Source organism: Haemaphysalis longicornis, unplaced genomic scaffold (genome assembly GCF_048455015.1).
Source record: "Haemaphysalis longicornis isolate Haplotype H1 unplaced genomic scaffold, Haemaphysalis longicornis Haplotype H1 scaffold_5, whole genome shotgun sequence".
NCBI classification, from domain to species: domain Eukaryota; kingdom Metazoa; phylum Arthropoda; class Arachnida; order Ixodida; family Ixodidae; genus Haemaphysalis; species Haemaphysalis longicornis.
Window position 1 is genome coordinate 1 of NW_027526385.1, and position 143855 is coordinate 143855.

The 143855-nt window shown below is 49.0% G+C and overlaps 3 protein-coding genes and 1 pseudogene across 5 annotated transcripts; 2 read left to right on the plus strand and 2 right to left on the minus strand.

Moving 5' to 3' along the window:
* Positions 1–3375: 3375 nt before the first annotated feature.
* LOC144137747 (AP-5 complex subunit zeta-1-like) lies at positions 3376–41387 on the minus strand. The gene is made up of 13 exons (XM_077669685.1): positions 41164–41387; positions 39110–39299; positions 36209–36255; positions 35447–35544; positions 31499–31714; positions 28369–28524; positions 26666–26703; positions 24612–24765; positions 13828–14003; positions 11116–11199; positions 10407–10609; positions 5400–5486; positions 3376–3517 (listed from the first exon to the last, which is right to left on the minus strand). The coding sequence occupies exons 1-13, from the start codon at positions 41310–41312 to the stop codon at positions 3391–3393; spliced, it is 1725 nt and encodes a 574-aa protein (XP_077525811.1). The 5' UTR covers positions 41313–41387; the 3' UTR covers positions 3376–3390.
* Positions 41388–41690: 303 nt separating this feature from the next.
* Positions 41691–49613, plus strand: LOC144137748 (uncharacterized). The gene is made up of 4 exons (XM_077669686.1): positions 41691–41935; positions 43188–43482; positions 44677–44793; positions 46816–49613. Exons 1-4 carry the CDS (start codon positions 41696–41698, stop codon positions 46959–46961), a joined length of 798 nt encoding a protein of 265 aa, XP_077525812.1. The 5' UTR covers positions 41691–41695; the 3' UTR covers positions 46962–49613.
* Positions 49614–54536: 4923 nt separating this feature from the next.
* LOC144137749 (Golgi apparatus membrane protein TVP23 homolog B-like) lies at positions 54537–79998 on the minus strand. 3 transcript variants are annotated; one of them, XM_077669687.1, is made up of 6 exons: positions 79822–79998; positions 79267–79346; positions 59926–60160; positions 58877–58999; positions 57984–58112; positions 54537–55950 (listed from the first exon to the last, which is right to left on the minus strand). In XM_077669687.1, exons 1-6 carry the CDS (start codon positions 79858–79860, stop codon positions 55885–55887), a joined length of 672 nt encoding a protein of 223 aa, XP_077525813.1. In that variant the 5' UTR covers positions 79861–79998; the 3' UTR covers positions 54537–55884. The 3 variants fall into 3 exon arrangements, with proteins under 3 accessions (XP_077525813.1, XP_077525814.1, XP_077525815.1); XM_077669688.1 differs by lacking the exon at positions 79822–79998 and adding an exon at positions 79645–79783; XM_077669689.1 differs by lacking the exon at positions 79822–79998 and adding an exon at positions 79448–79624.
* A 24495-nt stretch (positions 79999–104493) lies between these two features.
* Positions 104494–109360, plus strand: LOC144138969 (uncharacterized; annotated as a pseudogene).
* Positions 109361–143855: the final 34495 nt, after the last annotated feature.

Sequence of the window (143855 nt, forward strand, 5' to 3'; positions counted from 1 at the left end):
GCAAGGAATGCCTGCAGCCAAGACAGGAAAAAGGAATCCAACTAGTACTCTCAAAAGACTGCATCGAGGGTCGCAGCAGCTTGGCTCATGGTCCACCAAAGCCAGGACATCGTTACTGAGGGTGTGTGAATGCCGAATAGTAACGTTTGAATTGAATATCAGATTGAATTCGGAAAAAAAGCCAAATATCAAATTGAATACCGAATTCATATTTTTTTACAGGCCTCAATTTTTCATAGGTTTTTGTGCAAAAGCAGAAGCTACTTTGCATGTTGGGAGACAAGAAGTTCTTTTTTAACCCAGAGAGTGCAGTTTTCAACTCGCATCGGTGGTACTCCAGGAATCCAAAGCAGGCAAGATACGCACTTGGAACAACAACAAAAAATTGCACTGGAGTTGCTGTACTGCAATTATAGGCAACGACCATACAGCGAGCACTTTGCAGGCATGAAAAACAGGACACGAAAACACGGCACAATGGACCACGATGAGGCACTTCTTCGGAAGCACACGGGCAGCACAAAGTGTGCATGTACATAGCAGAAGGAAAGCTCGCACTACAGTCGCCGTGGAAAAGCCTGCCACTATCTACTGTGGTCTAGAAATTAAGTAAACACGCAGTAACCATACGTCAACTGCATTAAAAACAGCCAGAACCGCTTTTGGTTTTAAATTAATGGAAGTGCTGTCAAAAACAGCAGTGCTCTTTATTGAAAGCAGCCCTAACATGTAAACATGTGATCGCAGAATTGAAAATGACGGCCAGAGTCGACGACGACGGCTCGAAAAAGATCTTACCGACACTACCACAGATTACTTTACGGCAAAATCAGATTACTTTATGGCCGTAGATCAAATTTACGGCCTCTGCAAGGCGCACTTGTCTAAAGCGGGATTGGATGAAACTTGCTGAGAAGACAGTGTAGCAGCAGTGCGTTAGCATGCGCATATGTCTCTCGCTTTTACAGGGGTGAGACAGCTGAATCAGATTTGGGAGCAGTTTTTGGAGTAGCGAAATATCGATTTTGGAGCAGAAGAACCTTGATTTGGAGCAGAAGAACGACATTTATTATGTCACCTTAGGAGCCTAAAAATAAAATTTTGGCAACTCACGGTAAAAAGTGCACTTTTTACTAGCCATTTTTGAATTCTGAGGCTCTATGCATAGATAGCGTGGAGTTCCATTGATAATATCGAATTGAAAAACTAAGCAATCGTAAGGCATTTTTATTATCATGTGAATGCCGAAATTGTTATTTTTGTAATTCCAGACTCGTCTTTACGCACAAGTGTAGAGCACGGCCAAAGCTGCGCAAAGCAAGGTCACAGTCGTCGCACCCCACCAGCACCCCCATTTCAATCCCCAAGGTGCATGTTCACTACGAGTAATCTGAGTAACGTTGGTATGTTTATCCACCTCCCTTCTTTTGGCAATAAATTTACTTCAGATAGATGAACCATTATTACTAGCGTGCAATAATAGCCCGTCCCGCTATCGAACACTGCTTGAACATTTTGCGGCGATGTAGCCTGCGCCGCCACTTCTGCAGTGTCGATCGTCCCATTCCTGTTAGTTCGCTGGGAAAGGCAGTAATAACTCAGTGTTTTATAACACCGCAATGAGTCCGAAATTTCACTTCAAGCATGTACCGGCCTCACACTCAAGGCCGAAACTTGGCGAATTCGCGGGCGCCGTGTTGTTTTTGATGAGCTCCCATCTTTTGAGTCGCGCCCCTTCCAGCAACCGATCAAACGACTAAATGTAAACCCAGCCACCCCCATAACTAAAACCACGGTAAAAATCGGCGAAGAGCACTCTGCCTGAACCACAAGGAACTGCTTCGCCCGGCGGCCATGTTTTCATATCTTCATCACACCAAAGTGGCGGTGCCCAGTAATGTCGTTCCGGAGATACGGCGCTCCGAAAATTGCCGTTTTTTCATCAACTTGCACAAGCGGTTTGACGCCTCAGTACACACAAGCATTTTTTCTACAGGATTTTGCAATGGTTTTCGATGGGAAAATCTTAAAAACGCACAGAATATAACATGTGCCACCCGACATTGTGACTTTCAAAAAAAACTACCTTGGGGACAATTTTATGCAGGTTTTTTATGGAATGATCAATCAATTAAACCTTTACAAACAGCATAACCTTGGGGGTGCTGGAAAATTATGCCGTCAGTAAGCATTTTTCCGCACTGCAACTGACGGGAGCGTTAAAATCCTTGGCTCTCAGACTGTTTTGGAGCAGTTTGGCGCAATTTTTGCAATTTTCGAGCTTTTGGAGCAGCCTGGCGCAGGAAAACAAATTTGTATCAAATCTGCGCAATATGCGCAGCTGTCTCACCGTTGCTTTTACAAAGCCAGGGGACGTTTGGGAAACTCCACTCGACTAATCAAAAGATCGAATGGTAGATATTCGATTCGCAAATCGAATTATTCATGGAGGTACTATTCGATTTGTATTCGAATATTCAAGTATTTGCACACCCCTAATTGTTACCATCGATGGAGGTGGAAGAAGCTGCCAAGTGTTGAACGCTTCTGGCTGACGTGGACTACTCTCATGGAGTGCAGAATGTATTGGCCACAGACCATGCTCATTCATTGTAGCATGGGGGAGATGTTGTGAAATAAGTAGGTCTGCCTACCTCATGCCCCAATGTCATCATCATGAGTTCGCTCCGCTAATTACATCATCGGGAGGGGTCCCGCGACTCGTCCCTTTCTCAACAAGCAGTGGTCGATCGTAAGCTGTCAAAGTCCAGCTGGTGCCAACTTGGTAGGGAAGATGTATTTTGCACTTTTTTAGTGGGGCATTCCTCCTTTTTAACAAGGAATGACTTCATATTCATTGAAACAAGTGTCCATTTGTGTTTTGGAACTTTGAAGTACTCCGAAAATAATTGAAGTTTTCGAATACACTAGTGCCACTTGATTCAAAGTTGAATTGAATATTGGATTATTCCCTCTAATATCTGACAGTTTTGAATACTCGCCCACCCTTGACGTGCACACACAACCATTTCCATTCACTGCACTGTGGCTTTGTCACTGGAGCTGCTCTCTCATCCCACCGTCACTTCAGCGCCCTTGCAGCCAGTGTGCTGTGATGAAAATCTCAGTGTCACATTGCACGGCACCCCTCACCTTCTCTGCTATTCACTTGGGGCCAAGTTGCAACTGAGACTGAAGCTGCTTGAAGCTCCAGTTGAGCACCCCGAGCAGGGCTATGCAGTTCCCGTTAGTGTGCCACCTTCAAGAACCTTATTTAACTTACACAAACATAACAGTGTGGAAAAACATTTAAAAAAAAAGGGGGAAAAACCAGGCCATCAGGGCCTTGCGACTACCACCAGCTCTGAGCATCGAGGTCTTGAAGGATGCTCACTTGCGCAGCCGGTCGCAGTACCCCCGTGCCCCGAAGCAGACCGAGAGCCTCTCCATGACAGCGGGGAGCAGTCGGGCTGCAAGCTCGCAGTCGCCGTACTGCACAAAAGTCTTCAGGAAGCACCTGCGGGCAAGAGGGCCGCGGGGAGCTCCTGGCAGCATCGACCCACACACTGACCCTATTCAATTATGGGGCTTAATGTGCTCAAGCTCAAGCTACGCCTGGGCTACAAAGTGCACTGAAGTGGAGGGCTCTGGATTATCTTCGACTTCCTGGTAACGTGCCCGCTGAACTTACCTCTGGATTTCATATGAAATTTCTGGCAGTATGCAACGTGTAATGCCGGCCCTTCCACAATCCCTCTGCAAGGACTTTCCGGTCTTACAGGACTGTGTGTGGCCAAGATCTGCTGTTTCACTGCCTCATTTCCGGGAAAAAAACACCCCAAAGTAGCGTACACTTCTTCAGAGGCAGCAGTGTTCACAACTCAATTCAGGCCACAGCTGTAGTTTTACCATTCAAAGTGTTAAATTTTCTCAAATATCCACAAATTACTTATCATGAAGGAGTAAGAGTTGGCTCCACCATATGACACATGCATATGCATACATCATGACTGTACATTGTAATGCACATATTTATTGAGAATCAATATCCTCCCCTTCAGCCGTTGTAAAGCCTTAAGCTATCAATAATTATGTAGACTTACTCATAATTATGAGCACATTAATGGTGTCACTAATGGCTATCATCACCAATTATAATTGCACTTGGTTTTCAACGCACAATAACCTGATATTACCTCAGGTGACAACTAATGACAGTGTGTTTAATACTTTTTTCTGGCATAAAAGTCTGGTATTTTAATGTATTTTAATGCCTTGCAGGATTAAAAGCACAAATTTCGTTCGCATATTACAAAATGCATTATTCAATTAATCACTGTGTGAATGACCTACTATCTTTTCCATCATCATGCTTTTTATTTGTAAGTACTCTAGCATTAACTTCTTGCTTTATTGTTCCATCAATCACCACATTTTGAAAAGCTACTGGTATATTCTGTACACTGCTATGTCAACGCAATAGCCCCTATGGTGTATCAGTATGGCGTGCGCATATTTTTACATTTATGCTGCACCTGCTTCTTCTGCACTGGTCCAACTTCTGAGGCCTTTAAGAGAGGTCACCCCGGCAGTCCCTGAAATTGAGATCTCCTCAATGTGTGTCTGATTAGTATGTATCTTCATTATGCACCTTTCTATGCTTACGTAGCAAATTCTACTTTAATTCAGTTCAGTGTCTCCACTGCCCCTGTGCGCCTTTTTGTTGGCTTCCCCACGCATTGCTGGTGCTGTGTAGAGAAGGCCGGAGGGCGTAACCCTTTTGCAAAAAAAGTGTTCACCAGCCTCGGTGCGTGGCAGCTGAATGTAACACTAACACCATTTGTGTGCACAATTCATGGATGAAAGCGGGGGCTCGTGAGCCAAAAATAGCCGCTGTCCTTGAAAACCTGGCTGTCCCAGCCACTAAGATTCACACAAAGCAGCTCTCCTTCCAGAGTCTGCAAAGATTCAAAGGGACAGGCCACCATCACGACTTCACAACTCAGGAGATGACCCACAACTGACCTGGTCAAGGAGTTAGGTCTAATCTCACAATTCAACTACTGACTTGCGTGCAAGGAGGAGATGACACCCCAATTACCTGAGCGAGAGCCCAATCCTGTGTACACATCGCATGAGCACAGATAACCTGTCACCCTATTCTACATTCTTATGAATCTCGCTCGAAGATGAATCAACCCTGAACGTTTCTTCCCATTTTATTTTTATATTCCATAATGAATCAAATTCTTCTAATGCCTGAAAAATCCTAAAAAGGAAGGAAAATGAGAAGCGCAGAGTGGACACCGTTCGAATGGATGCTGTCAACACTACCAACAGAGCCACCCGCACGGAAGAATGTCTGGCTGCCCCACACTTGCCAGGCACACCAGACTCACTCGAGCAGGTCCGGGGCATGCTCCGAACATCGCACCACCCGCTGGTCTGTGGACAGGTCAGCTATCAGGCCGTGGAACTTGGACAGCCTGCATGAGGGGCACAGTCTCAGTCAATTGGGCCACTCACTGCTTTTGCAGAGAAAACAGCAAAAAAAGGCAGAGAAAAAAAGACCTTGATACGCGAGCTGACAAACAGCTGAACACTGTTTATAATCCCACATCCCCGTTGAATGCCATAAAAATGGTGCTCGAAAGCGGTGGTGTCTTTGGTGGCATAGGCTTACAGTTCCTCTGCTTTGTCTACGAGCACAGCTGTCTGACAAACAGAAAAAGGCATGGATGGAGATAGAAGACAGCTCATCCCATTTCAGGAAAGTTGTGAATGCAATGATCATGGATACACATGGCACATCCTTTTCCCGTCTCTTGCACAGTGATGCAAATTGTGCCCTTGCTGCAAATACAGTTAAGTCAGACTTGTAGTGCCTTTCTGGAGCCCACATTTATCATGTATTGAAGCTACCGGGTCTTCATGGCACATTTCTGTGCAGTAAAATTTTACTCTGCGAACTGCGGCTTTCGAATACATTATTAGAAATATGAGACACACTTTGTTGCATTGACTCAAGTTTTCAAGCTGGCATACCCATGGTACAATCATGGCAAGCCCCATGTCTCGCTGCCTAGTGAATGCCTTTCTGTTCTGTGTGGCACTTCTTTCGCGCCTGGGCGTCATTGACACAGAGTGGACGCTTACAAGCCATCCTGCTGGCACGGTTTTTTTTTTTACGTTGTGTTTTTCCAATGCGACATATATGAAAGGAGGTTTAAAGATAGGAAGAAAGAAGAAAGAACACGTTTACATGCTCCTTCTGCATAGGCAGCCAGAACAATGTTGGAACGCCAGCTCTAAGCACACAGCATGATACGAAATTCTCGCTGACAGGCGTCATCTAAGGTTTTTCAAGAAACCGGAAGTGGGGGCCCTCCTCTCCCTCGAAGCAGCATCAGGAGTGGGGAGGACTGTCTGTGGGCATCCGACCCAATGGACAAGACCACAGCAGCAGCAGAGGAAGTGGGAGAGGAGGAAAAGGAAGCTGGGCTGCTTATGCATGAGCTTGGCAGTGACACGTGCACCCAGTCGACCACAGCGCATGCTGCCTATGACTCTGCCAAGTGCCACGGTGCAATCACACCACCCGCTGCACCCCACTATGTCGTGCCAAAAAGGCCCCCGAGTTACCCACTGGTTCCCCAAGGCGACACACAGATGCAAAAAAAGTCAGTCTCGTAGGCCATGCCCTGAACACACTCCCTTGTATGTTGCCCTTGAGTTTCTTGTGGGCTTCCTCTGCGTTTCTCGCCACATGCTCTGTACACTGCACACTGAGCCCTCTGTACGCTGAGTGCCCATTGTAGTGAGCATGGTAAAGAGAGCGGGACAAGAGGGAGAGGCTCAGAGGTAGGTTCACCACTCCACTGATAACCGCTCACTCATGGGACAGGCCAGTGCATTCCTGCACGTGGGTAATCAAAGGGGTGCCTCCAAGGCACCCCTTTCCAAACTTTACTACAAAGCACAGAGCATACGATCTGGCTAAACAGGGAAGTCGACTCGGCCCAACCGCTACTCCACAAACGCGGAGCAGCCCAGCACACAGTTTCACGCTAATACATACTAGAGAAACACCTGTTGTTGCAACCGCACGTCATCGTGGGTGCCACCACTGCAGCCAGCAACATTCCTGGCTGGAACCAAATTCAACCAGAAAGGGTAGCGTTCTCTCTTGTTCGTCTTGCACGATGCTTCCAAATAATTCCTGACAAATAAATCTCTGGGAGCTTCATTTTTTCTATTACCCCAATGAAACAAACTTGATTCTCCTTTTAATGATTATATCATTTTTTACAGCCACAGGCATCTTTTTGAGCTTGTTGGCAAGCCATGGCTAGGACAAGTGAAGTGTTCCTACCCGGTACACCATACCGTGCTCACTGAAGCCCCACATGCCTAGACACTACTGCCAGATTTCCTTCTGGTGCAAAAGGTGTTGCATCGACAATTGAGTGTCTTTAAAGGACGCTCCCTGGGCAAACCAGGGCTCCGTTTGTGTCCACACGGTATTTACTCGCGTAATCCTCACACTCGCGTAATCCTCGCACCCCTAATGTGAGCCACCAAAACTTGAATTTTTTGGTTCCTCGCATAATCCTCGCACCCCCAACTTTGCAGCGGCGAAAGTTGCCCGCTCGCGAAACCCGCATGGTGCATGCGCTCTCCAACGCGCGCCCTCCCCCGCCGCCTCTCCGTTCGGCGGAGAGCGCTGTGTATCCAAGGCCATCCAGGCACCCTAACAACCTGCATGGCTACTCCCTAACAAGGCGCCCTAACACACGCTACTCACACTGTCCTTGAGCCGGTTTCGCGCATGTTTCGCGTGCGCGCAACTAGACGGTGTTCGCGCAGCCCGCTGTAGTGTCGTCGTGTCGCCATCGTGGTCCCGCCGTTAAGCGGCAGCAGTCAGTGAGTCACTCGCGTCAGTGGTGGATAGCTCGCTGCCGTTTTGAGAACTTTTTGATCTAATTGTTTTGTGCTTGGTGCCGCTTCACCATGGGGAGGAACGCCAGCTACAGGAACGCCAGCTACACTGCCGCTTTCACATTGAAAGCGAAAGAGTACGCGATCGAACACGGCAACCGTGCCGCAGGCAGGCACTTCAACGTCACCGACTTCAACGTGCGTTACTGGAGTAGGGCACGCACATACGACGACGAGATAGGGCGCATGCCAGAAAGTAAAGGCGGCAATTTCATGATCGCTGATTGACGGGAGACTGTTTACGTTGTAAATAATAAAATAAACAGAAATAGCTGCTGTTGGCAACACTGAGCTTACCTATACAAAAAACGACCGCTACATTTAGCGGGATTGGCATAAGGCAAATTGGCAACACTGTGCACCGAATTTTTTTTTTCCCCCGCATAATTCTCGCACCCCTAACTTTGCATTGACTTTTCCGAAAAAAAAGTGCGAGGATTATGCGAGTAAATACGGTACTTCCACAGTGCATCGTTGCCAATAACCATAAACGATGGATATCTATTCATCTGCTTTCAGATTGTCTCTCGTCTGCTGTGCCAGAAAACCTAGCTTACGAAATCAGGCTTACGATTATTTATGCTTGCTGGTTTGTTCCAGCTTTACTTTTATTATTCTGTGTGTGCATGTATGTGTGTGTGTTCGGGCCATCCAGCAGATCTTCACTGCGCTTAAAAGGCACGGGCTCCAAAAAGGAGCTAGCGCTCAGTAGGGCTGCGAAAGGAGATGCGACCTTAGGTCGCGTTGAGGCGGAGCCGTGAATCGGCTTCCGCCTACTGCAGGATCTTCGTCAATAAAGCCTTTTCCAATCCAATGTGCGTGTTCGTGGCCCTCCATGACGGGACCATCCGCTGCAGACAAACAAGCTGCCTTCTTGTCTGCAGAGAATGATCCCATAGGAGCATGCAAGAGGCACAGACACACACAGACGTACACATTAATAACAGCAGAACAAGGACAGACTACAAAGGAAGAGTCGCGAGTGTGATTTCACAAAACTGGGTAACCTGGTACAGCAGACGACAGATGACCCTAAAGCACATACGAAAAAAACGTCTATTGGTATTGGCATACCTGCCAACCTAGCGAGTTCAAAATTCATAAACCCCACATACCACGGAGGCAGCACACTTCAATTTTTTCTAGTTTAGAAGGATTTACGTACCGTGTATCAAGCACTCTACCGTTTTCCCAACCATGAGTGAAAACTGTCGCTCTTTAAGAGTAATGAGCAGCAACTCCACTGACTGTGATCGTTGACGCTCAGTGGGATGGGATGTTGTGTTCATTTAAAAACAGCACACAGAGGCATTCTGCACGAATCACACTGAAGCCGCTATCACTGGCAGAAAACCTGTCAGGCTTGGCTGGTTGTCTGCGGCTCGCGTGTATTCCTGGTGCTTCTCCGAAGCAATGTGGACCTTGATGGCAGACTTGCCACCATGCGAAAGGTTCGCATCACAGGCACACGTGGTGCAAATGCCAAACTTCTCTCCTTTCATAGACGGCATGAAGCATGTAAATTCTGATGCGTACAATTTCAAAAACACTTGGTAGTACTGTCGCAGCTTCGAGCCTGCCAATGCACTGTGAAGCAACTACTACGGCCGTAACACAGGTCGAACTGCATCGGACGCGACAAAGAGTGACGCGAACACAGAAGTGCTAACGGTGCAACGTGCTATAAACAGGCTTGCCGAGGTGGCGAGTTCATGATATGGATGCATAGCCCGCCACGAGAAGACAGCAGAAGTTGCAACTTCTGTAGATGGTGACAACAAGAGTACGCATTGCACTCTCGTGGTGGCACGAGGTACCACAGTGTCGTTTTAAAAGATGTTCCCTTTTTTTTTTTTTTTTTTTTTTTTCAAAAATCATGACATTTCTTGTAAATCATGACATTTCAGGCGAGGTTCATAAAATTGTAAGACGGGTTGAAATTCACACATTTTAAGGAAAATTTGGAAAAGCTGGCAGGCATGGGTACTGGTAAAGATGGACCGTGGGAGCATTTTATTATGATTTGTATGAACTCTTTGTGATCCACATCAACTATCGACAAAAGGGGTTTCCTTGTCTTCTGTCGCCTCATTTGGCTACTTCTTACCATGAACCGCCATCGCACGTTTTGTCTGGCATACGGCAGGTGGCGCCACAGTTCCAAGTTGGGCATGCAGTCTATATTGGCCATCATTTTCCCACAGGCGAAAATCGTTACTTATTTTCTGAGTAAGCAGGTAAGTGGCGTCCTTGTTCTTGGTGTTAAACCAAACAGACCATCAAATGCGACCTTAGCATTAAGCTTAAGTGCGAACAAAGCTGCTGTTTGTCCAGGTAGATTATTTTTTTAAAAACACTCCTTTACCAATGCAACAGCGGATATACGAGCGTGAAACTGTGCAGCCTACCCTTGGAAGGTGTCCCCGATGCCGCTGACGTCCCGCAGCACAAACTTGAGCATGGGGCCCTGCTGCAGCTCTGCGGCCGCCAGGGCGGCTGAAGACGACGAGCGCCTCCTGAGGCGCGCCCCCTCCGGCACGCCCACAGAGGCCTCCCACTCGAGCACCAGGGCAGCGGCCAGCGCGGGCAGGTCCACCAGGCTGTGGAACACCTGCAAGGGGGCAGGCAGCCATGTGAACCACCCCCCCCCCCTTTTTGTGTTAACACAGGGGACCCACTTTGGGGAGAGCGTTTGCACGGAGAGACAGAGGGGAAATATTAAAGAGGCGCATGCCATATGCATGTGCACAGTGTTTCACCATATTACTGGACAATACGTGGCAGTGCACACTTTACAGCGGTGTGGCGCGAGTGCTTTCCGGCTGTGCTGGGCTGATAAACTCCCTTGCACACGAAGAAAAAACATATTCGAGGCATCCTGTGCCCTACATGCAACTGACACCTAAGGCCAGTCAACAGCTTTCAATTAAGTTCAATAGTCTGAGACAACAGACAACACGGAAATCATCCGTAGACTGTGGGCACCTTGGTGTAATTCACCCCTTTTGAGATATCAAGGCACCTAATTAGCCGGTTAACACATGCTCGGCAAGGGTACAGCTGCAATAAGCTAAGCATTCAAGAATAAAAAGAAGCACGCCGTAAGTAGATGCCCACCTCAACTGCCGTCTTGGCAGACATGAAGGCTGGCACGATGGCTTTGAACTGGCTCTTGAACTGCTGTGGGTTCCAGGCAAAGATCTGCAGGGACGGGAAGCAAGAAGAAACACCACCAGTGCAGCCAGCTTTGAAGGGACAGCTCCCGCATCGAGGGAATGCCAGCACGGCACAGCACACTGGTTGCATGACGACGCAGGAGGAACTGAATGCCACATGAAAGGTTCGAGCAAATGCTTCAAGCAGTCAAATGATAAGCCAAGCACGGTCACATTCACTTATTCTGACTGAAAGCTGAATACACCACTCCCGTTTGCGTGCAAAGCATTTGGCCTCTTGCATCACAGGCGCATCTTGCATAAAAAGCTAAGCACGAAAACGTTGAACTGAGAAAAGTTGTGCTCCATTTCGCGTTTGAAGAGTTGCACATATGCCACCTATTTCCCAGTCAGCTAGTCACTATTGCGTGCAGATAAAAACAAAACAAACAAAAGCGTTTGCTGGCTCAAAGCACTGCCAATTATACAGTGCCCATTTACAACTCACTTTGCATTTACATTTACCCATTTATATTTTCACTCATTTGTGACCTTAAGGAGAAAGACATGCTGTCAGCAGTGAAGTTACAGTGTACTACAAGACATAGCCGAGTCAGGCAGCAAGCGAACCAATGAAAAGCGCGGGCATTTTCTGAAATGAAAAATTCTACGCAGTGCACGAGCTCCCTAGTGAACTCCCTTTGTAGTCAGTGCCCCCTACACTTTTTTTACCATCCCAGAGTTATTTCATGTGCTGTATAAAGATTCATCCAATAAAACTGAGAAAAAAATACTATCGGTGGCAATCAATTGGGGTAGATTGCAGCAGACAAAACTTGCAAAACCGACCAGCGCGCATTGGCTTCAGGGCCACTGCTCACCGCAAGTGTTCATCATGAGAAATTTTCTTCACAAAACGGGCACTCCCTACCAGCCCTGGGTGACACACCTCTCTACTCAGGTGCAAGTGAAGAGCGGCAGTAGGTCATGAAGGGTATCCCTTGGCCCAAGCAACGGACTTGTGATGCCATTGCACGCATGCACTTTCAGGGGATACTATGCTTAATGGCTGACATCGTCTGCTTGGTCTCACCAACTTCGCTTGTTGTCACTGCAGTAGTTTATAAGCAGATTTTGAGCAGATCCAAGAAATGAGGGAGACAACTTGTGTCACATCTAGAGCCCTCACAGCAATGCACCTATGATCGTGCTGCACGGAGAAACAGCCGGCAAGGCACAGGGGCAACTCCTCCAGTTGTTCTCACATTGCACCCGAGTGTGGTAAATATTTTGTGCAGACAAAAGCCAATCCCACAGTGCCCATCCACAGCTCAAGTAGACCCCTCCCCTTTTCATCTGAGCACACCACCACCACCACGAAAAACTGTGGTTGATTCCTCTGTCACAGGAATCGGTAAAGCACAAAAGTGAAATGTGCAGTGAAATCTGCAGCTGAGCATGATTTGCAGGTCAGCGGCTGTCTTGTAGGTGTGCTTGGTGAGCGACGTCCTGCTGGAAGGTCACTTCGGCAAAGGTGTACTGGCGTCATTTCCGCGATGGATATGACGTCAGTGAAATCTTGGTGTATCCCGGCATAAAACACGTTCGTGTTAAAATATGAAACCCGATAATGACGTCAGTGAAATCTTGGTGGATACCGGCATAAAACACTTTCGTGTTGAAATATAAAACCCGAAAACCCGAAACTTGAGAAGCCTAAGTATAAACTACTCTTTAGTACTAAAGGTTGCTTCCCTGCAAGAAGACCCTGTGTGCAGGGTTGCACCCTTTACAGGCCGCTTGCTTTGCTGTAATGGCATCATTTCTGTGACACATATAACGTCAGCAAAATCTTGGTGTATCTGGTAACCAAATACTTTCGTGTTAAAAAAAAAAAGACCAGGAGCAACCAGTTCAAAAACAGGTTTGTTTTGTAGGGACGCAGCCCCTACGTGCGCCCGCGGAGGGTGATTACACTGCAGTGAGTGCTGGTCGAACACCGATAGTGGCGTCAGTGCGTCATGTGCCCGTGCGCGTGCGTGTGCGACGAACAGTGAGCCGCAACGAACATGTGTAGTGCAACAGAACCCGGAGCATGCGCACAACCAACAGAGTGGCTTAAAAGCGGCGCTCACAGGAGCAGCTGGACAGTGCGCACCGGGGGACACGCGAGAGCAGCTACGGCCGCGGGCGGCCGCGAGCCACGACCATGACGCCCGGACAGCGAGAAGCAACCAGCGTCCGTGGCAGACGCTCTTCACCCGACGTCGGCACAAGTGACTGAAGACGTCGTCGTGAGTGTACAGCACCATGCTGTAACTTTCTGGACAAGCAGTGCTTCAACCGCCGCAAGGTTTTCTTTACGTGCTTTCCGGGCTTGCTTGCTGTACTCTTTTTATATTGCCTCCCAACTTGCTTTGTTTGTTTTTTCCTGCCTTGGTTTTCCCGGAATAAACCGGTGATTCGTTCTCATGCGGATCGGTGTTACTTCGTCGGGCGGGTTCGGGCTCGCGAACCCTTTACGCTCGAAGGGGGATCCTTCAGTTTACACCTGATTTCAGAGGAACAGAGGCCTCAGCAGACACACAAGTGAAGTACGTCCAGGGAAACATGCTTGGCCAGGAACAACTTTGGCAACTTTAGCATTGGGAGCCCAGTTTGAAGCCTTGAGTACCTTGAGCAGGGCGGGGAAGTACTTCTCGGTGGCCCCGGCCTCGCACAGGGCCGCCAGGTTGCGCACGGTGAAGTGGACCACGTGCAGCGCGCTGGGGCCGCTCATCCACGCACGGGACACGGGCCCCCGGAAGAACTGGCCCAGGGAGTCGCCCGTCTTGTGCAGCACCACCGACCCTGAAAGGGGGGGGGGAAGGGAATACGGCTTCATTAGGAGGACTGCAGGAGTCCCCGGTGAACGTTCACTTGCGCAAAAAGGCAGCGTCAACAGAAGAGAACATGGCACACAAAGTGCAACTTTGAGCGCAGTTGAAGCTTCGGTTTGCATACTGTGTTCTCTTCTGCTGTCGCCATCTTTTTGTGCAATGGAGCATTCACTAGGGAAGAGGAAAACAGCCAGGGCAGGATGGCAACGCACTGACGCAGAGGGTGCGCAGAGAAGCTTGGCAGAACGGATTCATCCAACTAAATGCAGCCTGACTGGTCAGCTGGGCCAAGTCCGAGACGCTCACAAGAGTAACTGTCACGAACGTGTGCAGCAGCTGGAGGGGAAAAATGGGCCCTCTTTAATTTCTTCCATGCAACAAAATGCAAGAAGAAAAGAATATTCTGCACTGTGCACTTTCTAACTGCATTCCGTTTTCCACAACTGTGCTGCTGCTATATACCATAAAATTTGGAACTGCCCCATAGTAATTCAAAATAGCAGCGCAAAAAAAATTAACCCCCTACTACCCCATTTTCCCCCGCAGTGGGAAGGCATGCTAGCCAGCCCGGACCCCGGCGATCAGCTTCGGCTGGTTGAAAGAGCCTGCCTGGCAGCGACCGCCCAGGGACTTCTGGACTGAGAAGACCCCCCTTGCCACTACTACAAAAACTAATATTGAAATAAAATTTATTCCTCCTCCTCCTCCTCCCTACTACCCCATCTCCCCCCCCCCCCCGAAAAAAAAAATTAAAAAATATTGCAGTGCAATAGGCACCGGTCACTGCTCAGAGGGCGCGACGAAAAAGTACACCCAGCGCCGCCCCGCGGAAGCTTGAGCTAACTTCGGGTCGGTGAGAGGCAGACGGCGGCCGCGCGTTCATATTGTCGCGAAGCCCCGGTTCCATTTGCTTTTTTCAATTTTTTAGCATCCCTCTTCGGCCACCGAGGCCCCGCTTTTCTAAGAAACGTGTTGCCGAGTGTGTGTTGGCCCGTCGGCCGACCCGGGAGACGCGGCTCTTGAGAGGGACCATCCAAATTCTGGTAACGTTGGGACCATCCACGCATCTTCTGTTACCACGGCCGCGGCGCTCCCTTCCCCCCCGTGGCGTGCGCGCTGGTCGCGTTCGGGCTCCGTGTCTTCAGTGTTCTTCCGACGACCTTCCCTTTTCCCGTGTTTACTTTAGTGCGTTTTGTCTAGCTACTTGCTCTACGCCCGTAATTCTCCAAGCGCGCGTTTTCGAGTCGAAACCTTGTGTCTGTGTTTTTGGTCCTTTTCACTTTGGCGGGGACATGTCTGATTGGACCTAAGAAGCGTCTTCCTGATTGGCTGCGGGTGTGCCTAAGACTTGCTCCCGATAGTCCGCACACGCTAGGATGCGCTTTTTCTCCCAATGCGTCCCCCCAAAGCAAATATAACGCGACCCCTCTGGCGATTGAGGGACAGCAACACCAGGAGAGCCGCTTGCTGCCGGTCGTCGTGCCCTCCCGCCGGGAGCCATTCGCCCGCCAACTATGTCCCGCTAAGTACCCTTAATCTTTGACTGTCTTTCTCATCTATGTAATAAGTGTAATTGTTTTCAAGTTTGTATGTGCTAAATGTCACCAATGTCATCAGTAAATTAAACAAGTTAACCTTGAACCTCTCTTCAACGTTTCGACTTCTTCACTGCAGTCTTCATGCTACAGTAGCGGCAGTATGTAACCAAAATACTACGTTACAATATATTCGGCACCTCTCGGTTTGTTTTTGCGATTCTGCAATTGTTTTTGAAAGGTGTCTCGACCTTGAAGACTGTTCTGGCAAATAGTTTCCCCGTGTCTCAAGTGCTTCTGTGCGATTTCCGGACAATTACGGGGCTGAACTACTATACTGTCGGCCTCGCGTGCGCGAGAAGTTACAGAGATTGTACGTTGCCGCGCGCGTGTGCGCCGTGAAAGAAATTGACGGGACAGACATCGTTGCGAAGTCCCATTCTCAGCAAGGGAAGGTTATTTACAGCGCCAATTCAGGTCAGTAGCCAGCGTATACAACGGCGCTCCACGACAGAAGCGTATTCGTGTTATTGTTTCCTCTGTTCGCGCAACCACGCTGCAGTTACTTTTTCGGTTGCCCTTCTTCAGCTCGTTGGTGTTGTCACTAATTCACAACGCATTCCAAACGTTATTAGCTGTTGACAAAGTAAACGCAGTTCCACACAGTTCGAAATCTGCTGCGGAGCGGCGGTTGTCTTTACGAAGATTCCGTTTAGTTGCGGCTTCTATCTTGTGAGTAATGTTAGAGTCGTCTTAGCGGCTAATTGTAATACAGTCCGTTCAGGTGGTTCGGAATTCTCTAAAAGAGTATTTCCTCCTCCTCCCCATCCTCTGCTTAAACAATAATAACCTCAACTTTCAGAGTACGCAAAACGCATTAAAGAATTCTCCTCTCCATCCGCTGCTTAAACAATACTAACATCAACTTTCAGAGTACGCAAAACGCATTAAAGGGGCCCTAAATAGGCTTCCGAATGTCGCCATTTCAATCGCGCAATCGCTAGAGTACCCCTTCACGACAACGTGTACCAAATATTACACCTCTGCATAAAGCAGGGGCCGCACAAACACGAAAAAATTCCCCCGCATTTCCCCGAGGGGGAGAATGTGAAAGTGCGAATGCACGGTTGTCGGCCCGCTTGCGGCGCTTGCGCTCGGCCCCCGCAGCCCACCGCCTCGCCGCCTTCTCTTCCATCTCTTCCATCGGGTTTGTAGTATCACGTGTACACCACGCAGTTATCAAGCCGCTATAACGCCGCTGAGTCGCCAACGCACGCCGCTGACGACGTAGTTTGAATGCGTTAAAGATATAAGGCGCGTCACTAACACTGATATCACCGTCGCGTCCGTGGCTTGGTCGGTAGAGCGTCGCGCTGCGGCCGCAAAGTCCTCGGATCGAAACCTGGCGCCGGATGCTGTTTCTTTTTTAAATATAGAGGAGCGCTGCGGACGCCGCCGCCGCCGCCGACGCCGCCGCCGCCGGCGGTGGATGGTTTGGGGTCGCTTATAAAGTGCATGCACTTAAAAAAGATTTCACTTCCTCCCCTGGCTCACCAACCATACCTTGCCGCCACACTTGCGCGCTCTGACGCAGTTCTTTCCGGCTCTGACGCGCCTCGATGACGCACGAGACACTGCCCAGTGCGGCGCCGCGAACGCGAACCACAGCGACAGCGCTCACCGTGCAACCGGAATCTGGTGGGCGGAGCATGCGCGTCGAGTGCTAAAAAAAAAAGCGCGCGCAGGGCTTGGCGCAGCCAATGACTGCACGTACATCAAGGAGGGTGATGGATTTCCCTGTTTCTCTCGGTGGTCTTGCGCCGGGTCGATGACGTCGCGGCTTCCACAGTGCTTCGGAGGAGCTACTAGAGGAGGAGAGCCCCAGGCCTTATGGGTGGCCCCTTTTAATGAGCGATAACTCGGCTAATACTTAACGCAGTTAAACAATTTTTGCGGGATGACGTTCCTTGGATAGTACTCCAGTGACCGCGCACGCAAAATCGTAACATTTGGCAGCCTATTTAGGGCCCCTTTAAAGAAGTCAGCGCGTGTGGATGCAACCTTGCCTTTAATAGCTTTCCACTTGGAATGCGTGGCCGAAATATGTACACTTCGGGGAACAAAGTAGGGCAGTAAGCGGGATGCGTATACTGACCGTCTTGACATTGCTTTTGGCATCACCGCGAAGTGCTGTGAATGCATATTCTTGTGCCGCCTTTTGGTATCCATTCGGTGCCGTGAGTGTCGCTAAAAAAGGTTACTGCTGATAAAACAACAGTGACGGAAGCAGTAATACCTTGTATTATGCAACTACTACGACGGCATGCGATTCATCGCAGCGCGTGATGTGTATGAACACTGAAAGCAAACGTTTTAGTTTTACGGCCCTTCGTGTCTGCGCTGCGGATAAACGGTAATCGTACTCATAAGTCTACTCCTTCCACTGACAAAAAATGTCATGACTTTCTTACTTCCTCGACTTTTCTTACTGCTCAAATCATTTCTTGCGACGCTTATTCTCACACGGCTGCCCGAGCGAGAAACCTGTACAGAACGATGTCAGGCTGTATTTCGCGATTGTGGCTGTCCTTCGCGCAGCTGTAGCGGCGCTGCCACTAATTCTTTCCTGCAGCCTTTTTATCCGTTGGGACCCTGCAACTTGCAATTATAACTATGTTTCTTAAAAAAACTTCCGCCACACAACGTCGAACCGCACGTAGTGCGGTGTTTTTACGTGCGCTGAACGGCCGGTCGCGACATCCACCGACCCGGAGTTGCTAAGCGGCGGCGAGAGGCGGCGCTGGAGTCGCGCGCAAACTGCAGTGTCCGGTGCCTATAGAGAGAAACATTTTTAGTAACGATAAAGAAGACTTTAAAGTAGGGGTGTGCGAATATTCGAAAATTTCGAATATTACTCGAATATTAAATATGATATACAGTGTAGACCGCTTATAACGTATGTCGCGGGAGCCGCAAAAATCCGCACTATAAGCGGTACCGCACTATAACCAAAACATGCGAGAATTCAACCACATCGCCACCTATCTCTCAAGTCAACCTATATTTATCATCACTCAAACACACAGCGCTTAAAAACGAAGGCACGGTCTATATTTCGTATTATTTTTAATATCAGCCGCTGCTGCAGGGCAAACGCGCAGTCTCAAAACGGCGAGCGCGGCTTTAACTTCCGTTGTGTTTGTTTTGAAAGACCATGGCTGCGTTTTTAGCGTCTATGAATAGATGCCGCAAGACGTGATAAAAACGCCAGCGGAAGTTTTTTTTTTTTTTTTTTTTTTTTAATCCCCACCTTGTGTTCAGGATTGCCGAAGGCGGCTGCTTATTAGCGCAACGTACTGGTGGTGGAAATCTTCGGCTTCGCGCGGCTCGAATGTTCGGAAAGGGAAAGAGCGGTGGCTTATCTGCAACAACGTTCTAAAGCGTGAACCGAGTGGTAGATTTGGTATCGCGAAAACGTGCAGTGCACGCCAGCGCGGATACAACTGGCGTGGTGTGGGCGGCGCGGTAAGGGGCGGCAACATGGCGTCGGCACTGGCCGTGAAGCGGTGCAGGCAGTTCCAGTAAGTTCCAGCAACCGCTTCTAACCGCTCGCTGAAATGCCGCACGGGGCGCAAGCGAAGATGCTCATGCAAGAAAAGAGCTAATAATGTGGGCGAAAAGTGGAATATAAACTGCCATCCACGCTGCTTGTGAAAGCGCTCATCAAAAAATAGCGCGGTGGTAAGCCTAAACATCTCTGGCGCGGCTAGCCGGCTCGGAGCGCTTCGAATCTCCCGCCATTAGGTACGCGTCTCCCCATTGGTGCAAGTCGTCAGGCTCCTCCCACTGCCACGCGAAGAAGCCACCGCGAGCGCAAAATCGTCAATACAAGCACAAAAAAAAAAAAAAAAAAAAACGCCCGACGCTGATGTGCACGATTCGTGCTCGAAAACGGGCCATGCGGTTCACGATTAATAAAATCAACTTGCCGCGCGCGGATGGGGAGTCTGTCTGTCGCTATCTCCCGAGGTGCATCAAGCAAGGTCAGTTGTGGTTATCAGGTACGCACGAACTAAAGGGTGCCTATTTTTTTTCTTTAGGTGTCTACGTTAGAGGAGGGCAAGGGGTGCACGCTGCGTCAGATGGCCGATTTCATCCTTTCATTTTTCTTTTGCTACCCTAAAACGATGCCTCAGCTGCGCCGGTCGATCAGCAGACCCGCCGAAAAACCGCACTATAAACGGTATTGTGCTTCGACCAACCGCATCTTAAGCGGTATGCTTATGCATTGAGTTCTATGGGAGGCAAACCGGTGGTCGCAAAAACCCGCATTATATCCGGTCCCGCACTATAAGCGGTTACGTTATAAATGGTCTACACTATTCGTATTCGCTTCGAAAACTATGTATTCGAATTGTTTCGAATATTCGAACGGGTTCAAATAATCGGCTATTATCGAATATTTTGGTTGAATAGTTTAAGGGGGGACGCGTCTTTCAACTTACGAAAACCATCGCAAATTTGTGGCACAATGACAGCGTGAATGGGCGGTGGCGAAATGTCAGGGCAAATGTGCAAAAAAACGGCAATTCTCGGAGCGCTGTATCTCCGCAACGGTGCCACCGAGCGCGGCCATTTTGGTACCATTAGATCGGCCGAGCGATCCTCTTTCCGGTCTTTACCTTCTCTTTTATCTTTGTTCATTCACAAACGCACGAATGGCAGAAAAATAAAGGCGCACAAACGAAGTGAGATATAGATGCTGAAGCGGGGTTGGCCTTTCCACAGAACAGGGAGGCCTTTCCGACTGCGCACGTAGAAACGGCCCTCCTGATTGGGCGTCGCTGTGGCATTTCAAGATGGCGGCCACCTGAATTGCGTAATGCGCGTTTCTGAGTTCATTTGCACCGCTTCGCTCGGCGAAGTTTCTGTTCAATCATGGTATCTGCGGTGGTATTCAACAGAGACATTATCGCGATGAGAATGCCTGAGATCATAAGCCATATTACGGGAAGTTACGAGGCTGGAAAGGCGGATCGGTCACCCAACGCTTTTCGTGGGGCGCGAGACTTTACCCTGGAGGGAGAAACGCGGTGTGCGCGCTTGTGATAGCGGTTCGCGCAGTGAACTTTTCACCTTATTTGCGATGCTTACACGCTTAGTTATTGCTAAGCATGGCAGTAGTCTCGCTAGCCTTGGGAAAGAAACGGGCGACGCGCCAAAAGCTTCGGCGCGCACGGCGTAGCCGCTGCGCGTTGGAGCATCGCCTGACTACGCAACCTGGTACGATTGAACTCCAGTAGTTGTAATTAATGCCTGTGATTTTAGATTTAATCGTAAGAGCGACCTGACGGGCCATGTCAGGGGTAAACAAAGGATGACATGTTCCGGTGTATGAGCGCCGCGATGAGGGTGAGCCATATCACTTTCTTGCGAAACGTTTCCCACGCACTTCGAATAATCATGAAAACAGGTCTGAGTTAGGAATAAGAACGTGTTGACAGCGTTAAAAATGTACCTTACAGTAGTTGAATTTAAAAATTGATTTTATTTATTTTTTATGGAAATTATTAATACCAATGCGCACATCTATAGTTTAGTGCATAGTGGCTGTGCTGCGAGGAATATTGGATGCCCTCAATATTAAGAGTACCAAAAAATGTCCAAATATTGAAGTTGGAGTTATGAAAAATATTATACCAAGCTTCAAAGTAGCTCATTTGTACCCTTGTGGTATGTAAACTTTTGGCACTGAACGCCTGCACATAAGCTGCTGCTCCAGGCAATGATATGAAGCATAAAAGAAGTCAAAGCTCAGTTTTCAAATTGAAGGAAAACAAAAGAGTGCTTAATTTGTTGCCATGGTCACTGCATAGCGAAGTTTTGCAGTGCAGTACAAGCAACCAGCTAACCTACTTCGCATTTCAAGCCATCTCCCCCCCTTGGCCCACAAACTGGCTGTGTACGCTTCACAGAGAAGCTGCAATTGATGTTTTATGGAAAAAAAAGAAGGGTGCAAAAGGCACTCCAATTTTAAGGCAAGGCATTCCAAAAGCCCCGTGTTAAAAAATTATGAAAGGCTACAACCCTGGCGACTTTTAATGAATTAAATCTATTTTTCGATTTCGGAATCTGTTTTCTCAAAAGTTTTTTTTTTGCCACCTACGTCTCTTGTTTTAGTGATTTCTTTGTGACCTGCAGGTGTATTTTTGATTCCGTTTTTTGAGTTTCATTCCTTGATCAACAGTTCAGGTTGTGACACTCTTGGTTTTTCAGGTTTACTTTTGGTGAATTTTTTATTCAAATGGTCATTCATTGTCTATATGCCTGTTGTACATTCACCTCTAAAAAACGAAAAACTAAAAAAAGTTGTGTTCTAATAAAAAATCTAAGATTGTCAAGACCTCGTCCATTCATTTGGAAGTGCAAAGTGTTTTGAACAAGCTTTCTATCATGTTTTATAGGCCACTCAAGCTCGGTACAAAGTGTACAGAAAGAAAATTTTATAAATAAAGAAGTTTTCAAAATATTACTTTGAAATTTTTATGCTGTTACCAAAAAAGCATTTCCGGTTGCTGTGCAAATTTTCATCGAAATTCACAAAGAAATCAAGAGGTTGATTTCGAAAGCCACATTCGCCCTTAATTATTCGATATTCAATTCGATATTCGAAGCTAGATATTCGTATTCGATTCGAATTCGAAAAATTTGATATTCGCACACCCCTACTTTAAAGCCCTTCTTGGCACAATCAGTGTTGGCGTGGGGTTCTTGCCAACCACTTTGTTGGTCCTGTTAGCCAGAGAACCCATTGTAACTATCGTCCGGTCCATTTTTGAGATTTGAACAAAGTGTACGCGTGGTGTGTTCGGAGGGTGTTCATGGAAAAGCAAAAGGTCTTTTCTGCCTCCGAGAATTCTTCCAGTGTCTTCTGGCTTTTGTTAGAGGCACAATGCATTGTGGTGCCAAACTGCTGGTTTTATGGCTTGAGGTACTGGCTCGACGCACAAAAATTTCCGAGTTGCAAGTTGTGTGATCTATTTTAACAGCTTCTTCAGATAGAAGCCTGTGACTCACAGCAGGCCCTGTGCTTCTTTCTCCTTCACGAAACTCAAAAAAGTGTCATCCACCTCTTCACTGAACCCCGGCACTCCGTTGCTCAACTTTCGCCAAAACTTGGCATTGCCAAAGTTTTGCTTCAGCAAACTCTCATACTATTTTTTGTCCCTCTCACATACCCCCTTTGATTTTAACCCAAGTGGCGACATATAGCGCGAATGGTTTTTCCGGAGTGGCAATGCCACTCTACGACTTCAAATTTCTTTTTATCTGTATACAAAATGGCGAGCGTGTGCGGAATTTATGGCATGCCGTGTGTTCTTGTATTGGATTTTGGATTAGACTAAAGAGGAAGTCAGGAGCATTCCTGGGGAGTTTCAGTTTTCCTGTTTTGAACCATCAAAGTGGTTGGAGGAAGAGGGGGGGCATGTTTGGTTGTAGGCGAAAACTCTAAATACTTATACTATAAGAGGAGTGTGCTTGCATGGGTGGAGGCATTTGATCGGTATTTTACGATAAGTGTGTTGTCCCGGTCGCAGGCAAGGCAAGAGGATAATAAAAAACCCAGAAGCAATGCATGCACGAGACAGGCAAAATGGAGCACAGGAAAAAAATTTGGAGCTGTACTGACTGGAATGTGCACATCATTGGGGGATGGATTTACTGGCGACAGTGCACTCGTGGTAGCGCTCAGTGCACAAGCTAGGCATGCAAGGTGGCTGAAAAAAGGTGGGTTGAGCATGAGCTTCCGCTCTACGTGCCACTACCTTCCCTCACACTTCTGCTGTCCTCTACAGAGCAGACTCCTTGTCCTGCTGTCACTTAGCTCCCTCGGCCTCCACGTGACGAGGGAATCCTACTGCAGCATCGTGGTTGCCTGCAGACCTTTCCTTCCATCTTTTCACCCCTGGTTGCAGCTGTTTTATTTCCAGACTGTGCCATGGGTGCCTCGATTGGTGCTCCTGATTGGCTGCCCTAACTGCATGCAGCAAACACTGTGCTAGCAAAAACACAACGAGGACTAAGAAAGATGCCACAGGATGCCCACTAGATGCACACGGGACTATGCGTCTTTCCTGGTCCTGGCCTTGTTTTCGTTAGTAAAATGTATTCAAGTAATAAGCCCAAACTGCCTGCCTTAGCTGCCCACAGTGGTTAGCCCAGGGCAGAACCCATGCCGATGTTTCCTGGTGCAAGGAATACACAGCCTACACGCAGCAATTCCCTCCATCGCATACACATGTGGCTACAACTTCTGCCTACACTGGCTGTGAAGATACTCGGGGGGGGCCATTGTAAATGCTCAGACTGCAAACACTGCTCCCACAAAGAAATGCCTGGCCACAGAGGTTCTCGCTCCACACTGCAGCAGGAATGTCACGCAGAGAGCTGCACTTACAGTTACACCCAACAACGTTTACACGGATGCAAAGAAAAAAACTCCCCAGGCACTTAAGCCTGCTGTTTGAAGGTGAAAGTCTAGCAATTGTGAAAAGCCTTGTTACTGCTGAATCGTGTTTGCGTCTATTTCTTTGCTTTCGGTCTCTCTTCCTTGGGCATGGATTACTCTGGCCGGCAGGTTGGCCTTCCCACAGGCCTCCACACGTGCCCATACACCTGTCACAGCACACACATCAGGCTAATTTTCTATTCCACTCTGACACAGTGCCAGGTTGTCCGTGCAATTAGCACACCTGGCTGCTGCTTTGGCGACCCGAGTTGAAATCCCACATGAACCCGAGTTATCCTAGCAGTGGTCATTTGGGTGTCATCCTTGCTGACGCCAATGACGATTATGATCTCGTTTTCATGTTTGATGAGACACGTAAAGTTTTCGTCTTAATAGGGATGTGCACCCTGATTCTGTCTGCCTGGTCACGATTCCCTCCAGAGCAGTGCAAACTTCCATGCCAAGACCTGCACTGGAGGCAAGGGAGAGCGGCCGGATGTCCCCTTGCCCCCTTGCCCCCCCTTCCCCCCTTTACCGTGGTGGAGGAAGAACTGGAGCAGGGCGGCGCCCAGGGCCACCCTGCCGAGGTGGCCGGTGGCCATGCGCTGCAGCACCAGCATCACCTCGGGCACCTGGCTGGCGTCCAGGCGGCACACCAGGTCCAGGGCACGCACGCACTCCACCACGCACTGCACGCACGGGGGGGCGCACCACAGGCGTGTCTACATTCCAAGGACACACAAGGGCCACAGAGGTCCCCCACGCAAGGAGAGGAACGGACAGGCCGAGAGGCCCAGCCATGGCACGGGCAGGTCAGCCCGACACTCCCACACCCCCAGTAGTTGCAAGCGTGGTGGCCCCCACAATGGTAGCACGGTGGAGCAGAGGCAGCACAGAAAAGAGGTGCTGTCACTGCATGACCGAGGAAGAGGAGGAGGAGCAGAGGGACAAATGTTTAGGCACAGTCAGTGAGGGGAACTTGCTGCAGACAGCCAGCGCATCAGCAGGAGTGGTTACTGCAAGACTAATTGGCTGGAACTGTTGACTGACTGCTGGCCGGTTGCCATGGGTTGACTGAAACTGTTTATCTGACCAACCATTTCAACCCTTCCTCCATCCATCCCCTCGTGTGGGCAGCCTTTTTTTGGCCCACATCGCTTGGATGTGTGCCATGCTCGGATGCATGTGCCCATGTGCACAACAGCTTTCCTGTAAGCATCAGCCATGGCATGTGTCACAGGCAGCAATAGCAGCACACACAGCTCGAGCTATGAGCAGATGCCGCCCGAGAGGAAGAACCAGCGAGTATTCAAAAAGAAAAAAAAGAGCACAGCCCTTAGTATTGCGCCAATGATACCCACACCGTATTGAAGTGCTCCAGATTAATTTCAACCACACCTGGGGATCTTCAACGTGCACCAAAATCTTCACACACAGGCGCTTCAGTTTCCGCCTCCATCAGAAAAGCGGCCACCGTGGCCAGGATCGAACCCACAATGTCCTCGAGCAGCACAACGCCTCAGCCACTGGGCCCCCGCTGTGGATGTTAGCATCCTTCTGTGCAATGTGGCTGCTTTATAAAGGGACCATACGGGCAAAACACAAGCTTGGTTCATTCCAAAGATTGCCTCGTTAGAATAACACTGACACCACTTTTAACGCACACTTCGCTCAAGTAAGCTACATAATTAGGAAAAATTGGAATGGCCATGCAACCCACTAGCTTATTTCCCGCAACAGAATTTATGATGTCATATGTTCCCAGCTGTGCGACTAGCTGGGACTGGCAAAAGTAAACAAAAATTAGGCACGGCTTATAAGCTTGCTGAATGAGCTGTGTGCACTTAAATGGAATGCATATTCATTTTACACCAGTAAGAATATTGGGGTAAACAATGAAAGTTACAAAAATACACGTAAGCACACAAGTACTGATGCGCACTGCTGTTGGTACTGGGCGCACTATGTTTTAGCTGAACAGCACTCCGCTGCTTTGAAGTTGCCTTGCACGACACTGGCCAATCCGTGTAAGCGACGTTGTCTTACATGACCCTGTTTGTCCAGGGTACCCCATGTTTCACGAAACGATTACTTTCTGCCGCGTTGGGAAGGCTGATGGCAAACAAGGCTGCAGAGCCGAATGACGCAGTCAAAGTTCGTTTCAACACGCGCACTTATGACTTCATGGCAGACGACACGAAAACACACGCTTTGGCGGTAGAATCAAAATTTTAACTTAAATGAATGAACTTCTCAGTGCATATGGCATCATTTGCTGCCGGACAAGCACTGGGGGCACTATAAAACACGAAATCTATCGAATAAAACAAGCTTGTATTTTGTCTGCATGGCCATTTCACCCTGCTCCTCCTCCCAGGATGAGTGGAAATGATGAGCAGTTCATGTCGTGAGCACAGCCTCCCTGCCAGAGTGGAATGCACATCAGAGACAGATGCGCACACAAAGGCGCAGAGGAGGTCACTTCCAGGTCCCCAGGTAAGGCTCCCGGCATGGGAATCAAACGAGCCAATCCCCAGCCCCGTCAGCTGGCCAGAGTGAAGCAGCAGCATCGGAGGAAGGGCCACTCACGTGCTGCTGCAGCTCAGCGTCCTCCGCATGCACGGGCTCTAGAAGGGGGAAGGAGGGAGAGGGGGAGAAGGAGAGAGAGTGAGGGAGGGACAGAGACCCTGGGCACACAATGGGCTGGTCACACAAACGAATGCACTGAAAGCATTAGTGTGCCTCTGGGAACTTTTGTGGGAAAATACCACCTCCTACTGATGTGAAACACCCCTGGGACACAGACAAGGTGAGCATAAGCATAACTTCTCAGCTTGGGAAACGAGCCGAAACCGAGTCCTCGACTTCTACGCGCAGTGGGTAAGTGCATTGCTAGGCCACATGTAATGGGCACGTGTATTGTGCATACCTGTACAAGGGGCAAATGCTTATTCCAAGGCTGGGTCAAAAAGAACAAAGCAAAACAAAGTGCCCAGGAAAGCACCAAGAGTGCCGGGCTGTGCGGGAACAAGGGAGCAAGTGCATCACATGCTATCACTACGGTCCCTAGGAATTCGGCTAGCCTGCCGTTTGAAGATGCCATCAGCTGTGTTCTTACAATTTTGTAAATGTGGGTATGTGCTGGCCTGACGTCTCCATTGGCTGCAAATGCAGGCATGTGCCAGCCTAGCATTTCTACCGGATGCAACATGTCTGTGACTGAAGAGGGAAGCAACAAGATGACAAAAAAATGGAAATATAACCTGCACAACTGCCAGTGCAGTACAGGGAAGGGGGTTGGTGAGTAGTATACGGCAACAGGACATCAGGCCTAACATAGCAACTGGGGCCAAACATCCTTAGCCAGCACTCGCAACCTGACACCATACAACAGCTTGGCAGTCTCAATAGCCGCTACAACCAATGTGCATGGATTTCGCTCTACAACTATGCCATATTTGTAAGTGTTGAATAGTTCAACTATTCAACACTTGCAAACGGTATAGTTGTTGTGCTTTCATCTGTATATTGCTTTGTGAGTTTGTTATTTTTTCACTGTCATTGAATATTTAATTTGCCTTTTTTTTTTTGCACATGAAGGGTTGTTTTGTGTGAACTCCTAGCTCGTGGCACTTCCCCCTTATGTTTCAAATGTTATTTTCTTTTTCTGATCTGTGTACTATTTGTATTCTTTTTTTTTATTCAGAGAGAGTCTGCTTTTGCCTTAAAGGCTTTGCATTTACATTGTAACAGTGACAAGACGAGGAAGTGGACCATTGCACATAGCGCCGTGCTTGCCCATCTCAAAAGAAGGTGACGTATACAGTGTGACGTAGCTGTGCTTGTGCCAAGATGGCTGACACCCATTAAATCACCGCCTCCTCCATCATGGTTAGTCTTCTCGTTCTGCCGGCACACAACAATATTTTGTCTCTTTGAATGCCTCCTTTTGATGCATTTTTTTCTAGTCATCACCCTGTACAAAATGAAAACCCCCTCCCTTCTGTAATGCCCGCTGGACACAGAAGGCACTTACATAAATAATTAAATCGAGGCACATGCAATCCAAAAAGAGTCACTGGCTACCAGTCATCGCTCTAGTCTGAAATGGGTAAGTGAAGCCTTTTCAGTGCGGGTGTGGTAATGCATCAGCTGCACCCCTTCTGACTGATCCAAGTCAGGTTTGTAACAGTTGAATGAGCATACACTAACCGCAAAAGTCCCCCCCAAATCGCAGCAACCCCAACCCCAGCTTGTGCCTGAAAGGAAGAGGGCGGGCGGGGGCCACTCACTGCGGCGTGCCTGGTCTAGCAGGCAGAGGCAGTACTTGCGGCAGGCGGACACCAGGCTGTCGTCCGAGTAGCCCAGCGCCACCGCCTGGCCCAGCCACACGCCCAGCACCGAGAAGGCCGCCCCGTTGAGCCACTGGTCACCCGTGTGGAACTTGGCTGCACTCGGGGGAAGCACAGGGCAGGGGAGAGGGCCACGCATTGCTGTTTAGTCTAACTGCGAGCTCAGTTTTTACACAATGTCAAATCATAGAGATTCATACTACTAGTATATATACTAGAGAGAAATGTGGCGCTGCAATCGCATGCCGCCATGGTTGTCACCATAGCATCTGGCAATGTTCCTGTCCTACCTGGCTTGGCTAGCCCTTTGGCTCTTCTCGCTACCAAAGCCAAAATCCACAAAAGAGGGTAACTTTTTTTTTTTTTTTGTCTTGGTCGCCTGGCGTGAAGCTTCCGAGTGATTCGCGACAACTAGATCTACCAGAGCCGTAGTGTGCTGCTGATGAAACAACTTTCTCCTCAATCTGGTCAATTAACTTTAAATGATCTTACAATATGATTGCTGTCTCTTAGCAACTTTTGGGCTTGTTGGCAGGCCATGACAAGGACAAGTGAAACGTCCCCATCCATTCTACTGATAAAACAAGTTTAAATATTCATTGAACACATTGAACATGTGTCCTTTTCAGCCATAGAGTTTCTCAATATCACCTAGAGCGGAAAGTGTTGCTGCAATCGCACGCCAACATGGGAATTGTGGGTACTGTGCGAATCAGATTGGCAGCAAGTGGCTACTAGTACAAAGGGCTATGGATTAGGCTTCTCGGCTCGGAAGTGCTTGTTAGTTCTGTTTTCGGTATGCTTTTCCGTTTTCGGGATGCCACTTTCTGGCATTCAATGGCTATCAAAGATATGTCTAAATAAGAGCGTGATTAGCACTTAACGCATGTGCTCGCGTCAGTGGCGAGTTTCTTAAGATGAAGGGGTGACCACATGCAGTGAAGGCGACAAGCGATGCTGAAAACGTAACTCAAAAGGTACAACAGCAGAGTGCACTGGGTGACAGCGACAAGCGAAAAAAAATTAATACACTGCCGCCAATGTACTCTGTTGTCGTCGCTCATCGCTACAGTTCACTGTATCACCGCTGCCGCTCGTTTGTGGGCTGCTTCTGGCCAGCAAAAAGCGAGCGAAGGTCCCAGCGACCTGTTCATACCGCTTGCCGCCGCCGCCCACACTGCAGCCACAAAATAAGCTACGCTAGCCCACACTATCCGTTTTCTGCACACATTCAGTTACAATTTTCGCATCGTTCGTCGCCGCCGCTGCGTTTACTTACTCCTTGAAGCATGCACTGCCTTGGCAGGCGCAATGGGGCAACACACATAGCAACTCGACAAGCCAGTATTTATTTGCCATTTGAAGCATTCATGCAATTTCATAATGCTTTGCGCGCGTACTTGAAGACTTACTTGCAGTAACAGGCTTCACTTCTACGCTAATTTATACCTGCATAGACAAAACAAATAAATACAACGGGATTATATCATTCTTGCATCGGTAATGCTGCATCGCCTGCCAAAGCGCGTAGCATACGATAATGAGACTAATGAGAGGGACCAAGAACACAGCTTTAGACAATATAAATAATTTTTTTCAGCTAAATATTACAAAAAATCAAAGAAAACCTCACCCAGTTTGAAGAATGTAATAACTTAAAAATATATCCGAGACGGCCCGCTGTATCTGGCAGCGTGAGCCAAAGGCAGGACTTCTACTTTTTTCTTTACTTTGTAACCCTCTCATTTGTTTTGCAGCATAAGACCTCGAACACAGTGCCTTACACAAAATAAAATTTGTTGACAGCGGCATTTTCGGCAGCAATTTTTTAAACAAAAACTCAATTTGAGTAGCCATGAAGTCATTGCCGGCCATGCCATACCGAACTTTCGGCTGAACTACACACTATGGCGACACTCATGGAGGCATAGAGTGCTTCCGCCGAATCATGTTGACGCTAGCGCCAGATTCCACTCTAGGTAAGCTAGTGAGAAACTATGTTTTCAGCCTCCTGCATGCTGAATTTTTTAAAACGCAGCTTCAGTGATGTTCCTTTAAATTTCACCAAAGTAAGATCCATTGTGGAGTACACCTGCACCATTTAGGACCCACAATTTGATAACTGATGTGCATTGCTAGAACACGTCCACTTGAACTAGTTTACCGTATTTTTGAAAAAGAGTGGCACTGATCCAAAAATTTTCTTACTACCCCCTCCCCCCGCACTTTCTACCTAAGTGACACGACCATAAATGTAAATTCGTGACATTGGCTACCGTAGTAATGTTTACAAGGGTTCTTTTTTCCCCCATTCCCCCGTTATATTGGCAAACGGACTAAAATACCAAGTAACATCGTTGCTTGTACATCTGACGCTCTGCTCCACACGTTTTTGTCACACTTGTAACTTTTTCCTCTTTCTTTCTTTCTTTTTTTTTTTTTTTGATGACAATCGTAGGGTTTAACGTGCCAACGCAACGCAGGCGATGAGGCGCGCCATAGTGCAGGGCTCCGGATTATCTTCGACCACCTGGGCACCTTTAACGTGCGCCGAAATCTCCCACACACGGGTGTTTTGGCTTTTTGCCTCCATCAGAAAAGCGGCCGCCGTGGCCAGGAATTGAGCCCGCGACCTCGTGCTCAGCAGTGCAATGCCTTAGCCACTGAGCCACCGCCACGGGTACTTTTTTTTTCTTCTTCAACAGTGACACTGCTTGTACATTTGACGCACTATTGTGCTGACTTGTGTCACAGACCCTCACCTCTCTTTTTTCCCCCATGTGATGAATTGTATGCATGTATTCGTGGATATCCCCCTGCTGTAATGCCTTATCAGCACTGCAGGTAATCTGAATAAATAAACAAACTTACAATTACACTAGCTTTTGGCAGCCCCAGGCAACTTTTGAGCTATTGGTGAGCAATGCCAAATAACGATGGAACCCTTCTCCGCGGTACGTGGCGGCAACCTGTACTGAAGCTTGGCTTGCCTAGACACTGATGCCAGACTTCCCTCTGGTGCATACCAATCGGTATGGAACTCCCCGTGCCAAGTGCAGCCAGCACCGACCTGCGGTGAGCACCGTGAAGGTCTCCTGCGAGACGACCCCGTCCAGCTCCGAGACGGGCTGGGCGGACTCTGAGCGGCGGAAGCGGCTGCTGGTGCCGGTGGCTGCCGACGGAGGGGGCCCCGTGACGGAGGACACGCCCACCAACCGGGGGGAGGAGAAGAGCGAGCAGTCCAGCAGCCAGCCGGGCAGCTGCTTCAGGACACGCTCCGCGTCCCCTGCAAGGACAAGGGGCCACTGTGCACCTCCTCACAGGCTTGTTTGTTTGAAGTTTGTGCGAAAATTAGACAAAAGAGATCACTTTCACCAGAACGAAGGTCTCGCTTCATCACTCCTTTAAGTTAATCCCAGCTCGGGTAAAGCAGAGTAAAACCGTTTAAACACAAGAAAAATGTCTCCAAAGTACTTTCCATCTGCTTATACTGGCTGAACAGCACTACAAGAAACAGCTAGCAACACACAAAAAAAAAGGCTACAAGACAAGACATGACTGGAATTGTTGAAAGGACACTAAACGCTGAATGAAATTCTGTTTTAACTGAAAGATCATGTTTTGTAGCTCTCTTGACTTCTGTTCGACAAGCAACGATGCAACTTTTGCTGGGAAATAAGCAAACAAAGCTGGCATTTTTCTCACCCATTTCCCTTTTATTTTTTCGCGATGTAGCCATTACATCACAAAGTAGGAGCGAGGCACTGATGCGGTTTAGAGTGTAAACGGTTGGCGCCAGGCGCTCTCCCGCCAGCAACGGCATCTTTTAAGTCTTGAAGCCATGGCCAACCCTGACAATTTTTCTATGGCCATGGAGGCTGGCCTGGGTTGTTATGATTCATCCCTGAAGGAAGTAGAAGTGCCCTTAAGTGCTTGAACGGCTGGTGTCCCCACCTACACCGGCCACACAGACCCCATCGAGCCAGCCACGAGAAAAGTCCCTTCAGAAGCGACAGGCGCCCTTTCAAATATCATGCAAGCGCAACTGCATGGCTAGCCCCATTCAGGCAGGCGCTCTCACCTCACCTCGTCTGGCCATCTCGTCTGGCCATCACAGCCATCTCATGCTTTCTTTTGCACGAACCTAGCCCCGTGGCCCAAACATAACAAGGGTAGAGTGAAGCACGCTATACGGACTATCAACAACGGCTCGCGGCGAATGGAAGAGCACAAGATCGGATTGGTCGGCTAACCATCTACAGTAAGTACCCTATACCTTTCACAGGCGATTAGGTTTGAACTGATAGCAACATCCATGTGTGGAGAATGGGAGATTAACCTCCAGCAGTGAATCTTGTTTTTTTCACCGCTTCCTGGTGGGCACATTGCTTACAGAAGCTTGGGTTTTCGCTATTAGGTCATTGACTTTGCTAATTGCACACCAATGCTTTTCCAAAATGAAACTGAAAGCATGCATGATGGCTGACTGAGGAGTGAGGGAAGCAGACTGCCTCGCAATGCATAAAAGCTGTAGTCTGTGTTTTTAAAATAAGATGAGTTCACAGAAAGTTCTGCTCAACAACTGGGGAGCTGTTTATTCCAAGAAGGCGTCTACAGATGCTCCTCCAGTGAGCTCTCGCCAGTCACAACTTTTGCGATGTCACAAACCGCAGTACCCAAATGCGTGCGGGGCATCTACATGTTTTCACGTTTCTGGCATTTTCTGCCTTGTTAAAAAACTGCTAGTTGTGAGAATGGTGTGTTAAGATCCTCAGCACCATAATCCATCAATACAGGGCAACTTGTTTCCACCCTTTACTGTCCCTTTAAAGGGGCCATGCAGACAAAACACAAGTTTGGTTCATTCGAAAGATTGCCTCACTAGAATCATGCTGACACCACTTTTAAGCAAACTTTTCTCAAATAAGCTAGATAGTTGGGAAAAAAGGGAATGGCCATGCGACCCACTAGCTCATTTACCACAACAGAACCATGTGATGGCATATGCAGCAGCTCTGCGCCTGGCTGAGGCCGATAAAAGCAAACACAAGTTAGCAGGGCTTGCAAGCTTGCCAAATGAGCTATTTGGGCTTAAATTAAGGGTACATTATTTTTTCTATAGCAGTAAGAGTGGTGGGGTAAACATTGGAATTCATGAAAGTGCTTGTAAACATAGAAGTATCGATGTGTACTGCTGTTGGTACTGTGCGCACTATGCTTGTTTTAGCTGCACAGCACTCTGGTGCTTTGGGGTTATCTCAGACGATACTGGCCGATTCGTGTAAGTGATGGTGTCTTAGGTAACATCACGTTTCACAAAACAATTATTTTCTACCTTAAAGAAAACAAGCCATGTAAAATTAGTCAAATCAAAGCAAAGGCAGAAAATGGCCCTTCGTGGCATGGTGGCGCCATCTAGGTTGACTAACGGAAAACGAGGCTCTCCAATTGGTTGGAGAGCGGGTCTTGTGATGCCATTGCAAACGTCGTGAAAACACAAGATTTTGCGGGGGAATCAAAATTTTAACTCGAAGTGATAATTTCTCAGTGAATAAAGCATCGCTTGCTACCGGACAAGCGCTGGGGGCACCATAAAATACAAAATCTTTTGAATAAAACAAACTTGTATTTTGTCTGCATGGCCCCTTTAAGCATTGACAGTTTCCTTGCACATACCGTATTTTCCGGTGTATAAGTCGCGGTTTTTTTCTGAAATTTTCGTTGGTGCGTCTTATCCACCGGTGTGACTTATGTATGGAATAAATCTGGTTCGCGACAGCCACGCGTGGTCAGCGCACGTTGAGACACAGCTCTATGGTGTAAATCAATCCCAAGTCCACCGGTACGCCATTTCTCACAGCCCATATGTCGCTTCCGGATATTGCACCAAAGAATTTGCAGCTTTTTCTAGTCAAAAAGAATGATAATGGCCTGTGACAACCACGTGTCACTTTAGGCCATGCACAGTAACTACAGTTCAGAATAAATTCAAAGTAACCTCAAACTGGGTTGCAAAAACAAAATGCAGCTCATGAATTATTACAGACAGTTACTCTGAAGGAGGTAAACGTGCTGCTAATTTTTAAAATGACAGCTTGGAGATAAGTTTTGATTTTCGTGCCGCTTCCCGTCGCGTCACTTCCATCCGCCATGACACCTTTATTGCGCTGATTTACGACAGCACACAAGAGACGCACGACGTTTGGAGAGGTGGCCAAATGGGTCTCCGACTCTTGGGACTCCATTTCTACAAAAACAGTTGTAGCCGAGTTGATAAAGGCCGGAGTAATCCGGTCCGCGAGTGGTAACGATGTTGGCGAAGAAGACATCAGAAAGCCGGAGGACGACAGTGATGCACCGGTGGAACTCCCACTGAAGATACTGAATTATTTGTTAGCGAGTCTGAGGAAAAAGAGTTCAATGGTTTTGCCTAAACGCCGTCCGTAAGTACATGCCATCTGTGTGTATCCATAAACCATTTTTGAGAAGCTAGTTATATCCAGACTTTGGATGTTATATGCCCATGTCTAGCCCTGCTTACAGGGGGATACGTTAATAGGCAGCCGCCGCCGCAACCATGTACCTTCACTGCACTTTCTAACGATCTTATTCACTATGAGTTTACCTAATTAACAAGTGCGTCTTATATACCGGTGCGTCTTATACAACGGTGCGACTTATATATGGTTTTTTTTTTCAGAAAACTCATTTTGAGGGGGGGTGCGACTTATACAAAGGTGCGACTTATAGACCGGAAAATACGGTACATAGACAAAATTTCTCTCCTCCATGAATCCACAATGATGTATCGATCATGAGAGGCAAACTGACTGTCGTAGGCCCACTGAGAAAAAAGGGCAGCCTCTTTTAGGCAATATTCATGCAGCGTTCTGGCCGAAGGGCGAGGCACGCTGCAGCCACTGTGCTGCAGAGGTTCTTTCTCCCCTGTGCCTTGCAAGGCACGGAGGTGTGCACTGCAGCCGACTGGCCCCCGTGCACTGCGGGAGGGGGCACTCACCCCGGGAGAGCAGGTGTGGCTGGGCCTCGGCCACCCGCGTCAGGTACAGCAGGATCTCGCGCTTGACGGGGGCCCCCACCCCCGTGTCCTCCAGGGCACTGCATGGTGATATGACCGTGGTGATAACACTGCCCCACAAAACTGGCCCAACAATGCAGTGCAGTGTGAAGAGGAGATGGTGGAAGGCAGTGTGTGGCAGACTTCTTTCACACACCGCGTAGCCTTGTGTGCCATACTGGCTGTACCAGGCTGATCACGCGGGCTGGGAGGAGAGAGCGTCCACACACGAGGCAGGAGAGGAGACCACACACTTCCCTCGCGCTACATCAGCTGGTACTGGGGCACACGCCATTTCCCTTCCACAATCTTGTGTGTGAACACTTCCAGCCGTTAGGTGTTTCAGGTTAAAGACAAACAGTATGGTTTTCCACATTCTTGAACTCCCAGTGCAACAAACAAGGACGCTGGCAAGACAAGGCACACTGCAGTGCCTGCACTGGAAATTCAAGAATATGGGAAACCACCTGGCCTAAGCACCAACGTGGATGGTTTACTGTGTTGTGCCAGTTCAGTGCTAACACAAGGAGAGTCATGATTCACATCAAATGTGACTGGCAGCAGAAGTGAAAGCATCAGCAAGTGCATGACTAGAATTGAGAATGCTCGCCAATATGAGATGCAGGTTAGAGCAGTGCAGGATCACTCAGACCAGGAAAGCAAAGCACCGCTTCCGCAGGCCTACTCCAGTGGCATGCAGCCCACCTGAGAAGCTTCTCCAGCAGGCCCCGGAAGTGGGGGCTGTCTGTGCCCTGCAAAGGAGGAGGACCCAGCTCACCACCACGTCCACAAATGCTGCCACAAGAGAAGGCTCCCTCCCAACAGTGCCTGCAATGCAGTCGCCTGCACAATAGTGTGCCCATCTCCTGAGAGGCTGACGTACAGACGCACCTGTACAGCACACAATGGCCTCCCACCTCAACAGTGGCCCAATCCAGGCTTCCCACAGTTTCAGGCAGCGCATCTATCGTGGCAACTGCAAAAAGCAACGTTAACACCAAGCAGGCAATAATGCGGCCAAGCCTTGAAATGCTCAACGCGATGGGAAATTAGTTTTAACCCCACGGGGACCAACACTACAGAATACACAAGTCCAGCACTGAGTTTTTAAGTGCAATGCACTTCTTAAGCGACCCTGAACCTGCGTCCACCGGCGATGTCCGCATAGCATACCCACGTGGGGGATTGGCCAGGAATCTCCTTGTCTTCCTTGGCAACGGGGGGAGATGGGCGCGCGCTGCCTGGCCGCTGACATGGCACATACCCACGTGGGGGATTGGCCAGGAATCTCCTCGTCTACCTTGGCAACGGGGGGAGATGGGCGCGCGCTGCCTAGCCGCTGACATGGCACATACCCACGTGGGAGATTGGCCAGGAATCGGGCGTGAGAAGGGCTAATGCACCCGCTTAAAGGAGAACTGACACTATATTTCAAAGCTGAGATCCGCTCTAGCAATCAAGTACAACAACAACACAAATAGGTGTATGTGAATAAATGCATCTTTCTTTCTTTGTAGTTGTGTGTGTGTGTGTGATCTCTCTTTCGCGAACATTACCGAACCGCGCAAATTCAACTTGCGCATTCGCACTTTCACATTCTTCCCCTCGGGGAAATGCGGGGAAATTTTTGTTTCCCCCCGGTTACAAGTAAAACTGACAAATCAGTGTTAACTTCGCTGTTGAAGGAACTCATGAGGATACAGACTGTAATGGAATGCTTGCCCCAAAATATGCACTGTTCGCACAGGTGGGATTTATAAGGACCTTGCAAGCCATCCTCACACGAGAAGGGCAAGATGCAATAAGGGAACTTCTTTTTTTCCCAAAAGGCACGAGGAAAGGGTGCTGGGAGGATTACAGCAGGCTCAAGGTAACGCCCGCAACTTGCTGGAGGGCCTCAAATGCCTACAGAATACATTATTGGTGCCAACGTAGTATCACGCACAAATGAAACCTGACTGTAAAAATATAATTCAGAATACACAAAGTTTAAAAAGGTGGATAGGTTGTATTCACTGGCATGGCAAGCATGCTGGCAACCATGTGTGCGTGCCCCCATGCCGGAGCCTGCACGTCCACGTTGCTAAGGCGACGAAGTGTGCACAGGCCATGCGCAGAGCTTGTGCAGGCAGCAGTAGCAGCAGCATTGTGTCCCATCGAGCTCAAATGCACTATGTCAACGCCAACTACTGTTTCGCATTGTGTGCTACAGCCTACCTGTCGCAAGACACGAGTGAAGTCACCAGCACAGATCAGCTCATTGCCAGCTGCCATGGTATCAGCCATAAATTGCTAAACTCTTGGCGAGTGCCTTCTCCTTTGGTTGCTTGCTGGTAGATGTCACTAGTCCCCCATCTAACAATGCACGCACTGCCACACTACTGTCGTATCTCAATCAGCATTTGCGTGAACACTCGCTCTTTTTGGAAGCATTATTTGGCTTTTGTACAAAACGAATCTGCCGTGGGCAAGCTGTGAGCACACCTGTGTTGATATCCGTGGTCACAGGCAACTGCGCTGCATTAGGTTCTTTTAAGGACGGTCACAGGAGTACCCGGGAGCTGCGTGTCACGAATTTAATCTAAGAGTGAGCTGTGTTCCAGAACTCTCTCGCGATAGCCGAGTGCAGCCAGTTTATGTGCATTTCTTGCGATGTCGCTGCAGATGCCACAAGACATTGGCGGTTGGCCACGCAACATTTTGTGTGTCGTGCCGCTTTCTTTCACAAGCTCTGCTCCATTCCCCAGTGGTGATGCGTAGTTCCCAAGTGAAAGTAGAGCAACACCACGCAATGTCACTACGATCGTTCCAATCTGTTGACGCAATAGCTGACCACTGGGTGGTAACGGCACAGAAGGTGGACACCACGGCCTGTTTTTTGTCCTGCGAGATGAGCAGACAAAGTGAGCACCGTCATGGCAGTTTTCAGTGTTGCTGCCAAGAGAAGTTGTGTGAATATACCCGCCGCGGTGGCTCAGTGGCTAAGGCGTTGCGCTGCTGAGCACGAGGTCGCGGGTTCGATTCCCGGCCGCGGCGGCCGCTTTTCTGATGGAGGCGAAAAGCAAAAACGCCCGTGTGTTCGAGATTTCGGCGCACGTTAAAGATCCCCAGGTGGTCAAAATTAATCCGGAGCCCTCCACTACGGCGCGCCTCATCGCCTGCGTTGCGTCGGCGCGTTAAACCCTACAATCAATCAATCAGAAGTTGTGTGAATACCACCTATATAGGGGGGCCACGAGAGCATTTTAACATTTTTACTCCGCCACACAACGACGCTGGAGAAATAACTGAGGCAGGACCCCGCAAACCACGTCATGTCAGCAGCCCTTTCTTTTCAACACACACACTCCACGATGACAATGAGAGCACATACGGCCGACCATAAGAGCAGATGAAGAAGAGGCTGCATGGCTTCAGCGTCTCCTCGCAAAAGACACAACTTCAATAGAACGAAAGTGTGCCTTTTCGTGGCGAGCTTCCCACTTCCCTGTTTAATGCCCGATGTGTGCGTGGCCACGCAAGCTAAGGAACGTGAAACAGGGTCACAGCCTGCCCCTCCAACCCATCAGCAGCAGCAGCAGCAGCAGCAGCAATGTGAGGACACACCTGGGCGAGCAGTGCCGGCAGGAAGAGCGCCAGCTGCTGGGGCGGCAGGGGCAGCAGCATCTCCTCGAGGCCGTACTGGGGGCACAGGGCCTCCAGCACGGACAGGGCCAGGTGGCGCCGGCCGGGGGGCGCCCGCTCGTCCAGCACCGCCACCAGCAGGCTGCTCACGGCCGCCTCCTGCTGGGGGATCCTGGAAACAACCCAGGGGGGGAACAGGGCCACTTGCAGTGCCCACTGGCTCGTATTTCACATTCGGCACATTTAACAGCCAGCAAGCTGTACTCGCAACTAACCAAATTTTTTTGCGAGTGTGTACATCTAAGAACACTCGGACATGATGAAGGGCAAGTATTCCCAGACACAATAACTCATGGCGTTCCTACGGCCATTCCATGTTTTCACATTAAATGATGCTGCACACCGCGCCACACCAGACGACGCTCTTCAGATCATAGCGACAACTAGAGCACGACAGCGAGGGTGGCAATTCAGCCAGATAAAATAGAAAAAAAGTTGCGGGGCACCTAAGATTCTTTGTATGATGTCAACATGCATTACAGTCACCTTTTGATGAGTTGCAATAGCATTGCGTGGGTGGGTGTATTGATGCCGCTGCCGATGGGAGTCTCGGTGAATTGGGCATGGGCCTCTGGTGCCTGTTGCACTGGTTAAACCCCCGAGTGGGTATGCCAGCTGCAGGGGTCGGTAATATTCGTGTCACAGCCAAACAGGGAGCTGTGAATGGGCCGTGAGCTTCCAGCACGAGATTCTGTTCCCCTGTGGGTACTTCCTGCACACACCCAGTGCTGCCACACACTGACTTGCTTGGGACACTGCTTCTGTTGTTTTGAGCAACCGCTTAAAGAGTTCCTCAGTAGCCTAATGGGTAGAACCATCGGCTTTAGAATGAACGGCTTGGGTTCAAGTCCAAGAAGTGCAAATATTTTTTGCAAGGCCCGTTATTTTTTTTTTTACTACAAATTGTTCTCTTATTTAGTTCAATTCTGCATATTCCTTTGCTAAACAAGGGTGATTTGGTATCCTGTAGGTTGGCTTAGGGGTGGGGCACAGCACACCGACATGTTTAGTTAGCGTTCTGCATCACACCAGAAGTGCCTGGCTTGTACCTATCGCACAACGGAATATCGCGCCTCTTACAGCAGCTGACATCGTCACTAACCAATCACCTTCAAAATACTGTGTGAATTGTGGCCGCAGCTAAATGAATATTGGGGTTCGTACAGATGTGATCCGCTGACGGTTGCTGTCATCTCACAAGCCAATCACACTGAGAGGGTATGTTGGACTTGGTAAAAGAACAACAACAAACACCACCAGAGAAACCACTGCAGCTATGTCCCAAGGTAATGCCAGCCATGCTGCTTGTTGCAAACGACGAGGAAAAGGAGGCGACTGAAGACGTGAGAGACGAAGATATGGGGTCACGCTCACCACCACCGGCTTGTGTACATTCCAAGATTTTTTCATTCTCTTTCTCTCTTTGCTTAATGCTTGTTTCTAAAATAAACCGGGTCACATTAAAACATTTACAGGCAGCCTCCTGGTCAATACCCCGCGTGGGTATGTGCCACAATCCGGGTTTACCAATCAACCAACCAGCCGCGGCTTGTGGCTCCTTTATCGTGCACAGATGGGTTTTGTTGCTGAAACAGCCGCGAGCTCTAAACTGCTGCTGTCATCGTGACTGGCCAATCCACCTGTCTGGCTGTGTGGTGAGGCCGTCGCAGCAAATGAGGAGCGCATATTCTGGGCTTCACACGAACCGATGCGCGGCGCCTTCGGATTTCAAGTAAATTGGCACATCAACCATCATTCAAACGATGCGGCAACGATGACGCATTTAGTTTTTTTTTTTTTTTTTTTTTTTCTAAGGTGACTTCACATTATCGAAGCTGGTGAAACTAAAAAGGCCTACTTTAGTGGAACCTCTTAAAAACTGAATCAACGCAACACGCGCAAATTAACGGGAGGCGCGTAGTAATTACGCCGAACCATCGGCTTGGCAAGTGTCAGCGCGCCTCAACTGGACTCACAGCTCGGGATCGCAGTCCAGCACAGCGGCGTGCAGCTGCTGAAGAACATCCTTGGTGAGCTGCTTGGGAAGGTTGTCGAGCAGCTCGTTGAGGTTCAACTTCTTGTGGCTGCGCACGGAGATTAGGTCGTCGGCAAAGCTCGCTGCCATCTCCACCACAGAACAGGGAGGATTTTTCTCCACCCTGCTCGCATGCTTTCCCAGTCAGCTGATCCCACTCACGGACAGATGCGGAGACTGTCGAAGAGGCGCTGGTTACCATAAAGCTTCTACCTGGGGACATTGTCTGGCATCGTTAAAATTCTCTCTCTTTCTCCCCTGCATTATTGCATTACTGCATTAACCAAGCCTTATTATTTTTCATTTTTTACCAGGAACCGAACTAATCAATGTTACTTGCTAGCAGAGTTAAAACAAACTATATTATAGCTTTTAAGTGTTGGCTTTTTGTGAAGCATGTATGTAGCATTTTTTAGTGCAAATATCATCATCATCATTTATTGTTTATATCACGTGGTGCGGTGTGGTGTTCCATGCGTTCCATGGGTGTTCCCCCTTCCCTCTCCACGGCCGCTGTGGCGGCTGTGAACCGGCGCGTAAATTTTCCGTGCCAGTTTTTGGAGACAAGATTCTATAGGATGCGCCTCTCCGATGTCCTGGCCGTCGTGTTCGGCCTGTCAGTGTTCAGCGAAGTGGCCTACTACGTCTACGTGCGCGCTACGCGTAAGAGGAAACGCTCCCTGAGCAAGAAAGCGCAAGACCTCGGCAATCAGGTGGGCTACGTGGTTAAACGTAGCGAGTGATAGCAACCTGCTGATCAAATTCAAAACGTGCACGTGAAGTATCAGGACGTTCGGCCCTTAACCATTTGCGCATTCTCTCTCTCTCATTGAATGCCACGTGGTAGCGCGTGGCATTGCCTACCCTACTACAGTGCATTGCAGCGACGCCATGAAGAACTTTAGCGCATGCGCAGTGCTTGCGGGGCGAAAGTGAACGCGCGCGGGTGATGAGAGGTAACCTGTCTATCTTGTTTTCTATCGCAATAGTAGAACTGAAATTTTGCTTGCGACTGCAATTTAACTCCTAGTATAGAATTTTTAAGCTCCTGAATTTTTGCAACATGATTAAACCAAAACTGAATGGGCTGATTGTTGTAAACATTGCCTTAAAGGGACCCAAAAAAGCCTTCTGTAAAAGTTACAAAAGGCCTGTATTGTCGCGTAGCACCAATATAGCGATGCAATGCCGTTGGAATTATTGATCTACATTCAGTATTAGCTGCGCCAGAAGCAATTAAATGCACCTCTCCCCACTTGCCGATCGACTCCTCCTCCCTCTCTGCTTCCTTCAAAGCAGCTGGAAACACCGGTAATAGCCATGTGACATCGCGACGCTCGACTTCCATTCTGCGCTAGCTACATTCCTGCGCCTAGGCACGCGTCAATTGCTGCGGACCCGCCTTTGCCTCGGGATCGCGCAGGGAAGAGCAGCCGGACCAATGGCACTCGCCGGCGATTGGGCGAATCAGGGGGCGCCTTCGCCGTTGTGTCAGCCACGGTCGGCTCGCTGCGGCGTCGCGCTCATCGGCTGAGAAAGGTGATCTTCAAAAATTGTTTACAAATTATCCGTACGACGTATGGGGCTCACACTTGGCTCAAAAATTCCCCGTTATGTGTTCCACCACCTGAATGCATTTGATTGCCACCTTCACAAAGCTTTTCGGTGTCCCTTTAACTTGGATCGTGTCGCAAATGCAGTGTGCCAGTGCAAAGCTTTGGTGGAGTTCTGGAATGCTGAGTATGCGATGTCATGCATTCTCCTGTGTTCATGCCTGAAAAGAGAATGCACATTTTGATGAAATTAATGTCGCTCGCTGAGTCATTGTCATTACCTGATAACCTGCACTTACTAGGTAATTTTCTCTTGCCTAAAGCTACCCAAGTTGGAGATTGAGTGAAACAGTGCTTTCTGCATACAGTCATGGAGCTGCTGAGCTGAAACATGGCAACATATCTGTCCCAGGTAATTTTTTTCCCCGACGAGGGCGTGGCGTGCCCCAAGGCGATGCACGACAACTCGGACACGTGTGGCAACTCCAGCTGCAGCTTCCTTCATGGCCCCACGTCGCTCCGCACACTTGTTCACACACTCACGTCGGCGGACCGCACGCTCGACGTGTGCGTCTACATGATCACCTGCGACACCCTGGGTGACGCCATCCTGAGCAGCCACCGCCGCGGCCGGGCCATCCGCATCATCACCGAGGCCGAGGGCGTCGACACGCCGGGCTCCCAGATTGGCAGGCTGCGCGAGGCTGGTATGGGAGCACATCCCTCTCTTTGTTTCTCACCATCCTTTGCTGTTCAAGCGTCCCTTGCTGTTCCAAGTGTAAGTGCTTTTCACTCCAGCCGTGCAGGATGTCACTTCGCAACTCTTCCACTTCGTGAAACATAGCACGTGTCATGTCTGCATTCCTTTTTTTCATCACCTCTGTTCATACCCAGTGGGCAAACCCAGCGGTGCCTCACAGAGCAATGCCAAATGTCTCTTCAGCTTGGCATGCACTGGTGTATGACATTACATTCGTAGGCAGTATAACAAGCCAGTCATGGTGGAAGCAAGCATTTTAGAGGTTGGGGCATTTCAAGACAGTCTGGAGCAGCAGGATTGGCACTACAGCTAGATTGTACTGGTTTGTGTTGGGAGCACAGGACACAAAAAGCTTGCACATGAAAGGGACACTGCAGCACTTTCGATGAACGCTTTCACTCTTTCCTTTGCGTCTAAAAGCACTGCGAAAGCAGCACAGGTGGCACTGCGCGATTTGCTCGTCGCACCAGATACGCCTTCCGTTTTGGCTTTTCTTTTGTGGCTTTATTTTTGAAGTTGCTATCGAAAAGCGTTCATTGCTGCAACTGAAGGAAAACTGGCCAGCAGCCACTACATCATGGCCTTAATGGTGTAATTCCAGTGGTTGAAGAATATCAACACCGGGAAAGAGAAAAAAACCTTTTGAGCAAGTTTCCAAGTTATCTGGTGGGCATAGAGCAGTAATTTTTGGCTGAGGTACCTTGTGACCCCTAATCTAAGTACTGGATGTGTTGAGTGACTACGTTCTGCAAGCATTTAAGATTTCAAAAAAAGTTGAAAAAAGTGTTGCAGGGTCCCTTAAAGGTAGATATGACAGCTCATTGCTTTCACCTCTTCCGTATGCTTTTGTCTTTGGCCACGTGTTTTTTTTTTTTTTTTTTTTGTGCTGTTTTGTAAGAGTGGTCACTGGCCAGCGTAGCCAGTGCCCAAAGCAGAGTGGCAGTGGAGTTGCCAATAGCCAACTGGTGCATTGTTCGAGTGTGCAAGGTAACTATGAGCCCAAAATAGGGCCTTTCCTCACTAACTGCCCACACAGGGAGTGTGGCCGTTGTTGTCTACATCACGTCTTGTGACCTGAAGGCACAGAGTGCGCAAAACCACTTGTACGGGTACCATAACCGGGACCCCACCCCCCATGCAGGCATTCCTGTGCGGGTGAACAACCAGTCGTCCTTCCTGATGCACCACAAGTTTGCCCTGGTGGACCGGGAGGTGCTGATCAGCGGATCCTTCAACTGGACCCGCCAGGCTGTCACAGGTGCGCTCTGCTGGTGGAGGGCCCCCTATCGGGGACGACACTCTGCCGCACTCTGCCGTGGGGAGCTGCAGCCGAGTCGCTGACTTTCCTAAGCACTAAAGTACTCATCTGTGTCAGGTTTTGACCACAAGGGCAACCATCGATCTTGCTGCACATATTACACCTATTCGTAGTGTGTCCGTTTTCTATGGCCACTTAGCTTAAGGTTTTAGGAGGAGGCACTAGTCACCCCCTCCCCCCCTTGTTTTTTTTTTTTTTTTTCATCTTTGATTTCTAGATATTGTATTTAAAGTTGTTATCTTGGTTTTTATTTGATTCGCCTTGACCAAGAGGGTGTGCTGTCGCCCCAGCTACATATTGGAGACTAGTCAGTGGTGTTGGCAGTGTGTCAAAAGTTTGTTGGCCATGCCAGTAGTTAATAGGCCACAAAAAAAATTAAAACACAAGCTTACCACTCTAGTGAAACTGAAATGTATTACGCCAGAAAGTCCTTGCAAACCCCTCTCTTTCTTACTGTCAAAAATTATTTTGGTCACGCTAGAACGTTATGCCTTCACTGTGAATTCCTTGTGGGCAGAAACTTTTGGCCTGGCCTAGAAAAATCTTGACAACAACTGTACCGTACTTACCCGATTCTAACGCACACTTTTTTTCCGGAAAAATAGGCCGAAAAATTGCATGCACGTTAGAATCGGATACAAAACCGAAACTGCTGAAACCGGAAAGTTTGTCCCACCCATCGCCATTTCAAGACGGCGCTAAAGCTTTATCAACAATTTTTCGGATGCAGGAAGCATAGGCGCCTTTTGTATCGGCGTTCACACAAATCATCAAATCGTTCCACTTGCGCGCTTGATGGCAGCAGTGGCTCCCACGCGTTCAAAACGAGCGGTCAGCTGAAGCGTGCACCTTTGGAGAAGCTCGCGGGATGGGCGTACGAGGCGTGGGCCACAATCCCATCGACCATGGTTTAACGTTCGTTCAGAAGTGTGGCATCGCGAATGCGCTTGACATTACCGAAAACAGGATGTTTTTGGTAATGGACAGGATGTTTTCGGTAAGTTTTTTCGGTTTTTTTGCCAGGAAAATCGGGTGCGCGTTAGAATTGGATAAGTACGGTACGTGTCCTCCCTTTGTACTGCTGCATGTGTGGCGCCGTGAAGTAGCGACAGGTGGACTGTGTGGGGTTCTACATTTCACACGCTAGTGATTTCCCACCCCGCAGCCATCGCGCTCAGCAAACATGCCTCGCGAGCGCCGGCTGCGGACGGGTCCGTTGTTTGCGGAGACAGACAAAGGAAGGAGGCAGCGAGGGCAAAACATCAATGGCAGCATTTATTGCAAAGTGCGAATCAAATACACTGCATACAGACTGTTCGTAGGCCATAACGGTAACACTGTGAGCGAGGCATTAAACAACACGAGAGATCGAGATGGTTCGACTCAGCGATGGCATACCGGAGCAGCGGAGCGCTGAGCGAGCGAGCGCGGTTGCAGTCTCCCAGCTCGCCCGGACGCGTCCCATTGTGGCATGTTCCCCAGGTCCGGACCGGCGCGCCGAAACGTCCGCTCGCTACCGCATCCCCAAGACAAGAGGCCGTCTCCTCGTCATGCGACAACCCACCAGACCTCGCCATTTGGTGGCACTAGTATAGGAGGAAGAACTGGTTCTCGGGTAAGGCAGAGGGGAAAAGGGTCAACGCCTCCACCCTGGCGACAACGAAACCTCCGGTCGCTGGCGCCCTCCCGTATGGCTCTCGTCGCGTGAGCGAGACGCATTGTGCAACGGCGGCCGCGATGGGAAGCTAGCCAGAAAGGGGTTCGCGTGAAAGTCGCGATCCTTACAACTGTTAAGGCCGATGCGGGTCGTCGGGACAGGAGGGACGAGATGGGCACGTCTGGGGGCAGAGAATGCATTCAGCTGACAAAGAGGCTGGGAGTGTGAGGTGACACTGGCAGGCAGCTGCTGCTGCTGCTGCTGATGACATTCACTGCTGCCTGTTGCTGGTCTGTCCTGCGCAGGCAACCACGAAAACCTGCTGATAACGGCCGAGCCAGACTTGGTGGACCTGTACGTGCAAGAGTTTGCTCGCCTGTGGGAGCTCTTCAAGCCACGCCCATTCCAAGCCCCGGACGGCGCAGTCCGCCAAAGCACCGAGTCCTGGTGACCCCCCACCATCTTATGGGGGGGTCTGTGCAAGCACATTCTCAGTGTATATAACACAGTTCCAGTTTGTACATAGCACTCATCACATCGATATGGGCAGGGGTGCTGTTACGCCAGCACCTGCCTGCTACCGTGTCACGTAAGAAAGTAGTAGCAGCATAGAAAGTTGGGCGAGTTGATAGCTGTCCATCTTGGTAAGGGATAGTGCACACAAAGCATTTCTTCCTCTGTCTTTCAAATGTTTGCACCATTCCCTACCAAAGTAGAGTATTAGTCTTGAGCAAGGGTGCACAAGGGCACTTTGGAGGCTGCCAGGGCAGTGGGGATGGGTGGAGGGGAGGTGTGTGGGTAGCCGAAGCAGTTCCCTTGTGTGCATAAAGATTGCCTATACACAGTTCTCCTTCCTTTTTTGTGTAAGTTATACCACATTAGCAGTTCTCCTTGTTTACTGAAAAATGCATAACGCTACGTGTTGTGCAGAAAATCTTGACGATTGTGGGTGCTTTGCAGCAAAGCCAGCTCCCCCTTGTGATTCGCTGCTGGCATGGAGATAGTAGGTGCCGTAGTCAGTCCTCACTGTACAACAAGGACTCTGTATTGCCCACACATGAAGAGTGTTGCGACAAGCCTTTGCAGACCTTGTGATTGGGTGTCCAATGGCCCATATTTGTGCACAAAGCGTGGGGCACTCAGTGGTCCTGAGGCTTTCACTCATGACTGCCGTGTCGCCACATGTGTTGTTGGAAGGTGGAGGTACAATTTCAGGAACCAATGTAGACCTTGAAATGCTTAACGAGCACCATTTCTGCATGAGCTTAACCTTGCTTTCCATTTTGCAGTAGCCTTGATTTGAAGGCCACTCGCATGAGTATCCATGTCTGTGATTGGAAAAAAAGGAGGGGGCACTTAGAACTGCATACATTCAACAGCCTATGCCAGTCACAGAAATAAAGGGTGCCTTTTGTGTCCGAATAGTTGCTACAGTGCCCACTGACAAGTAAGGCACCACCACACACCGTTGCATAAGGCAAAGAAATGGAATGCAATAGATCTGGGACCAGAGGGGAAAGGACCTGTGCTTTAGGCTGAGGACGCGTGCAGGCCAACAGTGTGCTTTTGTTGAGATCATCCAGGACTTGGAGTTAGAACGTTACAGTGCATAATGAAAAAATGTGGTTGATGCCTCTTTCATAGAAATCGGTAAAACACGAAAGTGAAATGTGCCTTCACAGGAGCATTTAAATGTTCATTGGGCATCCATATGAACTTGCACATCGCTATTTATATTACGTCGGTATGGCACCGTTAGCTGCATCAACGTTAGACGCTGGATTGCAGGTGCCGGAACATTGCGTAAATCCAACTGAAACCACAGCCCCTTGAAAACCGTGCAGCCGAAACGGAACCGACACCGAATGCAGGAGGTGGCGGGGGGTGCCTCGATTCCCCCGCGTCCCGCGTACACGAAGACGCTGGCATCGAGGCACCAACTGTCCGCGCTCATTAGTGTCATGATGAACTACTTTACTTCACTTCTAGACGGCATCTGAATGAAGGCAATAGTGGGAAAGATATAAGGCGTGTTCGTATACCTACTTGCGCTTGAATTCGTAGTGCAGTGGGCAGAGCGCTGTGTACCTCCCGTTGCAGCGAGAGAGTTCGTGGCTCGAATCCTGGCGCTGCCCCATCAATGGAACGATTTCTGGCGACGTCACTTCCGTGACAGATATGACGCCAATCAGATCTTCGTGTACCCGGGCATAAAACATTTTCGTGTTAAAAATGCCAACACGTGCTGCGCCTGCTGCAGTGGCTAAGGCATTGCATTGCTAAGCCCAAGGACGCCAGTTCAATCCCAGCCACAGTGGCAGCCGTTTTTGTGATGGAGGTAAAAAACAAAACTGTCCTCGTGTCAAGATTTCGGTGCACATTAAAGATCCTCTGTGTAGCAATGAGCAGTTCGTCACTCTTTTCCCGATAGCGGTGCGCCAAGAATGTACATCACATAGATTAGTGCGGAAGCCCCCGCCCACACGCGCATGTCACCTTACAATGTGACCCCGACAGAATCAATGCAGTTTCCACCTGAAGGGGTGGCCGTGGAGTTGGGAGCATCCACTTTTGTGTTGCCTGGCATATTGCAGCTGTGCAGGCCTAGAAGTAAACAAGTTTGATTGCTGGGTCATAGAAAAGGTCTTAGAAGTAAACAAGTTTGCTCACTGGGTCTCATAGAAAAGGTTGGTGCGTCATTCAGTGCACTGGAGAGATCACACCGTTTTGTTCTCTTAGTCCCTTTGCTGTTTACTGTTGGCTGTTACATTGTTATGGGAAGCAGAAGTGGACACAGGCTCCAGGGGACCCACACCAATGACAAAGCGCTGGGTGGCACGGCCTCAGCTCGAGCTGTCATGGCTACACTGTGAATAGATTCCGTCCCTTTGTAAATAGATCGCTTCATCACTAACCATCGCTTCTTGCTAGTCCTGTTGCCACATAAGAATACATGCAGACCAGTGTCCGTGTTCTGGCTGTTGTGTTGGGAGAGGCTTGTATGCAGCACAGCAAAATAAAAGGGCAGGCACTAATTGTGAAGTCAAATTTTAATGGGACAGCCCTTAACATATAGTATTGTGCAGGCACATACAATAAAAATGCCAATTGCCGAGCACCCGCACGTGAGCTGGGACCTCGCGATGACCACCTGGCAGTTAACAAAACTATAAAAATTCCTAGCGGCCATGTGCGCGTACCTGGGGACGACCAGCGAGTGTGCCCTGTACACGTTCATGCCAAGCATACACACTCAGGGAGATTGGCCAAGATTGCGGCGACTGCCACGCAGTTAAAAAAAAGAAAGTGGTGAATGCTCGTGTGTGCGTGCCTCGCGATGGCCGTCCAGCGACCCCTGCGCATGTTCGTTAAGCCAAGAATACTTAGCTACTGAGAGTGGCCAAGATAGCGGCGACGGCTCGGCAGGCAAGAAAATTTGTATTTTGCGCGTTCGGTTTTCTGACTGCCTTGATGGTAGTTCGCGTCGCAGCTGACAGATGGCACCACCAGTCCACGGCGCGCGCGCCGCTCGTGGGACCTTGTTCTCGGCGGTTGCACTTGGTCTTGCAAGAGGTAGCGTCAAACATCCCCCTCGCGAGGGGCACGATCAAATGCAGAGCATTTCCGGGGGCGCACGACGTTAAGTAGTTTGCGTTACGTTAATGTAATGGCACTTGTGGCAACTGCTGACGAGAGAGCGCTCGTCAGCAGTAATTTGAATGAGTCAAGGATATAAGGCGCGTTCGTAGCCTCCCATTCTGTGTCGGCTTTGTGGCGCAGTGGGTAGAGCACCATGTACATTGTGTTCCACCCGCAGGGTCGAGGGATCGAAACCGGGCGCCGGATAGTATTTTTTTTTATATAGTGTAGGGGGAGGGGTGCGGACTACGACTACGGACGTCAACGCGGGTGACATCATGAGTTACTGAAATGCTCTGCATTTAAAAATATCAAAAAACGAACAGTGCTGGAGCATTCAGCACATGCTGGTCTCCAATAATTTCAAAGGTGTGATGTCTTTTCATCTTAGGTTTTCCAGAAGTTTCCAATACAGCTCTGTCACTTCTGCTGTTTACATTTCTAATGTTCCTATTGTGTTAGTTAAGTGGCCGCAATGCTTGTATTGTACGTTTTTCACTCTTAGTCTCCCACGCACGGTGTGCTTGCTTTTAGGTTTTTATTTTCCTTGTGTGGGTGCATGTTCCCACACGACTTGTAATTATGAAACCTCTTGGTGCATATTCTCACTGCATAATTATGTTCACGTAATCGTCGCCAAATCTTCATCTGCGCACTTTAGGGGGTGAATGCTTGGATGCAATGTGTGTACTACTCCTGCTGAACAAATGGTGATGGCCACCAGAGTAGTCAAGATGCGCAACTGCGGAAATATGGTAGCTGCCAGCACATCAGGGTTTTACGAGTGAGTGTCAGTTTTAAGGGCACCCCGACTTACCTGGTAACGACTGCAGGGAAGCAAGATACACAGTAGCACTGTCTCAAGTGCATGCCTGTCACTTTTATACAACTGTCATTGCACAACACTCACCCACTTGTTGGGAGATGTGGAAAGCGCTAGTTTGGTGTACTGGGTTGATAAATATGTTGCTGGAACAGGCTTTCAGTGGGGGATTTTACTAGTCCATAAATTTCGCATGGATGCACTTCACGATTGTTCTAAAGGTCACATTGAGCCTCGTTGCCTTTTGCTGCAATCGAGACTGCTGTCAATACAGCCAGAGCTCAAACCTGTGGCTTCATGCGCTGCGATGGCATATTGTAACCACCAAAGCGTATGCACTGCTCAAATATGCACTGTAAACTTCCCAGTATTTGTGCAGCGGTTTCTTGGTATTGTGGTGGTGACAGACCTGTCAGCCAGTGCAGTTTCCCCTAGCCTGTTGGTGACTAAATCTACTGTTGTGCATGGAAAGCGTTTTCTATGAAATTTATTAGAGTGCTTATGAAATGTCTCGGGAGTGTTTCAGTTCTGTTCCCCAGGTGGCCTCGATCCATCTGCAGCTCTCCCCTAAGGCACACCTCATAGCCCAGGTGTAATGATTCGATGTGTTTGTTGACTCTCAGTGCATCCTAGTTACAATCCTGTCGAACTTTGTATTATACATCATTGTCATTTTTTCAGTTGTTCCCTCCTGAGAATTCACTGTGGTATGCGGTCACTGTTTGTCACTCCATCATCTTACTCATGTCAATACATTTGGTTTCACTACAGTGCATGCAGTTGCCTGGCTTGTGTAGTCGTACAAATTTTTGTAAGAAATTGCAGAAGAGGCTTAAATTTCTTTGTTGTTTTTTTTTTGCGTGTAAAAAATCATGGTTGATCCCTCTTTCATAGGAATTGGCAAAACACGAAAGTGAAAGGGGCCTTCACAGGAGCAGTTGAATGTTAAAGGAATTTCCTTCTTGTGCGAAGGGTTCGCGAGCCTGACCCTGCCAGACGAAGTGACACTGACACGCAAGAAACAAAAAACAGGGGAGGGTGCCTCAATTCACGCGCGTCCCCCGTACACGAAGGCACCGGCATCGAGGTGCCAACTGTCGGTGCTCATTAGCGTCATGATGCGCTACTTCGCTTTGCCTCTTCTAGCAACGCCACCTAGAGAAGGTTGCTTCTAGACGGCGCGCACCATCTGAATGAGTCATAGGAAAGGACATAAGGCGCGTTCGTAGCATTGCTGACGTCTCGGTTCGTAGCGCAGTGGGAAGAGCGCCACGTACCTCCCGTGGCGGCCAGAGAGTTGTGGGATCGAAACCGGGCGCCGCCGCGCCAGTTGCATTTTTTCTGGCGACGTCACTTCCGTGACGGATATCACGTCACCAAAATCTTTGTGTAGCAGGGCACAAAACACTTTCGTGTTAAAAATTCTTCATTTTTCAAGTCTCATATATTACACAGTACCTTTTGTGTTGCAATTAAATTAGGTATAGCCCTTCTCGCTTGCTTTTTGTAATATTTATTTTCGTAAACTATTCTAAGCTTGTTGTCGGGAGTTGTTAGGTATTATTTTTTAACTTATTGTTCTCGCTTTGGAAACAGCACCAGATTGTTCTGTCATTTGCATGCGTGTAACTTCTAGGCTCGTAATGTTTCCTTCCTCGCAAATAAATGAACTGTCAAAATGCAGCAGCCCTGTTGTTTGTTATTGCCTTCTCATCCGCGTTGGTTACGCTCCACAAGCACAGCCCCTTGCTATCTCGCCAGTTGTTGAAAGAAAGGTGGGGGGAAGCTGTGCTATCTCCAACTGCCAAGAGTCCGACCCTAGTGAGTGTGCTCAGCTGTGTGTGAGCCTCAAAACTCCAAAGAAGCCGTCTCAACTGCAGGTGTGCAGTGCAGGACAGTCCACTTACAAAGCAGCAGCTCTGAGGCTTAGATGTGTGCAAACATCAGATTTTCAACTCTGAACTGAATACCAATAAGGAAAAACAATAAAATAGAGTAAAATATTTTTCAATGCAGCTATGCTTTAAGTGTGGGGCTCATGAAAATCCTACCAAAAAAAAAAGTTTCGTTCATGTGGCCAGGGCTTCTCACACCTGTGTTTCATAAACAACAAAAAACAGTACAAAGAATTAAGACAAGGTACCAAAGCAATGAAACAACAAAAATAAAACATGGCTAATTGCTAATGTTGCATATGCGAAACTTTTGCAATTTGCAGGGCTTTTCACTGAACATATTCCTATCATGTTTTTGCACAAAAACAAACAAAGGCAACTCGCACAAGTTAGACGAGTGTAGTGGACCAATTTTGCTGCCTTCCAGCTTTCCAGCATGCCTGGCAATAATGCTCTCAGATAAGCCCACGAAACACAAACCTCAACCCTTCGATGAACACAGAATGAGTTTGTGTGACTGCAGTGCGACCCCCTCCAACAAATGTTCCCGGATCTAAGGCATGCCTGGCATGCAGAAGTACAGGAAGCAGCACCAAAACGTTCCATGTTTACATTCCACAGACAGAGTGAGAGTGCCCTCTCAGAGGGGCTGTACTCTCTCCAGCCACTGGAAAAAGGTGCTTGCCTGCTGGCATTGGTATGACCACATGCCTTGTGAACAGGCAGCAATTCTTGGCTGCTTACTCGTGCTACGGTTGACAGAAATACTTCCTTTGGGCTTCAAGATTCTGCGGTCAATCACTGTTCCAAACATTCTCTGCGGTTAGCATACACTTGTTTCGAGCACAGTTTACACCTGTTAGGCACCGTGCAAGATGGTGATGATGATGATCAGTGGTTCCCCCTTTGAAACAAGGTTAGTCTTCCTCTCATGGACAAGCGCCCTTGGAAAGTAAAGAAAGCATGTTAATCCATCTAAGCAGACCAATTTTTAGCACGTCTTATTGCTGATGACTGCATCCTGATTCAAGTATTTAGTTATCCCGTGAGAACCCCATTCTTAACAAATCTCCTCCTAGTTTCTGCACACAGTGTGAAACTTTGCCAATGGAGATCAACTCCAAGAAGCCGTCATTTCATTCCTTACCAACATCCGAAGATAACTGCTTGAACATACAGCTCTTCACTACACGGTGTCTATGATTAATGGTACTTGAATGTCCCCTTTAATTACAGTTTGGTACAAATGGAGCAGGTTTTTTTTTTGAAGCTCAAAAGTTAATTAAACTGCTCAAGAGTTCAGACTCGCCTCATTGAGCAGTTTCAGCTGCAAAGCTATGCGCTTGATGTCAGTTGCATCATGTTTAACCCTTTGAAGGTCAAATTTTTTGCCAAATGCGACCCCCAAGGTCAATTTTTTTATTGCTGATTTAAATTTTTTGGACAAATCTATTTCGAGAAAAAATTGCAACTTTTTTATGGTGACCATAAAGTGACAAAAAAATTGTGTTGTTATCTACACATGGTATATTCGTGAGAAAAACAAGTGCGGGCGCAAGAAGCGGATGAAGGAAACTGAAAGTAGCTGCTGCGTGCCCACGCGTGACCGGATGTGCAAGTAATAGCCCATGGACTGCTGTAGTAAAGCATAAAGAAAAGAAGAGCCATCTGCAGAAGAAAGAAATTTCATGTATTTTCACAGTGTGGCAGCACATGCCAAGCGAGAGAAACGATCAAAAAAGGCGCACTTTTTAAGCACACAAGCGATGACATACATGTATGTCACTGACCCTGAAAGGGCTAAGATGAAGTCACATGCCCTTTATGTACCACTTTTCTGCACATTTCTACCATACCTATATATACAGGAATAAAAATCTTTCGACTTGTATTTAGGCACCATACATTTTTAGACGAGCGGTTGAAACCATACTATGTATATGTTCGGAGGTTCACTCCAGCAGTGGAGATTCTCAAAGCACCAGCTGTTAGCACCACACTGCTGGCCTATTTTCCTCTCCATCATTACAGAAAGCAATAGCTTTCGCGGCTGTCTGTCACTGTCAATGTGAGGGGTTGGCTGGAAGCCAGGCATAAGCCAACATGGCTGTTGTCTCCATCCTCATTGATGCAGTGACAGCCAGCAGCACTGCATGATGGTTAATGGCAGAAAGCCGACTTGGTAGGAGAAGGCACTTTTTGTAGGGAAAAATATCAGCTGTGCCCCATAAAGCAGGGGTGATGCCTAGCGACACTGTCTAGACAGTGCAGCTAGGTGCCACCTACATCACTGTCTGTGCACGTGCAACTGCCACGTTTATTGTGTGCCACCACGGAACTGTGCTCACAAAGCAGTCGCCTCGAGATCATTGCATGGACGCTGCAAGGCTACAGGAGAGTTTGCCACGGGCACTACTGAAGTGGTGCATGTGCCGAATCCCCATTTAAAAGTGACCACGATTTAAAGTACCTCACACTGAATTCACCAGGCAGCACTTTCGTCGTTTTGCCCGCATTGTGCTAAGATGAAGTGGTGAATATTGCAACTTTCTTGCGCATCTAGCGTGAAAAGTGTTCCCACAGCAGTGCACTAACATGCCCCTTGAATTTAACCCACACTCTGGAAAAACTTCCACAATGCTGCTTCTTAGGCGCATTTGCGTGTTAAACTGTGGCAGAGTTTTTGCTGTCAATACAGGTCCCACTCAGTTGCAACTCAATTTTATTTGGCTGCCAGTTTAACACCGTGCTCACAAGACGTGGAAACACGCGTGTTGGTGAAACGCCCTTGGCACCACCACCACCATTGCCACTACTGAGGCCTCTGTGTGGCTACAATCTTGCACCAGGCAGAATGGTAACTCGCTGACTAGAAGGAAGCCACACTCGTGGTCTGTGTGTAAATCACAATGGCTTTATGGTGTGCAAAATGTGGCAGGGGGGGTGGGGAGTGGGGCCGTGAGGGGGGAAGGCTCTATTTACACAGGGAGGGGGACAGTGGGAGACACCGCACTGCGTCAGGGTATCTGCTGCTGGCTCGGTGCTGCACTCTCGTCGGCTGCTGGGCCCCCTTTCTGGAACATCTGGGCAAGACAGCAGGGGTGCCGCGTTAGGCCAAGGAGTTTACACAATTCCAGCCAGTGCTAGCTTCCTAAGACAATGTGGGCAGAGACATAATTAAGGAACACGATGTCACATGGTGTGCTCATCCGCTGCTGTCATGCCATCTGGTGACTGACTGCAGAGTGAGTTGAGCTGGCGCTGCAAGGTTGCCATCAACAATGAAAAACTCAGCCTGCTAAGCATCTCGTCTGTTTTGCGCGACTTTTAAGCACGGGGTAAGGATGAAATACTATTTGTGCTTTTAAATAAACACTGCTTATGGGAAGCAAATAAGTTAACAACCAACATAATTTATGGCAATCTGCCCCTCCAATAAATGTAAGCGGCCAATCACAGCCAAAGAATGGCATAGCTGTCAAACTTTTTTTTTCCCAATGCACAATTTTTGGTCTATGGAGGCGAACCAGGATCAATCATCAGACTATGGTGTTCATGTTTGCCACAGCAAAACAATAAAAGATCCTGCGCTATTGCTACAAAATGTGTCAAGAGGCACTTCATCAACAAAAATGTGCAGCAGCTTTCCAGCAAGCCAAGCAACACTCTGCTCAAGCAGCACTCAAACACTAAGCTGAATTTGAATCTGTAACAGAGACAACCTGGCACTGAACTTGCACACTAGTCAACATAAGTCCTGGCCATAACTACGGAATAATGTTTTTTTCTTGAGCAGAATAATCAATGATGGCCAATGGTCACACATAGACAATGCCATTAGCTTTCATCCTTCTCAGTAAAAGGACTGCCGTCAATACCTTCATCAGGAGGTGTTCATTTTGACAGCTCTTTATGACAGCTATGGCGCACAACACTTCTGCTTGACTATGCAATGGAGAACACTTTTACTCTTGAGAAGATTTGTGCCATGGTAATTTCCCAATTGAGGCTCTGCGTGCGAAAGCTGCACTTCCCCTGTGAGGCACACCATAGAGGAGGGTGGCGCCTCAATTTGGGCCACCTAGAGACTTTTCAATGCACTGAATAATCTTGTACGCACAATCGTTATAAATTTTGGCTGTGGAAATGATTACAAAAACGTGCACGCCCGCACGCACACGTGCACACACAGCCACAAAGACCCTGGCCTGCAATGGAATCTGCACGCGACTGGAGTGATCAGGCCTTACAGGAGCGTTCGAGTGTCAGTGGTAGCACACCCAGTTTTCCCTGCTTCACCTAAAGCTATGTCCCTTTTTGAAGTCCTAAAAGCACAAATCGTTGCCCCTGAAAATATGTCTTCTCAGTGTTTCCCTACACGGCAATTAAATGGCAGGCAATATTTCCAAAGTTGTGGCTGCAACAATATAGATGCTTCGGACTACACAGTGGTACAGTACGTACTGCTGCACAGAACAGCATTGCAGGGAGGGCTATGGATAGCACCACACAGCCAATGGCAGGTTTAGGAATTGCTTTTCTGCTGCAGACACCAGATTCTGGTCTTACCTCTCAGAGGGCCATTTATAGGTCTCTTGTTTTTTTGTGCCAGCTCAGAGTAGCTCTGAGCAGCTCCAAGCAACCCAAAACTGCTCCCGCCATAGATGTTCTATGGGCAAATAAAATACGGAGCTGCTTGGAGCTGCTCAGAGCTGCTTTGAGCAGGCAAAAAAAAGGAGACCATATGCTTCACAAGCACTGGCCAATACACTTCTACATTTATTTTCTTGCTACGCACCATCGCCAACAGGGGCCATTCCACTCCTATAGGTGCCAGACACTGATGTCCAACACTTGCTTTTTCACTTGACTGATGCTTCCAGATCAAAACTGCATCAACATCAAGATATTCGATGCCCTCACAATAGAATCAGTACTTTCTGGTCCTTGCAGGTTGCCTTGACAACAGGAAAAAAAAAATGCAATCCAACAAAAGTCCTTACTGTGAACATCAAATTTCTCTGAAGTGTGGAGCATTGGGAGTGAAGATGGTTTTATGGTGCACGCGAGTGGCCCCAACGAGTATTGTGTACTTAGCGAGACGTGACCAACGCACCCCTCGGAGAAGCTGCTGGCCGAAGAAGTTTGAGGCGGCGGCCGTGATGGAGCGCCGCTTGCCCAGGCGGCAGCGCACATAGCCGTACAGGTTGGCCCCGTTCAGGGACAGGGCAATCAGCGTCACCATCTGCACAGCACGGGGGACACCACGCAAGCTGTGAAGGGGTCTTTGTGTGTCTGGGCTTTCATGATATCTTGGATTAGGGACAACGTTTATATAGGAAGAGAGCTGTTATGGAAGGTGCAACCTGCAACTCGGGCAGCAATTGGATCTCTACTACTGTCAGGAGAAATGCAGGCTGTTATTTTTATTCCTTCCACAACATGCCGTCAAATCACCTTGCGAGGAGCACAGAAAAATTTGAACACTAGTAATGCTCACCTCTACGTAGCTGATAACAGTGGAACAAGAAAATAGTTCCGAAGCTTGCCTCATCCCCGCAAGCATTTCAGGTAAGTGGCCGCTTTGGTCATGCTACCACCAAGAGCCACTTCAGTTTTCAATATACTAATAACATCCACAAGGCATTTTCTATGGGAAGGTGCACAGCCTCAAAGTAATTCCTCCAAGTTCTCTATTTATGTATTGACTATGCAGGAACAAAGGCCGCCACTATGAAGTTTTTCATCGGTTAGCAATGAAACAAAAGGATTTCTGTGTGTGAGAGAGAGAGAGAAGCACTTTCTTGGGGCAACGGGGCCAGGTGGGGGGAGCAAGGGAGGTAAAAAGGTAGGGCAAAGAGCAGCTTGTCAGATGTTCACTGTTCACCCAAGGTTCCCCATTCTCACAACTTTGCGGTGGCGCACACACACACACAAAAAAGAAAGGTTGGCCAAGAGAATGTGCGAGATTGCAGTAAAGTGAAATGAGGGAGCCGCTCCTTCACGCACCAGCCACTGGAAGTTCCAGCTGAAGAGGGAGATGAAGAAGAAGAGGGTCCACAGGACGGGGGCCCCGATCAGCCCCATCCAGAAGAGGCTCGCCTCCGAGGCATCACCCACTTTCTCACCCGCCTGCAACGAGTAGGGGGGGGGGGGGAGGAGGAGGAGGCACCCTCAAGTTAGTTGACAAGTGGGCATCGAAGCGTCTAAACAGGGGCGGATTTCTTGAGCGTTGTTCGCTTCAAAAGCCTTCCTCCTGTGCAGCCATAATGGAAGCAGCACAGTGGATGCCTTTGGTGTCCCTTTAATGTCAGTAGCTTCTACAACGCTCAAAAGGGGTGTGCTTGAAATGGACAAAGCTAAACAAATCCTCCTCAGGGGTAATGGCTCTTGAAATATCCACTATGGTGAGCACACTGCACCCATCTGGTTACAGCTTGCAGGGGGCAAAATATCAACGCACCAAAAGCAGCAGCAAAAGAGAGACAACAATTGCAAGAACACTTGCGTCACAAAGCAGTGATAAATGCCCAGACCAAGATTCATTGGAAACGTGCACCAACATGCACTTTTGAACAATGTAAAGTTTTTGTAGCAGCTAACCGGTATGTTAAATGCTCGTGTGGTTTTGTCCTGATGTCTTCACAGCCAACCTCTACCTTTCCTGCACTTTAACTGATCTTAGTGAGTTCAATAGGCTGTCGTTTAAAAACACTGCACTCTACGGCAGCACCATATTGGAGCCCTCTGGATTCATTCTAATCACGTGGCATCCATTACCAGGTACTAAACCTGCACACGCAAGGATTGCTGCATTGTAGCACTACCTAAAATACTAGGGTTCAAACTCGTGAACCATAGTTGATTGCAACTGCACTGCTTAGCCACCATGTCACCAAAATGGACCTGGATGTTTTTCTTTCTGGACTTCGAGAACTCCCACTACCAAGGGGTAGTACGGATTGAGGCTACGTGGAGAGCTCAGCATCCACACAAATGCCCCTCTGGCCATGAAAGCCCCCCCGAACCAGGAGGAGGAAGAGGAAAGGGCGGCGGACCTTGCGGCTCTCGAAGACCCAGTGGCTGCGTCCGGCGTCGTCGACGTAGTTCCACCAGCGCAGGCCCACGAGCAGGCGCCCCGTGACGTTCTTGACGGTCCAGAAGTCCATGCACAGCAGCAGCAGGATGCACACAAAGCTGGACACAAAGCTGTCCGTGAAGAAGCGGCACAGCAGGTAGGCCAGCAGCGCCGTCGTCCGGAACGCCAGGTGGAAGAACGATGCCAGCGGGTGCCTGCGAGTGTGCACGCACAGGTCACACACAGGGCACGGGGTGATTCTTCATCACTCGTGACACACAAAATTGCAAATTCTTGGTGTTTGACACGTCAGAGCTACATTTGAGCTGTGAGGCGCGCTGTAATGGAAAGCTATCGATGGTACTCTGCCTCACCCATCCCCTACGTGTCCTTGTTCAGATAATAACAGTTGTATATAAAAAAAAAAACGCATGCATTTCTGTGCAGAACTGGTAGGTGAATGCCACTGGTGCATTTTTTGAGCATCCAAGCCATGTTTCAAGAATACGAATTGCTGATCTACATCACAGTGCCAGTTCAATCTCTCCAACATACTGTTGGAGAGATTTCAGAAACAATGCTGTGACTAAAGTCTTGCTAATTTGAAGCTACCAATCATGTTTAGCATGACCATGAGGGATTAAATCTGGAATGTGCTTGGCGTATTCCAAAACACACAAAATGCCTCTCCTAATAAAGCATTTAACGTATATGGCTTGTTATTTCAGGGGGTGTGTCCAATACACGCAATAGCAGTTGTACTGATGCATCATCAGCTAGGGCAACTATTTCCAGGCCCCTACACCAATGAACATACCCTTATATCTCTGGCTGTCAGATATTGCCTGCCCTTACACTGATGATGGTTGGATGTTAATGGCGCAAGGCCAACTGGGGCAAAGAGCGCCAAAACAGTGGTTAAATATGAGGTGAGAACGTAAACTCTAAAATCGTTCAACAAGAACAAAAGTAAAATCAATAAAAGACAGTGAAGATGGCTGGTGTAAAAGGCCAGGTTGTGACGATGCATGGCATGAAATAAGGCTTTAAAAAACTAGGCGTGATAGGAAATGAGATGTAAAACTTGATGTCAGTGAGAAACTTAAAAGTGCGTTGCACAGGAATCACGGGATCATCCGCTAGAAAGAGTGCTGGGTGTAGTGGAATGTGTTGTCTGTAGAGTTGAGGGAAGTGCTTGCGTCTTGTTGTCTGGAGTGCTTTGCATGTAATGAGGATGTGAAGTACGGATAGGCCCTCCCCACACCTGCTACACAGGGGTCTTGGAGATCCGGTGAGCAGATGGGAGTGTGTCGCGTGTGTGTGGCCTATCCGTAATCTACCTAGGGCAACTTCGATGAATCTGTTGTGTGAGTCACTAGTGTATTGTCCTAAGTGTGGCTTTATTATGTGTAACTTGTTGTCCGTCTGTGTATTCCAGTCGGCTTGCCATGTTTTGCGAAGGTGTTGTCGGATGTGTGGCTTGAGGTCAGTGTCGGGTATTGTTGTTATGTCCACTGTGTTTGCAAGTGCAGCAGCGGCGGCCATTTGATCCGCGGTCTCATTCCCCGCGATTCCAGCATGGCCTGGAACCCAGCACAGGATTAGTTGAAAATTCTTTGCATATATAGACATTATGAAATTAAAGACAAGATTGACAATGTGGTTTTTCCTGGGTCTGTGTGAAGACAATGCACGCACAACGCTCAAAGAGTCTGTGAAGATGACGAACTTAGGAATTTGTTTTTTAAGAATGTGCTGAACGATGAGTAAAATGCCATATGCTTCTGCTGAGAAGATAGTAGTGTGTACACTCATGGTTCTGCAAGCATTAAAGTTGGGACCATGAGCGGCGCACGACACTGTAGTTGAAGTTTTCGAGGCATCGCTATAGAATTCGGCACATTTATATATATCCTGAAGCGACAAGAAATGCTGCAGAATCGCAGCTCTCGGAACCCTGTTTTTATCTATTTTCATAAAAGAAACATCACAACAAATAGGCTGCAGTTGCCATGGTGGTATAACGTCAGAAAATGATGATGATGTACACACATCTAAAAACCCAACGGAAATACCTGAAGCTTCCTCTCTCACCCTCAGAGAGTAGGGCAAAGGAACAGATGGACGATTTGAGAATAGCTGGGTTGTAGATGTATCATTGAGGACAGGTTTAAAAGGATGGTTATTGAATGATGAGACCTTAAAAGCATATAATAAATCTATGTACATTCGTTGATGTTCCGGGCATTATTTGTTACTTTCAGCATACAGACTCTGGGCCGGGCTAGTTCGGAACGCACCACACGCAAGGCGCAGGCCCAAATGGAGCACTGGGTCAAGCATTTTTAGTGCTGTTTTTGATGCCGACCCATACACAACACTACCGTAGTCTAGCCGAGACCCGACTAAGGTGGTAAAGACGCAAAGAAGGAGTTATTTGTCTGCACCATAGGACTGGTGGGAGAGGACTTTGAGAATGTTTAGTGTTTTCAGGCATTTATGTTTAAGTTGTTTGATGTGTGGAATGAACGTGAGTTTTTCATCAAATATGACACCTAAAAACTCGTGCTCCTTTTTTACAGGGATAGAAGCGCGATGAAGGGTAATCTCAGGGTCTGCCTTAATCCCGCGCTTGTGGGTGAACACAACACAAGTACTCTTTAAAGGGTTCAGTTTAAAACCGCTTGTGTCCGTCCAGCCAGCAAGTTGGTTCACCCCAAGCTGGACTTGGCGTTCACAAACTGAAAAGTTACAGGACTTAAAAGATATTTGAACGTCATCTACATATATAGAACAGGAAATGGTTGGTGGCAATGCCTTCCAAAGTGAGTTCATCTTAACAATAAAGAGTGTGCAGCTCAAGACACCGCCTTGAGGGACGCCATTTTCCTGCATGTATACATTCGAAAGAGCACTGCCAACCCTCACTCGAAAGGTCCTTTCCGACATGTAGCTACTGAGCATGTTCAGCATGTTGCCGGAAACACCAAACGACTTGAGGTCACACAAGATGCCGTACCGGCCGCCAAGCCGTGTCATAGGCCTTCTCCATATCGAAGAAGACTGTTATACAATACTGCTTATGAATGAAGGCCTATTTTAGATATGTTTCCAATGCAACCAGTTGATCGTTGGTGGATCTCCCAGCCCTGAAGCCTGCCTGGCAGCTCTCGAGAAGACCATTGTACTCAAGAAAGTACACGAGCCTCCTGTTTATCATCTTCTCGAGGAGCTTGCACAGGCAGCTTGTCAAAGCAATGGGCCGGTAACTGAAAGGAGATGAAGCGTCCTTCCCTTCTTTCAGGAAAGCCACTACTATGGCCTCCCTCCATGAGCGTTGAATGTGCCCCAAAAGCCATATTTTATTATAAAGATTTAGAAGTGCTTCAAGTGCGTCTGCGTGTAGGTGTTGTATCATTGTACAGTTGAACCCCTTTATAAGAGACACGTACCGGGAAGCAGTTTCTGTCTCTTATACAAGATGTCTCTTATAAGCAGGGAACCATGTTTTCACTTACTAATCAGACCCTAGTTCGATGTGGGCACCGTATGACTAAAACAAGCTCAAAAGAACGCTACAGCATGTTGCAAAAGATTCATTATAATTTATGTTTGGCCCCCAGAATTTATGAAACAGTTCTGAATCTTTGTTTGCTTCATGACTGTATTTACACGGTTTTTTACAACCGATTCTACAAGCTTTTTTTCCTTTCACTGTTTTTGGAAGATGAATCGTAGATGTTGAGTTCACAAGCTTGATGAATAGCCAGAGCGCACAGCTTCTTCCGCTGCGTGCTCAGGCTATTCATTACGCTTGCAGGACTCAACATCTGCGATGCTTCTTGATTGGGAGCTACGCGAGTGGGAGAGCCTGAATGTGCGGTTGCGCTCCAATGGATGGCAGTAAGCTTCAGCCACTTCTGCAAGTTGCATTTCCGTTGGCAGGGCTTCTCATTGTCATTTCATAGCTGACTGAACCACTATGTGTTTGCTGAAGTTATAATAAATAGTGACTGCAGGCATCAGTCATCCACCTGTGTTTCCACAATGGAAGCAACTGCAATTAGTCACTGGTGGCACTGCATCTGAAGTTACAAGCGAGATTATTGATTAAAGTTCAAGGATGACTTGTCCCTTATAACCAACTGTCTTCTACATCCGATGTCTGTTATAAAAGAGGTCAATTTAATGGGAAAGATAGGGAAGCCAACCATGTGGGTGAATAGTGTCTCTTATACCCATTTGTCTTTTACATCCATGTCTCGATGATGATGGTTGGATGTTAATGGCGCAAGGCCAACTAGGGCAAAGAGCGCCAAAACAGTGGTAAAATATGAGAGGTGAGAACTTAGACACTGAAATTAGTAAGCAAGAACAAAAGTAAAATCAATAAAAGACAGTGAGGATGGCTGGTGTAAAGGGCCAGGTTGTGATGGTGCATGGCATGAAATAAAGCTTTAAAAAACTACGCGTGATAGGAAATGAGATGTAAAAACTTGATGTCACTGAGAAACTTAAAAGTGCGTTGCACAGGAATCACGGGATCATCCGCTAGAAAGAGTGCTGGGTGTAGTGGAATGTGTTGTCTGTAGAGTTGAGGGAAGTGCTTGCGTCTTGTTGTCTGGAGTGCTTTGCATGTAATGAGGATGTGAAGTACGGATAGGCCCTCCCCACACCTGCTACACAGGGGTCTTGGAGATCCGGTGAGCAGATGGGAGTGTGTCGCGTGTGTGTGGCCTATCCGTAATCTACCTAGGGCAACTTCGATGAATCTGTTGTGTGAGTCACTAGTGTATTGTCCTAAGTGTGGCTTTACTATGTGTAACTTGTTGTCTGTCTGTGTATTCCAGTCGGCTTGCCATGTTTTGCGAAGGTGTTGTCGGATGTGTGGCTTGAGGTCAGTGTAGGGTATTGTTGTTATGTCCACTGTGTTTGCAAGTGCAGCAGTGGCGGCCATTTCATCTGCGGTCTCATTCCCCGCGATTCCAGCATGGCCTGGAACCCAGCACAGGATTAGTTGAAAATTATTTGCATATATAGACATTATGAAATTAAAGACAAGATTGACAATGTGGTTTTTCTTGGGTCTGTGTGAAGACAATGCACGTACAACGCTCAAAGAGTGTGAAGATGACGGACTTAGGAATTCGTTTTTTAAGAATGTGCTGAACGATGAGTAAAATGCCATATGCTTCTGCAGAGAAAATAGTGGTGTGTACACTCATGGTTCTGCAAGCAATAAAGTTGGGACCATGAGCGGCGCACGACACTGTAATTGAAGTTTTCGAGGCATCGCTATAGAATTCGGCACATTTATATTTATCCTGAAGCGACAAGAAATGCTGCAGAATCGCAGCTCTCGGAACCCTGTTTTTATCTATTTTCATAAATGAAACATCACAACAAACAGGCTGCAGTTGCCATGGTGGTATAACGTCAGAAAATGATGATGATGTACAGACATCTAAAAACCCAACGGAAAGACCTGAAGCTTCCTCTCTCATCCTCAGAGAGTAGGGCAAAGGAACAGATGGACGATTTGAAAATAGCTGGGTTGTAGATGTATCGTTGAGGACAGGTTTAAAAGGATGGTTATTGAATGATGAGACCTTAAAAGCATATAATAAATCTATGTACATTCGTTGATGTTCCAGGCACCATTTGTTACTTTCAGCGTAGACTCTGGGCCGGGCTAGTGCGGAAAGCACCACACGCAAGGCGCAGGCCCAAATGGAGAACTGGGTCAAGCATTTTTAGTGCTGTTTTTGATGCCGACCCATACACAACACTACCGTAGTCTAGCCGAGACCCCACTAAGGCGGTAAAAACGCGAAGGAGTTCTTTGTCTGCACCATAGGACTGGTGGGAGAGGACTTTGAGAATGTTTAGTGTTTTCAGGCATTTATGTTTAAGTTGTTTGATTTGTGAAATGAACGTGAGTTTTTCATCAAATATGACACCTAAAAACTTGTGCTCCTTTTTTACAGGGATAGAAGCGCGATGAAGGGTGATCTCCGGGTCTGCCTTAATCCCGCGCTTGCGGGAGAACACAACACAAGTACTCTTTCCAGGGTTCAGTTTAAAACCGTTTGTGTCCGCCCAGCCAGCAAGTTGGTTCACCCCAAGCTGGACTTGGCGTTCACAAACTGAAAAGTTACAGGACTTAAAAGATATTTGAATGTCATCTACATATATAGAACAGGAAATGGTTGGTGGCAATGCCTTCCGAAGTGAGTTCATCTTAACAATAAACAGTGTACAGCTCAAGACACCGCCTTGAGGGACGCCATTTTCCTGCACGTATACATTCGAAAGGGCACTGCCAACCCTCACTCGAAAGGTCCTTTCCGACATGTAGCTACTGAGCGTGTTCAGCATGTTGCCGGAAACACCAAACGACTTGAGGTCACACAAGATGCCGTACCGCCAGGCCGTGTCATAGGCCTTCTCCATATCGAAGAAGACTGTTATACAATACTGCTTATGAATGAAGGCATCTTTTATATATGTTTCCAATGCAACCAGTTGATCATTGGTGGATCTCCCAGCCCTGAAGCCAGCCTGGCAGCTGTCGAGAAGACCATTGTACTCTAAGAAGTACATGAGTCTCCTATTGATCATCTTCTCGAACAGCTTACACAGGCAGCTTGTGAGGGCGATGGGACGATAACTTGCGGGAGAGGAAGGGTCCTTCCCTTCTTTCAGAAAGGCCACTACAATGGCCTCCCTCCATGACCCTGGGAGGTGTCCCGAAAGAAATATTTTGTTGTAGAGGTGAAGGAGGGTTTCAAGTGTGTCTGTGTGCAAGTGTTGAATTATAGTGTATGTAATGTTGTCTGCACCTGGAGCTGAAGGTTTACAAGTACTAAGTGCGATCTTCAGCTCATGCAGTGAGAAGGGGGTGTTATAAGATGAGGTCGAGTTATTACTGTCTCGTAAGGACTTCTTCTCACAGGATGTTTTGTGTTTTATGAAAGTGTTGGTGTAGTGCGCTGAACTGGACACATGTTGGAAGTGTTGTGCGAGCGTGTCAGCCTGGTCTTCCAGTGTGTCCCCTGTTGTACTAACCAGGGGCAGGCTGTGTGTCTGTTGTTCTTTTAGTTTATGTATTCGTGTCCATACTTTTCGCGTGTCAGTGTAGGAGTTGATGGAAGTGAGGAAGGTGCGCCAACTTTCCCTTTTCGCCTCACGGCGCACTCGCTTCCCAAAAGCCTTGGCCCGTTTAAACGAAATGAGATTATCTGATGTGGGGTACCGGCGAAGGACACCCCACGCCTTGTTCTGGGCCTCTCGCGCCCGCCTACAGTCCTCATTCCACCACGGCCTCCTTTGGTTGCGCGGAGCGCTGGAGGCGTGGGGAATGGATTTTTCGGCAGCGTCGCGGATGTGTGCCGTGATAAGTTGGGATGCTTCCTCCACGTGTAGGTGTTCTATGGTTGTGTGGTGTAGTTTAGATGTTTCTGTGAATATACTCCAGTTTGCTTTTGATTCATTAAACCTGTTATGGGAAGATGGACTGCATGTGCCTTTACCTATATATGTTAGGGAAGTGGGGAAATGGTCACTACCATATGGGTCAGTGCCCACGCCCCACTCAACACATGGAAAAAGAATTGCAGAACCAATAGCCAAGTCGAGATGTGAGTATGTATTATGTCCTAAGTTATGGTATGTAGGCTGCTTTTTGTTGAAAAGGCATGCTCCTGAAGATGTAAGAAATTTCTCTATCAGGCGACCTCGGGCATCCGTTCTTGAGGAGCCCCAAAGAGAGTTGTGTGCATTAAGGTCGCCTGTTAGGATGTACGGTTCGGGCAGCTGGTCGACCAGCGCCTCGAAGTCAGAGCTGGAAAGTGCATAATCAGGACGAATGTAAATTGAGCATACCGTTATCAACCTATTAAAAATTATTGTGCGTATTGCTACAGCCTCAAGGACGGTGTTGAGTGCGATAGGGTGGCATGCTAGGGATTTCCGGGCTATTATGGCTACACCGCCCGAAGAGTGTGTGCAGCCAACCCTATCCTTTCTGAATACCATGTACCTATTTAAGAAATTTGTGTGATTGGGATTCAAATGCGTCTCCTGAAGACACATCACACTTGGCTGGTTCGAATGCAATATCTCATGGACATCATCAAGATTTTTAATGAGGCCTCTACAGTTCCATTGAGTAATATTTTCTCTTCCCATTATGCAGATTTAGAAGCTACTGAAGTCTGTGTGTAATGTGTGTTCATGTGTCTTTCGGGGCTGTTACTCTAGGATTTGGCTTTTTGGGCCTATCTGCTGCTGGCTTGGGCGTCGGAGGCCGCTCCTTGCGCTGCGTTTCAGGCAGGAACGGCCCGACATCCATCTCGTCGTCGGATGTCCGAGGGGTGCCCGACGGACCGGGCCCCCCGGACTTGGCCCCCCTTTGGGAGCCCTTCGTTTGAGCCGCCACCGCCGCGGGAGTCGGGGACGCCAAAAATGGCACGGGCGGTGCGGTGGCGGTGGGAGCCGATGCGGGGCCCGTGGTGTCCATCACCTCGGTACCCTCCAACGCACTGGAGGATGGGGAGACAGAGGCGGGAGCGGCACCGGTCCCGACCGAAGACGTTGCCACCACAACCGCTGCTGCCTCAGCAAGCGGCGTGGCAACGGATTGGGATGCCTGAGGCACCCCAAGAGGGGGGGGGGGGAGGGACCAGGTCAGACTCACTGAACTGGGTCCCTGTGGAAACCAGACGCCTCTCCACCCCCCGGCGAGCTGCGTCGGCGTACCTCCCCAGAGGGAAAGAGGCGAACCTCTTCCGCGCCTCTGGGAAGGTGATGTTCTCAGTTACCTTGATGTTGATTATCTTTTTTTCGGTTTGAAATTTTTCGCACTTGCGGGAGTAGGCTGCATGCGGCCCCCCGCAGTTTACACAAGTGAGGGTTTCGGATGGGCAGTTCTCGCTCGGATGATCGTGCGCCGCGCATTTTGCACACGTCGTTCGGCCACGGCAAGAGTTCGTACCGTGCCCGAACCGCTGGCACTTAAAACAGCGCCGCGGGTTCGGGATGTACGGACGGATGGAGCAACGGATAAAACCTGCATTTATGTGTTGTGGGAGAACTGCGCGGTCAAAGGTCAAGATGATGTGCTTGGTGGGAATCTCCTTGTCGTCTCTGCGGATGGTGATTCGTCTCACGGCAGTGACGCCCTGATCCTTCAAGCCGGCAAGGAGATCCGCATCCGTTTCGTTCAAGAGATCCGTCTCGGATATCACACCTTGCGAGCTGTTGAGGCTCCGATGAGGTGTGACCCTGATGTCGAGATCAGCCAGTCTAGTCTGAGCTAGAAGCTTCGTGGACTGCTGCTTGTCATTTACCTCGATTAGTAGTTCACCAGACCTTTGTTTTTTGCACTTATATGATTTTCCTATTATGGCTTCAAGATACTTGGCGATCAAGAAGACTGACTGAGATGCAAGAGGGTGGGTTGGATTGAGGGATTCCATGACAAGAAATCGAGAGTAATGATCTGGTTCAGGAAATGTTAAAGATGGCAATGGGGGAAACGATACTTCGGTGCGGCCCCTTTTCGGGGGCCGATCACGTTTGGGGGGGGTTTTGAAAATGCCATATAGCATAGTATAAAAGCAGGGAGACTGGGGTACTTTCTTCTTTGACCTTACCCTGGTAGCCAAAGAGGTCCCGGAGCTCCCTGCCTGGTAAACAGACAGGGAGCCCATCCGCCGGAGCTTGACCTGGGCTCCGACGGCCACCGTTCGTGGTTTCTAACCCTCCACCTATAAACACATCGCCACGGTTGGATCCAGCTTATGTTTGGGGGCTCGGGGTCCGCGGTATCGCCAGTACCGTCACCAAGATTGCTCAAGGTGCCCCGTGCGGGGTACATCCATGTCTCTTATAACGAGGTTCAACTGTATATGTAATGTTGTCTGGGCCTGGAGCTGAGGCACACGTGCTCAAAGCAGCCCTCAGGTCATGAAGTGAAAACTCGGAGTTATAAGAGGATGCTGACTTGTCGTTATCAAGTAAGACTTCTTTTCGGCCGATTGTTTGTGTTTCATGAAAGTGTTTGTGTAGTGTGCTGAACTGGACACGTGTTGGAAGTGTTGTGCGAGTGTGTCAGCCTGGTCTTCGAGTGTGTCCCCTGTTGTGCTGACCAGAGGCAGGCTGTGTGTTTGTTGTTCTTTGAGTTTGCGTATTCTTGTTCATACTTTCCGTGCGTCTGTGTAGGAGTTTATTGATGTTCTGAAGGAACGCCAACTCTCTCGTTTTGTCTCACGGCGCACACGTTTTCCTAACGCCTTGGCCCGTTTGAACAACAAAAGATTACCCGACGTGGGGTACCGACGGAGGATACCCCACGCCTTGTTCTGGGCCTCTCGCGCCCGCCTACAGTCCTCATTCCACCATGGCCTCCTCTGATTGCCCAAGGCACCAGAGGCTTGGGGAATGGACTTCTCGGCGGCGTCGAGGATGTGCGCCGTGAGGAGTTGGGTAGCTTCTTCAACGTGTAGGTAGGTGTTCAATGTATGTGTGGTGTAGTTTAGATGTTTCTGTAAATGTACTCCAGTTCGCTCTATCTTCATTGAACCTGTTATGGGAAGGTGAACTGTTCGGGCCTTTACCTAAGTATGTTAATGTGGTTGGGAAGTGGTCACTACCATACGGGTTAGTGCCAAACGTCCCATTCAAGAGATGGAAAGAGTACTGCAGAGCCAATCGCCAAATCGAGGTGTGAATAAGTGTTGTGTCCTATATTATGGTATGTAGGCTTGTTTTTATTGAATAGGCATGCTCCCGAAGATGTTAGATATTTTTCGATAAGGCGACCTCGGGCATCTGTGCGAACAGAGCCCCAGAGAGAGTGATGTGCGTTGAGGTCGCCTAAAAGAATGAAAGGTGTGGGTAGCTGATCTACAAGGCCCTCGAAATCCCAGCTCAAGAGCTGGAAATCAGGAGGGATGTAAAGTGAGCATAGAGTTATTAGCCTATTGAAAATTATGATCAGAATGGCAACAGCCTCAAGAGCGGTCTGTAACAGGATAGAATGACATGCCAAGGACTTTCGGGCAATGATGGCCACACCCCCGGAAGATGTACCACCACCATCTCTGTCCTTCCTAAATACCTGGTAACTATACAAAAAGTTTGTATGTTTGGAATATAAATGTGTTTCTTGTATACACATGACACTTGGCTGATTGGAATGCAGTAACTCATAAACATCATCAAGATTTTTAAGAAGGCCTGTACAGTTCCATTGCATGATATTTTCTCTTCCCATTATTGAAGTTTAGATCTACTGGAGTATGTGTGTGTTTAAGTGTTGGCTTTCGGGGCTTGTACTCTTGGAAGGGGCTTTTTGATTTTCTCTACTGACCTGGACGCCGGAGCCCGTTCCTTCAGCTGTGGTGCATGCCGGAACGGCTCGACGTCTAGGTCGTCATCTGAGGGCAAGGGGGTTCCCAGAGGAATGGGCCCCCTAGACTTGGACTGGGCACCCTTTGCAGTGCCCTTCGTTTTGACCGCGACCGCCGAGGGCATTAGGAGCGCCCCGGGTGGCACAGGCGGTGCGGCGGATGTGGGAACTGCTGCGGTTTCCCCCAGCTCCATCTCCTCCGGGCCCTCGCATGTGCTTTGGGCTGCTGGAGAGGAGGAAATAGTGGGTTCAGCAGCATCCCCACCAGACGTGGTTGCCATCACAGCCTCTGCTGGCTCAGCGAGCGGTGCGGAGGCAGGTTGGGCTGCCTGAGGCAACCCAGAGGGGGGCGGGGGCGGGACCAAGTCCGACTCGCGGTACTAGGTCCCCGCCGAAACAAGACGCCGCTCCGCCCCCCGGCGAGCTGCGTTGGCGTACCTCCCCAGGGGGAAGGAGGCGAACCTATTTCGCGCCTCCGGGAAGGAGATGTTCTCAATTACTTTCACGTGGATTATATTCTTTTCCTGCTGAAACTTCTCACAGCTGCGGGACCATGCGCGTGTGGCCCCTGACAGTTTGCGCAGGTGAAGGTGGTAGAGTCACACTTTTCAGTGGGGTGGTCGTGTGTGGCGCATTTTGCGCAGGTCTGTTTGCCGCAGCAAGAAGTTGTAGCGTGCCCGAACCACTGGCACTTGTAGCAGTGGCGCGGGTTAGGTATGTACGGACGTACACCACATCTAATGTAACCAGCATTGATGTGCTCAGGAAGTTTTGAACTGCTGAATGTTAAGATTATGTGCTTTGTTGGTATTTCTACATTGTCGCGACGGATGGTGATTCTCCTGACAGCTGTTATGCCTTAATCCTTCAGGCCTTTTGAGACAAGGAATACAGACTGGGAGGAGACGGGTTTGGATTTGTCTATTGATTCACGGACCAAAAAACGGGGATAGTTGTCATTTTTCGGAACGTTGATAGTTGGTAGAGATAGAAAGGAAACTTCGATGCGGCCCCTTTTTGGGGGCCGATCACGTTTGGGGGGGGGGTTTTGAAAATGCCATATTGTTCCGTTGCAAGAAGTGTAGCAGGCAAAGTTGGGGCAAGGACAAACTGAGATTTATTTAGGCGAACTTGTGCCTGTAGAAAGAAAGCCACCAAAAAGACGTGGAGTCACACGAAGCGCTGATCAGCCAAATCAGCGTTCCAAAGCACGAGCCGTTCCACGAACTCTCCTGCACGCGCCACGTGGGTGAGCCTTCCGTCGTCGTCGTCTTCGTGGCTCTGTCTCATAGCAGACGCACTCGTGACATTTGCCCCCCTCTCTAAAGGGCATCGTCCCGATGCTCAGGGTTGTAGCTACACGTAGAAAATGGTAGAAAATGGGCACAGTCCCCGAGTGTGACGGCGTGAACGTCGGCTCATCTTGAATAATAGGGTTTCATGCGCACCACGTGAACGGTTTCAGGCTGAAATTTACGACGTCCTGCGGGTACAGTGCTGACCGGGATAACTTCATACGTAACGTCACTCAGCCGACGCAGAACTTTGTATGGCCCAAAGTACCGTCTAAGCAGCTTTTCTGAGAGCCCTCGGCGACGAACAGGACTCCACACCCACACACGGTCACCATTTTGGAAGTCCGCGTGCCTGTGGCGGAGATTGTAGCGGTTGGCGTCATGGCGTTGCTGATTGCTTGTGCGCACGCGAGCAAGTTGCCGTGCCTCTTCCGCTCGCCGTGTAAACTCTTCCGTGTCGACATGGTCGTCGCTATCGGCATGTGGTAGCATAGTGTCCAACATGGTCGACACTTCGCGACCGTAGAGTAACCTAAAGGGCGACATTCGTGTCGTCTCCTGTCGCGCCGTGTTGTATCCGAAAGTTACGTACGGCAGAATGGCATCCCAGGTTTTATGCTCGACATCTACGTACATGCAGAGCATGTCCGCGATCGTTTTGTTCATGCGCTCCGTCAAACCGTTGGTCTGCGGATGGTATGCGGTTGTCTTCCTATGGGAAGTCCCGCTGAGCGTCATGACAGCTTCCATGAGCTGCGCCGTGAAGGCTGTTCCGCGGTCTGTGATTACAATCGATGGAGCGCCGTGTCTGAGCACGATGTTTTCGAGGAAGAAGTGGGCCACTTCTGCAGCTGTTCCTCGTTGTAAGGGCCTTGTCTCGGCGTAGCGGGTGAGGTAGTCGGTTGCGACGACTACGAATTTGTTCCCGGAAGATGAAAGTGGGAAAGGTCCCAAAAGGTCCATTCCAACTTGTTCAAAGGGTTTTTCAGGAATCTGAACTGGTTGAAGCGAACTGGCTGGTCGTCCCGGTGGCGGTTTCCGTCGTTGACAATCACGGCACGTACGGACGTAATGTCTAACGGTGACGGAAAGCCTTCGCCAATAATATGTCTCCTGGATTCGGGCCAACGTGCGAGTGAAGCCTAGATGACCCGCGGTGGGTTCGTCATGACACGCTTGTAATATTTCATTACGTAGCATTGCGGGGACGACTAGGAGGTGGGCATTGCCATTAGGGGTGAAGTTCCTCTTGAAGAGCACATTGTTCCGCAACGAGAAGGTTGACAACCCTCTTGTGAAGGCTTTTGGAACACTACTTGTCTGTCCCTCCAAAAAGTTGATGAGTGGCCGCAGTTCTGGGTCTTCGCGCTGCTTCTGGGACATGGTGGTCGTGTTCACAGCTCCCAAGAACGGAATGTTGTATTCTTCATCGTCTGCAGGCGTTATTGGAGCTCGGGAGAGACAGTCCGCATCGGAGTGCTGTCGTCCAGATTTATAAACGACAGTTATGTCGAATTCTTGGAGCCTCAGGCTCCAGCGCGCAAGGCGCCCCGAAGGGTTTCTAAGGCTCGTCAACCAGCATAGTGAATGATGGTCGCTTACGACTTGAAACGGCCGTCCATACAGGTAAGGTCGAAATTTCAACACCGCCCATACAACCGCAAGGCATTCTTTTTCAGTTGCCGAGTAGTTCGACTCCGCACGGGAGAGCGTCCTGCTTGCGAAAGCAAGAACCTTTTCGGCACCATCTTGCTTTTGTACTAAAACTGCTCCTAATCCGATATTGCTTGCGTCCGTGTGGATGCTGGTCGCTGCGTCTTCGTCAAAATGGGCTAAAACCGGCGGTGTTTGCATGCGCTTCTTCAGCTCATTAAATGCCGTTTGCTGTTCCTTGTTCCACACAAATGGGGTATCATCTCGGGTTAGGCAGGTTAACGGGGCTGCAATGTGAGAAAAGGCTGGAATAAATCGGCGGTAATACGAGCAGAGTCCCAAAAAGCGGCGTACGCCTTTTTTGTCCGTAGGTTTCGGGAAATCGGCGACAGCTGCAATTTTGTCAGGGTCTGGCTGTACTCCTTCGTGGCTAACGACGTGGCCTAAAAAGCGGAGCTTCTCGTAACCGAAATGGCACTTCTCCGGCTTGAGTGTGAGTCCGGCGGAACGTAATGCCTGGAGGACCAAGCAAAGTCTTTCCAAGTGCTCCTCGAAAGTGGCGGAAAAGACAACAACGTCATCGAGGTACACAAGGCACGTTTGCCATTTCAGGCCGGTCAAGACAGTGTCCATGAGACGTTGAAATGTTGCTGGAGCTGAGCATAAACCAAAAGGGAGAACCTTAAATTCATAAAGTCCATCCGGTGTCACAAATGCAGTTTTCTCCCGGTCCCGCTCATCGACCTCCATCTGCCAGTAACCACTCCTGAGATCCATCGACGAAAAATACCGTGCGTGGCGCAGTCTGTCAAGGGAGTCGTTGATTCGCGGTAGCGGGTACACATCCTTCTTGGTGACTTGGTTTAGCTTGCGGTAGTCGACACAGAAGCGCAGACTACCATCTTTCTTCCGCACCAAAACAACAGGAGAAGCCCAGGGGCTTTGCGATGGCTGTATCACATCGTCCTCCAGCATTTGTTTTACCTGGTCCCGTATAGCGTCTCGTTCCTTGGGAGAGACACGATACGAGTTTTGGCGAACAGGTCTCCCATCCTCCATGGTAATGATCCGATGCTTCGTAAGGGGCGTTTGTCGTACCTTGGTTGTAGAAGAGAAGCAATCAATAAACTGTTGTAATAGTTCCAGCAGGCATTGTTGCTTCGTGGCTGGTAGATCAGGGCATATGTCGAAGACGGAGGGTTCACCGCCACCTGGCGCTGTTTCGGCCTGTAAGGCTAGACATCCGAAGTTTTCTTCAATGTTCTCAAAGCGTGCTACGGCGGTTCCTTTGGAGATTTGCTGGCGTTCGTTGCTCAAGTTTGTAAGAAGTACTTCGGTGCAATTATCATTTAGGTGCACTACTCCTCGTGCGATCGAGATGCCACGGGTAAAAAGAAGGTCACTTGTTGCTTCAGCTATCCCTTCGCCACACCACGAACCCTCGCACTTCACGGAAACCAAGGCGCATGACCTCGGTGGCAAGACGACGTCTTCATCAACGATACGCAAGGTCGACGAGCATTGTTCGTAATCGAGGTCTCGAGCCGTGACATCGTTAGAGAATGTGACTAGGCGCTCTGGGATATTGATAATGGCGTGATATTCTCGCAGAAAGTCCATTCCCAAGATAAGGTCTTTACAGTACTGGGGAAGGATGACGAAAGTGCCGACAAAATTCGCCTTACTTATATGGATTCTTGCAGTACACTTGCCCGTCGGCGTCATTACATCGCCGCCTGCGGATCGAATCTGTGGCCCAGTCCACGGCGTTTTGACTTTTCTGAGCTTGTCTGCGAGTCCTTGGCTCATTATCGAAAAATCTGCGCCAGTGTCCACCAGAGCAGTTACTTCCTGCCCGTCGATTAAAACAGAAAGATCGGCGCTCACCACTTCATCGGCGCATTCTTCCGCCGTACGCCTATCGACCGCCGGCGACATTGGAGGGTCTTCGCAGCTCCCATCGACAGCAACCTTGCCTCCATAGGTTGCCGGTTCTAGTTTCCCCGGTGGGGACTTGGAGACCTCCCCCTTGACGCATCCTGAGAGCTTCGACGCTTGAACGAAGTGTTCAAGCGAGCTGGCGAGGGCGAGCGTGGTCGCTGTCTCACAGACTGCTCTTGCCTCGCCACGAGATAGGCGTCAATTTCAGGTGGTCGTTCCCCGAAACAAGGAGGGCGACGAGCGGCAGGTGAAAAACCGGCAAGTCCAATCTCGCGGTATGGGCAGCGACGGTACACGTGACCCGCCTCGCCGCAGTGGTAGCATAGCGGTGTTTGGTCTGCCGTGCGCCATACGTTGGTCTTGCGTATCGGTGGCTGGAAGATTGGCTCAGTGCGGGACCATGTCCCAGAAGGCGGCTTTCGTTGCGTTGGCAAAGAGGGCCGTGCAGACGAAGGACGACCCAGGGCATTCGCATAGCTCACTTGTAAAACTTCTTGGCTGGGTTCAGGTGGGGCAATCGCTTGAAGAATCTCTTCGCGGACGACCTCAGCGATGGTAGCAATGGCTGGCTGCGAGGAACTCGTGGTAAGCTTTCTCAGTTCTTCTTGGACAATGCTCCGGACGAGGTCACGCAGCGAATTTTCGTTGGCTGGGGAAATAAAGGCGGCGTGCGCCGAAGTTGCATTGTCCATTCGGTTGTATTGGCGGCAGCGATCCCGCAGAGCTCGTTCGATGGCGGTAGCTTCTTTTATAAACTGCGGCACAGTCTGTGGCGGGTTTCGCACGAGTCCGGCAAAGAGCTGCTCCTTCACTCCGTGCATAAGGTACCGGAGCACTTTCGTTTGGCTTCTGCACGCGCGATTCAAGGAGTTGCAATGCGTTGTCCCTACGATCTGCGTTAGGGAATGCCTCGCGAATGTCGTGGCGGAAGTCGTCCCACGTTCGAAGGCTCGCTTCATGGTTCTCAAACCATACACGGGCACCGTCCTCTAGCGAGTAGTAGACGTTTCTTAGTTTGTGGACGGCATTCCAGAGGTTGCATGAAGCAACTCGTTCGTACTGGTCTAGCCAGTCGTCGACGTCTTCGTACACTTCGCCATGGAAGCTGGGTGGCTGCCGAGGTTGTTGGAAAATCACCTGTGAGTTGTTGGACTCCATGGTTTGCGTTTCGCGAGCTTGACGCGACTGAGCGTTCCCAGGCATGAGGCCGAATTCAGGGGTTAGGCCCAGAAGGCGACGGCTGCTGCGATGGACAGCCGTGTCGATGAGAAGAGGACTGACGGGGCTAGATGAGCGGCTGCCGGTAGGACTGCTGGACATACCCCGCACCTCCACCAGTGTTCCGTTGCAAGAAGTGTAGCAGGCGAAGTTGGGGCAAGGACAAACAGATTTATTTAGGCGAACTTGTGCCTGTAGAAAGAAAGCCACCAAAAAGACGTGGAGTCACACGAAGCGCTGATCAGCCAAATCAGCGTTCCAAAGCACGAGCCGTTCCACGAACTCTCCTGCACGCGCCACGTGGGTGAGCCTTTCGTCGTCGTCGTCTTCGTGGCTCCGTCTCATAGCAGACGCACTCGTGACAATATGATACATTGGAAAGCAGGGAGACGGGGGTACTTTCTCCTTTGACCTTACCCTGGTAGTCAAAGAGGTCCCGGAGCTCCCTGACTGGTAGACAGGCAGGGAGCCCATCGGCCGGAGCTCGACCAAGGCTCCGACGGCCACCGTTTACTCATGAGTACACAGTACTCATGAGTACACAGTACTCATGAGTACAGAGCACTCATGAGTACAATATTCATGAATACTGTTTTTGTGAGTGCTTGCACTCTTGAGTATATGCACTCCTGAGTGCAGTAGTGCAAACTTAGTGCAAACAAGAAAACAGACGACGAAAGCTGCCACCCGAAGACACGCAGAAAAACGCAGTTTACGGCCACAGCTGCACCGTTAAGCCCCGAGCTCCCCTGAGCCCGACCCGGCCTGAGAACAAGAGGAGACGCCAGACGCAACGCGAGCGCTTACGTTCCGTTTCGCTTTCTCACATGTACTTGCCTTCGCACAGTAAGTCGCCCAACGACAGTGCACCACGTCAGACGTTTTCTTCCTCTGTACTGATTTATATGTAACCTGTGTTTTTCTAATCAATTAAACAATTTATTTTTTATACTTAGTTTTTCATTCGAGCTACGACCTAGCTAACAGTGCAGATAAGTTGATTATTCGTGAGTAATACAAATTGAGTACTCACGAGTACAGATTGAGTACTCATGAGTGCAGAATGAGTAGTACTCATGAGTGCAGAATGAGTAGTGCTCATGAGTAGTACTCATGAGTACAGAGTGAGTACTCATGAGTACAGATTGAGTACGAATACTCGTGAGGACAAATGAGTTTGAGTACAAGTGAGTACGATTACAAATGAGTATTTGATGAGTGAGTACGAGTGATTTTGTGAACAGACGAACCTTTTGAGTCTGAGTTTGATTGAGTACAGCGTGAATGAAAAAAATTGTGATTGAGTTTGAGTGAGTTCTTTCTGTTTTGCCGACCTATGCCATGAATACTCACGGTGCCCCGTGCGGGGACTGCCCTTACACTGACATTCTCCTTAACAGGAGCACATTACAGTAGGTGCCAAGTCCATTATTGCTCCTTTACAGAAAATTTGTATGTCCTACATTAACAGGCATGCACTTGGCTTTAATACGTTAAATTTTCAGCTTTAGTTTTGCTTTTGTAGACAGTGTCTCCTGGTGGTAATTAAGTACGCCTCAAAGATACAATACATGGTTCTGCATAGACAAATATTTTTTGTTAATTTTGATTTTAGTAAATTTAGCGAGCCACCGAGACCCAAAATCGCACGGAAGACCCAGGGAAAACACACAGGTCTGAATATGTAACACACATCTCATAATTATCAGACGCAGCTGTTCGCACGTCGATCGGGAGCAACATCGCGACTACCACAAGAAAAGTACAATGTTCTGCGCAAGCATAGTCATTACGTGCTGACCTGACGGGCCTCTTGGCGGCTCCCGCTTCGACTTCCCCAAAGTCGATGGTGGCCGCATCTTCCGTGCCTTCCATCAGCGCCTGCGATGAGAACACGACGCCGGCTCGCACAATTTCAAGCCACCTCAGTCAGTACAACGAGACAAATCAGGCTTTCATCCCGCGAAACTTATTCCACATACCCAGCTGACGTTACGCCCAACATCGAAGCCCGAAAGGCAGTGACACCGCTGGTATGCTGGCGGTAGCTACTGTGGCAAGAGGAAGCTTACGACGTAAGCAACGTAAGCAGACCCAGGCGAAGCTTCAGTCAACAGCTGTGACACACCGCGACCCGTGATTCATCACGCGTGCCGCTAACAGCGCGTTCACAAATTACCATCTTCGCCGCACGATGCGTATTTCAACTTCTACCCCAAACCACCCCGGGCAGCTCCTTGTTTCAGCGGGGCACAAGTTGTTCGAGTTATCTGCCCCCGTGTTTGAAGAGACACTGTGCACGGCACACGTGAGGGCCCGGCGAACCGGTGGAGTAGGTGCTTGTGCTGTGACTTACGCTGGAGGAGTTGCTCATTTCGCCGCTTAATGTAGCCATGCTGACGCGCCCCTTATTTCCTCACATATCAGTTGGCGGAGATAAGAGGGCTTCCGAAGGACACACAACGCGCTGAACACCGTAACGCACGAATCCTCGGCCGCCAGCCCTCAAAGTCAAAGTACGGCCGGTACGGCTGCGGCCCATACAATGCCATACATACGAAACCAACGAAACTTCACTTGACAGCTGTTCGAGCCAAAATGCTTTAAAATCGAAACTAAACTACTCAAAGGGCACCAATAAAAGCTTCTTTTTTAAAAAAACATTTGTAAGTGAAAGCAAAACTTAACACTTGTAAATTATTAGGGTCATTTCTTACTTTTGAACCTTCTTTGTTATTGATAACCTTTCCTCCATGTTGATAACGCAGCAACTATGGTTTAAAATAGGCAGCGTCTCCTGCCACACGCGTGGCACCAGCCACGCCCCCCTAACAACGGCTTCTGCCACACGTGACGTCATAATGACGTCATAACATTAATAATTGTCATTATTTTGTGCAGTGTAGTCCGAAATACACATTTTTTATTATTTGCCGTACAAAATAACGCACCATTGAACTGTTAAAACTTTTCTAAACAAACAATTTTTGTTCTTGCGGGCATAGAGTTAATACTACTGCTTGCGGGAGCAGCCAACTCTATGGAGCAGCCGCATTCCTCCATGAGCAGCCGGCGATGCTGCTGCTGCTGCCGCTGCTGCTGCCAGCTGCCGTATCGCGTACATGGAGTCGCGTATCCGAAAGGGACGATGCTATATGTACTACGTAGTGAAGTCCCACCGGAAATTGCTATACGCACTACCCATATAGCGCCATCTATGGGTGCTGTCAGAAACACTTTTTTTATGTTTTTTAACGTACGTGGTCTCAAGCAACGTTTTTATTTGTCTCAAGCGTTCGGACGGTCGACATGGCTGCTTTTCGTCGCTTTTGACCGATCCATGGATGGATCGGTGCCACCAATCTTGTTGCGGCAAATCACGGTAATAAAGTGCAAGTATTGAGTCGTGGGCCGGGCTGATGCACACGATTCGCGCCAGGGCCGTCAAGCTGGCGTGGCAACTTCCCGATCGCGCCGTCAACACACGGCTTGGCCAATCTGAAGGTAGGTATTTCTGGCCTCGTTGGTTTGTCCCGTAACGCTTGCTTTACTGATGTTGAAGTAGGAGACCCGCATCGACCACCGAGCTTACGTTTCCTTCACCAGCCTTTCCAGCCGATGCGTGAGCATGCATGCACGTCGCGTGGGTCCTTCAGCCTGCCCGTGCAACCGAATGGTGCGAACGCGTATTGTATGCCTTCAGCGCGTTTCCCCTCGCCTCGTTAAATGTCGTTGCATGCATTGTTACAAGTGGGATGACGCATAAGGGCAAGCACTTTTTTAATCAACAAGTGTCAAGCTATTAGTAATGATAGGAGATGGGGGGAGTCAGTGCTGATGCTTGGATCCGCTTCCTAGTGCCGAATAGGCATGGAGGCGTATATCTTTCTCAGGGCCAAAATATCGTTCCAAGTTGTAGTGAAAGTTGTGGGACAGACCATGAAGGCACCCGTGCCCTTTTTTCTTATCGTTTCTCTTTGAATCAGCCTCGTATTTATGCATTGAGAACCAATTCGGCCAGCGGCACACTTTATTGGTTCCTTATGTATAAGCATGGGCGTCAGCAGGATTTTATCTTGAGGGGGCCGGCAAATCCAGTTTCACGAAGGAAGAGGCAGAGGGCATGGGGGAGGGTGCAAGTGCTGGGGTAGCTTGGGGGGGAGGGGGGGGGGGGGACATGTATACGTTCTTATTCTGCAGTATGATTCTAATCTTGTACATTGCTATTTTGAATCAGAAGTGGTTTTCTTTGGGTGGCAATTCCTTTTTCCTAAAAAAATGTGGTTCTTACTGTAAACAGCACCAAGCAGCAAAAAAAGGATATCAGTTCTAACTGAGGGATAAAGGTTCACGTCAATTTATAAGGCTATGTCAAAGACGACTACAGCTTCTGTAGGTGGTGTGGTTCCAGTTGGGCTAACAAGTGATTTGCAAAAAAATTGGACACCACTTCACACTGTGTGGTACGTCGCATACAGTTCTGCACCATCTGCCCCGATTTTCTGTGACTGTCAGTAAAAACTGGCTGCTTCAAAATAATAATGAAGAAATTTCTTAGCCACATTTACATTCAGGCAAAAAGTATTGTGCAGCCATTTCATGTAATAAGAGTTGGTATGGAAAATCATGCTCAATAGGTTTTTCACGAAAGTTGGTTTCAAGAATTGAAATTGGGCCAGTAGGACAAAAAATAACACAAAATGAAGAAACAACGCAACAAAGTTCCTGGGTTTTGCCATGTATGTTTTTTTTGCTCTATTTCTATCATGTATATAAGGAGCACAGCCGTATTGCTAATTATATTGCACCTTTGGTTTTATAGGTCACCCAGAAAGGACAACACCACCTGAAGCTGAGGATATGGTGTAATAAAAATTTACTTTATATTGTAAAACAATGGCAGTGTTGATGTGTTCTTGAAAGTGTAAGAAACAATAGTCTTTCTTGGACCTTCTGCATGGAGACTTATTTTTGGATAACCTGAAAACAATGTAAAATAGTTAACTCGTTTCTTCTTGTCTTCTTTTTCGTTTAGGGTGGAGGGTGCTTCTTTTTTTTCAGGTTGTTTTGAGTTGACTGTTTTTCACGATTGATTCAGTTATTTAAGCATTCTGGAGTAGACATATTCTCGTTACAACTGAGCAGACGTCGCCTGACGTTTACCATGCTAAGCGTCACACGTGCACCCTGCATGCTCACCATGAGCACGGACGAGTTGCAGTGTATGATAGCACAGAATTCTTTTATCAGCATGTAACCACCTAAGAGTCACATACTGGAGCAAAATCGTGGACATCTTATGTGCACAGAAATAATAGCAGTTGCCCTGCCAGTTGGAAAACACAATACAAACAACGCAGATGCTAATCAATATAATTCCTTCTGCCTAGAAATGGCCTCTTTCCTGTATTTTCTAGTTTACAAATGTAACGTGACGCTTGGCTGCAGCAGCTCTGATAAACTAGAAAGTGTCAACAATGAAGAGATGGGCATTGCTTCCACATAATTTACAGAGAATTTTTTTTTACCATTCGTGATGTGAAATTTTTTTAGCGAGTCTTTGGATCTTGGTAAGAAACTGCTACAATGCACAAAGTAAAACGTGGTGGACAAATGGCACTGCTAGCATGTAACATTATGTACGTGAAAGAAAAAAGTTCTATACATCTTCCTGTTTCCTTTTCCTGTGTCTGCATGTTGAAACCGCCTTTATTTACCAAAAGAAGGCCGAGTGGGAGGAGGGGTGTAAAACTTTTAAAGGTCACACTGCTAAAGATTGTGTCCTAAGCGTTTCTTAAAGACTATGGATGAGCTGCTTTACATCAGAAGCGTTTCTTACTATCACATTTAGCCCCGGTGACTTTCTTGCACAGCTTAACCGCCATGCGGAAAAGCCAACTTTAACAGCTCGAGGCAAGGTGCGGTGGTCGTGGTTTGCGACGGGAAAAAAAAAAAAAAAGGAAATTCACTGGGGATATTTTGAGCGCGACAGAGAGCTCACCTGCATACAACCCAGTGCAGGGGAAGGGAAGTAGAGGGGGAGTGATAGGATAACGTAGAAAGAGAGAGAGAGAAAGGTATAAAGAGAGCTGTCAGTCCTACAAACACATATGAGCACAGGTGCACGTTCTCCCGTTTGTACTGAGGAGTTCCTGTAGAACATGCTTTAGTTGACTGCTGCGTAGTCAATTAAAACTGGATTTGTGGAGAGACCATGCGAGATCTGAGCTATCTGGCGCCTGAGAAATCTTATATAAAGGCGATATAAAGCCGCCGTGGGTTATTATTTAGAGAGTTGGCAATACCCAGGAATGAACAGCTTCGGGCTACACATACTTGCTTATACAAAACTCAAAAATAAAATAAACAAAAAATGACTCGGCCGGCCCGACTCAACATACGATATGTTGATCAACACCGTATCAACCGTATGTTGTGCACCAGCTGCCCGCGTAATTTCTGTTCCTGCCTCGATGAAAAGCTCAAACGCGTCGTAAACGACCCTGTGGGCAGCCATAATCTATTTCACGCCCATGACTACAGCGCAAACTTTGCCGTGACCGAAAAGGTACGTTGCCGTTCGTACGGAGTTCGCGTCAGCCCGCCACCAAGCAAGCTCGGGAGCGTTTCTGACACCGCCTCATAGATGGCGCTATATGGGTAGTGCGTATAGGGTGCCTAGTGCGTATAGCAATTTCCGGTGGGACTTCACTACGTAGTACATATAGCATCGTCCATCCGAAAGCGTGACGAAGCTCCGATTTTCTCTGGCCGACAACGTAGATAAACCGGAGTTCATATTGTTGCAAGCACTATCTGAAAACGTGAGAAAGTTGCTTGTGGATATTTACTGCGTGGGGACCCAGCCAGCCTTTTAAGACCGCAGCAAAATAGCCGCTCTCGAGTAATGTTGACCCGTGACCGCTTGGTTATGCTTGGTGTACGCCGATGGTACCTGCCACGGAGCAAGATAAACGTACCTGCGTACAGTTTCAGCGTACGTGAGACGACATCGCACAGCCGACTGGCCCCGTTCGTACAAGCTACGTTCCACACAAGAAAAGACACCGTCCGAGCGTAGTTCTATGAACCTTCCGACGCATGTCGGCGCGGCGGCATCTGCTATCAACAGTTCGCACCACGGCAAGTTCAGAATGCTTAAATGGGCGACCTGAAATCGCGGTGTGTGTTCTCGAAATGAAGACAACTTAGCAGCGCCAAAAGATAATCGGAATGTACAGTGCCGAGGACGAAGGGTAGTGGCGGCAACTGCTAGCTTTTTACTAGGCACATGTGCGCATTACAATTACAGACAAAAGGTAATCTTTGGTGTCCCCACACATGTACCGCGTACGTACCACTACAGAGTAGATCTCCTCTTCTGAAATATTAGCAAGGAAAACTTCCGAAAATCGGGAAGTTCTTATTTTCTAGTGGGCGAAATTGTAGCTTAAAATTTGTTTTACACCCACGATACGTTTTATGAGCAGAGAAGTCTTGTGAGCATGCGCAACAAGCATCGTAATTGCGTGATATTCAGCGCTTAAAAAGATTTCCGAGTAGAAACCAAGGATTTCGTAGTAGAATACATGATTCTACGACAGTTTAGGACCTGCGACCTTCAAAAGGTAGACTAGCTAGACGCTTCATCTCATAGCCACTGCACTGGTATAACTTTCACGTCTCACTGTACCGTGGTGTACGCTATGTTGGCCAGACTTGACTGAGTCCCTCATGCAGAGGAAGTTAATTCAGGACACCCAGACAATAGGGTCAGAGAAGAGGCTGTACAGACGGTAATAGGAAGGGTGTACGCTTGGCCAGCCATCATGTCTAATACACATGCATGCACTCCAGCATATGAAAACCTATGGGTTCTGCACAGGCTCAGTAAGCAACGTCAAAGAGAATCTAATCTTAAGATGTGCCTGGAACGTGAAAGCATCTACGGATTGTTTGTGTAAACACGTATAAGCAGCGAGCATGCTGCAAATGTAATTGATAGGCAAACGTCAAGGCTGTCATGGGGCGAATTTAACAAAAATAAATGGTGAAAAAGATCCCAATTTCAAACTACATTGATGTTGTATGTGCATGCACTATAAACACAGTCATCGGTATGTTAACTGTACATAAACACTCAAGTGATATGATCAAACGGAACTAGAGGCCCCACTACAATCGCCCAGTTATGTTTCTTTGCAGTGGAATAGGTCGGTATCTGTTAGTCGCACAAACAAAATTCTGTGATGGCATGGAGAAGTAGCTGGAAAGTGGCTATGGAGCTCCAGCTGCTTTACACATTTTCTGTGATACCAGTTATTTGTTTGAAGTTTGCAATAAAATTGATGTCATTTGTTAGTCTTTTTAATGAACGAGACTTCTCGTGGCCACAAAACAGTGGTCGATAAACAAATGCTCACTTTCTTTGGTGGCTTGCAACGATTCACTAGAATTTCACATGGCCAACCCAAGGAATCCATGGCTCGTACACTGCAGGGTAGTGCTAGTCTCCAAAAACATTTGACAGGACGACTGGAAACTAGCGCGGCCCACACGCTCCATAGGTGGAAACCAGTAGCCCACCCACAGTGCCATAAAACAGCTAATGAATGGAGTGAGTCTCTGCTAAATATTAAGCAGGTTCAAAGGGTAGGTTCGCATTGATAGATTTTATGCCATCGTTCACTGTGCGTAGATTAACTATTTAACGGGCGCAATAGTCATTTTTGTTATTTCGGACAGTTCTTGAAGGGTTGCCTAAATGTTCTTTAACAAAACAAAAAGTGAAAGCTCTCAGTTAGGGATTTTAAAAACATTGTTTAGCCTTTCCAGTAATTGTCCCAGCCTGAAGGAACTCGGCTGATAGTTGGTGCCGACTGTCGTCCTTGCTTGCTAGCTCCCTGACCAAGCACATGAAGGCAGTGACTAAGAAAGATGGTGACCAAAGTGAGAAGAGAAGGTGCATCCCGTACAACAGCCCTTGATCATCTAAACACCAGAAAAAAGCGCCGATGACTCACAGGCCACGACTAGGGCGTTAAAATACCTTTCGACATACATTTACAGGGCATTTACAACCTTTTATAAAAAAAATCTTATGATTACACACAGTCCCTCCATGGAAGGGGTTTGTTTCTGACAAGGTCGTTGAAATTTGTTATTAGTGACAACATAAACTCATCATTGGTCATTTTCATTCAGCACACTTACGGGCTCCGTTTTAAAAACCCTGCTGTTTCTATTTCACGTATAAATGAACTGCTTATGCAATATTCTCTTATTTACCTATGTTCGAAGTAAACTGTTTTATACCGTAAAATGTGATGTGCCGAGTGCATGCAGGTGTAACATTCTTCAATGGGACATGCAGAACATGAAGCTCAGTGCTGATAAACTTAAATCAGGGAAAATGAAGCTTCCCATGTTGCTTCTTTATTTTTGTAACTATTCTCTCTACCAAATACCGTGGTGGTAACTCAACTAAGCTCACCTTTTCCCTAGGCCTTTATAATTGTTTTGCTCTGCAATTATACATTCTCAGCTGGAGCATGCCTGCTGAATTCAGGCCCCAACCACACTTTGCTATTTCTCAATTGCAGCTGTATGAAATGTTGCTCTTTAGGTTTTGCCAATGATTTCAAACAGGCCATTTAATTGGTGTCAAAACCATTTTATACCTTTAATTGCTATTTATAGCAAACAGTATTATATCATTTTTCATGACACATTTTGTTGTAACCTCATTCAATGATTTTGTTACCCCGCCAGCCTGGTTCATAAATCTTTGCGTGAACACGCCCGTATTGCAGCTAATCTGCAGTAACAGACACCACACATTTTGGCTTTCCAGCGTAGCCTTGGTGTCCGCAAAAAGGAATCTTTTTCTTGGCTCCTCTGCAGCGCTTTGTAGAAAAAGATCGCTTGCTGGTTTGGCTTTCCCGCAGAACTCTACTGTAGTGCAAGAAAGTATCGCTTGCTTATTCCTTTTTTTGTTGAGGTGTTAATGCTGTGCATCTTCCCGAAGAACCCTGGCATTTTGTTTAGAAATGGAGCTTCACAGCACAAACAGTGCACAGAAAGTAGAGCTACTCACTTTTAAATGCAGAGCATTTCAGTAACTGACGATGTCACCCGCGTTGACGTCCGTAGTCCGCATCGCTCCCCCTACACTATATAAAAAAACAACACTTACCGGCGCCAGGTTTCGATCCCACGACTCTGCGGGTGGCACGCAAGGTACATGGCGCTCTACCCACTGCGCCACAAAGCCGACTTTTTTTTTCTTTATTGCCGAAAAGGACAAAACAATACATATACAACAATACCAGCCACAATGACTGATAAAACAAGAAACGAAATAAGGAAAAGAAAAAGGGGGGGGGACTGCATCGCTTTGAGCGAGCAGTTAAAAGAAATGTACTTTCATGACAGCCAAGTCATCCATTAGAGACAATATTTCTTCATCATAGCCTGCTCTGTGGAACACCTCGCGTAATTTACATATGCTTTCTACAAAATAACAACATACAGATCGAGCATTTACATCTGCATTACGTACATCCATACGGCTCCTCCATATAGCATGTAGGCCCAGGAGGAAGAACAGGTCGTAGGGCAAAACATCTGGACCTATAGCGAGGTATCGAATTCCATGGGGCGTCAAAGGCAGTTCTTTTCTTAAGGTGCGCTGCAGGACATCCCAAAAAAAAACTGCGTCCCAGCAGTCCAGGAATACGTGTTCAATACTCTCCGGTTTCCTGCAGAGCGAACAGTCCGCACCCCACGGCAAGAAGAGCTCCTTGGCCGCCATCCACGTCATAACCGGAAGAGTTTCTGTGTGCATCTTAAAGAAGAAAGTCTTAATTCCCCCCGGCACTGGCATTTTCTTAACTCTCTTCAAGACATCCTGACCTGGGCCCGCATTGTAAATAGAGCGATACAAGGGTTCGGGAAATAAACATTCGATCAAATCCCCCATCAATTTTTTACGTGTCACGGAAGAAAGAAAATCACGCGAGAAGCGTGCCGTGAGAAACCGATAAGAAAAAACCACTTCCTTCAAAAAACGACTGACGCTGTAACGAGCCACAACAGCAGAAGTAACCCAGAAAGTCAGGCAAAGCATCACCCAAAGCAAACTGCATAAAAGTTCGCAAGAAAGGGTTAGACTGGTCCCGCAAAAAGAAAAAACGCGACACAACCTGTCTTAAAAAGAGATGGGGCAAAGCTAGCCCACCCCCTTTGAGCTTTCTAAAAAGATTACTACGACTAGTTCTTTCGAACGTTGAATTCCAAACGAACACGGCAAAAATGCGGTGAAACTTCTGAATATTCGAACGGGAACAATACAAAGCCTGCCTAACATACCAAATCTTGGCCACTAGAAAAACATTACAGATTGTGACACGAGCAAAGATGGACAGATTACGACCCCCCCAGTTCCCTGTCCGTTCTCGTATTTCCTGTGCCTTTTCACACCAGTAAGTCTTGTTATCACGGTAATGCTGCAGCGGTACTCCTAGATAAGACGTTGGTTTTGATGACCACGTGACACCCTTGAAGATGCGTGGAAATTGCAGCCAATCGCCATGCCAGAGGCCGACACACTTCTTGTAATTAACTGAACTGCCCGTGACATCACAGAACTCCTGTGTTATGTCCAAGGCATTTGAAACGCTTTGTTTGTTAACGCAAAAAAAAAAAAACATCATCTGCGTATGCCATTACTCTGACTTCGGACGATTCTAGTGTAAAACCCTGTATGCCGGTACTGTTAATTCTTCTACATAAAGGTTCCAAGTAAAGCGCGAAAAGAAGAGAGGAAAGTGCGCAGCCTTGTCGTATTGAGGCACACACATCTATACTGTGTTAGTCGTCGGTTGAGTTGTGCACTTATGGTAGGCCATTTTAACTCCGTCAAGTATAACTTTTCCAAGTCCTGCGCGTTCCAAGATTTTGAAAAGTATGGAATGAGACACCTTATCAAACGCCTTTTCAAAGTCGATTTGTAACATCGCCACCCTCCTAAAATCCATGTCACATGCTTCCAGAATACTCCGTGCAACATGGATGTTGGTATAAATGGTTCGTCCTTTTATCCCGCAAGTTTGATGGGGCCCGACCAACGTTTGGATAACCTCCTGAATTCGCTTAGCCAGTACCTTCGTGAACACTTTGTAATCAGTGTTAGTCAGGGTAATGGGCCGATAGCCAGTGACTTTTGACAATTACTGCATCGTCACTCTTGGGAATCAGAATTGTATGCGCTTTTGAGAAGGACGGAGGTAAAAAACCTAAGCTTAAAGGGGCACTGACACAAAAATTTTGCATCTTGTTTTTTTTTTGTTGCGATAAGTAGCTAGTGACCTACTTATAACCTGTAGAAACCTCATTTGCTTCAGCGTGCGACGGTTGTTTAATTAGAGGCATTTTCAATGCGGCCAGTCGCAGTTTCGGTTTCAGCGAGTGCCGCGAAACGATGGATTTTGTGGATTTTGTGTGAACAAAGCTGACCACGTGACCGTCGGAGGGATATCACAGTTACAGAGCAGAGCCGCCGTAGCACTGTCGAATCCGCATCAACGGCAGTTTCTGCGAATGCCCCCCCGTACTGATATCGTGAGGCGCCTAATTAAAAACCGACCGTGGATGTTACGCAGGCGCTGCGAGTGCAAATGCTACCGCGGCTAACGAACGACGCGCGCCGCTCGAGACGGTGGGTGGCAAGACGCGCGCTGGGAGCAGCCGGCCGGTCTGCCTACAGGTCCGCCTACAGATGTGTTCGGCTTAGCACTGCGGCGGATATTCGAGTGCCGCTCTCGTAAGCGGTGCAGATGACAATTTTTAATGCAACCCGCCATGGCATCATTAACTCCTTTCTCATGTAAGCCACCATGGTCGGGACTTGGGGACAATTTCGTGCAGCGGTAACAAGCTATCACTCGAGCTACCTGCGCCGGCGTGGGCCACTTCGCGGCCGTGGCCGCCGCCTGCACAGCGACCGTGCGGCTTGCTCAGTGGGCTTTTCGTGCCTCCGGCGCGTTTCCGCATCCAATGGTAATAAACAGTAATAGAAACAGAGTGCCTGGAATCGCTGTAGAACTTTGGTCGCGGCCAGCTGCCCGATGAGCTGACGAAATCACGGCGCCTCCGCCGCCAACGATCGGGTCGTTCGTTCTCGAGAGCAGAAGCTCCGCCCTCCGGCCCTCCGATTGGAGCGGCGAGCCGGCAGTGCGGAAGCGGCAAACACAAACTCGTGACGTGTTTGGATGTTGTTTATTTACACTTGCGCGTGGTCCTCTGCTGGCCGCTCGGTTGCGTTTCGCACACTTCAAAATTGATTTTAAATATGTTCTAGGCTGTATTCACCGCTGATATTTTGCAGATGATGTATATGTGTTCCCACCAATCTATCTCCGAAGTTATCTCGCCTTCAAAATTTTGTGTCAGTGCCCCTTTAAGGATTCACGGAAAACTTCATATAAAATAGGCGCCACATCCTTCTTGAACAATTTATAGAACGCAGTACCTAACCCGTCTGGTCCCGGCGATTTCCCGTTATTTAAATTGTTTATCGCGTCTTCGATTTCCTCCACGCTTATGGGGCTACCTAAACTCCCAGTTGTCTCTTTTTCTAATTGGGGCAAAATGCTAAGAAATGAGCTCTCAAACCCATCCGGTGCCTGTTTACTGGCAAAAAGATCTTTGTAGTATTCGAAAAAAGCTTTTTCGATTTCAGCTTGTTCACGGACTTCGGATCCTCTGTATTCTATTCCCCCAATTTCGTTCTTCTTTGCCTGCCTTTTTTCGTCTGACAGTGAGCGCTTCGTTGGCATTTCCCCGGCCATAAGGTTCTCTGAACGTGCCCTTATTGCCGCCCCCTTGTACTTTTCTACTTCGATGGCTTCTATTTTTTCTTTTACACTGCGCATGTCAGCCATAAACAGACCGGGCATTTTTGTCTCCTCATCTGTCAGCTGCTTAAGCAAGTTGCGTAAATCCTTCTCTTGTTTTCTTTCTTCACGTCGAATTTCAGTAGAACGCTCAATAGCTACAATCTTCACTTCTTGCTTAAAGCACTCCCACTTCTCGATGCAGTTCTTGCCTTCCGTGTGAAAAAGTTCATCTCGCTTTGCGTTAATCATGGAAAGAAACTTGTCATCCTTAAGGAGCTTTTCATTTAATTTCCAAAGGGTCCAGTTAAACTTTTCCCTGCTTTGTTTTTTGCCTCCGACACGCGCGGTAACCAAACAATGATCTGAAAACGAGACGGGTTCGACTGAATAATCATTGCACGAGGGGCCTAGCTCTGCCGACACATAAATCCTATCTAATCTGGCATGGCTAGCTCCTTGAAAATGTGTGAACTTTGCCGCGCATGTAGCATTTGCGAAGCACGCAACGTCCTCGAGTAACAAGCGGCTGATGTTTTCCAACAAAAAAAATAGCACTTGGATCAGAGGGGGCGTTTTCGTTCGAATGGTCCTCTTGTCTGCAAACACAGTTAAAGTCACCGAGAAAAATAAGCTTCCTGTCACACTCGAGAAGTTTAACTATATCCTAAAAAAAAAAATACGGCGTTCTTTGGGCTTTGTGGGCGCATAAACACACACAACTCTAAAAGGATGTTGGTGATACAAGAAATCACAGCAGACGAAACGCCCCTCTGAGCAGGCCTTAACGCTTTCAACCACGCAGTTTTTCGCCTTTCTTATAAACAAGCAACAGCCTCCAGAAGTTCCAGCCGCATGGCTAACGCACACGTAATACGCATCAAGGAAAGGTTGCACCATGGTGTCTGTATGCTGCTCGGATTCAATTTTAGTTTCTTGTACGGCTAGCAAATCAGTTTGCGTTTCCTCCATTAGCTTCCGAAGCTGAAGTTGACGCTTCCTTGAACCAAGGTCTCGTACATTTAGCGTCGCTACTTGGAGGGGCGTATCGGCTGCCACCGATAATGAGTTACACACAGACACCATGATTTACATTTTAGCGGGAAACACAAGACTCAGTGCTTCTTAAAACGCGTCGCGGACTGTGACCGCGGTTGGTGCGATTCAAACTTGCCCTTTTTTTTTTTTGTTGATATTTTCCATTCCTTCTCTAGGCGGGCGAGGCGTCGCTTCGCTCAATGTCGCATCCCGGCGTCGCTTTGCTGACTCGTCTCGACGTCCGGTGTTCTGTGCCTTCGTGCCCTCGTCCTCCGTCAGATACTCTCCGCTATGCAGTGTCCGTGTGGAAACACATGAGTGCTGGCTCAGATCTGCGTCGTCGTCGTCTGCGCTGTCTTCGTGCTGCTGCTCGATGGGTGCGTCCTCCTTAGTGGCCTCGGCTGTACTTGCAACCCCGTCGCTGGTCTGTGGCTCCAGCTGTGACCCGTTGGCGGTTTGCTCCTCGCTTACTTTTGCAGTGTCAAGGGGCGTTTGGTCGCCAGCCCCGTTCACTCGGTTTACGTCGTTCTCCGTCGCTGCCGCGGCCAAAGCTGTCGACGCCGCTGCCCTCTCCGCTTCTTCGTCGTCCATGACTTCAGGATGTACTTCCGGTTCATCAGCAGGGCCGGTGACATTGGCGTAGGTGTGACCAAAAAGCTTACACTTCGAGCACCTCGGTGTTCGGCACTCTTTTCGCATGTGTCCTCTACGCTTGCACCGCAGACACTGAGGCGCACGACCCGGCACGACGACAAGAACGGAGCCTCCGTAGAACTTGAACAGGTGGGGCAAATCGTCGGTGGTGAGGTCCTCACGCAGAGTCATGCGCACGAGGCGTGTCGTCGACTCCGCAGTCTCAAAGCCGGCTGCCCCCTATGCGTCTTGGCGAACGTCCTTCACTTCACCAAACTCTGTGAACACCCTGCGTATCGAGGTATCGGGAACGTGAAAGGGTACCCAGTGTAGCTTGATGGTAACTTCTTGTTGAATGGGGTCTATGACGGCGCAGTAACGCCCCTTCACTTTCAGTCCTCCCGCGTCCACCAGCCGTTGGCGCGCCTCCGGTGTCTTCAGCTTTATCAGCCAGACCATAGCCTCCTTTATACTTTAAAGGAGGCTATGGCCAGACATGGCCCATTTGAAAGGGCCCTATTCCTGCGATGTCCTTTAGCACTCCCATTTCTTGTAACGGCGTGCGAAAGTCCTCATATCCGGTATGGTCTCCAATCAAGGTCACAGTGAAGAATTAAACAAGCTTTCATAGTGTCTTCCGACGATATCGTCGGCAGCAAAAACCTGTAGCCCGAAGGCGCAGAAGGAAACCGTTCACCGCGGCCGGACATAGCCGCTGAAACGCCTGGCGCGGAGCTAGCCATCCGCACGTCCGTTCGCTTTGACTTCCGGCGCGCTTAGCGAGCCACAAAGCCGACACTGAATGGAAGCTTACGAACGCGCCTTATATCCTTGACTCATTCAACCGTCGGCCACAGGTGCGCCTAGCGTCAAAAACGCTAGGTGCGCCCTCTCCCCCGCGTCCTCCTCGCCTTCTCTCCGCTCGCAACACCCTCTCTCGCCGCGTTCGGTTCGCGCGCAAGAACAGGTGGGGGCGCTCGCATCGCGCTCTCTCGCCGCACTCTCTGCACTCAAATTTTCGACAACGTAAAAATAATGTCACCTAACAGTTCATATAAAAAGGGTTCGAAATGCAAAATATTGCGCTTCAAACATCAACGCGCGCGACGAAAACGGCTCGCGACATTCGCGTTTTCGGAACCGAAACTGAATAGAAAAGGCGTCCATAGCGGCGCCCGGACGTGACGTACGTGAGGGAATGGAAGCGACCGCGCCAGAGCCGGCGGCCGCTCAGAGCCGCCTTCAAATGCGCGTGCTAGCGCCGCGTTTCGCTTTTTTATTTCCACAGAAGAACTTCCACTAACGTTTGCCCATGATAATGGAGTTGGGCGCAATTCCGGCATCCCGTTGCTATCAATCGAGATGAAGTAGACCACCCGACAGTAATTTTTTCCAACTGCCGGAATGGCAATTTTTGGCATTGCAAGTAAAAAACGGACCCTGATTTACAAAGCTATTTGCTCGTATACGATATCGAAAAGCAGCTTTTATTATAGCCGACCCCTCGGTTATCACGTCGCCCTCTCTGAAGGGAACAAATCGCACGCGGGCGGAGATAAATCACTATTTCTATTATACATTACATACAAACAGCTTCGTGAATATCGGCCCAGTATTTTTTCCTCTGTGTGCACATCGAGAATCGAATTATAAAATGGATCTGAAACTATAAGCCCGCCTCCAGAGCTAAATGACGCACTAAAACACGAAAACACTTCCTACCTACTGCTGTTTTCTACTTTAACCAGAGACAGGTACTATTGAAAACGTTTTACTTTCAAATAAACTAAATCTAACGCTCAAAGTAAATACTTCCCTTGGGAATCGAACAAAAATATAATCTATTGTTTAGGAGAGGAGCAGTTTAGTTTTCGCACTTCCCAAATACGATGGCCAATATTTGTGCACGTGTATTTGTTACTACGAGAAAGGCTGATTTTGGTTCACTTAGCTAGCGAGACAAAAGTCGCACAAATGTTTATAGCCGCGTGTACAAGAACTCTATTTGGGTCGTAAAACTTTTGGAAATGTCTAAAGGATAGAGGTGGCGTTGGGCCAGCCCAAATGAGGCCAATATTGGACGCGAAAGTGCAAGTGGTCAATAATCTATAATATATCTTTTTTTTTTCTGTGGTAAATGCAATAGGAATGACAGATGTAAGGCAAGTGCTCCTTTCGCGCTATTTTTTTCTTTGAGTAAAAATATTATTTTCAAGTAAAAAAAGTTTTGCTAACTCCAACACGTTCGCAAGCACCTGAATAGGTTTAGGCTTCTAATCATTTTTTTTTTGCATTGAGAAAAATGGGGGATATTACTACCTGAATTTATCTGAATGAATTTATCAGTTTAATCGTCCTTGACGTTAGCTGGCTGCGTACGAGCTGTGTACGAACTACCTAAACCCGGCGGTTTCGCTGGGAACAAGTGAGTCGCTGATTTCTTGCCCGGAATATTCGGTCTGCAGGCCACTTTTTTGGGTAATTTGCATCAAATCCGCTAGGAGGGGGAGGCGGTGGCCACAAAAAAAAAAAAAAAAACACGCGGTCGCATACGCACAGGAAATGTGTTGTAGCAGACGACAACACGGCCCGGCGTCCTACAAGTGACATCACTCGCACGTGGCGCCACGGTATGTCCTCGAGGCCAATAGCACAGATCTGCAAAACAAATTCACCCTGCCTTTTGTAACGTAAGGTATACACTGGCCGAGGTTGAGCATTTTCGCGTGGACCCTGAAGGGCCGCCGTGCTGCTCGAGAGCGAGGAGCATTCGATTGGATTGGATTAAATTGTATTTTATTGGATTGGATTGTAAATCCAATAATCAAATTGGAGTACGGTGTGTAGGGAATTGGCTCTGCGCATTCGTCGGTCGGCGCATTCCAGAGGAGTGACGTCATAGCCGCGGCAGACGCACTAGCGCCAGCGCGTGCCCAGCTGTGCGCCTCCGTTGCGCAGTAGTCAAGTCTGCACTGCACTGGAGCAGCTTGATAGCCGTTCCGCGTGGCTCCTGGAGAGGCGTGCTGCGCATGCGCGGCGAGCAGAGACTGGACTGGACCGAACTGTACTGGACTGGATTGGATTTCATTGGATTGGATTTCATTGGATTGGATTGGATCGGATCGGATCGGATTGGACTGGACTGGACTGGACTGGACTGGACTGGACTGGACTGGATTGAACTGGATTGGATTGCTGAACCTTATCTCACGCTACGTATATCCTGGCATAGCTAGCTAAGCCACTGCTAATTTTCTGAATTTTGGTGAATCGAAAGCAGCCCCTTACTTACTGAATCTCGAATCATAACCTCTCAGCTGCGAGTATTTTTCCCGTCAAATCGTAGGAGGGCGCGCAAAAAACAAGCAACATGACATGGAAGTGCGGTCAAGCGGAAGACGGAAGTAACAAAATTCTGGCACGCACAAAAGAGGGAAAAAACTAAGGAATAATTCCGAACTGTAACCTCCCTGCACACAGGCCACTGTTTCACGGAAATCAGGCTTGGTGTTCACACCACCATGGGCTGTAAAAACCATATTTCCGCGAACCATGTATGGGTTTGTTTATTTATTCTTTGTTTTTACTGCCGGACCACGCCCGGCTGTGTTATCTGCGTTCCAAGCAAAGCGCGTCTTCCATTCTTTATTTTTATGCCGCAGGGGCTATCACATTCAGATAAGCAGACTGTTTCACCCTAACGTCGCTAGCACAGAATAATCTTCTGTCATCTACAATGTTCTGGGTGTGAATCGACGGTTCCAGATACACTCGCACCGAAAGATAAAAGCCTGCAGAGCAGACGCCGCGGCATTCGGTTCGACGACACTTGCCTGTGCAAGTCACTTTGTTTACCGCTGCTTCGCCGCCTCTGTATTCTTTTGAGTTGTTAGGGGAGCACAAGTTCGCTCCAATAAACTTGTTTCTCCTGCAAGACAACTGCGTCGTCCTTGGCTTCGTGACATCTGGTAGAGGTGCTGGGCACATGTACCCTAAGCCCTCGTCAAGCCGAGAAGCAAGCCCGACTGGTGTCAGCCGCCGACAGCAAGGTCTCCCGCCAGAGTTTGGACTGCTTCCTGATAAAGTGAAAAAAAAAAGACGTCGTGAAAACCACTATGACCAACGCAGGCACCGTGACCATCGCTCCCAGTCCTACCCTCGTTCTTCAGCAGCCCAGGGAGCCCCAAGCATTCCATGGGTCACCTTCGGAGGACCCCGAAGACTGGTTCGAGCAAATAGAACGGGTCAGGCTGTTCAATCGATAGGACGACGCGGAGACACTGATGCAAGTGTTCTTCTACCTTGAGGACTCAGCAAGGATCTGGTTCGAAAACCATGAGAGCTCCCTAAAGTCTTGGAACGATTTCCGAACGCAATTTTTAACGACGTTCACCACGGTTGTGCGAAAAGAGCGGGCCGAAGTCTTGCTGCAGACGCGGACACAACACCCTAACGAAAGTGTTGTTGTGTTCGTCGAAGAGATGAAGAGGCTCTTCAGGCGTGCGGACCCTTGCATGGCGGACGAAAAGAAGTTACGCTTCTTAATCCGCGGTGTGAAGGAGGGTTTGTTTGCTGGACTTCTCCGCAACCCGCCCAAAACCGTCGCCAAATTAGTGACCGAAGCCAGCACAATTGAGAAGGCTCTTGAAATGCGTACTAAGCAGTATGACCGCAACTTTGTTGGCGCGGCCAATGCGAACTACGTCGACAGCATGCGGATTCCGGCAGACAGCGTACGTGAGACTATCCGCGCAATAGTAAGGGAAGAGCTGCGGAAACTTCTCCCCACGCCGCCGCTGCCGCAAGTCGCTTCCCTTACCGATGTGATTAGGGAATAAGTGCAACAAGCGCTGGGCACCTCAACGACGTCAGAACCACCCCACGAGCCGCAAGCCATTACGTACGCGGCTGCTGTTCGCCGGCCTCGCCCACCTGCGCCCTACCGTCACGAGGCTCCGTACCGTCGCCGGCCCAACCACCTGTGGTGCAAACCCCCGCCCTAAGGAAGACCGAGGTGTGGCGAACGCCCGATAATCGCCCGCTGTGCTACCACTGCGGAGAGGCTGACCACATCTACCGTCGCTGCCCCTACAAAAGGCTCGGTTTGCGAGGCTTCTCCGTCGACGCACCATGACCCCGACCCGGCCAGCGCCCTACTGAGATCGAAGACTACCTGTCCAACACCAACCGAGGACCAGCCCGATTCAACCGTTCACCGTCGCCCTACCCGTACCAGTCGCCAAACCACCGCAACCCTGCTGACTTCTCACGTGGAAGGTCCCCCAGCCCACGCGGGGGAAACTAAAAGCAACAACTTCTGGAGGTAAAGTTGCAGGACCGCGGAAAAATGAAAACCCTCCAACGACGCAGCGGCTCGCTGAAGACCATGATTCACGATATGCCCTCAGCCCGACGACCCGATCTAACCCTGACGTGACTTCCGAACACGACGACAGCAAAACGGCTTGACGCGTACCCGACATGACCGAACCTGGCGCTGAGAATACGACGTAGACGACGACGCATAGCGCCCGACTGTCAACACGTACAAGCAAAGATATGACGCCACGACGCACCCGGAACTTGAGAAAGGCGGCGTCCGACGTTCTGCTGTCCATCCACGGCTTTGATGTAATCGCTCTCATTGACACGGGAGCCGACTACTCAGTAATGAGCGGGCCATTTGCGTCAAAGCTGAAGAAAGTTATGACCAGATGGGACGGTCCGCACATACGCACAGCAGGAGGCCACCTCGTGACGCCAAGTGGAACGTGCACATCACGCGTCACCATAGACGGTACAACGTACCCTGCGGCGTTCGTCGTTCTGCCTAAGTGCTCCCGCGACGTAATTCTCAGAATAGACTTTTTACGGATAACGCTACAATAATTGATCTACAAACCAAGTCCATACATTTCTCCTCCGATCACTCCATGACGCCAGATCCGAATCCCGAACATCGTGCTGCATTAAGGATCGCCGATGATCATGTCACACTGCCACCCCACGCAAGCTTGATGATCACCGTCTACTGCGAGGATACTGTTCCTGACGTCGACGCTATCGTAGAGAGTGACTTTTTGTATTTTTCTTGATATACTTTTTTTTTCTCTGTATTGCTGGATCTTATATCTAAGCACGCATATTTGATTTGAACATGTCCTCTACTGTGAACTCCTCTGTTGTGGACTCCAGAGGGTCAGGAACCCTCGTCAGGCACTCAATGCCTTTAGCTCCTGCCCCTTCAGCAGGGATTGTAACAACGTCTGCTGAAAAATAAAGTCTTCTTCTTCTTCTTCTTCTTCTTCTTCTTCTTCAAAGGTTGCTCCTCGACCGCGGTGTCTCCGTCGCAAGAGGCATTGCGCTCTTTACGCAACGCCAATCCCAAGTTTTGGTCACTAATTTCAGCGAGGAATACTAGCATTTGAACAGGGGCGCTGCAATTGCGTTCCTCGAAGAAACGCAAAACGCAACTGACGTGATTGCGGTGGCCGACTTTGAACGCGCACCCGAAGATACCTTCAAGCTTCCGCAGCCCTTCGACATGAATAGGGCGCTGTTCGACATGAATAGTGATATGCTGTCAATGTACGTCGACGTTGAACATAAGACTTGGGACGAAGTGCTCCCGTATGTCACGTTTGCGTACAGCACGCCTATCCAGGAAACTACGCAAATGACGCCGTTCGAGCTTGTCTACGGAAGACTGCCGACTACGATGCTTGACGCCATGCTTCCGCATGTAGAAGACGACGACCTCAACCCCGACGTCCAAGGATACCTTCAGCGTGCGGAGGAGGCCCGCCAGCTCGCTCAAGTTCGTACAACGGACCAGCAGCTGGTGGATGCCGGGCCCGGATGGATACAATCTCCGACGCCGAGACGTCGTGCACCACCCAGAGGACCGTGTTTGGGTTTGTACTCCCATCCGACGACGCGGACTCAGTGAGAAGCTTCTTGGACGGTATTTCGGACCCTACCACATTCTACGACGTGTCGCCCAACTTACTTACGAGGTGATCCCCGATGGTGATTCCGGAACATCACGACGACGCACGCGGCCCGAAGTCGTCCACGTGGTTCGCTTGAAACCTTACTATGCAAGATGACGGACTTTTTTAGGGGCGAAGCTCCTAAAGCCATGGGTCTGTCCATCCCTTATGTCTCGTGGTACGTGACCGCCGCATGCTTTCGGAGATGTCGCAAAGTGGGCCGCGTTGCACGCGCAAGAACCGGCTGCAACCGGCAGCGCAAACTCGGCACCGGGAGCGCGAGCTTGTCTGTGTTCGCCAACGGAGGCGCGAGCGCACGTGCACTGCGAGGGGGAGATCACGCCACGAACGCAGGCAGTCGTTCTCGGAGATCGAACGAGACGCAAGGACCTTTGCTCGTTTCCTCTCGTCTTGTTCGGGCACAAGTTTGCCCTAAATAAAAGTTCTTTCTTTACCGTTGAGTCCCATCCTACGTGACAAATTGTGGTGCAGGTGCGGGGTAGTCCTCGATGGCGCGGGGTCTTTCACCAGGTCTGGGCGTGGGAGCATTGACTCCGAAAATAAAAGTTGATTTGTACAATGTACGCACACAGTCTTACGTCTTTCTTAATGATGTAATGGGCGAACTTTCACGGGAGAGTTACGGTTACCGATGATCTCCCCCTCTCGAGCTTCGCCCCACTTATCATCATTGATTCCGTGGATATGGCGTGATTTTTTTTATGTTTGTTTGGACTGCTTTTATTTTAGCATCGGGTCGATGCACTCTTAGAGGGGGTAATGTCGCGAACCATGTATGGGTTTGTTTATTTATTCTTTGTTTTTACTGCCGGACCACGCCCGGCTGTGTTATCTGCGTTCCAAGCAAAGCGCGTCTTGCATTCTTTATTTTTATGCCGCACGGCCTATAACATTCAGATAAGCAGACCGTTTCGCCTTAACGTCGCTAGCCCAGAATAATCTTCTGTGATCTACAATGTTCTGGATGTGAATCGACGGTTCTAGAAACACTCGCACCGAAAGATAAAAGCCTGCAGAGCAGACGCCACGGCATTCGGTTCGACGACACTCGCCTGTGCAAGTCACTTTGTTTACCGCTGCTTCGCCGCCTCTGCATTCTTTTGAGTTGTTAGGGGAACAAAAGTTTGCTCCAATAAACTTGTTTCTCCTGCAAGACAACTGCGTCGTCCTTGGCTTCGTGACAATATTAAACAAGCATGTCATACGACGGTTCGCCCGAATGGGAAAATAATGTTGAGGATAGATAGTGGGATATCCATGTTTTTTTCTCAGTGTACATTGAAGAATTCTCCAGAAAAAGAGAGCATCAACGCAGCCTACCAAAGCAGTGAGCCATTGTCTGTCGGCGTAAACACAGGCGGCAGTTTGGCGACCAAGCTATAAAAAGACCACACGATCTTGCATCAGAGGCTTGGAAGGAAGCATGTCGCTGCGTAATTTTAAGAGCGTTCCAGGTCCAGGGAGTACACACATCTTACTCGCTCTACTAAACTTAGTGCTGGTGTGTGGAACGGCAGTAGGTGAAACAATATAAATTAATTAAAGAAATAACAGAAGCGGGGCATCAGAAACACTCGCGCGAAGCACTAAACACATTGTTTTCTTCTCGCTGATAACAATAAGGTACAACTGCAGGTTTTGTACTCAATTTTTATGTCCTGTTTTAAGGCAAAGGTGACTCAAGAGAAAAGGCATCATGGCTTTTAGCTTTCAGTGCAAGTGTTAATAGGAACATTGGGAATACATGCCATTTGCTGCTCCATGCGCATGGCCACCCCCATATACGTGACACATATACATACTAAAAATTTTATAAAACAACTATACTCGGGAGCAAGTTAAGAACAGCAATAGCTCATGTACGGTATCACTCCGCCTAAACGACGGACCGGGATGTCAACGGGCGCGCGCATTTTGAAATGAGATTGCTATGAATGCCTGATATCGTCTGCCTTTTGTCACATAGCTCGTTTGTCATCGTTGCAGTAGTTTATAAGCATATTAAGTCTGAAAAGTCATGAAAATGGCTTGTGCCATGTTCAAAATATTCCCAATAACGCCCTACCTGTCCCCGCGGAGTAACATCCGGCTGCGGTGATTAGGAGGAGCGGAAACTGTTAAGTTGTACCAGAGCATAGTAGTTTATCTGGAGGACGAGTAGGGGGAGGGGATATATTAATGTGACGGAAGAGGTCGGCGCTGCACAAGGCTGGGCCTGACATCAAATGGTTAGTTCCGGGGTGATGCTTGGATAAGAAGGAACGTCCGGGCCACACCATCGCTCGACGCGTTTCCCCTGGGAAGGTCTAGGAAAAGAGCCGCAATTGTGTCTGAAGGGTCAGCTGCGCCTGGCAAATACCCACATGCAAACACATGGTACACGACCACGACCCTTTTTATCCATTTAATTCAACAAGGGAAGGTCACGCCGCATGAAATATCTTCACAGAACCCATCTAATCGTACATCTTACCATTTTAGGGTGATCACCTGTGATTTTATTTAGTTTTTTTTGTGTTATAGCTGTTTGTGTACACAGTAATTTACGCGTACAGATAGGAAACTTTTTTTGGTGCAACCTATTTTTACGAGAATGTACTGTTCACCTCCTAAGTTAGCAACATGGTATTATTATAGCTGTTGGGTTGTATTAAGTTTTTAGGCGTTATTATACATACTCCGGCATGTATAATACTGTTGTAGTAACCAAACATATTTGTATCAGTGTATATTTATTTGAATTGACAATTAGCTCCTTGCGATGCACTATTTTTTAGCATAGCATATCGTTATATAAAGGCTAGAATAATAAATTATTGTAACCTCAAAATATTGGCCTGTTTGATAAGTGTTCTCAAGAAAATAAAGCATTACTGTTTTTCTAAGGTTTCGGGCTTTCCTAACGTTTCGATTCGTGTTCCCGATTAATTAACTCCCGATTACGACCTTGCCAAAGCGGATGACCAGCGAAGCTATTTAGCACATGACACAGAGGTGACACAGAATTTAGGTGATAGGTACAGCGCCCGAACTCCTTCTAGCGAGGGAAGCTTAGTTGTACCAATAGAGGAGCGCTCGGACGTTCAATGGGCTGTTATCGGCATAAGTGAGGTTAGAACAACAGGAGAAGTCTTCATAGAAACGACTAACGGGCATATTCGGTGCTATCGGTGACCTCACGAAAAGAAAAAAAGTAAGGGGTGGGATTTTCGATCCACAGGGAGATAGCAGGGAACGTGGAATAATTCTTTAGTATTAACGAAATGGTCGGAGTCGTTGTTATCAAGCTTAACAAGCGATACAGGACGCAGATAATACAACTCCATCAGTCATGGGAACGCTACCAATAAAAAGTAAGTGTTACAGTTATAGTTACAAGGTTTCCAAAAGTATTGTGTTACAGTTACAGTTACAGTTACGGTGAAAAAGTAACGTCGTCACTTTCCAAATAATTGGTCAAGAACCAAACGATACAGTTTATGTGTACAAATGTACGACGGCATGCGGGTAGTCAAAATAGCCCGTGGTAACACCCAGATGAAGAGAACCGAAAAGGTGGAACGGTAGAGCTCATTGCCAAACCAACAATTGTCCTGTGCGCCTTACTTTGTCGCTTCACTTTTTAAAGACCATAGTATTTCTTGAATAAAAGGAAAACCAACGCAAACGACGACCCACAAGAAGGTAACAAACGGACACAGCGCTGATACTGTTTGTTACCTTCTTCTTGTGTGTCGTGGTTTTGCGTTTGTTTTTCCTTTAATGATGGAAAAATTCGCCCAATCTTCAGTTTAGGAAGACTTTGTTGGGCTACTCAAACGTAAAAGTATATCCTGCCTGCCCACCCGCCCGCCCGCCCGCCTGCCTGCCTTTCTGCCTGCCTGCCTTTCTGTCTGTCTGTCTGTCTGTCTGTCTGTCAGTCTGTCCATATGTCTGTCTGTCCCTTGATTCAGCCACAGGGGCAAAAGTTCAAGGAATTCTCGAACAAGACGTTTAAATAGACAAAACATTTTCAAACTACTAAATCTGGTAGCCATGTTCATACATGTCAAATGTCAATGTTGTTGGGGAAAAAGAAAACTTAAGGCATATTTGAACCTAACATCAATACAATGTAATATTTCCAGTGTTATTTTCCAGTAGCGGGGAAAAAACTGAAATACGCCCTGGAAAAATGGTTTGACCCAAAAATACAAAATGCGCCCGTAGCGCCGCCCCATGGCGACCCCCATGGAAGCATTCTGATGTATCTGTGACGTCACGCCAGCCGAAGCCGCCGTTATCACGACTGCTTCTTCTCCTTCCCTCCCTCTTAACCCCTCTCGCACAACGCTACATTAACCCGCGCTATCGCAATAACCGCTTCGTCTTGGCCCAGCCACTGCCCCGGCGTGTCCGTTTTAGTGGCGACGAGGATGGGATGAGAACGGGGCGTTAACTCAGTCCACCATGACCGCTGCACCCACGGGGGGATACGCCAGCCCGCCGTAGTTCGACGAGACGAGCGACAAGTGGCCCGCGTACCAGGTTCGGCTGGAAGCCTTTCTTCTTTGAGGGAAATGGCATCATGGAATACAAAACGAAGCGGGCCCTGCTGGGGACTGCACTGTCCACCCACACCGTCGACGTACTGAGCGGACGCTGAGCTCCGGATAAGGTGAATGAACTTTCGTACCCGGAAGTGGTAGCCTTGCTTAAGCAGCACTTTTCGCCGCAACTGAACGAGATAGCACAGTCTTATAAGTTCTTCACCCGCAACCAGCTGCCTGGCAAACCGGTCAAGGATTTTATCGTGGCGATTCGACAGATAGTGGACACCTGAAATTTCGGTACATCGTTGGATAGAATGCTACGAGATCGCATCGTGTGTTGACTGCAAAGCACAGGAGTGCGTCGGCAGCTACTCGCGAAACCACAGCTGACGAGGAGCGAAGCGGAAGAAATTGCGATATCCGCCGAAAGGGCCGAAGCCAACGCGCAAGAGATAGTAAGCACCGCCGCTGAGGGAACTGTGCATGCGCTGGGAGGCCAGTCCTATCGCCCAAAAAGCCGGCCACAGATTGCGTGCTACCGCTGCGGAGAAAAAGGGCACGGACCCGAGGATTGCCGGTTCCGATCGGCGTCATGCTTCAAGTGCAAACGAGGTCATATCACCCGAGCCTGTTGCCGCCGAGAGAGTGGTTTCGGGGTGGTGCCACCAATGCGCCAAGTTCACGCCTTGTCGTCGTGGGAGGAGGACACGGGCAGCGACGGTATGTTCGCGCTGGAGCGGACAGTCATATCGGCCACATCGGCATTACGCAACCCACCGTGCGCACCTTGGATTGTGCTGGGGTTCCACTGTACATGCAGGTCGACACAGGTTCACCGGTTTCGGTCATCACGTGGCCCACATATGAACGGAACAAAGCAGTGTGGCCCAAGCTGCGTGGTTCACCATTGAAACGGACCTGCTTCCTGGGATGGCTTCCAGTGCGGGGAGAACTTAAGCTCAAGGTTTCGTGCGGAAACAGGTCAACGGATGGATCTTTGCAAGTCCTTGGTTGCTCCGGCCCCAACCTCTGCGGACGCGACCTGATTCAAGCGTTCCACATGCTCGAGGCACCGGTCATGAACGTGAACACGCCAGGTGAGCAACTGCCGTTAGTCGGTGCTGATGACATTAACGTGGACCGGTTGCTAGCAGAATTCGCTGATGTGTTCACGCCAGGTTTAGGGCTCATAAAAGGGACTCCGGTACACTTCGAGATACGAGAAAACGTGGTGCCGAAATTTTTGAAAGCACGCGAAGTTCCTTATGCTTTTCGTCCAAAGGTCGACGCTGAACTGGACCTCCCTTCGGGAGCGCGTATTATTGTCCCGGTGCCTCATTCGAAGTGGGCCGCACCAGTGGTGCCGGTAGTGAAACAGAATGGCTGCATCCGCTTTGCGGTGATTTTAAATTAACGGTAAACAAAGCCTGTCACACTGAGCAATATCCGTTGCCACGGGTGGAGGATATACTGGCGACATTAAACGGCGGTGAAGTTTTTACCACGATAGACTTGCGGGATCCAAAAGGGTGGCATGTTGGGCTAGTTGGTGGTTTTCAGATGCAAGGGAAGGAACAGCGCACATTCTAACAAAGGACGACAGAGTAACACACCACAAGCGCTGACTATCAACTGATGGCTTGATTGCAAGCTGCGGAAAATAAATAGCACAGTTACAGGGGAAAAAATGCAAACAAGTGCGCACAAAGAGATAAGAGAAGGATGCCCAGCCTGTCAAGCTATTATTGCGTCACTGAATTTATCACCACATCCACTTTCCTCTGGCCTCCAAGAACGCGATTTCCTTTGGCGTGATAGCTAACGAGGGCACACTAACACATTTATCACCAGCTCTTTCAATCATTGCAGCTTCAACAAGTTCCCTCGTGGTCTGGTTCCTGCTCTTAAAGATAACTGTTGTGTTATCGAACACGGGGATTCGACCAGCACAGAGCAGGCAGTCACGTACGTGCTGCCACATGTGGCATCGTGAGGCCCACGCACATTGTAGTCATGTTCTTTCAGCCGTTCATTCAAGCATCGGCCTGTCTGGCCTATATATTCCTTGCCACAGGCCATAGGGATCCGGTACACAACGCCGCTTTCGCATTCAGTGAATTTTTTCTTATGACTGGTACTACACTTGGGTTTTTCTTTGCGGACAGGGTTGCTTCTTTTACTTAGCTGAGATAATTTGTTAGGTGCCGAAAATACGACGTTGACGCCAACACGCTGACCAATTTTCTTAAGATTGTGGGAGAGCTTGTGGTAGTACGGGATAACCGCTATCTTTTTCCTGGGTTCCGTAGCACCTTCAAGGTCATCATGGCGGCTCGTGCCGCGTTTCTTTATTTTACTAATCAGGCCTTCAGACACTGACACAAGTAATGGCTGGTGGTACAACCAGCTTCCGTTGGATGAGGAAGCCATGCTACTAACGACCATACACACGCATAAGGGGCTGTTCAGCTTCACTCGCCTGCCTTTTGGAGTGGCATCCACGCCGGCCGTTCTTGCATTTTTGCAGGGGCTTCCGGGTGTTCACGTCTACCTAGATGACGTTATCGTGACAGAGAAACGCAATGACTGCACCACACTGCTCGTAGTATTGAAGCGTTTCCAGGAATATGGCGTGCGCTTGAACGCAGACAAGTGCAAATTCCGCCAACCACAGGTGGACTTTTTGGGACATCGAATCAGCGCTCCAGGTCTTCAACCAAACACGGAGAACATAGACGCCATCCTGGAGGTTCAGGCACCGCGGAATCCCGCAGAATTAAGTTCCTACCTTAACATGGTCCCGTACTACCACAAGTTTCTCCCCAACGCATCGACCGCCATGGCGCCCTTATATCAACTACTCCGGAAGGAGGCTAAGTGGGAGTGGGGTTCCACTCAACAGGCATTCAGCAATGTGAAAGACCATCTCAAATCCGCAGAATTTCTGGCGCATTTTGACCCACACCGGCCGCTAGTCCTGGAATGTGATGCCTCACCGGACGGAATCCGCGCAGTGCTTTCACACGATGTCGGGGGCGGGGTGCTTCGGCCCATAGGGTTCCGTTCTCGGTTATTGACGGAAGCTGAGAAAAATTACTCGCAGCTGGAACGTGAAGCCTTGACACTTGTGTTTGGTGCATCGAAATTCCGACAATACTTACTGGGCAATACTTTCACTGGATGACGGACCATAAGCCGCTTGTGGGACTTTTTCATCCAGACAGGCCAGTACCCATGATTGCCGCTGCGCGAATCCAGCAATGGGCCCTACTGCTCAGCGCATACGATTACGTCATCAAACACCAGCCTGGGAAAGACAACGTTCCAGCAGATGCCCTCTGCCGGCTCCCCACGTCAGCAACTTCCCAGCCAGAGACGCAGGAAGAAACTGGGGACGCTGAGTATGTCCTGCTCACGGAAACCCTCAATCATGGTGTCATGTCCGCGAAGCAACTGGACACTCTCACGGAGCTCGATGACGATTTAGCAAAGGTGCAAAAACGGGTGCAGGAGGGGTGGCCAAGAAATTTGGGGCCTGAGGACCAGCACTTGATACCATACTTCAACCGAAAGGCTGAGATAACGGGGACTTGCGGCCTTCTCTACTGGGGCCATCGAGTGATCCTCCCTAAGAGGGCCCGATCAGTGATGTTACGTCTGCTGCATGATACTAATCAAGGAATTTGCTCAATGAAGCGGCTAGGGCGCTCCTTGATGTGGTACCCCCGGATCGAGAATGACATTGAGCACATGGTTAAGTCCTGCTCCAGTTGCATCCAAGCTGCCCCTATGCCCCCCAAGAAACCCCCGGGTGCATGGCGGAGACGGATGAGCATTGGTCGAGGCTGCATATCGATTTTGCGGGGCCGATCGATGGTTACATGCTACTGATTGTGGTGGATTCACACAGTAAGTGGATAGAAGCGATACCCATGAAGAGTTCCACCACGCACGCCACAGTACAGGCTCTGCGCACCTTGTTCAGTTCGAGTTGCCCCGGACGCTGGTATCCGATAATGGCCCACAGTTTACGAGTTGGGAATGTCGCAATTTTATGAAGCTGAATAACATAGTACACCTCCGAACAGCACCGTATCACCCCCAGTCCAATGGGCTCGCGGAGAGGGCTGTCCGTACTGTCAAGTTTTCTTTGAAGAAGAATGTGCAGGGGTCACTGAAAACCCGCCTGGCGAGGATTCTGCACAGGTACCGCAAAACGCCGCAGGCCGGGTGGCTGGACACCAGCGCAACTCCTAATTGTCTACGATCTTCGCTCCAGGCTGGACAACGCAGTGTCCGTTCCACCCTCTCCAGTTGACCATCCCTCCCTCGATGTGTGGCAGCCCGGTGTTCCAGTCTGGGTGAGGAACTTCGGGCGAGGCGAGCCGTGGACTCCAGCCAGCATTACATCGACAGACGGAGCCCGCCTAGTGAATGCCGACGGTCCGGAGGGGGAAACTATTCGGCGCCACAGTGACCAGGTGAAGCCACGGGAGTTGGAGCCCGACCAGGGAGAAGCCGGTGACTCCGGGTGCCAGGAAACTGCCGGCGGACCCTTAGCAGGAGGAACACCGAGGCGAGTGCCAACAGCAACGAGATCGCCGGGAGCACCTCAACTCCGGTGTTGCGTCGGTCGGGCCGGCAACGCAAACCGCCAGACCGTTACTCACCGTAGGGGCAGCGAAATGATGTATCTGTGACGTCACGCCAGCCGAAGCCGCCGTTATCACCACTGCTCCTTCTCCTTCCCTCCCTCTTAACCCCTCTCGCACAACGCTACATTAACCCGCGCTATCACAATAAACGCTTTGTCTTGGCCCAGCCACTGCCCCGGCATGTTCGTTTTACATTCGAAGAAGTCCTACAGTAGCAAAATGTTCCAGTAAATGGCGCGAAAGCAGTCAAACACGGCAAAATGGAATTTACTTGACCAAACCGCCACATATGATTATCGCGGGAGAGGGAGACGTGCGAGGTGGGCGGAAAAGAGTAGAGTGCCATTCATTGATTGATTGATTGTGGGGTTTAACGCGCCGACGCAACGCAGGCGATGAGGCGCGCCGTAGTGGAGGGCTCCGGATTAATTTCGACCACCTGGGGATCTTTATCGTGCGCCGAAATCTCGTACACACGGGCGTTTTTGCTTTTCGCCTCCATCAGAAAAGCGGCCGCCGCGGCCGGGAATCGAACCCGCGACCTCGTGCTCAGCAGCGCAACGCCTTAGCCACTGAGCCACCGCGGCGGGTAGAGTGCCATTCACGTGGCAGGCGTGGCAGAAGACTAATTTTTCAACGACATTAATAAAAATATTTGCAGCGAAGTGAGCAGATACGCGGCCAATTTGTCGTTAATGCACTTCTGGTGTCGGGGAATTTATTTGCAAAAAATCATTGTAACTGAGGATGAGTTCTTTCTCAAAGTTGAAATTCGAAAGCTTCCCTTTTTTCGGAGGTTTAAGCGCTAGTTTCTTTTTTTCTTATTTCCGCTCGACTCTACGCAGAAGAAAAGTTTTAAAGGGGCCCTAAACAGGGTTGTGAAGGTTGCGATTTTACTTGCGAAAAAGCTGGAGTACTATCCAAGGAACGTCCTGCCGCAAAAATGGTTTAAAAGCGTTATGTATTAGCCGAGTTTTCATTATTTGAAAAGGGCCAGCAATAAGGCCTGCAGCTCTTACCCTCTCTCATCGCGCTCCAAAGCACTGTGGAAGCGGTGACGTCACCGACCAGGCGCAAGGCCACCTAGAGAAACCGGGCAAGGTTCGAGTCGCGCGCAGCCATTGGCTCCGCTCGGCGGTACGTCAGGCTTTTTTTTAGCATTTTTTGCGTTTACGGCAAGTTTTTTGCCACTACAATCTGTGCGAACTAGCTTTCTAAAGTCCCGCCCTACCGTTTCACACAAGTCTCAGCGACATCGGACCATCCAGTAGCGGGGAATCGCCATCTGCAGACTGGGGCTACCCCGCTCACAGGCCTTGCGCCCATCCAGCACCATTGCACGAAATGTTAACCAAATGACGCCAAGTGAAGCATCACGCCACCGATCATGGAGACGGCATCATATTTTAAGTAAGCCTCCTCGAGTTCCGCTTGCCTCGAGACTCCCAGAATCTGAATTTAAAGTCATCTGTCGATCACGAGACGGGCTACACCTCGCATCCTGAAGTGACCGCCAAATCACGGCAGGGCTACAGGTGGCAAGCAAAATACCAAAGAGAGCATTTCACGAACAGGTAACCGTGCAGGGGCAAGCTATCTAAAACCTCATTGTCACCGGTATCCCCAACAAGGAGTGTGCTGCCGCGCTATGTGAGGTCACGTCTATCATTCTGGGCGCCGCCACATACAATCTCCAGCCGTATTTAAAGCATTTTCCTGGTGCGGTGCAGGGTGTCATCCACGGACTAGAACCTAGAACGACCACTGAACAACTGCCTTACATACTTGCATCATCAGGACCACGGATAGTGCAGGCCAGAGTACTTGGCCAGTCAACATAGCAGTAGTGACTTTCGAGGGCCCGCGTGTGCCGTTTTTCATCAGAGCACACGGACTTCACACTCGCTGCAAGACTTACCGATGGCCCATACAGTGTTGTACGTTGTGCGGCGACATCGGTCATCGGCGGGCTGTATGCCCTACATCGGAGGTGACGGTCTGTGCCCAATGTCACGAGCGTTACCCTCCGGCCGAGCATACATGTACCCCGAAGTGCAAACTATGTGGCCTCGCACATATCACGGCAAGCAAAGAGTGTCGCAAGAAGCTTCACCCACCACAGCCACCTCTGCATGCTCGAGAACGCCTATAGCCCAGACCACGGTAACGTACCAACGACAACCACAACAACCAGCTGCTGCCGCCCATCCGCCGACTCCAACTCAGGATTAGGACAACGCTCGTAGCCAGTATCACTTGTCGCAACAAGTAAGCTGGTCTTCATTCGTAGATCCCGAAATTGTCGCCCCCACCCCCCCTTCCCAAGACTTCCCCCATTGTCTTTACCGAAAACCCCTGCGCCTGAAAACAGCCCCGGCAGACAACAATTACAGCAAGAGAATGCGCAACTCACGAAACAGTTAGAAGCTCAGGCAGCCCGCACAGAACAACTTGAGCGCCGCATAGAAGAACTGCTAACTCATTTGCAAAAAATCACGCCGGCACCGGCAGACAGTGTCGCACAAGTTACGCGTGCTTCAGCAGTAATGCAGCAATCTTGCACGCCACCCACGCCGCTGGATATTGGAAGGCTAGAAAAATTTATCCGAGACCTTGGACAACAAATGGAATGTCGCATGACTGTTATAGAACAACGACAGGAAGCTAATAAAACTGTGAGGATAAAGAATCGTAGGAAACAAAAAAAAAAACACCATCCCCAGCAACCCGCCTAGCACAATACCGTTCGACGATGATTTCGAACGATGTGAAAGCGGGGAACTCTAATACTCCCCTGTAAAACCAACAGTGATTTGGCAGTGCAATTGCGGATCGTATAGAAGCAAGCGAAATTCCTCATCTCATTTTTCATCACCACATACGCGCACAGTAATCGCTCTCCAAGAAACAGGCACAGAAAAAGCAACGTTGATTGGATACAACACGTACTCTGCAGATACAAGTTTGAAGACGGCCACCCTAGTCCACGCAAGTCACACAGAGCAGGCGCACACCCTTTCCACTACCATGGACTACACATTTATTGAGCTGATTCCGAACAAGAAGACGCAAACCAGCCTGTTAATTCTCAACATTTACAGCAAGCCATTATCATCGCTCGGAGAAATCGATAGCCCCCGCACGGGGCACCTTGGGTAATCTTGGTGACGGTGTTGGCGACACCGCGAACCCCGAGCCCCCAAACATAAGCTGTAGTCAACCGTGGCGATGTGTTTATAGGTGGAGGGTGAGAAACCATGAACGGTGGCCGTCGGAGTCGTGGTCAAGTTCCGGCGGATGGGCTCCATGTCTGTTTACCAGGCATGTAGCTCCGGGACCTCTTTGACCATCAGGGTAAAGTCAAAGAAGAAAGTACCCCCATCGCATGGTATTATCGAAACCCCTTGTTCCAAATGGTCGGGCCCCGAAAAGGGCCTGCACCGAAGCGATCTTTAAACCCCTACCCAACCTCGTTTTCAACAACCCTGACAACTTTCCTCGCTGACAACTTTCCTCGGCTGCTTTGTCAGCAGTCATGCAGACTGCTGACAAAGCCACCCCAATAACTTCGAAATCTGTGTTCCTGATCGCCAAGTTCATTGAAGGTATAGTTGGAAAGAACTATGACGTGAACAAACTTGCATCTGGTGACATGCTTATCGAGGTCAGAACAAAAGAACAATCTGCTAACCTTCTAAAACAGACAAGCATAGGTGACTTACAGACCACTGTAACACCTCACCGAACCCTCAACAGCTGTCAAGGTGTGCTCTCGGAAACTGAACTCATAAATGAAACTGAGGCAGATATTCTTGAGGGCTTGCGTGACCAAGGAGTGACTCATGTTAGACGTATCACAATGAGGTGCGACGGAAATGAGATCAAAAACAAACATATCATTTTGACTTTTGATCGTAGTACGCTCCCCGAATCTGTCAAAGCCGGGTTTCTCTACTCCCAGATCAGGGCGTACATCCCAAACCCGCGACGTTCCTTCAAATGACAAAGGTACGGGCACAGTAGAACCAACTGTCGATGGCAAAACACATGTGCAAAATTCTCGAAGCACGACCACCAGACAGATGAGTGTAATGCAACACAATTTCACTGTGTTAACTGTGAAGAACCCCACGCCGCGTACTCCCATTCTTGCAAAAAAATTCAAAAATGAGAAAGAAATCATAAACGTAAAGTGACCCACAACCTGTCTTACCCAGAAGCTCGGAAAAGGCATCCGATGCTTCTCACAGGAAGTTACGCTGACACTGCTCACCGGGGGGTGGGGCGACGTCAGGTTTTGGTGGCGACCCAGTGCAGCAACGCTGACCTGGTCCCACCCCCGCCCCCACTCGGCTGGTTTCTGCTGCCCAAAATGTTGTACCACAGCCTGTAGATTCCACTGCGGCTGGGGTGGCAACAAACATCGTAGGTGGAGGCAGCCGGCTTTCCGCTCCTGCTGCGCTGTCGCCCTCGGGCACAGTTGCTAGCTCAGTTGCTATCAGAGTTGCAGAGGTTACTAGCTCCCCGACAAAGGCGTTGCTGCAGTCGTAGCCCGCTACGCTTTGGCCGGAAGACTTCGGACGAAACGCCTCGCGCCGGTCGGTTGCAGGCAGACAGTTTTGATGCCCGATACAGCTGTGACGGCAAATGTGTAAACCTTCCTACACGCACCAGGCGCTACGTCAGAAAGATACCTCCGAGCACCGCAGTCGCGGCCCGCTTGCGAGACGGGAGGTACGTAGGCCTTGTTCCAACATGGCGGCGGGTCGCCTTTCTCGTAGCGCCGTCCCCGCGCAGTCGCGTCGACGGCGCCGGTTGAAGTTTCCCGCATGCGCGGCGGACATTACCGAGCGATGGTGCGGTGTTTGGGAGTTCGCAAGCCGCACGATGAGCCCGCCGCTACTGCGCTTCGAGTCCGAGGCGCAGTGTTTGCCGATTTGACGCCTGACAAAGAACGAGGGTGATCGCTGAAGCATCAGTCTCCCTTCGCTGCGGAGGTAAGCGGGAGCAATGGGATCGTTGTCTCCGCGCTTCCGGAGTGCGTGCGTCTCGATGCCGTGAAGTCTCCGCTCGAGATTGTGTTTAGCCAGTAAGAGGTTCGCGCGGTTCGGCAGCGGGATCGTTGGTCGCGAGAGATCACCAGTCTTGGGAAGAGACGGACTCTCAGGCGACCTATACCGATGATGTGCGCCCGTCAGCCGCTGGTATTGCGGTTGGCGCTGGCTCTACGGCAGCTTGTATTGCTGCGATTGAGTTGCAGGAGCCCCGCCTGCTTGATGCTGACGCTGCTTTGCTGACCAACGCACCAGGCCGAAATAGCTCGTTCGATTCCGACAACCCGCAATCGTCAGGTGAGCTGCCTCCAGGCGGGGGTGGCTGCTGGAGCACAGTTGCCAGACTCATAATTCTGCGAGCAAGCGAACGTGCAAGGGGGAGTACGCCCGGGCATCTTCGTTACCCTATTTGGCGAGGTCGTCGATAAGGTTTCTGGCCAGTCACAGGAGATTACGGAGTCCCGCTGCTCCCCACTTCAAGTTTGGGAATCGCTTGCACGAGTAGGTGAGAGCGAGACCTGCAGCAAACGGATACCACCGGGAGCCACGCCAGTCACCACTGCCACGGACAGCGAGGATGGCCTGCTGAACCACCGGCGGGGCCGAGCGCGGCCCGCAGAGCTACCACCAGTTGCCGCTCCGGCCTGCCGGGTGGCAGCCAACCGTTCGGGAGGACCTGCGGTCGAAGCGACCACGGAACCCAGGAAGTGGCGGGATCTGGCGCCTACGCGAGCGGCGCCAGCCTTTGGGCAGCCGCAGTGGCGCGGCCGTTCCTGTTGCAGCCTCGAGCTTGAAGTGGGGGGGTCGCATCATGGCGCGACCCCGGCGTTCATCGGCTGCGGCTGCAGGCCGCCCCCGGGCCTACCAACCTGCTGTGCTGCCCAGCCGCGAGGGACTCGGAACCTGTGCAATGTGTTTGCGGGTTTGTGTGGCGAGCATCGCGACGACGGCATCGTGTGGCGAACCCTGGGTGTGGGCTGGCGTAGGTGTGGCGTTCGGTGGCTTTTTTGCTGACTTACGGCGTTGTTAGGAGTGTTGTGTAACGTGGCGTCACTTGAGCTCAAGGGGTGTCCAGTGTGGGAATCGCGAAGAACCACGGCCCGCGATCCCGATTCCCGAGCCGGCGCGCGCTTCGGGAGAGCTTGTGCGCTGAAACCGGTCCGGCGCTCCGCGTTTCGTAGGCGGCCCCGAGAAATGGCACCACCGATATGTGCGGGCAAAGGCGCGCGGGCGCGGGCGGCGCGAAGGTGTGCGTGCGGGAGAGGAGAGTCTCGGCGGACACCTGGTCGGGGCGAGTTCGACGGAACATGGCGGTGGGGGCGGATACATGTATCTCAGGTGGGAACTATTGTTTGTCGCGCGCCATGAGTGCCTGCTTCCTTTTCGCGGTCACGACCCAGACGGCGTGATTCGTGAACGCCGTCGAGCCTTGTGCTCGCATCTTTCGGGATTCCCCAAATAAATGGCTGTGCTTCGGCACTACTGTCTACTGTGTTCTCGTATCGGCGAACCTCGCAGGGCTGCCGTAGGCATGGGAGCCCGCGTGGTTGACACGCTGGGAGCTAGCGTGGGGGCCTACCCCAGAGTGCTGGCAAGGCCCCCGAGGAACCCCTCACATACCCCACAAACACTTACAGATCGATTAAGCTTGTAGAATTGTTACCGCCCACATTATAGAGGCTGCCAAGAGTTCAATACCTAAAACCTCTTGTACTCCTCAAAATCCCAGAAGGCCCTGGTGGAATGAGGAAGGTCGAAACGCACGCAAAGCACAAAACAAGGCCTGGGGTAACCTCCGAAGATACCCAACGGCACAGAATCTTATTGCGTTCAAGCGTGCCAAGGCAGTTGGAAGGCGTATTAACCGAGAAGCCAGAACCAACAGCTGTAGAGCTTTTGTGGGTTCTATTAACTCTTACACCGACACAAGCAAGGTGTGGAACCAAATAAGAAATTTCAAAGGGCACAAAACAACCTTACTCCTTGTTAGCACCACTGGTAACACATTAGAAGACCAGGCAAACACACTAGCTAAAGACTTTGAGCTTATATCAAGCTCTTCACATTACACCGAAAGATTTATGGGGTACAAAACATCTGCTGAGCGCAAATCCATTAGGGACGTCAAGAAATCGTCACAAGACTCTTACAACTGTCCATTTTCTATCCATGAGCTTATATTTGCCTTTGCGACTTGTAAGACATCAGCACCAGGTGCCGACAAAATCACATATACAATGATTCAACACCTTCACCCAGACACCTTCGAAATACTCCTTTATTTGTTTAACAAACTGGTCGAGAAGATGGTGAACTGGTCGAGAAGATGGTGAGTAGAAGGCTCATGCACTTTTTAGAATACCATGGTATTCTAGCTAGCTGCCAGGCAGGTTTCCATTCAGGAAGATCGACAACCGACCAGCTTGTGGCATTGGAATCGTACGTTAAAGAAGGCAGCACTGTATGTCTATTTTCTTCGACTTGGAGAAGGTGTACGATAGTGCATGGCGCTATGGCATCCTGCGTTACCTCAAAGCTTACGGTGTATCTGGAATTATGCTCAATACTATAGAAAGCTACCTGTCTGAGCGAACTTTTTGCGTAAGGGTCGGAGCATCACTTTCTAAAATACACATTCAAGAAAATGGGGTCCCGCAGGGTGGAGTACTGAGTTGTACACTTTTCATTGTCAAAATGAACTTACTCCAAAAGGTACTGCCACCCGCAATTTTCTACTCAGTGTATGTTGACGATATTCAAATCAGCTATAAGTCTTGTAATCCCTCAATCTGCGAGCGGCAGTTGCAACTTAGTGCTAATAAACTTGAAAAGTGGGCTGATGAAAATGGTTTTAAGATTAATCCTGAAAAGAGCACATGTGTACTGTTTTCTCGGAAGCGTGGAGTCCGGCCTGACCCTGAAGTCCGTATTAATAATGTACTGATTCCCGTCAAAAATGAACACAAGTTTCTGGGTATTCTGCGGGACGAAAGGCTCAAATTTATCCCCCGCATTAAAAAACTCAAAATTAAGTGCACGAAAACTATAAACATTATTAAAACACTGTCCTACCAATCATATGGTGCAGATAAGACATGCTTGTTCCGTCTTTTCAATAGCTTCGTATGATCGCGCATACACTACAGCAGCGTAGTGTGTGGTTCTGCTTCGAAAGCAGTTCTAAAAATGCTCGACCCAGTGTTGCATTTAGGGCTCCGCCTTGCGTCTGGGGCTTTCCGGACAAGCCCTATTGAAAGCCTGTATGTTGAAACTGACCAGTGGTGCTTAGAGCACCAACGCACATACATGGCGCTTGTGTACTGCATGAGAGCGACATGGATGAGGAATCATCAGTTCAACGCTATTTAAAACACATCATCTGAAAGGTTGTTTTTGAGCCATCCGTCACTCCATCTGCCTTTTTCTCTCCGAGTGAGAGCAGAGGCAGAGGACCTTGGTGTCAACTTGACCGACACCTAAAAAACAAACATCACCGAGTTTATTTCGCCTTGTAATCTGCTCCTCATCTGTGAAGTGTCGTATTGACAAACTACACGCACCCAAGGAACTCATTTTGCAACACTTTCTACACTTACAATACAAGTACCCATACACTAATTTTTATACGGATGCAGTAAAGATGGTTGTGGTTCGTTTCCCCGAAGTCCGGTGTCGACGAGGAACCCAATCACCCGGGCTCCGGTTGATTTGGCAGGAGGCTGGCAGGGCGATGGTGTTGAAGCTCTTGGAGACGGCGGTTGAATTGACGAACTCGAGGCGTTTAGGTTGATTAAGTGAAACTAAAGTTAATATACAGCTATTTACAGTAGGATAACTGGGCGCATGAGTAGTAAAAGGAAAACTTCGAACTTCAGCTAGACGCTAGCTCCGAGTGCGCACAAATCACTCGAGCTCCTCAACTTCTAACTCTCCTATTCTCGGAGCGTACACAAACCGCTCGAGAAACGACGGCCGAGACTCTGTCTCGCCGCAAGATCCGTCTAGTTGCCCGGTACGGCGCTGCACCCTAAACCTCCGACGCGATCTTAACATCGACTAGGGGACTCACAAATCCCAACCTAGCTTTAACGGTCGAGACTCCTTGTCCCGCCGGGAACTGCCCAGCTCAGCAAAAACCATTTCCAACGGCCAAGTTCGGCCTTATAAAACCTCGAGATCACCCTCTCTCGGGAACGCCCCTGTAGCGTTCGTACACGCGTAAGGGAGTGCCCAAATTCACGTAGACAGCTGTCACTCAGCACGCCACGGAATATTCAATGAGGCGCCGCCATCTTTGGGTCAACGGCACGCTCGCAAGCGAGCAGGTGCGCATGACCCCGCGGGGTGAGAACGAAAGGTGGCGACAGTGCACTGTGCCGGCCTGGGCGCGTCAACAATGGTGTCTTGCGCGGCGCGCGCTTCGACGCCGGTAATCTCACCACCTCCGTGCGTCACGCGGACGGTTCCCGGAATCTGACGGCGCCGTCTGCTTTCTCAATGGGGGATTATCCCTGTGGTATGCGGTGGGCCAGACAATCCGTCTCCCGTGCGCGCCGTGACGAATTGGCGACGGCTGCAGCGTAGAGTCTACAGTGCTGGGCCACCAGACAGGGTGGCGGGTTCTCACGCGCAGCTCAGGCACCTGGCCGCTAATCTCATAAGTGGACCTTACAGATGCCTCAGTCTTCCACTCCAGTGGCATGTGCGGCAGATCGCCCCCCACTTTTCCAGCAGAAGAACGCTAAACAGAAACACAAGTATATTTAAGGCAGAGGCACATGCTATTTTAACAACTCTGGAACACATAACACAAACGAAAACACAACAATTCATTATATTCACAGACTCCTTAAGTGTTGTAACAGCGTTACGCTCAGGCAAAAAAAAGTAGAAATGCGATATTGAACCAGGTCATTAAAGAAATAATGTCAGCGTACGCTTTAAAATAGACCATAATTGTGTGCTGGGTGCCTGGACACTGCGGAATGCCTTGCAATGAGCTCGCTGACCAGAGCGCCGCCGCATTAGCACTCCGCTGTGAAATCGATGTCCCTCAGTTGTCCTATCTTGAAATAAAACCGCTCATTCGTAAGGCACTACAAAAACACTGGCAGCAACACTGGGACACACCGACAGAAAACAAACTCGACACTATAACACCCTAAATTGGCAGCTACTACACAGAAAAACCTCACAGAAAAACAGAAGTCTACATGTGCAGACTACGTTATAGGTCATACATATGCCACTCATTCCCATCTTTTAAATGGAGCCCCGCCGCTACGATGCAACAGTTGTGGACATCGTCTGTCACTAATACATGCTCTCGTTGAATGTCCGCACTTCCACAGTGTGAGAAAGAAGCATTAGGCGATAAACCCGTCATTCCTAGTAAACGTCTCTGCTTACCTTGGAGACATTGGATTTTTAAAAGGCATCTCATACCACATATGATAACAAAGCCCCTCAGTGGGGTAGCTTTGATTGAACATTCACTCTTTACTCTGACGTCATAATCGTCTGGCTCACTCCACAGTGTTTTTAAATAAGGGGCTTGACACACCCCGCAGTAACCTACTACATTTCTATTTTACTTAAACTTTTACACCAGAAACGACACAATCATGTGTTGACGCTCTTTGGCCTTCGTTGCCCTTGCGCGAGAAAACAAACAAATATCATCATCGAAGTCGATCGTGTTTTTAAAACCGCCTTGATTATTGTCGGAGATTTCAATTCCCAACATCACACCACCTGGGGCTATTAGCGTGATAATGAAAAGGGTCAGCAACTCCATGACGCCATCCGGAACAACACTGTGCATTTATGCAATGTAATCGACACTCCTACGAGAATAAAGAATAGTGTCTCCAGAGACACTTTCCTTGACCTTGGGCTAACATGCGGCATTAAAGATATCATTTGGGAATGCCTAGAGATACCGAGAGAGAAATCACTTTAGTGAGGCTTAAGTGGTTTTATGGGAGCGGTGTGGCCGTCGGTTTGAGGCCGGCGGCGACGTTGTCAGCGCGGGTGACGAGAAGATATATCTGGACCTCTGCGTTCGAGCTGCCCAGCGCTCCCTCCCACTGCTCTTCATTAATTATGGAGGGAAAGGGGTGTTGAGGACAGGTCCACATAGAGTGGACTAGCGTGACTGGGTCCCCGCAGAGTGGACAGTTTGGTGAGGGGAATTGCTAGGGCTGAATGCGATGCAGTAGTGCTCGGAAGGCCATGGAGTGCGTCTGCACGAGTCGCTATAAGCGCTACTAATGGTTGGTTAGCTCAGGGTGGGCAGGAGGGTATCGACGGCGAGAGAGGTGGTAATGCGTAGTGACATCATGGTACGTGATTAACTGATCTCTGGCTATCCTGTCGCCGTGGTAGAGGACGAGGCTGGCACCGGCATGGATAGTGAATCCTCGTGCTGCGTTGTGCGCTGCCTCATTTCCCCACAACCCAGTGTGCGCCGGGGTCCAGACATGTCTACCAGGGAGGTCGGGGGATTTTGAACGAAAATTTCGGACGCCGCGGACGATACGTACCCGCGGGCGAAGTTTTGGATGGCCGTTTTTGAATCGGTGATTATAATTGTAGGTGACGGCCGAGTTTCGTTAGTGCGAGCGCTATCGCCACCTCCTCTGCCGCTGAAGGGGTGCTAGTGTGGACGCTTAGAGAGTTCAGAGGGGGGTCAATCGGGCTATTAATGACTGTGAGGGTAAAAGCGTAGTGATGGCCGTATTCTTCCGCATCCACGTACAGAATCATTCTGCACGTGGATGAGGCAAAATTCCCCATCAGACCTGTCGGTCAGGTTTGATGGGGAATTTCTTGGTGAGCGCCCGCGCCCGTTGCTCCCTTCTACCTCGGCGGTAAATGGAATGCATGTTCCTCGGAAGAGGGCGGACGCGGACGAAGTCACGGACAGGCCAGGGGATGTGGATAGACGGTTCTAAACAGTCTGGGGCACCGATACCAAGACGGACCACTATATTTTGTCCAGTGGACGTAATTGAGAGGCGACGGTGCTGATTGATAGGATGTTCCTCGACCAGTTCGTGGGCAGTATTATTAACCCCGAGATGCTCAAGTCTGGCAGTGGACGCACTTATAGGAATTTGTAGTGCAGCTTTGTAGGTCTTACTAATTATACAGTCAAACCCGACTATAACGAACCAGGATAGAGCGAATTATGCTATATATCGAACAAACATAAATCAGGTACGGAAATACACGTGAAACATATTCTTTATAACGAAGTTCACATCTTATATATCGAACTTAGCGCACTTAGAATGGCCGCCAGAATGCATAGTCTCGGAGCGGCGATTGAGATGCTGATTGGGCGCGACCACTGAGCAAAGGCCGCCACTGAGACATTACGTCTCGTATGGAGCGACATGACGCCCGACACTTTCGTAAATGTTTCCGACGCGCGGAACTCACGACGGAACCCACCCAGTCAGTGAGTCCGTACCAAGGCCGCAGCTTGCCAACCTTCCCGATGCTGTGCCGAAAGGAGACTCCATCGAAGATTTCCCGAGTGTCGACGGACGTTGCCGTCACTGTAAGCCCATAGGACGCGGGCACCGTCAGCAGCACCGTCATAATGCTGATGAAAAGCACCGAGGAAGCAGACGATGTCTCGAGTGAAAGCCGACCGACGCTTAATGAAGTGCTTTCGGCAGTCAATGTCCTACGCCAATGTTTTTTTGATATTGAAGGACACGGACTCGAAGTGGTGCAAACAATGCCTCGTGTAAAGAATGCTGTGCTAGTTGACGCTGCCGAAACGAAAGGGGAAACAAAAATCACCGCTTCTTTAAAAGTAGGCAGTTAAAGCGGAAAGTAGCTTTATTATTTTCAATAAATCGATTTTTTCCGTATGGTAATGACATACTTTATTTTTTTCCTTACTGCATGCGGGGATGGCGGCTGGATTCCCGCGTATTGCGAACTCGCAACAATAAACTCGTTATAGGTGGGTTCGGCTATATCGAACTATTGGATATATCGAACTCATCGCGGCGCATATTGCAGTCCGCGTTAACCGGGTTTGACTGTACAATCAATTTTGTTAATTTCTGCGTTCGAAACTCAAAGCTAGGGGAGAGAATATGTTATGCGACTAATGATAAATGCTTGGACCAGCCGGATCCTTTCCGTCTCCTTGAGACAATAGTGGTGTCCGGTAATTCGTCTGATGAGTCCATTTGTCTGATTAACGTGTCAGCCTAACTGCGAGATAAATTTTGTGTTGGTGCGATTATGCTGAATGACAAGACCGAGGACCTTGAGGGTGCGCACCTCTGGGATCGAATGTTCCTTCAAGTAAATTTTGATGTCGGGACAATTTCGAGACGCCGCTTTGGCTGGTAGGACGAGAAGCTCCGATTTGGCGGGAGAGCACTACAGGCCCGCCAACTGTGCTTCCTCATTCACGACACGTGCACCTTGCTGTAGTGTGTTTTCGATGAATGCGTCGCTTCCACCAGTGACCCATAGCGTAATATCGTCCGCATATAGGCTAAAATGAAGGTGCGGAATTGTTTCAAGTTTCTTCGGGATGTTAAGGAGAGCCAAATTAAATAATAGAGGTGACAGAAAAACCCCTTCTGGAGTTCCTATGGAAGGGAGAGTTAGCACGTCAGATTTAAGGTCCCCTATTTGAACTTGGGGGGGCTTGGGGTGCGGCCTGACCCCGGCGACCATTGCCGGTAATGCACTCCCTCACCAGAGCAGAATTGGCCACCCTGGTGTAGTAACGGCCACAACCTCCCATGAATACATCAATTAACCCTCGGCCCTCAGTCCCCAGCGGCTGCGAAGCAACTGACCACGGCGGCGGTCAGGCCTGTGACGCAGCAGAGGGTGCTAAGAATCCCTGGATCCGGACAAGCCGCCAATGGAATCTGAACCTGGCAACGTTTAACGCGCGAACCTTATCTAGCGAAGCAAGTCTCGAGGTGTTGTTCGAGGAATTAGAGGGCATTAAATGAGATGTAATAGGGCTTAGCGAGGTTAGGAGGGCAGGCGAAGCCTTTACGGTGCTGAAAAATGGACACGTCCTATGTTACCGTGGTCTAGAGGACAGAAGAGAACTGGGAGTGGGATTTCCAGTCAATAAAAGCATAGCTGGCAACATAGACGAATACTATAGCATTAACGAAAGGGCAGCAGGTCTTGTAATTAGGCTCAATAAGAGGTACAAGCTCAAGGTGGTGCAGGGCTACGCGCCCACATCCAGCCACGACGACCAAGTAGTGGAACGCTTCTATGAAGATGTGGAATCGGCAATGGCTATAGTTAAAACACAGTATACCGTAGTTATAGGGGACTTCAATGCTAAAGTAGGCAAGAATCAGGCTGGAGACAAAGCAGTTGGGAACTATGGTCTGGGCTGTAGGAATAGCAGGGGGGACCTACTAGTTGTGTTTGCAGAACGGAATAACCTACGCATAATGAATACCTTCTTCTGTAAACGGGAGAGTGGGAAATGGACCTGGAGGAGCCCGAATGGGGAGCACAAAAATGAAATAGACTTCATATTATGCGATAACCCTGGCGTCGTGCAGGATGTGGAAGTGCTCGGAAGGGTAAGGCGTAGTGACCACCGTATGGTAAGATCTCGAATTAGGCTAGAATTGAGGAGGGACCGCAACAAGCTAGTACGAAAGAAGCCGATAAATGAGCTAACAGTAAGACATAAAGTAGAAGAATTCAGGATCGCGCTGCAGAACCGATATTCCGCCCTTAACGAGGAAGCCGAGCTTACGACACAGGAAGCCAGCGACAACCTTACACGCATTATCACGGAGTGTGCAGTAGAGGTCGGGGGCACTATGACTCGACAGGATACTGGTAAACTTTCACAGGAGACGAACGATCTAATCAGGAAACGGCAAACCATGAGAATCTCTACCGCAGCTGACAGAATAGAACTAGCGGAGCTTTCGAAGGTAATCAATAAGCGTAAGACAGCTGACATACGGAAGTATAATATGGAGAGGATCGAATACGCTGTAAAGAACGGAGGTAGCCTGAAAGCAGTGAAGAGACGTCTTGGCATGGGGAAAAATCAGATGTATGCACTTAAGGATAAGCAAGGCAATGTCATCACAAATAGGGATAAAATAGTCACAGTGGCCGAGGAGTTCTATAGGGATCTGTACAGTAGACGGGACATACCGGATAATGCCGAACGAGACAGTAGCTCAGCGGAGATTGACATCCCACCAGTAACGACCGAAGAAGTAAGGAATGCTTTGAAAGAAATGAAAGGGGGCAAAGCACCTGGTGAGGATCAGATAACAGCAGACCTCTTGAAGGATGGCGGCGAAATTGTACTTGAAAAACTGGCAAACCTGTATACGCAATGCCTAATGACCGCAATTGTACCGGAATCTTGGAAGAACGCGAACATCATCCTAATCCATAAGAAAGGCGACATGAAGGACTTGAAAAATTACAGGCCGATCAGCTTACTGTCAGTCATCTACAAGGTATTTACCAAGGTAATCGCTAACCGAATCTCTGCAACCTTAGATTTCAGTCAACCTAAAGAACAAGCAGGGTTCCGTAAAGGTTATTCAACAATGGACCATATTCACACGATCAATCAGGTGATAGAGAAGTGCGCTGAGTATACTGAACCCGTATATATAGCCTTCATAGATTATGAGAAAGCATTTGACTCGGTCGAAACCCTAGCAGTCATTCAGGCATTACGGAACCAGGGGGTAGATGAGCATTATGTAAGAATACTAGAGGATATCTACAATGGGTCTACAGCTACCATCATCCTCCATAGGGAGAGCAGCAAAATACCTATAAAGGAGGGTGTCAGATAAGGAGACACAATCTCTCCAATGTTATTCACCGCATGCTTACAAGAGGTATTCAGAACGTTGGATTGGGAACAGGTGGGAGTAAGGGTTAATGGAGAATACCTCAGTAACCTCAGATTTGCTGATGACGTTGCCTTGCTAAGTAACTCGGGGGACGAATTGCAAAGCATGCTTTCCGCACTGGGCGAACAGAGTAGAACCGTGGGCCTGAAAATTAATATGCAGAAAACTAAAGTAATGATCAATAACCTCGGGACAGCACAGCAGTTTGAGATAGGTGGCGAGGCAGTGGAAGTGGTAAGCGAATATATCTACTTAGGCCAAGTTGTGACCCCAGATCCCAACGATGAGGCAGAGATAATTAGAAGGATCAGAATGGGGTGGGGTGCATATGGCAGACATTCTCAGATAATGAATAGCAGCCTCCCATTGTAGCTGAAGAAGAAAGTGTATGACAGCTGCATCTAACCGGTACTCACCTACGGGGCAGAAACTTGGAGGTTCACTAAGAGGGTTCAACTTAAATTGAGAACGACTCAGCGGGCAATGGAGCGGAAAATGATAGGTGTAACATTAAGGGACAAGAAGAGAGCGGAGTGGGTCAGGGAGCAAACTGGTGTTAAAGGCATATTAGTAGAAATTAAGAAGAAGAAATGGACGTGGGCAGGGCATGTAATGCGAAGGCAAGATAACCGCTGGTCAGTAAGGGTAACAGAGTGGATCCCTAGAGAAGGCAAGCGTTGCAGGGGGCGGCAGAAAGTTAGATGGGCAGATGAGATCAATAAGTTTGCGGGGATAAATTGGTCGCAGTTGGCACAGGACCGAGGTAATTGGAGAATAATGGGAGAGGCCTGTGCCCTGCAGTGGGCGTAGATAGGCTGGTGATGATGATGATGATGATGATGATGATGATGACGGTGATTTGAACTAACGCTGTACGCGCCGTTAGAAAGTTCCGTACGTACACTCTTAGTCGCGTCCCGGATGGCGACCTATTTATATGCGGCGGGCAGTCTTAATACGCGATATAAGAGGCCCTGACAGACTTCTTTTCCGTGACAAAACCTCAGGCGGTTGCAGCCCGCTTCAGCAAATCAGCAAGAGCCCATAAACTAAAACGTCTTATCCACAACTACGACGGCACGGAAGATCTCCTCGAGGAAATCAAGAAACCATGGCAAGATGCAACTAACACGACTCTATCCCCTCTTCAGCCATACACCGGTGCTCCCCAACCTGAAATGGACACCCCCTTCACCCAGGTGGAAATTGAAGCAGCGGTACGAGGTTTAAAGAGAAATACCACGCCCGGGAGAGACAAGATTCCAAACAAGTTACTTCGAAACCGAAATTCCGCACCGTTAGAGACCCTTCTCGACTTCATTAATGAACATTGGACAACCGGCAAAATCCCTCCTCAGTGGACGCATGCAGATATTACCTTGATACCCGATCCTGGGAAACCGCTTGCCCCTGCTAATCTGAGACCCATTTCTCTCATTTCTCGTGCTGGAAAGGTACTTGAATATATGTTTCAAAATCGCCTCTCCCCCTACATTGAAAATAATGGACACTTCCCCAATACCATGTACGGATTGCGCCCCCACTTGTCCACACAAGACATTCTTTGCAGCTGACGGAAGAGATCATTGACCGTTTTTCTAATACACACAAGCGGTGCATCCGGACCATGGACATCAAGGACGCCTTCAATAATGTCAGCCATCAAGCCATCCTTCAAGGACTAATTGCTATCAACTGTGGGCAACGGATGCACAACTACGTCACAGACTTCCTTACCGGACGCACAGCAACTATACGAATCTGTCACCTTCGTTTGACAACATTTATGACAATACCGAGGGGTACCCCTCAAGGATCTGTCATATCACTGCTTCTTTTCAACATAGTGGTGAAGGACCTTCCCCCTCTTCTGGAAGACATCCCGCATCTTCGGCACGCACTGTACGCAGATGCCCTCACCCTCTGGACCCTCACAGGATCCATAGGTGAGCAGCAAGATGCTATGCAAACAGCCATAGAAGAGACCCATCTTTATCTGCGGGCTAGAGGTCTCGAACGCGCACCAGAAAAGTCATCACTCCTTGCTCTCAGTAGTGGGACGGCGCAACGAAGGAAGCGGCGCATCCCGGATCCGGAACTACACATAGCAGGCAAACCAGTTCCAAAGGTATCCCACCTGCGTATTTTGGGAATTACAATCCCCCAAAATGGATCAGGCCTCCACACCATAGCCCCACTAAAAACGACGCTTAGTCAATTGGTTCACTTATTACGCCCCGTATCAAATCGACGCTTTGGATTGCAAAGGTCAGACACCTTGCACATGGTAAAGGCAATGCTAGTCAGCCGGATCGGCTATGGTACACCGTACTTGGCTCTCAAAAAGAATGAGAAGGCAAGATTGAATATCTTTATCCGCCAAGCCTATAAGACTTCCATAGGATTGCCCTCCAAGACGTCTACCAAGAAATTACTTTAACTTGCATTGCACAATACTTGGGAAAAGATAGAGGAAGCAAATCATACCTCTCGAATAGGACGCCTCGAGCTAACGCCAACGAGACGAGCAACCCTAAGAAGATTGAATTTTACAACGCCACCAATACAAGAGCACAATGTTAAGATTTCTTTACTAATTAGACAGAATATCAGCGTAGCGCCAATACCACGCCACATGCACCCAATTTACAATCAAGCTCACCGAACCGCACGAGCCAAGGTCAAGAACATCAAGTATGGCCAAAACCCGACCACAAGGTACACTGACGCGTCTCCTTATCTTTAGCGGCCAGCCCACGCGGTATGCGTCATTAATTCAACAGGGCAAGAAAAGACCTGCCTCACCGTTCGTACAAGACAGACGGAAACCGCAGAGGAAGTGGCTATTGCCCTAGACGCCACGACTATACTGATGACGCCATCACAGTGCTTACGAATTCGCAAGCAGAATGCCGCAGTTTTCTACGGGGACGCATCTCCAAAACAGCCCTCCGCATCCTCGAAACTAAGGGTCAGCTACCCGAGCTAGAAATCGTCTGGGTACCCGGACACACATCCCATCCGCTGCCCGCGCGCACGTACACGGGCCCATTATCTACAAGGGACAAACATCGCCTGCTGCACAGGGCAGCACTGCAAATTCCCCAGAATGCACCCACTGCCAGATTTGAACGCCTAGGCCTCCACAAAACGGCTAAGCAGCTGATTGAAGCCCATCATATCAACCAACTCTGCCGACTTTCCACTACCTCCACTGGTGAGCACATCCTAAAACGTTTGGGTATCCGCGCACCAGAGATCTCCGACCCGAAGGTCCCCATCCCAAAAACCACCCATGCCTGTCGCCGCGTTCGTCCCCTCCCACGGAACATGCGCCCCGAGTACCCCAGGGCTCGCAGGGAGGAGAGAGCGCGAGCACTGGCGAAGAAATCGCCCATCCGACCAGACATCATGTATGTCGACACGGCAGAATACCGCCATCACGATGGCGGTATTCTGCGGCCATTAACAGGGTACTGGTGGCCATCAACAGCCCGGATGGCCCCCTTTTGTTACCTCGCTCACCGTGCGTACCACCTCCCCAGCGGCGGCGGAGGAGGCTGGAATAGCACTTGCCTTAACGTCCCGGCCTACTCCAACAATTAAAATCACAGATTAGAAAACGGCCATTCAAAATGTCGCACGTGGGCCAATTTCCCTGTGGCATCGAAAATCCTCCTCAAAAATCCCCCTACCGAGCGGCACGATTTGTGGCGGCGGCCGATAGCGTGTGGTATGTGCTTACCGGTGCAACAGCGCCGTTCATCTTTGCGATATGTTGTCGGGAGCTCCTTTTATTGCCATCTTATTGGCTGTACAGACAACTGGCGTTCAAGCAAGGCTGTGGTAAAGAACCAGTGCTGGTTTTTATTTGACGAAAATGCAGTCGATATCAAGAACTGAAAACAACTGGTATGATTTATTCGCTCCATAAAAAGGCGATGCAGCGAATGGTTTACTACAAGCCGATTAGGTGTGTGCAAACTTGCCGTCATTGTTTATTACCTGGCGAATGCGTGGGAGAAGCGATTCCTAAAGAGGCTATGACTGGAACTGCACACAAAAAAAGCTGGACCAAGGGTAGAGAACACACACAATGCAGAGTTGCGTTGTGTGTGTTCTCTTCCCTTGGTCCAGTTTTTTTGTGCTCAGTTCAAGTAATGAACCATTTTCATCTAGCCCGGCTTTCCACGTTGCTTCGTAAAGAGACTTGACAATTTCTGCACGGGAGCGAAGGCGTTCCCATTCCTCTGCAAATGCATTCCACAGATCCTCAGCCATGCTGCTACAGTCGTTTCTTTGGGCGAGGTGCATTTTCATTTTTCCCCAGACAGTCTCGATGGAGTTTAGGTCTGCCCCGCACGGACGCCACCGCAGCTGAAGCCACGCGTGGTCCTCCAGGAGAGCGCTTACTACTCGTGCTGTGTGGGCAGGGCTTCGGCCTTGTTGAAAAAGGAAACAGCCGTTCTCGAATGGGCCATCCAGGACGTAGGGCAGAGGAGTCGTAGTTATTACGTCGAAGTACTTGGAAGCGTTGAATCTTTATCGCGGACTTGCTTGAGCCCCTGTTTTCTGTACAGCGAATAAGATGGCAATGAAAGGAGCGCGCGACAACGTACCGCAAAGATGACCGGTGCCGTTGCGCGCGTAAGCGCGTGCCACACATTATCGGCCGCTGCCAAAAATCGTCCAGCTTGCTCCGAGCACCGCTCACCGCGCAGCCGGGTGCCACATTCAAGAGAAACGAAGCCCTGCGGCCGAGATCGAGAAAACTGCCATACATTGACTGGAAGGGAACACGCATTCGACTTCAGCTACCTCGACAGCAGGCGCTCGGCCGGAGGGCGCCGCGCCGATAGTTATCGCGCGCCACTCCCTTGGTTCGATTTATTTTGTGACCGACAGTGCGGCACACCTTACCTGTCTCTCAAGCCAGCCGAACGGCGATCATTCTGTGCTTGTAACATGACGCCATATCATTCACTGCAGGCGAACAGGATATGCCTTTTCGTATGCTGTGAATGATCTCAAGACGTCATGTCACAAGCCCAGACACGCACACACAGAATAATAATAAAGTAAAACGAGAACAAAGCAACAAACGTAAACAAAGAATCGTAAGCCTTATTTCGGAAAGTGGGGTAACCCGGCACAGCAGACGACAGCTGACCTGAAACCAGATGACTGGTATCAACAACAATGAACTGCAGGAATAGAGAGAGAAGAGAGAGAAGGCTCTTTATTGGAAAATCAGAGTTTTGCCGGCATTACAGACGCCTACATGCTTCTCTGCTGTGGGTTGGGGATGGGGGAAGAAAAGGCCCAAGGAAGAGTTGGGCAGGAAAGAAAAAGAAAAATAAGCTGTCGTGGACTTGGCCATGTAGCGGACTTACATGCATATTTTTGTTCTGAGCTTGGGCCACATAATTTACAATTTTGAAATTAGGCCAATTTTATTCAGATAACAGAATAAACTCCGTAGAGCTTGGCGCTGCTTTGACGGTTGAATCCATGGTCCTAAAATAATTCTGAGAGTAATTGGTCCCTGTTCTAGACGTTCCATGCTTTCAAGGAAGTGGTATCTCGGTTCCATGTAGGCCGCACATTCTAATAAAATGTGTTGAATTGTTTTGACACAAGCAGAATTGTCGCAATGCGGATTCAGCGTCGCTCCAAGGCGAAACAGGTAGCTATTTGTGTAGGCACAGTTCAGGCGTAGACGATGGTACAACCTTTCCACGTTACGAGGAAGCTGTGTCGGGAGTCGACTTTAATTCTGGGTCAATAGTGTGCAAAAAGCATCGAGTATTTTGCAAGTTGCTCCATAGACGGCTTCTTTCAGGCAACGCAAAGTGGTGAGCCATGGCAGAAGCTTCTATTTTTGTGAAATACCCCTTGCAGTATTTTCGGTAAAGAAGGCCTTACGGGCCGCTTCGTCGGCGTTTTGGTTACCTTTGATGCCGCTGTATCCAGGTATCCACTGCATTTTAATGTTCTGTCCAGCAGACCAGGCAAGATGGTCAAGGTATGATATACCACAGGCTGCGATTTGGTGGGGGAAAACCTACTTCTCCTACATAGAATTTGCAGAGATGCCTTGGAGTCCGTGAAGATACTCAATTGGTGCGGCTCATGGCGCAGGATGTAAACGATTGCCTCCATCAGAGCGTAGACCTCAGCCGCTGTAGAAGATGTTTGTCGCTCCAGACGAAATGAAAGCATTTCACCAGTTTGTGGTATGTATAGACCTGAAGAAGAGCTTTGCATGGTTGATAAACCATCGGTGAATATGAATGTTCTTGCTGAATGCGCTCTATACATGTAATCTAAAACGATGTAGAGGATTCCTGACTGAGGCATAGTCTTCTTGGGGCCAATTCCTGGGATACCACATTCAATTTGTAGGGGAGCAAGGTTCCACGGAGGGAAATGCGGCGGTATTATTGGTGAGGGCTGGGTTGGAACAGACAGTGGTATGCTCCGAATGGTTTGGGCAAATTCGGAGCTTCTGCACTTGGAGGGGACATGACTTAGGAAATGATTTCTTGCGTCGTGTAGACGATGCCTCAAGTGCACTCGAAGGGTCTCCTGTTGTCTAATAACTTCAAAAGGCAAACAACGTGCCTCTGGCACGGTTCCAACGCTCCAAGATCCCTCCGGAAGTCCAAGACAGATGCGTAGGTTGCTGTTTCTGGCTGCCTGAAGTCTTTTCTTGCTTGTCTCAGATATTTTATGCAGGATAGGGAGGCTGTAACGCAGCACTCCATTCACATAGCTCTTGTGCAGCATAATCATTGAATGGTAATCACTGCCCCATCAAGGACCAGCAAGACATTTAAAGACCTGAGCGGCCGAAGAAATGCGGCTCCGTACCCGTTTGACTTCGGGTGACCAGGTCAAGTTGCGGTCTATTAAAACTCTTAGAAAATTTTTATCTCGTTCATACGAAAGTATGCGCCCGCCCAGTATCAATGGATAGTGATCCATATTTTTTCGTGTAAAGGCCATGGCCACGCTCTTATGTGGAGAAAGTTGAAGGCCGCGGGCTGCGAGGTAGTTAGAAATGTACAGGGCTCTCTGTAATCGCTGCTGTGTACATCGTCGAGAACGAGAAGCACACCACACACAGATATCATCTGCGTACAGCGTGATCTTAGCTCCACGCGGAAGGATTCTTTTGAGTGAAATGAGGGTCCGGTTGAACAGCAACGGACTTAGTACGGCACCTTGTGGTACACCTTTTTCCACGGCGTAATGCGAAGTTGAGCCTTCCCGAGGGGTCATGAAAAGGTGTCAACCATCAAGGTAGTCCACTATCCATGTGTATAACGTGCCCCCAAAGCCATGATCTTCAAAAGCGGCAAGAATTGCTGCTTGTAGGACTTAATCAAACGCGGCCTTTATGTCCTGGAAAATTGCGGTTGGCGTGCATCCAGAACTAAGTGATTCTTTAAGTGAGGACACTAGAGCAATGATATTGTCTATCGCTGATCTGTTCTGACGAAAACCATTCATTTCCTGGGGATACGCCTTCCTGCTCTCAAGAAACCATGTCATCCTGGTATGTATCATCTTTTTCATTAGCTTTCCGATACAGCTGAGCAAGGCGATAGGTCGGGACGATGCCTAACTGGTTGGCGCTTTCCCAGGTTTTAAAAGCGGAACAATTTTTGCAAGCTTCCACTCGGCGGAACTTTACCTTTTTTCCATGTTGAATTGTAGAATTCCAGTGGACGGAGTTTAGAGGGCCGAGATAGATGGGCTATGGTTTCGTAGCTGACGCCGTCATGGCCTGGTGTGGAGCGCATGTTCGCATCAAAGATAGCCGAAGAAAGCTCTTCCATAGTGAATGGAAGATCAGGGGCTGGCTTCGACACTTCCGAGGTAATAGAGGAGGAGGCACGTACGAATCGTTCGGAAGGCATTGTTGATGATGAAAGAAACTTACCATACTCTTCGGCCACTTCTTTCAAAGATGCGCGCTCGTGCAGGGAGAGGGCAATGAACGGGTGCAGCTGCTGGGTGCATTTTCGCATTCCATTCACAATTCGCCATATGCGTGTCAGAGGCTGTCTGACGTTCAGCGTAGCGCAGAAGCTCCTCCAACGTTGCTGGCGCAGCTTGGTCAGGTGCCGTCTGACATGCCTTGCGCTCGCCGAGAAGCTCGCAGGTCCTCCATGGTTTTGGTACCTCCGCCCGCCTTCGTATGGCGCATAACCTCTGGTACTCTGGATAATTTTTTGGTATGTCATGGCGATGGGTAACGCAGCGCGTGGTGTCCCGCAAACAAGATGCAATCGAGTCAACAAGTTCGTCATCCCTAGTCACAGCTGTCACACGTCTACTCGAAGCACTCGTAAATGCATCCCAGTTCGTACATTTCACTTTCATAGAGCGAGAGGACTCCGAGACGTCGAGGGCGGTTATCAAAATAAGGTAATAGTCACTTCCCCTCGTTTTCACGTCAGTGGTCCATGTAAATCGTCGAGAAAATGGAGCGGAGACGAATGATGGATCGATGCAGCTGGTGACGGGTGGGGACTTGAGGTATGTGATGCTGCCATCATTTAGTGGTTCAATACCGTAACTAATTAGCAAGTCAGCAAGCTTCCTGGCCTCTTGCGCTCGTGTGCGTGCTCCCCCACATTACATTGTGTGCATTGAAATCCCTACAAATAATGTAGGGAGCAGACGTAATTTTTATGAGATTTTCCAGCCGTGACACGTCGAAGGCAGCACCTGGCTCGAGGTAGGCGGATATTAATGTGAAGTGTTGACGGCCGATTACAATAGTCCCACATACATAGTCATTGGTGTCGTGTGGCGTGACGTCAACTTCAACAAAGGGCATGTCATTACGAAAGCGACAAAAAGCCTGCTTGGCCCATTAAATCACCGCAAGTGCAATAGTTGATAACCGTTCATACGAAATTCATCACCCACACGAGACTCTGAGATGACAATGAAAGGAAAGCGGTAGGTGGTAATTAGGTAGCGAAAGTCTGCAAGCTTAGACCGCAAGCCACGAGCATTCGACTGAAAACTTGTTGACTTCCTGTAATTGGTTGAAGTGACTGTCCAGTGCCTGCAGCTTGCGTTGTTATGGCGTGCTTCCAGACGAACGGCCTGCTCTGAGAAGGAGGCGTTCACCAACTGCTCCAATGCAAACACAGCTTCGACTTCGGGGAGGCTTCCGGAAGACGGAAGTGAACGGACGATAGCCTTGATAGCAGCGAACAACATTGGTATTAGAACCTGCCCGAGGTCAGTAGCGGGAGGGCTGACTGTCATCAGGTTTCGATGGTCGTTCCGTGTCCGCAGGGTCCTGGAGGATCTGGAATGTTCAGAATAAGTCGTGGACTTGTATGTTTTCTGATGACATCGACTTGGGGTTCTCCTGAACAGTCATTGCGTATGACGTGTTGGGTGTCGACTTGAATTGCTACGACTGTTCTGCTCGAAGAGGGGTGCCTGACTTGTTAGATACCGTCTTGGCGTGCGATTACTGACCTGTTTGAAGTGAGTTCGTTGACGTAAACACCATTTCCGGGTTTAGGGGTGGGTCATGTCGTCCTGGGCGTTTACCTTGCACTTGCTCTATGGCTGGAGCGAGGGTAGCAGCTTTTTTCTTTGGACACGGTCCGTAGGATGCCGGATGCGATCCATTACAATTTACCCACCCTGGATAGAACCTTGATGTGCAGTCCTTGTGAGAATGCGGCCCAGCACACACTTTGCACCGCACAGGACCATTGCAGTGCTTGGCAATGTGTCCGTGTCGCTGGCACCTAAAGCACGGCGTAGCTACACCCATATATTCCTCTATGGGGTAGCTACAAAACGAAAGGTATACCTGCTTAGGCAAGGGGGAGTCACTCGCGAACTCCAGAATCACTGTGCCACGTCGCGTCTCTTTGACTATACCATTTTCATCGGGGACTTAGGACACCTGTCGCCTAGCAGATATGACGCCTCAGTCCTTCAGATACACGAGCAGTTCATTGTCGGCGTACTCTCGGGGCACACCAGTAATCTTGCCAAACGTCGCTGAGTAATAGCGAGGAACCGAAACTCGGACGGCCATACCAGCGGCTTCCGTGACTTCTAATGGCCTACTGACCGCAGAAAGTGTTGGTACCATGACGACGAGGCTTCCATCCTTGTTTAGGTGATGTGTAAGTACTTTTTCTTGAGCCGACGTGACGACTGCTGCGGCTAAAAGGTTCGGATTCACCCTCCAAAGGGATCTTCCTGGTTGCGTTGGCTGGAACGTCACCGGTATTCCTGCCGGTCGCTCTTTTTTATACTTGACCACTGTAAATGCAGCCTCATCCATTGCCTCGACTTCTTCGGCCACCGTAGCAGCGTCCTCTTTGCCCCTCGCTGACAGCCCACTCCTTCTGGGGAGGTTGGTCTTGTGAAGGTCCAGAATCAGCGTCACTGGGTAGTGATGGCGTTACGTGTTGGTGAATATCCACTGAAGTCAATTTCGCGCCGAGGTCTTCCCTAATGGCACCATGGAGCAAAGGCGATGACAGGCGCCCACAAGACAGCGGAGCCCGCTCATGGCGTTGAAGGAGCCGTTTGACGTGCGGCACTGGCCTTGCAGGCGTCTCCAGGCAATTAAAAGGCGGCAGCACGTAGGAATATGGCGCACTGTTCAGATACAGTAGTGAGAAAACAAAAAACTCACAGAGAAGATTAAGCAGACTGCCTATTGCGTTCGTCGTCGTCTTCTTCCCAGGAATACAGTATTATATATAGTAATATGATTTGTACTAGATGCTATGTAATTATTTGTGGCCATCCTAAGCTATCGACAAAAGAGGTTTTCTGTTCATGTGCACGTGCTTCATCGCTACGACATTCCAAACAGAACACAAAGAAAACAGCGTGAGGTCACGGGCAGTCTACTCTCGTTACCAGGCCGCTGCTTGGTGGTGATCTCTGCGCTGACATGCGTACGTTGTTTTTTTTTTTTTCGTTTCACTCTTTTCTGTCGTGCCCGTAATGCCGGCTTACAGCTGTGTTGAACGGGCACAGAGTAAACTGTAGCGTATGTTCGGTCGTCGTTTTCAGCAGCGGCAGCGGCAGCGGCGGGTTAACTAACCGATTGCCAGCGATGCAAGATGGTGAATGTGGTGAATACTTTCAGTTTGTTAGCTGTGTTGCCCCGTGACTGTTGTCACGAGGCCTTGCACAGTCTATCCGCGCGGACAAATTAAACGGACGATCGTCGTAAAGTTACCGTAGCTTCTCATGACTGAGTGGGCTGGCACTAGCTGCTCTTAGACGTTTCGCAAACAAGCTGGTTGCTTAGCCTGAATGTAAATTAATAAAAATGCAACACAGCCAGCGAGGCGGACTAGAAAACTAGCTGCCTTGGCGTTCGATTACAGCAAATTATTCGCATTACGGAAATTGGTGAGCTGTCGCGATCGGTATTCGTCACGTTAAAATCACATCCTCGATATATTTGTTCCTTAAAGGGACACTGAAGTGAATTTGTCAAGCTCCCGTTTTTGCTTGCACTGCGTAGACTGGCTCAAATTAGCACACTTTTCATCGTTTATCCGGTTGACAAATCGGTAATTATTTTACAAAGCGTGAAAGAAAAAACACTACCATGCGCGGTTTGCGGCGGCCGCACCAACTAAAGCTGTGACGTTGGGAGGAGCGGGCACCGTGATTGGACGATGCCCAAGGTGAGCAACCAAACAAGTTTCGGTTTCGGTTTCGGTTCTGTAAAACACAACCGGTGGCGTTGTTGGATGGGCATTCTCAATAACTCAGTAATCATCGTACCGCGCTTCTGCCATGTTGTCAGCTGTAAAAATGCATAAAGATAAGCCTCCCAGGACGGCTTGGAATCGTAGCATTCACTAGCCGAGGCCTACGCAGTGCATGGACGCCCTCCGCGTACCCGCAGACGCCCAAATGTCATGCGCTTTTCCCCCATATTTGGAGATTGCCTCACTCATGCCTGTACCGTAAAAAGCGTGTTTGCACCAGGCCAAGGGTCTGTTCATTCTGGCCTGTGCCCACTGCCCGCAAGCAGTCGGTGCTTGGCAACAGCACGCCAACGAGAACTCGCTAGCGCGCCAGTGCCAGCCTGCGCGCGTTCTGTGGACTAGTTCGTGGAGCCATGAACGTTGCGACCCAAAAAAAGGTGAACTCAATGTAGAAAACATCGGCAGAAAACGAAAAAGTTAACTTACAAAGAAAAATGCACGTACCCGAGGGGACTCGAACTCGTGACTTGCAAAACACTTGCGGCAATATACCTAGCGCCCCAGACCACTAGGCCACGGGACTTTTTTTTTTTTCTTTATTGCCTGCTTTCCCCTCTTCCCCAACTAGGCTACCAAGCCCCCCGTATCGTTAATAAAGTTTCATTCATTCATTGCCTGCTTGGCGACAACACAACACGCACTGTTCAGCACATAAATTACTAGCTCCAGCCACCAATCAGCTGAAGGGAGTGGCTTAAAACATCTTAAATTGCGCTAGAACATCCAGAATGGGTAACCACTCAGGCTCTTCCGGCATCACTCGATAAACTTCTCTTATATAAGCAACGCTTTCAATGAAGTACTCTCGCACTGTGCGAGCATCCTCTTCGGCATTTTGAACCGCCATGCGAGTTTTCCACATAGAATGCAGACTAAGTGCCATGAACATATCATAGGGCACGCCTCCATCATTGTTTACGGGCAAAAAGCGAATGCCATAAGGCGTTAATGGTAAGTCTTTTTTCAGGGTTCGTTGGAGGATGTCGAGGATGTACCAGTGAAACACCGCATCCCAACAGTCCAGAAAGATGTGTTCGATTGTTTCCAGCTTTTGGCATAGTCTACAGTTAAGTGTCCATGGGTGTACATATAGTCCTTTTTCCTGCAGCCAGGGTTTTAGCGGAAGCGTGCCGCTATGAAGTTTAAAGAAGAAAGATTTAACAGATGAACGTACTGGCATGGCGGTAGAGTCGTATCGGCCAGTCAGCTTAACGAATGTTGATTACAAAATTTTCATGAAGGTTTTGGCTAGAAGATTGCAAGGAGTAATAAAAACAATTGTTGGAACCCATCAAACATGTGGAATTCAGGGACGATCTATTTTTACCAATATTCATGTCGCAAGAAGTGTATTAGAGTGTTGAGACGCTCTAGGGGGCCACGTGGCGATGATCCAAATTGACCTGGTTGCGCATAACATTCTTTTCTCAGCGTTAGAACACGTTAACGTAGGATCCGTCATCCTTGAAGGTGTAAAGATGTCGTACACTCAGTGCTCAGCTCGTGTTATTGTAAACAAAATAGTGGGACGAAGTTTTGATATACTGTCGTCGGTGAAGCAGGGGTGCCCCTTGAGTCCCTTGTTTGCGATTTATCTTGAACCCTTTTGTTTAAAGATTCTTCAAAATGAAAATATACACGGATTCCGTTTGCACTGCAGTGAAGTTAAAAGTTTGTCATATGCCGATGACATCGCTGTTTTTTGTAGTGATAGGAAAAGTGTGAGGGAGGTGGTGAGCGATCTAAAGCGATTTTGCGAGTTGTCTGCCAGTGCAGTTAACTGGAACAAGTGCATAGGATTTTGGCACGGTGACTGGCAAAGTAAGCCAGTGTTTTTCGAGAACATGCCTTGGACGACAACTCCGGCCAGGTATCTGGGCATCCCCCTTGAAAACTACCAGGATGCTATAGAGTACTGGGACGGAGAAACTGATAGAGTTAGAGAGAAATTAACACAATGGGGGGGAAGGGATCTGTCAATGTTTGCCCGTGCATCAGTATGTAATGTGTTTGCTGTTTCCAAGGTATGGTACGTCCTACAGGCGATTTGTATGTCAAGAAGGAACATACAAAAGCTGCACAGAGTGTTTGCGGTGTTTTTGTGGGGCTCAAGTTGGGAGCGCATGAGTCGAACTAATTTGTTTCGCTCGGTGAAAAGTGGTGGATTAGGACTGGCACATTTGTTTATCCGACAAATAGTTTCTAGGTTTATGTTTCTGAGAGATCAGAGAGATTGCTTTCTACGTACTTTGGTACAAGTCCGACTACGTGATGTCATTCCAGACTATGTAGTTTCAACTTCTGAAATGCGATGTGTACGTGTGCGTGGGTTCTTGCGGGAAGTTGTGGATGCTTTTAGGATTTTAAGGGTTAGGTTTTCCTCGGATTATTTGAGTAGTGTACCGCGAAAACGTTTGTACAAAGATATGATTGATGTGTGTCTGCCTGTTCCGGTTTATCGTCAGTTATATGCAGTGGGTTCAGGAAAAGATGTTCTAAAAAGAGTGACACTAGGCCACGGGACGGGCTCCGCCGACCCTGGTAATATAAGGTATATATTGTACAACAAGTTTACACTTTTATTTAGTTTTGGCATTCCAAGCAGCTTAAGTGACTATTTGTTGTATTGCGCTCGTGCAGTAAGCGTCCCCCGAGTTTCCACAATAGCTCACGTCTAGCAATTGCATTTCGTAGACGGAAAAGCGTTCGCAGATGCGTAGTCGTGCTGCTGACCGCTGTGCTTGTTCGCCCAGCTCAAAAAAGTGCTTCCCGCACCCTATTTTTACGCTGTACGGTAAAAATATCAGTTGATTTTATTTCCTTAGTACTTATATTGACTTCGCTGACTCTTCTGCCGCCTTCAAGAGGCCTTATATTTTCCTACTGGCGTACCAGTCAGCGAAGCGTCGCATGCATGCGCTTGTGCAGCGCTTGTGTGAAGCGACCTTGACTTGGAGCTAGATACAGTGTACAAACTAACCAAGTAAAGAAAGGCCCATTCTTCCATTCACAAACGTGTCCTGGCTTCGTTTCAACTGAGCGAACGAATTGCGACGACCCGTCGGCGGCCGGCGGACGAAACGCTGGGCCGACTGACTCTGTCTGAAGGCCGGGGAGCCGTGCAGTAGCGCAGCCAATTGTGAGCTCGGCTCCTCGCGACGTCACACGAAAACGCCGCAGAAAATGTGCGAGAGTAAAGAGAGGAGGACAGCATTTTCTAATTAATTTTTCTACTAAATAAAATCGCGTAAACGCGCCCAGAGTGGTCGTAACATGGCCTGGGGGCTCCGCACTACAATTTGCGCAAGTAATCCCGCAATGTTTACATATCACTTCAGTGTCCCTTTAATTTAACAAAGTACAAAAGTTTCTTTGTACCTTGTTATCGACGCGATTTTGTGTTGCTTTCTCTCGCAGCTTCGTACCGCAGAGCTGGAATTCATGGGGACTTGTTGTGGCTGTGTCCTGGCGGATTTCCTGTCCTAAGCATGGCATATGGTCGCAACATCAGGTTCCTACGGCTGAAGTCCGTCTAGGGGATTGTCTCGCGATGGAAGACTCTGCAACCCCTTTGGGTCTTAAACAAAAATAATCGTATTAATTAGTGCATTGCTATACCCGGGTTAATAGCACGCGATAAATCAGAGTACAGTGCGTGACACGCTTGTCTATAACAACGAGTTCATTTTCAAGAAGTTACATATGAAAACTGCGGACACAAACTTTTCACAAAAACTGTCAAGACCAAAGATGTGGTTAAGACTTAAGAATGTCATTCCCTAATAGTTTTCTTTTATATTATTTTCCGGCGAGGCAGGATAAGGCTAGAAGTAAGGTAGCTGTGTTATAGATAAGTGTGTTGCCCTCTGTACAGTAAGACGCTTTATGACAGTAAACATGGGAGCGGAATAGTAGGGTTGTGCCGCTCAGTACATGCAGAGCTGTCTATCGACGGCATGGCACTCTTTTATGGTTCGTGCATTTTGTGGATCCACTCACTGACCACGGTTTACTGCGCTGTTGTCTGCTTCGACAGAGATATCACATCCGGAAGCTATTCCAGGAAAGTCACCTGCAGTTGAGGGCCATATTATCAACGGGCGAAACACAGCGAACACACTCAAAGGTTCTTTTTCGCTGTACGATTGGGTGATAAACAATGCTTTATCCTGAGCCGTCATACTTCTACATTCAGGGACGTAACTTGTGCAACAGGCGCCTGTGCGATAAAGCGTTTTCAGGGAATGTGTCCGCTAAACACACGTACTGCGAGAGTGCGCCAGCCTCGCACAGAGCGGTATGCGCTCCGTGTTTACTGTCATAAAGCTTGTGACTTTACATACTAGATGACTTGTGGTTCTGCAGTTTGAACGTTACGGAGCAGGAAAATCTACACATGGAACAAATGAGTGACAAAGACAGAAAGGAAAACTGTTCAAGTTTGCAATCATTTTTTACAAGCGATTTGAGGGTACCCTGGAACACTTTTAAATGCAGAGCATTTCAGTAACTCACGATGTCACCCGCGTTGGCGTCCGTAGTCCGCACCGCACCCCTTCCTACTATATAAAAAGAAAATACTATGCGGCGCCCGGTTTCGATCCCTCTACCCTGCGGGCAGAACGCAATGTACATGGTGCGCTGCCCACTACGCCACAAAGCCGACACGGAATCGGACGCTACCAACGCGTCTTATATCGTTGACTCATTCAAATTACTGCTGACGAGCGCTTTCTCGTCAGCAGTTTCCACAAGTGCAACAACATTGACGTAACGCAAACTACTTAACGTCGTGCGCCCCCGGAAATGCTCTGCATTTGATCGTGCCCCTCGCGAGGGGGATGTTTATACAGGAACTCCTACTTCTAGCGGACTCCTGGCGCCCTCTTTCTGCCATTGTAGAGACTATGAGGCGGTCTTCGAAGGGCGCCAAATTTGAATTCTACAAAATCGATTTCTTCTTGCATTTTTAAATGCAGAGCATTTCAGTAACTCACGATGTCACCCGCGTTGGCGTCCGTAGTCCGCACCGCACCCCTCCCTACTATATATATAAAAAAAGTACCACCCGGCGCCAGGTTTCGATCCCTCGACCCTGCGCGCGGAACGCAATCTACATGGTGCTTAACCCACTGCGCCACAAAGCCGACAGAGATTGGGAGGCTACGGACGCGCCTTATATCCTTGACTCATTCAAATTACTGCTGACGAGCGCTTTCTCGTCAGCAGTTGCCACAAGTGCAACAACATTAACGTAACGCAAACTACTTAACGTCGTGCGCCCCCGGAAATGCTCTGCATTTGATCGTGCCCCTCGCGAGGGGGATGTTGACGCTACCTCTTGCAGAGATTGAGTGCAACCACCGAGAGCAAGGTCCCAAGAGCGGCGCGCGCGCCGTGGACTGGTGGCGCCATCTGTCAGACGCGACGCGAACTACTATCATGGCAGTGCGAAAAACGAACGCGCGAAATACAAACCGGGCTGTTTGTAAGCGTGGTGGGCAGCGTTTTTCCCTTTTATCCTCCATCACAAAAGCGGCCCCGCCGCGGCCGGGAATCGAACCTGCGCCTTTGGTCAGCTGATTTAGCAAGTAGACGCAGAAACGTTATGACTCCGCTTGAACGATACTTTCTCATTTTTATGCGTTTTCTGAAAACGTTAATTGTTGATATACTGTAACCTCTCGTTAACTCAAAGTCGTAAAATTAGCTGAAAATTTTTAAAAGTACAAGTATTCAAATGTTTTATGGGCAGTCTTACCAGAATTCAAAACCCTGCATGATTTAGTAACGTGATCAATTGGCCTAGTTGGTTTTCCATGGCTCGTATAGTTGAGCACAAAAACATAGACAGGTTCAGTGGAAGGACACGACACATGTGCGCTAGTACAACGTCAATTTATTACACACACACTCTATTTCAAAAGACGTTAAGAACAAAAAAGTTGTAGTTACGTGTGATGAATTCGGCACACTCAGACACGCCTGTCAACTGATGTGCCAGCAAACCCAAGAAATTCAATTTCTTTGGCTGATAGGCGCAAGGATTGCACGCCGTACAGCTGTCTTGTGCACTCTGAATATTTCCTGCTTCTACTATCTCCCTCATGCATCTGCCCCTCAGTTTGAAGGGCATCTCACATTTGTCAAATAACGGACTGCCAGCACCACCTTTGCAGTGGGCAGGAAGTGTCCCTCAATGTCGCGGTGTACATTATTTGCATGTTCATGCAACCAAACGTTAAAACGCCACCCCGTTTGGCCTACGCGTGACTACGCTTTTCAGAGGAAGGCGATAAACATCAACACATCTAAAATACCTCTGAATTGTGGAAAGTCTTACGTAGGCCAATTGGAATTGTGCCCTGAATGTTTGTTTTATGTACATGCAAAAAATGTACGCCGCGGCATTGAGGGACACTTAGCTGCGCATTGCAAAGATGGTGATTCCAGTCCGTTATTTGACAAATGTGAGGAGTTCTTTAATTCGAGGGACAGGTGCGCGTGGGAGATCGTAGAAGCATCAAATATTCAGAGTGCTCAATAACTCTGTATCAGTGTGCCATTGTTGCATCAATCGGCCAGAGAAATTCAATTTCTTCGGTTGGCTGGTGCGCGGGGTTGAAATTGGGTCTGTCTGAGAGTGCGAAATTCATGTCATGTGACAATACCCTTTTTTGGTTCTTCCCTTTTGTTCAGTTTTATCTGTTCTTAGTGTATTAAAAAGACACTGTCTGTGTAGTAAACATCAGTTGTAGTAGCGCACTTGTCTCACGTCCTTTCACAGCCTTGCCCATTTTTTGCACTCAGCTGTGCAAGCCCTGGAGAATCCTACATATAAATTAGTTTAGACGAACAGCTAGAAACC

What these genes read in the sequence shown, in the direction of transcription:
- LOC144137747 (XM_077669685.1), bottom strand. Translation starts at nt 41,312, where the DNA reads ATGGCAGCGAGCTTTGCCGACGACCTAATCTCCGTGCGCAGCCACAAG. An exon ending in ACTTCCCCGCCCTGCTCAAG is followed by an intron (nt 11,200 to 13,827) that starts GTACTCAAGGCT and finishes CCGTCCCTGCAG; the next exon opens with ATCTTTGCCTGGAACCCACA. An exon ending in CTGCCAAGACGGCAGTTGAG is followed by an intron (nt 10,610 to 11,115) that starts GTGGGCATCTAC and finishes GCCCCCTTGCAG; the next exon opens with GTGTTCCACAGCCTGGTGGA.
- LOC144137748 (XM_077669686.1), top strand. Translation starts at nt 41,696, where the DNA reads ATGCGTTCCATGGGTGTTCCCCCTTCCCTCTCCACGGCCGCTGTGGCG. An exon ending in TGGCAGGCTGCGCGAGGCTG is followed by an intron (nt 43,483 to 44,676) that starts GTATGGGAGCAC and finishes CCCCCCATGCAG; the next exon opens with GCATTCCTGTGCGGGTGAAC. An exon ending in GACCCGCCAGGCTGTCACAG is followed by an intron (nt 44,794 to 46,815) that starts GTGCGCTCTGCT and finishes TGTCCTGCGCAG; the next exon opens with GCAACCACGAAAACCTGCTG.
- LOC144137749 (XM_077669687.1), bottom strand. Translation starts at nt 79,860, where the DNA reads ATGGCTACATTAAGCGGCGAAATGAGCAACTCCTCCAGC. An exon ending in AAATGAGCAACTCCTCCAGC is followed by an intron (nt 79,347 to 79,821) that starts GTAAGTCACAGC and finishes TTCTCATCGCAG; the next exon opens with GCGCTGATGGAAGGCACGGA. An exon ending in GGGTCTTCGAGAGCCGCAAG is followed by an intron (nt 59,000 to 59,925) that starts GTCCGCCGCCCT and finishes TACTCGTTGCAG; the next exon opens with GCGGGTGAGAAAGTGGGTGA.